The following is a 108,412-nucleotide window of genomic DNA, read 5'->3' as shown; positions in this document are numbered from 1 at the left end:
AGGACATTCATTTCCCAGCAACAGGACTTGAAATGGCAGTGTGGGAAATCAAGACGGTCAATTTTCTACTAGGAGCAAGCAGAATTTAGATCTAAATAAATCAAACCTGAACAGGTCCTTTTTACTTAATTTCAATGTGCAAAGGAACTGTCAGTCCTAACTTGGTCTGCCCTCTGAATAAGTGTAATGAAATGGAACAACCTTGTGTTCGTACTTCCAACAGTGTAAAAAGAAACAAGATTTGTTGTCATCACAATGCAAACATTTGTGCATCCACTGAAATTATAGAATGGCTTGGGCATTTTCACAGCTCATTAAGGACAGAACTGTGAGGCTCCAACCAAAGCAGCAGGGCTGGAGTTGGTTTTTGACCTGTGCTAGGAACATTTGAAGCCATAGATGGCTGGTGAGGAGATGGGGTGTGATGCTCATGTGCAGCCAAAGCATCAAGAGCTGGACCCAACAAGGGACCCTGCCTCTCTGCCCCCCTCAGCACAGCCCATCTGTGGGGCTGCCTGCAGCTCTGGGGCTCCCACAGGAGAAGGACAGGAAACTGTTGGAGCTCCAGAGGAGGCCATGAAGTTCCTGAGGGGAACTTCCCGATAGGGAAAGGCTGAGAAAGTTGAGGCTGGAGAAGAGACGGTTGTGTAGAGACCTCCCAGCATCCTTCCAGTGAGTGAAGGGGCTACAGGAAGCAGGAGGGGACTCTTCCTCAGGACCTGCAGTGACAGGACAAGGGGGAAAGGGATGAAACAGAGAGAGAGTAGGTTTAGATTTGATGATGGGAGGAAATTGTTTGCTGTGAGGGTGTTGGGCCCTGGCACAGGCTGTGCAGAGAGGCTGTGGATGCCCCGTCCCTGGGAACATTCAAGGCCAGGTTCCATAGGCCCTGAGCAACCTGAGCTGGTGGGAGGTTGCTCAGGTTGGAATGAGATGATCTTTAGGGTCCTTCTAAGTGTAATCAATCAAGATTTGATCATTTTACAATCACTATCCACCAGTGTGGAGCAGCCCTGGAATTCTGGTGATACCACAGCTCCCAGAGTGTTCCAGCTGGCACTGCCAGCCAGGAGCTGGAAATGAGCACAGCACCCTTCACCTGCTACCAGTGGTCACTTGTCACCTGCTCCCTGATATGCCCATCAGTTCTGAGCTGTTCCTGCTGTCTGGATTTTCCCTGCTGTCTGGACTGAAGCACCAATCCCAGCAGGATGTGCACTCCTGTCCCAGTGAAGGTGCAGTGGCATTCCAGGGAGGGGGGCACCCCCTGACTGCCCGGGCAGGCTGGAGCGAAGTGGTGCTGGTGTGGAACAGAGACCCCACTGTGAGGTTTGGCTTCCTGCTGCAGCCTGACAGATGAAGAAGAGGAGATGGAAATAGATATGGTGGTAGATAATGAAGAAATTATAGAGGTGGATGTTGAAGAGTTTGTTTAGGAGCTGGAGGTTGATATGGAGGAAGAAATGGAGGCCATGGAGGTCGATGAGGAAGATGAGGAGGAGCCCATGGTCCTGGGATGAAGATGGAGCCCAAGCAGCAGGACAGGCAGGTGCTGGCCATGCCCTGCCAACAGGCAGGGTGGCTCACCTGCTGCCAGGCTGGGGCTGGGCTGGGTGGCCCTGCTCAGGGACACGGTGCCCAGGGGACTCTGGCTTGTGGTGGCACAAACACCACCCGGCCTGCCTTGTGCTTGCTTTGGGCCACACCAGCCCCGTCCCAGTGCCTGGGGCCCGGCTCCCAGCCCACCTGGGCTCAGTGCTGGCAGCAGAGTCCCACTGTGGCAGTGTGTGCCAGCCTGGGGACACAGGGAACAGTCCTCAGGGCTGGGCTGGAATGTCCTCGTGCTGCTTCCCTCTCTTCCAGAACCGACAGAGATGCTGGCTGTGAAAATCTGTTTTGTACATATGTTTTATAGGCTGTCCTTTGATAGTTTCCTGTAAATATGTTATGAATATTATTATTTCATAGAGCTTTCTGTAAATATGTTTCGAAGGTTGTTTTTTCATTGGGCCTTATGTCAATACATTTTGTATTTCTTAGACCCATCTGTAAATACATTATATAGAATGTTGTTATAATGATTCTTATAATGTAAATAAGTTTATTGGTTTTACTGCTCTTCTGTAAATACATTGTCCTTGTTTGTCAGACCTCAGCTTTCTTTGCATTTGCTTTGGGCACAAGCAGCGTTTGCAGAGTTGTGGTTTCCACTTTCTCTGGGTTCCTGGGGCTGGAGATCCCTGGGGGTGCTGGCACGGGCACCCGGGGTCTGGGGGTCCCTGTGCACAGGGGGTCCCACTGATGCCACTCCTGGAACTGGGCACTGCTCGAGTTCCTGGACTGCTGCAGAGCGGTGTCCCCAAGAGCAAAGCTGTCACCAGCAGAGAGGAGGCTCTGACAGCAGCAGCCCCTGCAGCGATGCCACCAAAGAAGGCAGGAAACATTTGGCCACCCTTCCTGCTGGAGCCACAGGGACTCCTGGGCTGAGCTAGCATCAGGCCACAGAGATAGAAAATCCACGTTCACGCTCTCAAGGCCATGACAACCTTGAGAATTGCTGGAGCCAGGATCTGAGAGCAGCCTTTGCAGCTGCAGGGGCCAGTGTTAAAGGCTTGGAGACCCCAAAGGCTCTGGCCTTTGCTTTCCCACTAGCTTTGTGCCCGGATTGTTCAAGAGAAAAAAGCCAAGAGGGGAGATCCTTGCCCTGCCCGCAGCGGCCCCTGGCCCCTGTGCCCCACTCGGATAAGGCCTGGAGGGGCAAGCACTATCTGTGCTGGGCCGGGGCCGGGGCTCTGGGCCCCGCGGGTGCCGGTGTCCGCGGTGGCCGCAGGGTCGCTGTGGGAGCTCTGGGTGCTGGCACCGAGCCCCGGCGGGTGCGCTGGGGCAGGGCAGGGCTGCGGGCTCCCACAGCAGCCGAGGCCGCTCCGCAACGAGCCCGGGGCCCAGCACTGCCCGAACTCGGCCCCTTCCCAGGCAGCTTCACCCAGGCGCTCCCCGAGCACCCCCGGGGCAGGCAGGAGCTCCCCAGCAGCCCCTGCCCGGAGCAGGGGGCCGGCAGCACCGGGGGCAGCCCCGGGGGTTCGGCCCGGCCCCGCTGGAGGCGCCGGGAGATGCCGGGGGGCTCAGCTCGGCCCGCGCTGCAGGCTCCGGGGGCAGCCCCGGGGGCTCGGCCAGCACCGCTGCAGGCTCCGGGGGATCCCCAGGGGCTCAGTTCGGCCCGCGCTGGAGGCTCCGGGGGCAGCCCCGGGGGCTCGGCCAGCACCGCTGAAGGCTCCGGGGGTCCCCGGGGGCTCGGCAGCGCTGGGGGCTCCGGGGGCAGCCCCAGGGGCTCGGCCGGTCCCACTGGAGGTTCCGGGGGATCCCCGAGGGCTCGGCCGGTCCCGCTGGAGGCTCCGCGGCTGCCGCAGCCCTGCCGGCCCTGCCCGCCCGCTGCGCTGCCGCGGTCCCTGCCCTCCCTGCAGCCCCGCTCATCCCTCGCCGCAGGGAGCAGAGCCCGGGCCGGGCACCCAGAGCCCTCCTGCCTTGGCTGCTCCGCTCCACGGCCCCTGCCCCGGCCCGTCCTGCCCGCTCCGCCTGCGGACCCGCAGCCGGGCCGGCCCCGCACCCCCGGCTGCTCCAGCACCAAGCCCTGCTGCTGCCGCTGCTCCGCTCCCGCCCCGCCGGGGCACTCGGCCCGCAGCTTCCACAGGGTTTGCAGTTTCCTTAGTAAGACTTTACAAATACCCTGTGCCCCACCGTGAGAGGGAGAGTAAGCAGGACCCTCACTGACTCTTCTCAGTTCCTGACAGCCTTTGGAATTGTGTTATAAATGTTTGAAACCATTGATGGCTGGTGAGGAGATGCGTGTGTGATGCTTGAGTGTAGCCAACAGAACCAGCCTGACATCTGCATCTTTGGACTTCAGCTTTTACCAGTGCAGCTTTGGGAGAGGGATGAGTAAATTCACATATGATGCTCAGATCCTGCAGTTACAAAACTGAGAGATTTCAGATTATTTAATTGACTCTAGAGTGTTGCCATTGGATACTATTTTTTTTTTTTTATTGTCTTCTCTACCAGCAGGGATTAGCTCAGACATTTCCTGCTGTTAGAGAGGTGTCTGGTCTCTAATCCAACCTCCTGCTCCAGTGGGAGCATCCGTAGAACAAGAACTGGGCAGCCATGGCTTTATTAACTACACCTTGAGAATCTCCCAGGATGGAGACATCCCCTGGGTGACCCTGTCCCAGAGCTATAGGATGTGTAATTTGCCTGCCTATGAGTCCTTTCCTCACTTGACCACTGACTTGCTGGTGGCCTTGGGCCAGTGACTTTAACCTTTGCATCAGTGTACCAGCTGGCCTAAGACAGCTGTTAGGCAGCAGCAAAAGCAGCACCAAGTCTGTCACTGCACTAGTGCCAAGCCCCACAGCACCAGTACTAAGCCCCACCAAAAGCCCTTTGCCCCAAACTTCTCTATATAGGAAGGTTCCTGACCCACCTAACCTGCACAGAGGCTGTGGGTGGGTTAAGGACAACACCCTGGGGCAGCAAGGGAAAATCTCAGGAGGGCACTTTGAAGTGGGATGCACTAGGAGGAGGATGAGAAGGCAGCCCTGACCCTGGGATGTGCCTCCAGCAAGCTGGACAGTGCCTGTTGTTACATTTGCCTTTGGTCACCCTCCACAGAGAGTTCATCACTGTTGGACAGGCTGGGACATGACTGGCTCTTTATCTTGCTGCCTGTGCCAGGAGCTGTCTGGGTCATTTTGAGCCTTTTAGCTCAGTTCTTTGGAATCTTTCAGCAAAATGAAGCTCTGTAGTTACAGCTCTCCTGGGAGGTTGGAGCAGAGCCATGAAGATGCTCCAAGGGCAGGAGCCCCTTTGCTCTGGAGCCAGGCTGGGAGAGCTGGGGGTATGAGAGGAGAGGAGAAGGCTCTGGGGAGACCTCAGAGCCCCTTCCTGTGCCTAAAGGGGCTCCAAGAGTGCTGGAGAAGAGTGACAAAACCAGAGGAATGGGCTTCCCACTGCTAGAGGGCAGAGTTGGATGGGATATTGGGAAGAAATTCTACTCTCTGAGGGTGGGCAGGCCCTGGCACAGGGTGCCCCATCCCTGGAAGTGTCCCAGGCCAGATGGGACAGGGCTTGGAGCAACCTGGTCTAGTGAAAGTGACATGGGCATGGATATGGAAGTGACAGGGATATGGAATGAGGTGAACTTAAAGGTCCCTCCCAATCCAAACTGTTGTGTGATTCTATAAACACCCACCCTGTTTGTTTTCTGGGCACAGAATCCTACTCTTTCTTTTTCCTCTCTGCTGCCCCATCCATCAGTAACTGTGGATTCACACCTTAATTAATACAGATCCAGGCTATGAATCTGGCAGCTGGTGATCCAGTCTTATCTCACTGAAAAACTGCCCTGGGCCAGGATCCAGCTCAGACCCCACCAGACATGAGGAACAAATTTTAATAAGGGTGCAGAAATACAAAGTTTTCTCAAACAGAAACATTTTCCTTCTCAATCCTCACTTCAGGGTCCTGTGTCTCCCCTACCTGAGGTTTGCTCTGAGAAAGGGCATAAAAAGCTTCAGTTTCTGAGCAAAACATTGCAAAAATAGTCCCAATTCATTGCAAAAACCTGGGGAAAAAAGCTCTGCCCTTTTCTTGGGAGTTCCTGGAATTAATGTACCCTGCTCAGAATAGGAGAAGTATTTTATAGAGAGCTGTGACTTGCATTTTCTGTCTTGTTTTCCCAATTGACTCTGGAGAATGAGATTTTTTTCAGAGTAATCCAGTAGCCCGGGAGGATTTGTACACGCAGATTGCTCATAATCTCTGCTACAGGGTCAGAGAGCTGCAATGCAGCTCAGAGGAGGTTGAATCATAAAAAAATATGGCAGACATGGTAAGTATTTGGCATGTTCCATGCAACAAAAGATGAACAACAGCAACTGGGCCATTATCTTTATTTGCTAAAAATAGAGTCCCGCAAAGTTTAAAGAAAAGCATTTTGTATTTGTAAACCTCTCCTCTCCCTGTTAAAGAGCCTTCAAAGATGGGCTTTATGGCTTTGGGCTGTCGCATCCCCTTTCAAAGGCTGCCCTGCGCTCAGACAATTGAAACTCGAGACAACCTCGGCCACAGCGGGGTGGGGGCAATGAATAGCTGTGCCATGACCCTGCTGTCCTCCCTCAGCCGAGCCTGACACGACAGTGGCAGCTCTGCAGCAGGTACATCCCGCCCCGCGATGCCCACGGCACATCCCAGCTCCCCCGGCCGTGCCCGAGGGCACCGGCAGAGCCACCAGAGAGGCAGCAGCTCGCTTGCCCACAGCAGTGCCGAGCTTTGCAGGGGCATTTGATAGCCTGCAGCTGCCGGTGGGTGCAGAGCTGGGCGCTGGCTGCCCCTCCACGCCTCCAAGGAGCTGCTCATCCCTCGCACACTCGCTTCCCTGGTACCCTGTAATGAGGAGAAAAACTCCAAAGCCCCTTTGGGTTCTCCTTTGCATTACCAGCTGCAGAGAAACCAGTTTAGCCCAGTCTGAGGTTTTGGGCAGCTCTGTTTTACATCAGGTATTTGGGCATCAGTGCAGAAACCAGTGCTTGCAATAGAGCAACCCCAAAGGCACAGCGGGAGGAAATGATGTGATGCCCAGCACCAGACCCTAAAGACAGAACAATAGGACTATTTTCATGGAAGAGAGTTCAAAGATCTCCTCGGAGAGCCAAACCTCTTGTTGGCCCATCATCCACTAGAAAAACTAAACACTCTGGAACCCTGGCTTCCCTGCGGTGTAAGCATCAGCTTCAGCCAGGGTGTGACAGAAATCTGGTGTCTCTAAGGCTGTATTTCAATGTAAAACGCTGTGGTAAAGCCAGCAATCCTCCTCTCCCCAACGTGGGGCTATTGTTTGAAGTGCAGAACAATTGAAGGGTGCTCTCATGGGCTAAAGATAGAACGGCAGCTGGTGCTGTCCCTTTCCCTGTAACTGAGAATAAAACAATGCCCGAGTATTGTCTGCATTGCTGGAGCGGTGACATTGGACTCTCTGCCAAGAGAGCATCTAAAAGATCAATGAAACCCGGGTTTATTTATAAGTGGGTAGTGTCATTTCTTCCCCAAAGTAATTTCACTTCCTTGGCTTTTCCACCAGACCCTTCTGTGCCGTGAAGTGGCTGTGGGTGAGGTATAAATAGCCCGAGCCTGGCTGCCAGAGGGGCAGCAGGACCAGGGGTAGCAAACAGACCTGCTGTGTCAGGCTGCACCTTTGCTCCCCTGAGCTGTGCCCAAGCCTCCACAGCACCAGGGTGAGGACCAGCCACGGGTGGGGATCCCCTTCTGCCAGCAGGGAGCAGCCCCAGGGCAGGGACCCAGCAGCTGGTGCTGGGCCCAGATCCCCGCCAACACCAGCCCTTACTGCCTTGGGGAACTTTTATAATATTCTGAGTTGGAAGGGACACATGGGTTCATCAAAGCCCAGCCCCAGCCCTGCCCAGACACCCCAACACCCCCACCCTGGGCATCCCTGGCAGCCTCGGGGCCGTGCCCATTCCCTGGGCAGCCTGGGCAGTGCCAGCACCCTCTGGGGAAGAACCTTTCCCTGATCTCCAGCCTGACCCTCCCCTGGCACAGCTCCAGCTGTTCTCTGGGTCCTGTTCCTGGTCAGAGAGCAGAGATCAGAGCTTGTCCCCTCACTGCCCCTCAGGAAGGACTTAGAGGCTTCTAAGGAGGGTTATTTCACTTACCAGCCACCAAGAGGGTGGGAGCACAGACTCTGTGTGTTTGTGTCCAGCTCAGCTGCTGTGCTGGGGTGCTCAGGAAAACCCAGAGCCCAAAAGTCATAGGACAGAGCCTTGTTTAGGGACAGGGGATGGTTCATAGGGGAAAGCTGCTGTCTGCAGTCCAGACTAGAGGCTGGATACCTGGAACCAGACATTTGCTGCAGTTTTGACACAGAGAAGCCCATCTTGGCTGATGGGCCATAGTGGGGTGAATTCTCCTGTTATGATGTGAGGACATGCAGGAATATTCCTCCCTCCTGGGTCTTGAGAAAGGTCTAAGCTGAGCAGATCCCATAAGGAGTTCCCACACCTGTTGCCACTCCACTTTGAACAATTGTCCCCTGCCATGAGATGGACTGAGCTCAATCTTGTGTGAGGGTTGATGACCCAGAGTAGTGGGGAGGCTTCCCATGGAGAGAGGGAAAAGGTGCAAGAGGCATGGAGATAGCAGGGGGCTGGAATGGGATTGCCCCAGGAACTGGTTTTTTGGGCTTGGTCTGTATGTGCAGGACAACACCTACCCAACCTCCTCCAAAAATCTCCCAAATCTGCTCCAGATCTCACAGCAGGTGAAAACCAGAGCAGCTGGGGCACTGCAGGGCAGACCATGCCCACAGTGTCAGAACTGCAGCCCAGCTCTGGTTCTGATCAGCCTCTGCCCCTCCTTTGCAGCCTCCAAGGCAGCTGCTGGTCATGATTTCCAAAGGCTGCCGTGTTCCAGGGTCTGTCCTGGCAGGCCAGCTGCAATTAAGGTGCTGTTAAGTATTCAGATGAACAGGGCAATATTCTCTTTACTCTCATTGTTTTGAAGTGCATTGCCAAAACCTCACTGGAGGCTCACATATTACTGTAGTTTTGCAGTGTTCAGGACAACCTTCATTCCTACAAAATGCCTTATCATGGCAATCCCCAGAAGAAAACCCCCAGAACCTCAAAGCTGGAAAATTCAAGGCCAACAAACAAAACCCTTCCAATTTTCCCAGTCTCCAGACCTCACTCTCTCTGTGCCTGTGTGTTACCTTGCTTGCTAACTCTATGTAATAATTTCTCATGCCATGTCTCTTCCAGGTACTTTCTCATTCCTGATATTCATTTTGGAGGCTCCCTGTGTGGAGGGTCAGCCACCAACACGCCTGTGCTGCCCAGGGCAAGGTGGGAGCCACTGCAGGAGGGTGCTCATGGCAGCAGCAGCTTTGTGTGTGTTCATGGAGGGCTAGAGAGGCAGCACTGCCAGCCAAAGGATGGGTCCAGCACTGTCCCCAGGGAGGGACATCCAGGCAGCACCATGGTGGGAAGAGCTGTGAGATGAGGGGATCCAGTGCTAACCCCATCCTAAACCCCACAGGAACGCCTTACCTTTGGGATGCATTGCTGCTGCCCCCATCTCCTGCTCACTTCGAGGGGGCTGTGCTGGGCTGGTGGCTGCTGTCTCTGTCACCCTGGTGGGACAGGGCTGGGAGGGCTCAGGGCTTTGCCTTGGAGGGGGCCTTGCATGGGCAGGCTGAGCTGGAGGGATGTGACCAGTCTGGCAGCACTGGCCTGTCACCTCCTGCCTCTGTGTAAGCAGACATTCCCACTCCATGGAAATATGCCTGAAATAGCCCCTCTGCAGATTGTCTTTATCTAATCAGCTGCCTTTGCACCCCCCTCCAGTGCATTTCAGGGAGCTGATAGTGGGGATATGTTAAGTGTGGAAACCTCTAGTGAGCTGCCTGACACGGAGAGTAATTCTCCTTCCTGCCACTTATCAGAGCCTGCTAATGGGAAACATTCCTCCTGAGGGTCAGGGAGCAGCCAGGGGATTTCTCTGGAGAGGGTGCCTGAGCCCCTGGCACCCTCCTGGCTCTCCAGGGCTGGGTAGGAGCTGGTCTGACCACAAAACGTTCACTGAAGGGGCAGCTCTGCTGCCTGGTGCTGGTGGTGCCCTGTCCCATGGCGAGAGGCTTGTCCAGCCCTCGGGGGCTTGGCTGAGGAGCCCCCTCCTTTTCCATTTTGTCATGGGGCACCAACACCAAGCACAGAGCACAGGGGGAAGAGCAGAGGTGTCTCAGTGGTCAGGGGAGATGATCTCACTGCTGAGGGTGGCATGCAGGGCTGGGGAGTCATTTGGGCACACTGTTCACTCTCGGCTAGAGCCACCTAGAGAAAACTCCCCTCTGCTCAGGCTGAAGCCATGAGCTCCTCGTTGTGCCCATGGGATTCTGTGGGAGGTCCATAAGATCCTACTGCCCTGTCCCACCTGCCTGAGCAGGGCACAGCTCTGGCCTTGCCAGCCATACAGGGATGAGCTTCCCAGCATCCAGAAAAACCACATCACAAACACCAGCGCCAAAACCACGCCAACCTGGCAGAAGAACCCTTCAGCAGCTGCTGGAGTGACCAATTCACATTTCCCCTTCTACAGATCTGCTTGGCCTTTGATGGACCCTGCTGGAACCTCTTCAAAGAGGGAGAGGAACCAGGGCGAACAGAAGGAACTGCAGGAGGAATCTCCGAAAATAAAATCGCTTTAAAGATAAGGCAGGGGAGGGGGTGAGCAGAGTGTGGGGCGAGTACATGCCCTGAGAAGAATGTGTGAGGCTGGGCCAGCTGGTGGGGCTGGGCCAAGGGCTCATCCCACTGCCAGGGCGCTTGTGGCAAAGGTACTTGGCACAGGACCCACCAAAGCCTCGGGTCCCTCCAGGGAGTGGGTGGAAACCTGACTCGGAGCCCAGGACAGAGAGGCAGAAGACCACCAGGGTAACCTCAGAGGGCTCTGAGGTCCTCCAGAGCCTGTGGCTCTTCAGGTTGCTGGAACTCTTCCATCTTGGCAAGACTGAGCATGCCATGGTCAAGAGGGACCTCAGGACTGGTGTCCCCATGGTCTCACCCTGGGGGGTTGCAGCAGATGTGTTGGTGGACCCAGCTCTGCACCAGCTGCTCACAAATCCAGATGAGGACCTGCACTCCTGAACACTAACCTGCTGAGGAGTGCCCACTTGGGACATGGGGATGGGGCCCTGCACCCCATTTTATCCTGATGTACCCCAAGTCCTTGCTCATGCTACACATTCCCCTCCATGGGAGGATTATTCCCCTCCATGGCAGCATTTCAGTTCTGGGGGAGTCTGCAAAGCACTGACATTACTGCCAGTGAAGGCAACATCAACCCATCCCTGAGCCCAGCCATCCTCCCTCTGGGGCTCAGCCCACAGGGCATGGCTCTGCAGTCCTCCTCTGTGTTTGGAGGTTTTCTAAAACTGTTGTTTCATGTCCTTACTTGCTATACTATTGTAACTTTTTCTACCTGCAGACTATGCAGCTGTAGCTGATTCTCTCTGTAGCTGTTCTTTCTGTTTCTAAAGCCTGCTTTTCCAGCTTTCTGAAAATCTTACCTTTACTATTTCCCACATTCCTCCACCCCATGAATCTCTCAGACATCTCTCCAAAGCAGGGTGGGAGGGCAGGAATCTTTCTGTTGGGGGTGCAGAGAGGATGGCACGGGGAACCCAGACTGGGGGGGTGTAGCAGCAAACGTGTGTGATGGATGGAAAGACTGACTATGGCTGGGGCTTGCATTCAGGGCAGGTGCTGGGGCTGCAAAAATCTCTCTGCAGCCTCGGCTGTGTGCCCAGGCTGAAGCCACATGCCCAAAGCAGCCTCTGGTGCTGCTATTCTGGCTGTGACAGAGCCTGTGCCACATCCAGCCTGGGCACAGCACTGCACAGCTGATCCTTAACCACTCCCTGCCTCAGTTTCCCCCGCTGTCAGGAGGCTGCAGCAGCCCCAAGTTACTCTGGGGTGTGGGAGGTGCTGAATGGGGAATATCAAACCCTGCAGCCACAGGCCCTGGTTCTCCAGGGTAGAAACCTCAGAGCACTTTGGATGCCAGCAGCTAAATGGCTTTTCCTTGAGCTGGCACAGCCCCGGGGTGCCCTGTTCCCATCTTGGGCAGCCCATGGTGGTGCTGCCAGGATGGAGGTGTGCTCCAGGCTGTGATCACAGCACCTTTGGGCTCTGTCTGGGTAAAAGGGTGTGCAGGAAACCCAGCAACCTCTCTGTTGAGAGATTATGAACTTGGCCTAGCCACAAAACCAGCTCCCATGGCAAGGTGAGGAGTTCAGGGAGCAGAACCTGGAGGATCAAGCCCCAGGGTCCTTCCCCTTCTGGACAGTCTGTCTGGGAGAAGCTAAACTAGAGCTGAGTGAGAAGTTGGGATGTTCCAGCTGGAAGAGGCAGCAGGCACACACATCCCACCAAGCAGCAGCTCTCCTGGCATGGTGGGAGGCAGAAGCAATGGGATTGAGTGCTCAGGTGCAGGAGGAACTGGCAGAGCTCTCATTCCCCAGCTCCCCACTGGAACAGGCAGAGCAGGCTGGGAGAGCTGTGCTGCCTTCCCAAGCTGCAGTCTCTCACTCTGCCTTTGTACTCGCCTGACAATACAGGAATAAAAATAACCAGGCTGCATTTGCAGAGAGATAAAAGTGAAGTTTGCCTTTTGTGTCTGTCCGGGCAGTGGGACAGCAGCACCAATGGAGCTGTGTGGACATGACACATGGGAATTTCTGACATATCTTTTCCCACTCTGACCTTGACAGACACAATAAAAAGGGGCTTTGCAGCATGCACAGAGCCACTCAGTCCTAGCACCAAGGTCAGTAATACAGAGCATGTCTGTGTGCACGTGTGTCCCCCATACTAACCCGCTTCACCCCTGCAGGGTGGCTGATCCCTGAGGACAGGGGCTGGCTCTGCTGGCACAGAGGAGGGTGGGACAGACCTGGATCATGAGCATTTTTGCTGAGGACTGTGTGTTTTGCCAAGTTGTGGCTCCATCCGTGATGGCTGCGGCGTTGCAGAGCTCTGCAGGGCAGCCCTGCATTAGATGGATATTAAGAAGCAGAGTCATAAAAGTGCTTTTCCAAGCAGCTGCCACAGCAGCCTTCTAGAAGGGTCTTCCCAGGGATAATACACCCAGCCTTGCTTTTATCCTGCTGCAGTATCGCTCAGCAGAACAGCCAGGGGACTCTGTGCAGGGCACCAGGGCTCCAGCGGGTCTGTAGAGCTGGGATGGCTTTTAGCTGAGCTTATCAAGGAAAGGGCTGCTATTGACAATCTCACCTAAAGTGGGAATGTGGATTTTGACACCAAAGTGATTCCAGCTCACACAACTGGGATTTCCAGTGGGGGAATGACAGCATCAGAAGGGAAAGTATCAGTAATTTTCTCATTAATATAATTTTTATCAGCTAGCATTGTTGTTGCTGTCTTCTCTCACTCCCTAAAATCCAAAGCTTGTTTGGTGACCGTGTCACTCGAGGTTCTCAACCCAGCAGTGGGCACTGTCCCCATGCACTGACCCCTTGTCCTTCCCTCCTTTCAGCGCTCAGGTGTCTTTCACTCTTCCTTTGCTGCTGCCAAGTCTCCCTCAGATGGACAAGATGTCTCTGCTGGACATGAGCGAGTTTGGGGAGGCTGCTCCGTACCTCCGGAAAAGCTACACGGAGCAGCTGAAGCTTCAGACCATCCCGTTCGACGGTAAGAGAGAGCCCCGGGCTGCCGAGCCCAGCCCGGGTGTGTCCCCGAGCTGAGCCCAGCCCAGGTGTGTCCCCGAGCCCAGCCCGGGTGTGTCCCCGAGCCCAGCCCAGCCCGGGTGTGTCCCCGAGCTGAGCACAGCCCTGGTGTGTCCCCGAGCCCAGCACTGCCCGGGTGTGTCCCCGAGCTGAGCACAGCCCTGGTGTGTCCCCGAGCCCAGCCCAGGTGTGTCCCCGAGCCCAGCACAGCCCGGGTGTGTCCCCGAGCCCAGCCCGGGTGTGTCCCCGAGCTGAGCACAGCCCAGGTGTGTCCCCGAGCCCAGCACTGCCCGGGTGTGTCCCCGAGCCCAGCACAGCCCTGGTGTGTCCCCGAGCCCAGCACAGCCCGGGTGTGTCCCCGAGCTGAGCACAGCCCAGGTGTGTCCCTGAGCCCAGCCCAGCCCGGGTGTGTTTCCGAGCCCAGCACAGGTGTGTCCCCGAGCTGAGCACAGCCCAGGTGTGTCCCCGAGCTGAGCACAGCCCAGGTGTGTCCCCGAGCCCAGCACAGGTGTGTCCCCGAGCCCAGCACAGCCCGGGTGTGTCCCCCAGCCTGCCCCTCTGCCGTGGCTCTCTCAGGAGTCCTCCCTGCCCCCCTCCCTGTGCAGCTCCTCAAGGCATCACAGGCACTGCAGAATTCCTTCCCCCAGCACCCTGGAGGGAAGGAAGATCTCACAAATGAGATAAGCAGGTTTTTGACTTTCCCCTGGTCTGCTGAGGTGTGGGTGGGGTGATCCTTCATCTCCTCCGGCCCTGAGGGACAGGAGGGCTGGTGTCAAAGCCTTCTGCAGCTCTTTCATTTTGGAGGTGTCCTCTCTGTCCCACCCTGCTCTTCCATGGCTTGCCACGCTCAGGATCCAGGGCCCAACTTGCTCCTTGCAGTTTGGCAGAAGAGTTTTGCTGTCCTCTTCTCATGACAGTCTGAGTGCAGGCACACATGAAACAGCAGATTTCTGTCAGGCTTGAAGCTGACCCCGTCAAAGTAAAAAGCTGCTGAACCTGAAGAAGGCAAAGAAATCCCAGCTGCTATGACCAAGAACTTATGTAGGAATAATGCCTGTCCTTCCACATTATCAAACTGCATTTATGTGGCTTTCAGTTGACAATTTCACGTGGTGTCCTAAATTTCAACCTGTATGATGTCCTTTCCTTTCCTTTCCCTTCCCCATGTCTCCTCCAGGAAAGAAGCGAGCTTGGATCCCAGATGAGAAAGAAGCCTATATCGAAGTGGAAATAAAAGAAAGCTCTGGTGGCAAAGTCACTGTGGAAACCAAAGATAAGGAAGTAAGCAAATACCTTTCCTTTTCCAAGGGACAGCAAGTGTGTGTGGAGGGGGATACGTGTGACAGGATCACGTCTGAAGCCATGAGCTCTTGCTGATAACCCTGATCAGCCGTGCCCCGGGGGGACACACACGGCAGTGTCAGCACACGTAGGCCAGTTCCTTGCCAGGAGTGGCACCAGTTCAGCATCTCCCACCGAGGGCTTGCTGTCACAGCCCTGTGGGTGTCCTGCGGGACACACGGAGGGCACGGTGGGGCTGGCCCAGCACGGCTCCTGGATGGGGAGCACCTCCAGCACAGCCCTTTGAGATGCTGAACCAGTGCCCAGCTCATCCTGGAGCCTGAAACAACAGGTAAGGGGCCAGCTGGCCAATTCCTGCTCCTTTTAGCCCAGATTTGCAGTGGGGTGAGCTGTTGGGAGGACAGGCTATGGCAGGCAGAGAGGTTCCAGCTTTCTGCGGCAAAGCAAACAAGGACCAGCTGGTATTTGTCAAGATAATATCCAGTGCAATTAGCGGCAAATGAGCTTAATTAATATTCCTTTCTTCACTGTGGAAGTCTTATGACCCTGCAACTTCACTGCAGAGCACACTGGTATGAAACTGGGAAAAGAACAAGGACCTCACCAGGCAGTAGATGATAGACTTTATTATTTCTATTTCTTCTCTAGTCAGAATAGTACTAAGAACAGTTTGTGCCTGCTAAATGTGAAAAAAGAAATATGTAATTGTCTTTGGAAAGTGTCAAGGTTTTGAAAATATTTTTATCTGAATTTTGGAAAGCAAGTGAAGAGATTTGCTCTCTCCAAAGTAAAATTTGTCATAGAGGAGTTATAAATTTTAGAAGTTTCTTCTGATATTTAGAACACCTTCCAATTCTGAGAACAGAGACGTTTCCAGACCTTTTTTGCTGTTTCCTCTTGAAACTGTCTTTTTAATGATTTGTCATGGATTTACAAAATCAGAAACTGTATCAGCTTTCCCTGGATAAGCATTTCCAGGAGAAAGTTTTGAGACATAAAGCCCTCCCTTATCCTTCTGTGTACCCTCCTGCTTTTAACACCTGGTGCCTTTTAACACCACCTGCTTCATCTTCACCCATAAAAAAGATAAACCTCCGAAAGACTTAATTTAGTCTTTATTAACAAGACCATTTGCTAAATCCAGCTTCTCCATCCAGGCCAGATACGTAATGTGATATTTTCCCCGTGCTTGGTCTCGTGGGATTAAATAAATCCAGTTTTAAGTGATGGGGTACAGGCTTCAGCTGTTTGCCCAAATAACCAGGGATGCCTTTGGAGCAAAAGACGGTGCTGGCATGGGCTTTTAGGCTGGGAAGGAGAACACAGGATGGGGGTGTCAAGCACATTTTGGGGAAATAACTTGGACCCCTCTGTCAGGCTCAGCTAGAGCCCCACTCTCTGAGGAGGGAGCAAGCTGGGTGTGCTTGTCCCAGCTGGGCTTTGTGGGTGGGTGCTGCTGGAGCTGCCCTGAGCCTGTTACCCCAGAATGTTGGGCAGCCCTGCAAGGATGACAGCAGGCACAGGGACCAAGGCTGTCCCCAGCACAGGACTGTCAGGGTGTCCTCCCACCTGGCAGGTTTTGGGGCAGAGGGTGCTCAGTAAGGGCTGGGGTTCCTCTGACGTGTCCCCCTCCTCTGACAGACACGGGTGGTGAAGGAGGACGAGGTGCAGCCCATGAACCCCCCCAAGTTTGACATGATTGAGGACATGGCCATGCTGACACACCTCAACGAGGCCTCTGTGCTCTACAACCTGAAGCGCCGCTACTCCCACTGGATGATCTATGTAAGCCCACGGCACCCATGGGATGGGGTGGGGTGGGGAGGTCAGGGGGCATTGGGACACCCCCTCATCTACCCGTTTTCCCTCTGCAGACCTACTCGGGGCTCTTCTGTGTCACCATCAACCCCTACAAGTGGCTGCCGGTGTACACGGCCCCCGTGGTGGCAGCCTACAAGGGCAAGCGGCGCTCGGAGGCACCGCCGCACATCTACTCCATCGCCGACAACGCCTACAACGACATGCTCCGCAGTAAGCCCTGCCCTGGGGGACCCCATCCCGGGCAGCCCGGGCTCCTGAGACCCGGCAGCGCTGCCCTAACGCCGGCTCCTTCTCTTGCAGACCGTGAAAACCAGTCCATGCTCATCACGTAAGTGCCCCTGCATCTCCTCGCCCTGCCCAGCCCCGCTGTGAGCGCAGACCCCCCGTGCTGTGCTCCCTGCACGGGCACCCTGTGCCCAGAGCAGCCCCCCCGACAGTGTCCCCTCCCCTGCCGGCAGCTGTCACCCTTCCCGCCGCCACCGTGCCAGGTGACAAAGCCCCGCGCGGGCCGGGCTCCCCCGCAGCCCGACAGCTGCGGGAGCTGCCGCGGGGCGCCCCGAGCACCGGCACCCTCCGGGCAGCCGGGGGAAAGCAGAGATGGAGGCCAAGGCCGGAGCGAGGTGGTGGCCGGAGGGGCGGCGGCGGGGGAGAAGGGTGATGTGGGAGGGTGGAGGCCAGGTTGATTTCAAGTGACATCTAGATAAGGGCTATATAAAGGACTCTAAAGGACCCTTCGCCGCTGCCAGGAGCCACGGACATTTTTAGCCTCGGCCATGGCCTAATTAGGAAAGGCAGGGGCTGCGGAGAGATGCTTGGCGAGTGTCCGGTGGCGGCCCCGCTGCCCGCTCCCCCCGGCTCTTTGTGCTCTGGGATTACAATGGCACAGCGGCACTAACTATAGGGATGAGCTCAGCCCCCCGCAGCCCGCAGCGGGCACCCTCCAGGCCGGCACCGTGCCGCTGCCATCCCCACCGTGCCCCAGCAAAGCCGGCCGTGCTGCGAGCTCCCGGGTGGAGCGGGCTGATCCCGGACAGCTGCAGCCCCCGGGCAGGGCTGGGCCCGCTGCTGAGCCCTGCTGGGGCACACGGACAGCCCGGAGCTGGTGTCGCTCCGAGGGCGAGCCCCGAACACAAGCACGTACCCCCGCGGGCTGGGGGGTGAGGGAGAGCTGCAACCTCGCCATCCTCCGAGGCTTTGCTTGGCTGGGATGGTTGTGCCTGTTCTTTGCCTCATGCCCTTATCTGTGTATTTCTGTTGCTCTAAGCGGAGAATCTGGTGCTGGTAAGACTGTAAACACCAAGCGGGTCATTCAGTACTTTGCCATTGTCGCAGCCTTGGGCGACACACCGGGCAAGAAATTAGTAAGACCTTCTTTTCAAACAAGTTCTTGTTGTTTTCTTCCTTTCTTTCTTTTTTTTTTTTTTTTTTTTGTTTTTTAATTTTTTTTCCCTGCCTTCCCCTTTCTTCTTACTTTTTCTTCCCCAACTTTTTGCGTTTTGGTCTGATCCACCCAGGGCTTGGCTTTTCCCTGACTTTTGAACAAGCAAGGCTTGAAATTATTCTGCTCAAGGGGAAATGGATTTTTTTTTTTTTATGTGGCTGCTCAATCCGTGCAGCCTGGAAGAAGTACTTTAGTTGTTCTCTTTCTTTTCTCTTCCTCTTTCAACAACCCAGTAATCCTCTTAAGGAACATTAAAGGGATGAAGTAAACCTTCCATTTCCCACCTTGCCTCTTTTAAGCCTTGCTTTTCAGCATTTTCTCCTTTTTTTCCCCTCCTTTTGTTGATTTTGACCCTTTTCTACCTTGTGCTTTTCTTGCTCTTGTTTTGGATCTTGCTTTTCTTTGGTGCTGGTTATTTTTGAGCTGCCCTTGCAATTGCTTATTTCTTCTGGATACTTTGAGGCTCCAGCCTGCTTTCCCCCAAGGAAGCAAACTGGCTGCTTTAGGTATCAGACAAGCAATACTTCAGCATTATTTTCTTTCCTCTTCTTCAAGTTTGAATTTAACTGTTCTTGCTTTTTGATGCATTTCTTTATTTTCTTGAGCTAATCTATTTAACAACTTTTTGGCCTCTCCTAAAAAGTTTAATCCTCCAAGTTATTTTTTTCTCTTGGACTTTTTTTTTGGCACTAAATGGTCATGCCCTGCTTTTCTGACCATGCTTCTTGTGGTTCTTGCCTGCCTTTCCTGGGTTTCTAAAGATAATTTTCTCTCCTTTCTCTAGGCAGCTCTTGCCACTAAAACTGGGGTAAGTGTTGTGGGCTCTTTAATGCTGAGGATAGGGTTCTGCTGCACCACAGATCTATGATGGGGTGATGTGTGGGGCCTCCTCCTTAAGTCTGGGAGCAGCACCTGGACACTGTTTAGTTCTCCTCTTAGCTTTGTAGCTGCCTCCTTCCCACAGCTGGAAGCTTTGCTGTTTCATCTCTTTTTGCCTTTCTGACTCCAACCTCTCCTTCAAGGGATAATTGGATATAAACATTCATTTCTATCCAGAGTTTGCCTAGGAGTGGTGTGGGCTCCTCCAAAGGTGAAGCCTTCACACCCTGAAGATCCTCCTCAGCCTCAAAGCCCACCTGGGGGTGGTGGTGCTGAGGGGCAGGAGCTGCCCCTGCGCTCTGGCTGCACACCAGTGCCCTGCTGGTGCCCAGCCTTGCCACCCTCTGCCAAGCCCTGGCACTGCCCAGCACTGCAGGCAGCTGATGTCCTTGCCTGGGGGACATTTCTGAGGTGATTGCTCCAAGGAAACCCAGCAAAGGTTCAGCCCCTGGGGCTCCCAACACCCCAAGGGCTCAGTCACACATCCTTGGTTTCTCTGAGCCTTTAGCTGGTGCACACCCTTGCCTGGGGATGTTTATCATCACAGAGTGACCACCAGGACAAACAGGGTGAGACAGCTCAGGGGCTGAACCTCTGGGTCTTGGGGCTGCCCAGGCCAGGCTGAATTTAGAGATAAGAGCTCAAGGGGCACTCAGGTGTGTTGGTAACTGTGTGATGCACAGCTGCTCCCTGTCTCCTTTGCCCTTCACACACCTGGAGCTGCAGAAGTAGGGAGCAGTTGTGGTTCCAGCAGTGGAAAGAGAGAGTGGCTCTGGGTAGGCAGAGCCCAGAGCTGGTGTTCCCCACCTGAGGAAAGCCCTGTGGATTGGAATGTGTCAGAGTATGGGCAAAGCTCTCATGAAAAGTCCTGCAGGTGTTTGTGCCTCCAAACTCTGTAGCAGGTGTCAAACCCCACCATGCTCCGTGTGGTGCAGCAGTCTCCTGCAGACTGGAGCAGTTTCTTACTCCTCTCCTCAAATCCTTCTCCTGCTTTACCTGCGTTAGGCAGGGGCTGTCTCTTTATCTTTGAACAGAAAAACACACATGGAAAAACAAGGTTAGGAGAGGATTCATCTTAGGACTTGCTCAGGAGAGCCCCAGTATTCCCAGCAGATCATACCAGCTGGTGCTTGTGGTATATTCCCATCACACTGGGACCCTGCAATGTTGTTGGTGTAGGGACCTTGTTTCACAATGTGCTGTTGATGTGAGCTGCCCTCGACTTTGGTTTGTGGAAGAGGAAATTCCTGACATCAGAGAGCCTGAAATGATTCAGCCTGTTGCAACAACACGAGCTTACTCTTGGTTTGCATAGTGTAGCTCCTGAGAAAGGGGGCAAGGACTGCTGTGTGCAGAGGGAACAGCAGCCTGGGACTCCAGTTTGGGTGAGGAGAAGGCCACAGAGGGCTCTGCTGCCAACCTCAGCTGTGCTGATGAACAGAGATGTATGGCCTAGGCACGTCTCCTCGGGAGCAGCAGGTCCCACAGACAGCTGAGTGCAGCAAGCAGCCCCTGGCACTGCTCCCTGCTCTTGGTGACAGATCCCCTCTGGCTGTGTGACACACCCTTTGGTTTTGTTCTCCAGGGCACCCTCGAGGATCAAATCATCGAGGCTAACCCAGCCATGGAGGCTTTTGGCAATGCCAAAACCATCCGAAATGACAACTCCTCGCGTTTTGTGAGTGCCTCAGCGGGGCAGGGAGCTGTGGCTGCTGGGGTGGGCTGCATGCACAGTGGGTGGCACTGTGGCCTTGTGCCCTGGGAGCCACAGGCAGTGGCAGGCAGCTGGATCTGCTTCTCAGTGGCACTGGACTGCCAGAGCCACGTTTTTCTGGTTTTTCAGTACAGCAAATGGTGGCCAGCATGAATGGCCCTGGTGTCACAGCCTGTGGCTGGAGAGACATCCCTGGCAGGGCCAAAGCTGAGAGGGACAGTGAGCACAGCCTGGAGTGCTGTGGGACAGACAAGTGTGTCCCTTCCAGGAAGCAGCACCGATTTTGCTGAGCCCAGCCTGGCTCTGCTGTGGCTGCAGAGCTGCTGTGCCTGGAGGGGAGGGAGGCACTGCTGGGGGAGACCCTGAGCCCAGCACGGAGCAGGGGCTGCAGGCAGGCTCCGTGTCACTGAATGGTCAGTGGTAAGAATAGACCTGAGGACAGGGGTTTATCTGCTGTCAGGGAAATTTCTGCCTGCCTGGTATTTAAACCCTTGGGCAATGCTCTTTGAGCTTCTTCACGTTACAAAGCAGAGAACTTCACCCCTTTATAGAGGCCAGGAAGTTGGCTGGCATCAGCAGAAGCTCAAGAAGTGGGAAATTGATTCAGGTTCTAGGGGCTGTTCAGAGCTGTACAAGCCCAGCACTTACCTCCTGTGGGTGTTTTCAGGGCAAGTTCATCCGGATCCACTTTGGTCCCTCAGGGAAATTGGCCTCTGCAGACATTGACATCTGTGAGTAGCTGCCCTGGGGAGGGAATTCATCCCACCATTTGTGCTCAGCTCTGGGAAGGGACAAGCCCTGCTCTGACCCCTCTGCCCTACTTCATTCTAGATCTTCTGGAAAAATCCAGAGTGATTTTCCAGCAACCCAAAGAACGGAGCTACCACATCTTCTACCAGATCCTGTCTGGGAAGAAACCAGAGCTGCAAGGTAAGGCAGCCAAAGCTGCAGCACAGCCCTTAGAGCAGGATGGCCTGAAAACAGCCCCAGAGAGCTCTGTTGTCAGCTTTGGGGTCCACAGGAATGAGCAGACCCAGCTCACCATGCAGGTTTTGCCCTTGAATGCTTTGCTAGCTGTGCAGGATCATGGGATTGGTGGAATCCAGGGTGGAAGGGATTTCAAGAGGTCATCTAGCCCAGCTCCATTATCCTGACAGGCTGAGAAGCCAGACTAAAGCCCTTTCTGCCACTGTGTAGGAGCAGAGGTCACCCAGGGTCTATCTGCAAGGTGGGAATGTGCTTTGCAAAGCTGCCTTGCACAGAGTCCTCGTGGGGTGGTGGGTACAGCACTGACCTCAGCGTGTGCAGGCTGCACATTTACTCATTTTGGGATAGAGGGAAGTGTTTTGCTGCCTCCTCAACAAGTGAGATGACCTGTTCCAGGTGAGCTTGGACACAGCTGCCCAGCTGTCTCTGGGCACTGCTGTAGATGTGATCCCCAGGACAGCTCCACCTGATCTGAGTTTGTGCTGGGGCAGCTCTGAGCAGCCTCCTGGTGCCACATCCCACTCAGGAAGCCTTTCCCCACGCAGGAGGATGGCTGGCACAGCCCCTGGGGTGGTCAGCTCTTGGCTGAGGGCTCCTGAGCTTGGTGCTGAACAGCACCTTATTAGGCAGGTCTGAGGGAGCAGTAATCTTATCTGGAGTCACAAGGGCATGGTGGCCACTTCTAAATCAGTCTGCAGCCAGGCCATATCCCAAGATAGCAAGCAGGAGGCAAGCACAGAAGAGGTGGACCCATGTGTGGACCTGCCTGTGCTGGAAGAGGCTGTTCCTCCCCCAGCTGGTGAGGCTGGGGATGCCTTCCTGCTCCATCTGTGTGCAGGGCTGTCCCTCTGCCCAGGGATGTCCCTGCCAGGCTGGCCTCACCCTCTGCCTGTCACCCCCCTGCAGATATGCTGCTGCTGTCTCTCAACCCCTACGACTACCACTTCTGCTCCCAGGGGGTGACAACGGTGGACAACCTGGATGATGGCGAGGAGCTCATGGCCACAGATGTATGTGCACAGCCCTGGGCCTGGGGAGGGCACAGCCTTCCTCTGGGCAGCTCTGGGGGTGTGTCCTGGCTTCCTGTGTGTCCCTCTTTGAATCAGTTGGGAATTCCCTATGGATCCTTGGTGATTGTTGTGAGCCTGCAGGAAGGGGCAGACTCTGATCTGCACCAACAGCCTCATCCAGGCAGGGAAGGGAGAGTCATTCCCTGCATCAGGAAGGGCCTGTGGCACATGAGCACTTCCCATAGTGTCCATGAGAAGGAAGATGCCAGAATCATTAAATTTGGAAAAGACTCCCAAGACCATAAAGTCCAACCTGTGATTTATCCCCACCCTGACACCCAGCCCAGTGCACTGAGTGCCATGTCCAGCCCTTCCTTGGACACCTCCAGGGATGGGGACTCCAGCAGTGCCCTGGGCAGCCCCTGCCAATGCCTGGCAACTCTTTCTGTGAGGAAATTCCTCCTGATGTCCAACCTGAACCTCCCCTGGCACAGCTTGAAGTTGTTCCCTCCCATCCTGTCCCTGTTCCCTGGGAGCAGAGCCCAACCCTCACCTGGCTGCCCCCTCTTGTCAGGGAGCTGTAGAGATCAGTCAGGTCTCCTCCTCAGCCCTCAGCTTGGAGAACCTCCTCCTTGTGGGTGCCAGGCCAGTCCTTTGGCTTTCAAATAGTCTTGTGGGAGCTGGATCCACATTCAAACCCCGTGGGCAGGATTCCTTGGTTAGGTGCCCACCAGAGAGGGCACCCTGCCCAGCCCCAGGACAGGGAGAGTACCTTAGGAGACGGTGGGAGAAGAACCAACACTCACCTCAGCGTGGTGAATTTTTTCCATCTCGACTGCTTTGTGTCTCCTCAGCACGCCATGGACATCCTGGGCTTCAGCAGCGATGAGAAATACGGCTCCTATAAAATAGTGGGGGCCATCATGCACTTTGGGAACATGAAATTCAAGCAAAAGCAGCGGGAAGAGCAGGCAGAGGCTGATGGCACTGAAAGTGAGTGGGGCTCTGTGCTGGGCTGTAGGAGCACCAGGGGTAGGACAGTGGGGACAGACGGACACGAGAGATCTCTGAAGGCAGGTCAGGAACTCGGGGTTTATTGCAAAGGGCCTGGGGGCAGGGACCTGCTGGGAGCTGCCAGCCACAGCTCAGAGCAGTAAAGAGAAGTAAAGAGAGTGGGAAAGAGAGAGAAGCAAGAGCGTGGTAAAGAGGATGAGAAAGAGTAAAAGAGAGAGGACGAAAGAGTAAAGAGAGAGAGAGCGAGGTTCCCATTACAATGCCATAAATCTTCTACAATACCATAAATCAATCTAGTACAAGGTACAAATCTTACAGCATTTACATACAGCCTATAAGAATCATTACATTACCACACTGTGTTACATTTTAAACCCTAAAAACTCCTCTTTGGGCCCTTCTGCCAAGCCAGCAGGGTCTGCTCTGACCCTTTGACCTGCCTGCAATCCCCTTGATCAAAAGGGGATTGCCTTCAGCTGGCCACACCGTTGTTTTCTAGTTGCTCAGTAACTGAGGGATCTCAGAGCTGCTTTCATTTCAATGTCACTTATATTTTCCATATTCTCAAGCTCTTTTGCCAGACAATCATATTTATAAGGCTTTCCTGTTTCATCTTCCCCAACACTCCAGACCTGCCCAGGCTGGGATAACTCCCCATGCCTGGCCTGTGGAGGTCAGTGACCCTGATCCCCTGATCCCTCGCTGACTTAGGCCCTGCTGGGTGCACCAAGGGCTTGGCCTTGAGCAGGAATATTTGGGACAGTCTCTCAGCAAGGTGGTGTCATCTGCATCAGACTTGTCTCAGCAGCATCAGAGGGTGTCACAGCCCTGCTGGGCTTCATCTTGTGCAGTCTTCTCCTGCTCTTCACCTCTTGCACTTCACTGGACAGCATTCCAGCCAGGCTGGGAGCAGGACCTGCTCAGCTCACAGCCTCCTGAAGAGCTGTTAGAGTAGGACACAATCACTGTCTAACACTTTTCCTGGTTTGTTGCTCAGCAAAATCCAATGTAATTCACAGAGCTAAGAACAGCCAGGCTGCTGAGCAAACCTGAAGGGAGAGGGTGACTTTCCAGCACGTGGGAGGGTGAGAAGGGGGAGCTCTGGCACATACTTGGAAGGTTTCAGCAGGGATCCAGCAGAAATGACTGCCTGGATCAGTCTTTGTCAAGTTAATATTCATGAAGGAAAAGTTTTCTGTGCCTCAGGAGTGGTAACACAGGCTTAGCTGCTACCTGGTAATTAATGAAGGTTTTGATAAGACACTGATTTCCCTGCTGAGGTGATTTGCTAGCTACAATCTGCTATCAGGAGTTTATGAAAGACAATCACCTCTCTTCTATTCAATTCAAGTTTGCTGCGTTGAAATGCATAGAGAATCCCAGATCAATAAGGCTGAAACCTGATAAGGTGCAGCAGGCCTTCAAACAGTAACTTCTCAGTCAGGAGGTTCAAAGTTTAAAGCATCATAGACTATCCAAGGTGGACAATCACAACAGGCACTGGAGGAGGTGGAAAAACCAGTGTGATTAGCACTGATCATCATAGGAGCAGGTTATTTTTTACTTTGGTCCCTTTTTCCCTTCCCAGACCCTCCTGGAGGGCTCCTCATGCCTTTGTGCTGCCTTCCAGGTGCTGACAAAGCTGCCTATCTCATGGGAATCAGCTCAGCTGACCTCATCAAGGGGCTGCTCCATCCTCGTGTGAAAGTGGGCAATGAGTACGTGACCAAAGGTCAGAACGTGGAGCAGGTGAGTGACAGGACAGCAGGACACATGTCCCCTCCTCACACTGGGCTGCCACTGGGGCTTCACTTCACTCTCTTGGGTGTAGGAGGAGACTCCAGAGCAGCAGGAGAAGGTGAATCCACAGTTCTTAGCTTTTAAGAGCAGGGGAAATGGGTGGCAGAGCTGGCTGATAGCTTTGCACATTAACCAAGGCTGGAGTTTCAGTGTGGTGTCTGAAATGTGGGTTGGATCCCAGCCAGAGCAGGTCCAGGTTCTGTGGATCTGCTTCAGAGACAGTCACACTCCTGTGAAGAGTTCAGCCCTGAAAACTAGAAAACTCTGCATATCTAAACACTCATCTGAGTTGATCTTGTAGAAGACTCAAATGGACCAAACATGTGTCTTGTCAGATTCCAGCCACACCCCAGCTGGGAACCCAGACCTGGCCTGGATAGTGCAAGCCAGTCCTTGAGCACAGTTCAGGAACACCTCAGCAGCTGGTGTCCTATCCAAAGTGGGCTGTAGGCTCTGGCCAGGCACAAGGCTTCTGAAAATGTCACTTTAAACTGAATTTATATCCTAAGACCCTGGAGGCAAGATAGGCCAGGTAGGCAGGAACACACTTGTGAGGAATGCAAAACGAGTTTTGGAGCTTGTGCTGAGACCACAAACTCCTTGGATGTGTCTGTCCATCCTTGGTGTGCCAGGAGGAGCTCTCTGTCAGCCCGTGGCTCCTGCAGGAGCAGGGAGAAGCTCACTGTGTGCTCTGGGCTTTGCCTTGGCAGGTTCTGTATGCTGTGGGAGCCCTGGCTAAAGCCACCTACGACCGCATGTTCAAGTGGCTGGTGACCCGCATCAACAAGACCCTGGACACCAAGCTGGCCAGGCAGTTCTTCATCGGGGTGCTGGACATTGCAGGCTTTGAGATCTTTGATGTGAGTTCTGCAGGCCCTTGCAGTGGGTTCAGGGAGTGTTGTAAGGGCAGCTCAGTCCCCTGGGGTTTGAGCTCTAGCTCCTCTAAGAAGATGCTGGCCTTGATGAGAAAAGGGGCTCTTGTCTGGATAGATGCATGTGGAGCAGGCAGGCAGCTCTCAAGGAATGATTTAATACTGCTGTGGGCAGTGATTGCTGGCTGCCTGCTGTGGCAGCCACACAGCTGGGCCTGGCAGGGATCACCCTTCACACCCAGGCAAAGCACAAGAGTGAATCCATTCCAGTCACTACAGGACATGAAATTACACAATGTGCACACACAGCTCTCCCAAGGTAAAAAGAGCACTTTTAATTTCTGACTCCAGCATTTATAGATTTCCAAAAGTGACAGTGGATTGGAGGGTGACAGTGCCACCTCTCCAATGACACTGGACAAACCAACAGTCCATCAAATGTCTCCTCCTCCATAAAAGAAAGCAAACCAATAAGTTATTTACATAAAGTGTGTGAGAAGGTTCTTTTCAAGAATGTAAACATCAGAAGGCTTAGAAAATCTTAAAAAATCAGGGTGACACCTTCCCTTCTGGAGCTCCTCCTTCTGACTCAGATCTCTTTTGTTCTTGCAGTTCAACAGCTTCGAGCAGCTGTGCATCAACTTCACCAATGAGAAACTGCAACAGTTCTTCAACCACCACATGTTTGTCCTGGAGCAGGAGGAATACAAGAAGGAAGGCATTGAATGGGTCTTCATTGACTTTGGCCTGGACCTGCAGGCCTGCATTGACCTGATTGAGAAGGTAGAGTGTGAGGCAGGGCACAGAAATGGTACTGCTGGGGGATGCTTTGTTTGCAAAGGCTGCAACAAAGAGGTGCTCTCCTACCAAAATTAAATTTTTCCCTCCCTGGTCAGTGGCAAATGCCCAACTTTTTTTCCCCCACACTTACAGCTCAGAGCCTCCAGCCCCTTGAGACCTTTTCCACACAAATCTAGACTTTATGAAAACATGGAAATTCTGTTTCTACCCACTGAGGAGCCACAAAACCTGGTGCAGCCTTTGCTTCCAGAGGACAATCATCTCTTCCCCTTTTTTCCTACTCACTTGCAGCCTATCAGTTCCTCTTGAGCATTCACTGATTCGGAGCAGCTTGTAGAAAATATTTCCACCATTGCATGAAGGAAACACTTTTAATATTTTTTTTTTTTGAGAGGAGCAATCCTGGAGAGGATCCCTCCTCCTCAACAATCTGTTGGACCAGGGCAAACTCCCGTGTCTTGCAGGCCTGGCCAGTCCCACATGGAGGTCAGGTGCAGCCTGGAATGTGCCAGTGACAGCTTGGCCCTCTGGCCAGTGTCTTGCACCTGGACTAGGACGGGATCTCCCAGGTCAAGCACAGAGCATCCCTGTCTTGGGATGAGATGTGGCAACACCGAGCTCAGTCCTCTTTATCCCCTCTCTCCCTGCAGCCCATGGGAATCCTGTCCATCCTGGAGGAGGAGTGCATGTTCCCCAAAGCCTCTGACATGACCTTCAAGTCCAAGCTCTACGACAACCACATCGGGAAGTCGCCCAACTTCCAGAAGCCGCGGCCGGACAAGAAGCGCAAGTACGAGGCACACTTTGAGGTGGTGCACTACGCTGGTGTGGTACGTCCCTGGCAGCTCCTCCCAGCCCCCACACCTTCCCCTGGGCAGGGACAGGGCTGGCCTGACCTTCCTTGTCCTGGGACAGGTGCCATACAACATCGTGGGCTGGCTGGACAAGAACAAGGACCCCCTGAACGAGACGGTGGTGTCCGTCTTCCAGAAATCCCAGAACAAGCTCCTGGCCTCCCTCTATGAGAACTATGTGGGCTCTGCTTCAGGTGAGGAACCCCCTCACCCTGTTTTTTACCTCTCCCTCTCCCTCTCCCTCTCCCTCTCCCTCTCCCTCTCCCTCTCCCTCTCCCTCTCCCTCTCCCTCTCCCTCTCCCTCTCCCTCTCCCTCTCCCTCTCCCTCTCCCTCTCCCTCTCCCTCTCCCTCTCCCTCTCCCTCTCCCTCTCCTCCATGCCCAGCTGTTGGTGCAGCATCCCTGTCCCTGGCAGCCCAGGCAAAGGGAAAGCCCCCGCTGATCCCTAAAATCCTTCCTGGCCTGAGTAGGTGGGTGCTGGTTGTAGGGTTGTTGTGGTGGCCCTGTGACTTTGGGAGTGTGAAGGGGTGTCTTGCTGCCAAGGAGCTGAGGAACAACATCCTTCGCTGGGTGTTGTGGGAAATGGCTGCTGGGTGTTTGTGGTGGTCAGTGCCTTTGTTTTGCAGCAGGGCACAACCACCTCTGCTTTAGAGACAGCAGGGGCTATGGGAATTTTAGGGGTGTTTGGGGATGCCCCCGAGTCCTTCAAGGCAGGCAGATGTTTTGCTGATGTAAGTAATCAATATTTCGACCCAACAGAGGAACCTCACAAGCCAGGGACCAAGGAGAAACGTAAGAAGGCAGCTTCCTTCCAAACAGTGTCACAGCTGCACAAGGTGAGAGCCAGCCCCTCATCCAGGGCCATGAGGGAAACGTGCTGAGGGTCCCACTGGCAGTCCCACTTCCCTGCCAAGACTTGATTTCTTGCATTTCCTGGGGTCTGAAGGACCACCAGAGCTCCTGAGGGACCACCACTAGACCAAAGCCCCCAAATTCCTCTGATCCCTGGCCAAGGGGGCTGTGCCTGGCAGAGTCCCAGCCCTGTCCCCATGCTCCCAGGGCAGGACAGGAGGCTCCAGGCTGGCAGAGCTCCCTTCCCCTGGAGCTGGGCTCATGCTGCTCCTGCCCTCGTGACGCTTGCAGCAGCTCCTCCACTTCTGAGAGAGCGGCAGTTAAGACTTGTAGTGATGTTTAGATAATTAATTCCATGAACATCACTTTAAGTCTGTGCTACTTCTCTCCTCGTTGCTGTCAGCTGGAAGGACAGAAGACAATGGAGGAGGATCTTGCAGGTCTCTGAGCAGACAGCTCCCTGTGCTGGGGGTGACCTGGCCCATTTGACAGCTCAGGCTGTCACACAGCTCCATCCCATGCTCACCACTGGAGTTACTTGTCCGGCCCAGAGCTCAATCACAGCAGCACAGAGGGGTGTGTCCTGCCACACAGCCTTGTGACAGGGCAAAGGTCACAGCCCTGAGGCTGCCTGAGCTCCAGGAGCTTGGACAGCACTCCTAGGCATTGGGTTGGGGTGTCTGTGCAGGGCCAGGAGCTGGACTGGGTGATCCCTGTGTGTTCCTTCCAACTGAGGATATTCTGTGATTCTTTGCCAAGGTGCTTGCAGAAGACAGCTCTGTGGCAGAGCCCCTGTTGAGGGAAAAGTGTGACTTTCTTCCTTCTGGATGAGTCACAGGCCTTGGGGAAAGGTGTCTGTGGTGAGGAGTTGCCCCATGGTAATGTGGGAAGGTGTTTTCTACCCTGAGCTGGTCCTACACAGGCTGAGCCTGTACAAGCAGGGGAAGGCAGCTGGAAAGATCCAGGGTAGAGTTGCCTTGGAGAGAAAAGGAGGTGCAGTCTGGCTCAGCAGGCCCTCTGTCATGGCCAAAAAAAGGGGTGAAGCACTGTGAAGGTGCAGGGAAATCCTGAATATCCTACCATTCTCTGTCTACAGCCAGGGGGTGCACAGCACTGGACCTGCAGGGTGCTGAGCACGGAGCTCTGTACCAGCAATATGCTCAGTCCTGTGTCCCTGCCTCTCCTCTGCAGCAAAACTTTACCTACAAACACTTGGGAAGCATCTGGCACAGCAGACTTCTGTAGCACAGCAAAACCTGCCAGTGCCATTTGGCCTGTGTGCCAGCCCAGCCCCCTCTGCCCTGGGGACAGTCTCCCACCCTGGCAGGAGGCACTGACCCTGCCCCAGGTGGGGATGCCCCCTGCCAGCATAGCAGGAGGAAATTCCCTTTCTCCTGCCATAAGGAGCTCTCAGGGTCTGCTCCCTCCCTGCCTGTGAGGGAAAGGAGCTGGAGAGAGCAAGAAGCATTGCAGGGAAGCAGAGCAGTCCCCTCAGCCTGTGTCTGCCCTGCAGGAGAATCTCAACAAGCTGATGACCAACCTGCGCTCCACCCAGCCCCACTTCGTGCGCTGCATCATCCCCAACGAGACAAAGACCCCAGGTATGGGACAGCTCAGGCAGTGCCCTGGGGACAGCCACATCTGGGAACTGGCAGGCATTCTTGCACCCAGCCTCTCCCCAATCCTTTTCATGCTGCCACTGAGCCCTGACCCCATCTCAGTGCTGAAACTCTTGTAACCCAGATCAATCTCCTCTGCTGGGGAGAATGAGCTTTGCCTGGCTCCCATTTTGGGTGTGCAGCCTGGCACTTGGCATGGATGTACACCCAGAATGGGATGCATAGCAGGCATGGATGAGTCTTCCAGGCTGAGTTCCACCACCCAAGGCCCAGTCTGCAGCACTGGTGCCCAGCACACACCTGCAGGACAGGATAACACCCATGTTCAAATCATGGGATGTTCCCAGGGTTCAGACCCGGGCTGCAGCTCTATTTTCTCTCTCTTCTTGGGCTGAGCACGTGCTCTGTGTGTGTCCTGCCCCACAGGAGCCATGGATTCCTTCCTGGTGCTGCACCAGCTGCGCTGTAATGGAGTCCTGGAAGGGATCCGCATCTGCCGCAAGGGCTTCCCCAACAGGATCCTCTACGCAGACTTCAAGCAGCGGTAACGCCCTCTTCTTCCTCACCCAGCACGTGCTTCAAGGGCAGACAGACTTGTCCTGGCTCTGACCTGCTCCCCAGCTTGTGCAGAGCTGCTCTGAACCCCCACATGCCCCCAGTGCCTGCCCAGTTTGGGACAGCTCTGCTGCTGTCTCGGGGTGCCAGGCATGGAGGGTTTGGGATGGGGTCTGGGTGTTTGAGGTGCTGGTGCAGGGGAAAGGTGGCAAGGCTCATGTCACTCTTGTGCTGAGAACAACACAGGAGCAGGCAGGGGCAAAGAAGGCTTTATTCAAGAGAACCACACAGTTTTTATGATGACACAGGAGCAGGCAGGAGGCAGTATTGTAGAAAGAGCAAAGAAGGTTTCATTCAAGGTTTTTATAGAGTGATACAATAGATTCTATTTGATTGGCTAACTAATAAAAACATCTTCACACACTGTTTTTGAGAAGGCAAACAAAGTAGAAAAACACCACCTGCAGATTGTTTTTACTTAACAAATTATCACATCTTTACAACTTCCTAAAAATTCTCACAAGCCACTGTGAGAAACATTTGCTATTTCTTTCTCTCTGTCCCATGGCATCCACAGGCTCAGGCTTCTCTGATCCTGGCTTAGATTTCTCTCTGCCCTTGGGATGGATCCTCAGGGTTCTCACCTTAGGGTCCCATCCATGCTGCCTAGTGAGGGCAGAGGCCTCCTGGCACAGTCTCCCTGATGTTCAGGGACTAAATTCTGCCAGGGTTCCCTGGTGCCTGTAATCCTGTGCCCTGGAGCAGCTGGTTCACACCCAGCTCCAGCCTGTGGTGCAGCCCCATGGCTCCAGTGGGCACTGGCATGCCTGGGCCTCTGGGGTGATGCTGGTGCTGCAGTCCTCTTGCATGGTCTCCCTCTGCTTTGCCCCCCAGCTACCGTATCCTCAATCCAGCAGCCATTCCAGAAGACAAGTTTGTGGACAGCAGGAAGGCCACAGAGAAGCTGCTGAGCTCCCTGGAACTGGACCGTGCACAGTACAAGTTTGGTCACACCAAGGTGAGAGATCCTTGGCAGGGAGAAATTTCCCCTGCTGTTGCTCTCCATGCCTGTCTGTGCCTGGCCACAGCCCTGCTGTAGCCCTGCACTCTGCAGGGTCTGTGTGGCCCTTGAAGGGACTCAGGAGAGCAGAGGAAGGTGCAGGCTGGGAAGAGAAAGAGCAGCTCTGAGCAGGTCACTGCTGCCTGACCTCGTCCCCCCCAAACATCATCTTGTCCCTGCTGGGGAGCATGATGTGCTCAGGGCAGGTCTGGTTCCCTGTGCCATGTGTGGGGGCACCTCCATGCTTCCCTGGCAGGCTGTGTTACCCCTGAGCCCTCTGTCCTTCTGTTGGTGACTCCACTCTCTTGCCCACAGGTGTTTTTCAAGGCTGGTTTGCTGGGCTTGCTGGAGGAGATGCGAGATGAACGTCTGGCCAAGGTCCTGACAATGCTCCAGGCCAGGATCCGTGGGTACCTCATGCGTGTGGAGTATCAGAAGATCATCAGCAGGAGGTAGGTGGGGGGCAAAAGGCAGAACTTTGTGTCTCCTTGTCTCTTCTGCATGGGTCTGTGGGTTTGATCCATGGGGTTTGCCTGTGTCTGGCAGTGATTGGTCCTGAGGGATGGAGACAAACCTGGAAGAGGTCTGGCATGGCCCTGGTAGGAAGGATCTAGGTGTGGGGAGCCTCTGGTTTGCACTGGAAGATTCAGAGGGAGGCAGAGTGAGGAGAGCTGATATCCAGGCCACCCCACCCATCCCTGCAGGGCCAGTACAGTGTGCAGACAATGCCCCATTCATTCACCATCCTGCCATTTGTCCAGCTGGTGGAGAATGGAGAAGTATCCAGGCCTGCAGAAGCCAGGATGGGACATGGGGAATGTCCACCCCTGAGGATGCTGTGCTTGTACTCCCCAGGGAAGCCCTCTACACCATCCAGTGGAACATCCGTGCCTTCAACGCTGTCAAGAACTGGTCCTGGATGAAGCTGTTCTTCAAGATCAAGCCTTTACTCAAGTCTGCTCAGACTGAGAAGGAGATGTCCAACCTGAAGGAAGAATTCCAGAAGCTGAAGGAGGCTCTGGAGAAGTCTGAGGCTAAGAGGAAGGAGCTGGAAGAGAAGCAAGTCTCCATGATCCAGGAGAAGAACGACCTGGCTCTCCAGCTGCAGGCAGTGAGTGCCTAACCCTCTTTCTGGGGGTGTTAAGACAGTGCAGGATCCATGGGTAGAAGAAGGAGCAGAATATTCTAGAACCCCCCTTCAGCCTCCTGCAGTTCTGAAGCTCCCTCACTGCCACACTCTGTCTGAAACACAACATAAGGCTGTGATGGTACCTGATGTACCATCACATCCTGGGGCTGTCACAGGAATTTTTGATCCCCTGGCTGTAGGACGGGTGCTCTCCTCACAGGGGAGTGGGAGGGGATGGCAATGTTTGCTTGCCAAATTTTGTGCTGTTTTTCATCCCACCATGTCCTTCCTCTGGAAAGATTGAGCTGCTCTTTGGCCCTGGTTAGTGTGAGTGGTTGAACCTTGATGACAGGCAGTGACTGGAGCTGTATTTTTTGTACACCTGAGCACCTCGGGCTTGCTCTGCCCCTTCCACAAGGAGAAAGCCAGGACAGCAGGGCTGAGAGCAGTGTCCTGGGGCAGAGGGTGACCACTGCTCTCCTGTGCCTCTCTCCTCCTGCTCTCCTCTCCCAGGAGCAAGACAACCTGGCAGACGCAGAGGAGCGCTGTGACCTGCTCATCAAGTCCAAGATCCAGCTGGAGGCCAAGGTGAAGGAGCTGCTGGAGCGTGTGGAGGATGAGGAGGAGATGAGCTCAGAGCTCACTGCCAAGAAACGCAAGCTGGAGGATGAGTGTGCAGAGCTGAAGAAGGACATTGACGACCTGGAGATCACACTGGCCAAGGTGGAGAAGGAGAAACACGCCACGGAGAACAAGGTAACCAAGCTCCCTGCAGGGTCCAGCCTCAGTGCCTGTGGGGACACCAGAGAAACATCTGGGATAAGGCTGCTGGTGTGGGGAAACTGGGGTAGGGCAGAGGGAAAAGGGGAGTATGAGAGGGGAAAACCCTCTGTGTCCTGCCTCATTGCCCAGAGGGCTGTGGGCAAATGGTTCTGTGCTGTGGCAAGTGATCTGAGGCATGGAAAACCCACCTGGTGGGGCCAGCCTGGCCAAGGGACAGGGGCTGGCTGCTGGTGGGGAGCAGAGCTGCTGTTGCCCGTGGATGGACTCCTGCTTTGCAAGGGTCAGGCTCCTGGAGTAGCTTTGCACCTCCCTCTGAGATGCTCTCTACTTTTGTCCTCACTGATGCAGGTTAAAAACCTGATTGAGGAGATGGCTGGTCTGGATGAGATCATTGCCAAGCTGACGAAGGAGAAGAAAGCCCTGCAGGAGGCCCATCAGCAGGCCCTGGATGACCTGCAGGCTGAGGAAGACAAGGTCAACACACTGACCAAAGCCAAGGTCAAACTGGAGCAGCAAGTGGATGATGTGAGTCACAGGCCAGTGAGAATAAAGCAAGAGAGGTTTGAGTCACATCTCCAGGAGAGCCCAAAGGCTGTCCCTGAGTGGGATCTGGAGTGTGGGGTGTTACCAGATCCCCCTTTAATATGGCCAATTGATGGATAATCCCATTGACAAACTATCCCCAAAACAAGAGGTGGTGTAGAGCATCTCATGGGGAGCAGTCCTGGGCTGAGGGAATGGGACTGGAGACCAGCTGGGAAACACCTTTGACCCCTGGGGGATTGGTGAAGTTCCCACAGCAGTGGACATGGGTGTGGGTGGGGCTGCAGAAGGTCCTTGCCCTCCCTACCCCACCTCCCTTGGTTCTCCAGCTGGAAAGCTCTCTTGAGCAAGAAAAGAAGGTCCGCATGGATCTGGAGAGAGCAAAGAGGAAGCTTGAAGGGGACCTGAAGCTGTCACAAGAGTCTGTAATGGATCTGGAGAATGACAAACAGCAGCTGGATGAGAAGCTCAAGAAGTGAGTGTGTGACAAGTGCCTGGGCTCTGGGCTTGCTCTGCTCCCCTACATCCAGCAGATGTGTGGTCTCTGCAGGGGGGGCTGGGCTGTGGCTCTGGGCACTGCTGTGTGACCAGTCCAGCCACAGTGAGGGCTTGGTTTCCTGGGCACTTTGCAGAGAGGCTGAGGAGCTTGTGACAGGCTCATAGACCAGGGCTCACAGACCTTCCTTTTTCCATGGGGCTGGAGAGGAGGGACCTGCCTGGCAGGATCCAACACACTGCTGGGCCTCAGCTGCAAGTACAGACTTCAGTCACGTCCCATTCTCACTGGGGAGCTGGAGAACACCTTGGGACCTCAGATGGAAACCCTCAGAGCCAGCTGTCTGCCAATTTGGCTACTTGAACCCTTCCATGAGCTGCTGCTTATCCCTGCAGTCCCTTTCCATTGTGGGTTTGTTCATCCTCTGCCCTGGGTGTAAGAGTGCAGGGATACTTAGGAGCAGAAGGACCTGTCAGGACAGTGTTTGTCTGATCAGAAGCTCTGTCTTCTGTCTGTACAGGAAAGACTTTGAGATGAGTCAGCTGAACTCAAGGATTGAAGATGGGCAAGTGATGGAGGCCCAGCTGCAGAAGAAGATCAAGGAGGTCCAGGTATGGTGAGAAGAACTGTTCTTACATCCTGGGAGTCCAAAATTTCCATCAGATGTGATGTGTAGGGGAATCTGCATGAGCCAGTCCCTCTCTGAGCACAGGGGCATCTCCTGGAAAGAGCTGGCATGGGTAGCAGGAGCCAAGCCCTCTGCCAAAACATGGTGGGTTGAAAGTTAAAGAACAAGCTGTTGGGGTGAACACTATCACCAGCCTGAGGAACAGCTTCCAGGATGTAGTTCTCTGTCCAAAATAAAACCTTTAATCCAATAATGAAACTCTGAAAATCCGAATCTAGGAAGGTCACTGGGCTTCTTCCTATCAGAGACAGGTCCCCACAATCATGAAAGTTCCCATGAAAAGAGGCTAATGCCAGCTGGGTCCTGATGGCAGGGACAGAGCAGAGCAGGAGCTCCAAACATGCTACCAAGGAGCACCTGCCCCCAAAACAGCCCAAGACTGGTGGCTTTTTGCCTCCCATCATGCTGCTCCACTGTGGAGAGCAGAGATGCTGTAGAGGAATGTGGAGTGACAAAACTATCCTTTTTCTCCTAAAAAAAGAAAAAAGCCCAGAAGTTTCTCCCCTCAATTAGGTAAAAAGCCACCTCATAGGACCTGGGGGACTTCACCTCAAATTTAAGGATAGCCAATTGGAGAGAAGCCAAAAAGTCTTGCCGAAGCAATTTACTAGAAAAAGAAGAGAACAAAGAAACTAATTGCTTTTGTGAGGTGTTCTACCAGGAGCAAGAACTTCTTGCACCTGGCTCGGTTTTTCTCTGTAAAGAGCTTTGTTATTTTGCCTTTTATTAAAACTTTTCTGTTTCCAACACTGCCACAGAACACATCCTGCTGATTTTATGCCTTCTAAGGTAGCTGATCTGAGCTATCCTGGGTGTGATATAAATCTCCAAGAGCTTACAAGACCTGGCTCGAGGAGACCATATGTCAATGCTGGAGCTTCGCCCAGTGTGGTATTCACATGCCCTCTGAACAGAGAGAAGCTGTGAGACAAGCAGAGAAGAAGGAAAACACAATCCTTATCTCGCTTGCTGTGGCTGTGTTGTGCTAAAGTAGAAGGCAATATGGAGATTGTTTAGCCAGAGTGAGGATGTTTTGTTCCCTTGGCCTATCAGGCCAATGAGTGTGTGTGTGTTGGGACAGTCAGGAGAGAATCCGAGATGAGTGCAGTGCTGTGCGGCTGTGAGCAAGAGGGAGTGCATGGCAGATTCAGTTCAGATGAAATGTACATAGTATGGTATAATAAAGTAATTCATTAGTAATTCATTAGCCTTCTGATGATGGAGTCAGATGCATCATTCTCTCTGCCCTTCGTCAGAGCCGCCATTGATTTACAATACCCCAGAGTTTGGAGCAGCTGCCCTTTTCTGTGTGTGCAGGCACGCGTGGAGGAGCTGGAGGAGGAGCTGGAGGCCGAGCGAGCCGCCAGGGCCAAGGTGGAGAAGCAGCGGGCGGAGGCGTCGCGGGAGCTGGAGGAGCTGAGCGAGCGGCTGGAGGAGGCAGGAGGAAGCACGGCCACGCAGCTGGAGCTCAGCAAGAAGAGGGAGGCCGAGTTCCTGAAGCTGCGGCGGGACCTGGAGGAGGCCACGCTGCAGCACGAGGCCACGGCGGCCGCGCTGCGCAAGAAGCACGCGGACAGCGCGGCCGAGCTGGGCGAGCGCATCGACGGCCTGCAGCGCGTCAAGCAGAAACTGGAGAAGGAGAAGAGCGAGATGAAGATGGAGATCGATGACCTCTCCTCCAACGTTGAGTACATCACCAAGAGCAAGGTGGGTGTCCCTGTGAAAAACGCCAGTCACGTGGTTTTAAAATTTTAAAAGTTTAATAGTAATAAAATGGTTATAAAAATAGCAGTGTAATTAGAGTAGTAAAAACTTTGGACGGTTTGGATTAGGACAATACAAGACAATAGAAACAAAGAGTTATGGACAGTCCTGGTACCTCTTTCTGGGCAAAATAAGCCCGTAAAAGGACCCACGTTAACAGAGGATTAACCCTTAAAAGGAACAGCCTGTTGCATATTCATACACCTCATCCATGATGCATCAATTCCATTCAAGCACAGGATTCTGTCTGGGCAGTGTCAGCTTCTTCCTCTTAATACTGACAGCATCTTCAGGGCTGAGGAGGCAGGAAGAAGTTAATTTCTTCTGATAATGGGGCAATAAATTCTCTTTCTCTGAAAGATTCAGGTATCCTGTGGCTGCTGTCTTGCTGCAAGTCCTTTCTTTAGAAAAAAAGTATCTTACATAGTATGGTTATGTTAAAACCTAAAACTATATTTAACGTACTACTTAAGAAAATTAACACAGCATAACTTTCTAACATAACACATATAATGTTCATTTTCATATTTGCAAAAAAACAGTCATAAAATACCCATTTTTCACAGTCCTGGTTCTCCACGGGGCTGATTGATCTCTCCTGTGGACATCAGTGCAACTGGGTGCAGTGTGAGCAGCACAGCCATGTCCATGGGGTGGTGTCTCTTTGCCATGGCCAAGTCCCTCTTTGACCTGCAGCTTGTCCCTATGTCACTGCAGGGTGCTTTACTTGTCCTAGTCAAGTCTGGAGGCTCTGGGAAGATATTTCCTGGGCAGCTTGACTGCAGAGAGCCACTGTTAGCCTGGCAGTGAGCTCTGGCAGGCTCCTGCTCTCTGCCTCGTGTGCCCGTAGGATCCTCCTGGCAGGGCAGGGTATCCCAGGGTGGGAGACAGTGCTGTGTGCAGAGCTGAGCTCAGCCAGGCTGTGCTTGGTGCCTGCAGGCCAACGCTGAGAAGCTGTGCCGCACCTACGAGGACCAGCTGAACGAGGCCAAGGCCAGAGTGGACGAGCTGCAGCGGCAGCTGACGGACGTGAGCGCCCAGCGGGGCCGGCTGCAGACCGAGAACGGTGCGTGGGCACAGACCAGGGCACCCGGCTGCCTCAGAGTGCTCTGGCCCTGGGTGTGAGTGGGGCTCAGCCAGGCAGGGGAGTGGGGCTCAGCCAGGCAGGCTGTCCTCCTCCTCCTCCCATGAGGGAAAAACTCGGTGTGCCTCAGGAGGGATTCCTCGCTGGCATCCTTTGCCTTTAACTGGTTGCACCTCTGCCCAGCTTGCCCCACTGTGGGGACAGCTGGAGGCCACAGGCTCTGGGGGAGTGTGGGCTAGTGCAGATTGCAGCCCTACAGCCCTAAAATAGCTGTTTTGGCTGTGTTTGAACCCAGGGGAGCTTAGCCGGCTGCTGGAGGAGAAGGAGTCCTTCATCAACCAGCTGAGCCGTGGCAAGGTCTCCTTCTCACAGAGCATTGAGGAACTCAAGAGGCAGCTGGAGGAAGAGACCAAGGTGAGGTTTCAGGGCATGGCTGCTCTCTGAATGACACTGTGGCAGTGCCCCTTGGACTGGGGAGGTGGGACACACCCTGCACACAGGGCAGCTCTTCACCTGGGAAGAACAGAAGTTCCCTGCTGCTGCTCCTGGTGCCATGGCCAGTGTCCTGGAGCCTGGAGCCAGCTGCTGCTCTCTCTTCCTCAGGGCAAGAGTGCCCTGGCCCATGCCCTGCAAGCCTCCCGGCACGACTGTGACCTGCTGCGGGAGCAGTACGAGGAGGAGGTGGAGGCCAAGAGCGAGCTCCAGAGGAACTTGTCCAAAGCCAATGCTGAGGTGGCCCAGTGGAGAACCAAGTATGAGACTGATGCCATCCAGAGGACTGAGGAGCTGGAGGAAGCCAAGTAAGTCCCATGGCACAAGTCACGTCCTTGTAGGTGGCAGTTTTCTGTTCAGCAGTGGGGCTCTCCCAGACCTGGGGTGACACAGCACGCTCCTGCCTCTTGTAAAATTAGGGCACCCCCAGTGAAGGAAGAGAAAATTATGCATTGGACCCTATGTTTTTAGAAGGTTAATTTATTACTTTATTATACTATATTATTCTGTATTACATTATATCACATCTAAACTGAATCTGCTAAGTACTCAAATCTGTTCTACTGCACAGCATCTCGTGACTGTCAGCTGTCAGTCCCAATACACACACACACGTGTGGTGTTAGTGAGGTCACCAGGACGAGGTGAGAGATGAGAATCTGGCTCCATGTTCTCAGAAGGCTGATTGATATTACATTACATTACATTACATTACATTACATTACATTTTATATATGATATGGTATGATATGATATTATGCTATACTAAAACTATACTAAAGAAAGAGAAAGGGTACATCAGAAGGCTTAACAGGAATGAATAATAAAAACTCATCACTCTTCAGAGCCTTGACACAGCTAGACCATGATTGGTCATTAAATTAAAACAATTTGCATGTTTGGATAAACAATCTCCAGACCACATTCCAGAGGAGCAAAACATGGAGAAGCTGAGGCTTCTCATCTTTCCAGGAGAAGAAATCCTGGTGAAGGGATTTTTCAGAAAATATGACAGGGACACACATGGATTTAATTGGTCAGTGAATTAAAATACTTACACTAGAATCTAATTACTTATTCTCTTCAGGTAAACAGTCTTTCACAATTCATTCTTGTGAACAACACAGGCGGAGCAAACGAGATAAGAATTGTTTTTCTTTTCCCTGAAGTTCAGAGGATATGAATCTCAGAATTTCTTTGGGAAGTTGTGCCTTGCATTTCTCTGTGAGGAGAAATGTGACGACCCCTGCCTGGGTCAGGGGCTGTGGGGCGGGGTGGCAGCGGGGCAGGGAGCGCTCCATGACCCCGGTGCCATGGGCAGGAAGAAGCTGGCCACCCGGCTGCAGGAGGCAGAGGAGGCCGTGGAGGCCGCCCACGCCAAGTGCTCCTCGCTGGAGAAGACCAAGCACCGTCTGCAGACGGAGATCGAGGACCTCTCGGTGGAGCTGGAGCGCGCCAACTCGGCCTGCGCTGCCCTGGACAAGAAGCAGCGCAACTTCGACAGGGTCCTGGCCGAGTGGAGGCAGAAGCACGAGGAGAGCCAGGTGGAGCTGGAGGCCTCGCAGAAGGAGTCGCGCAGCCTGAGCACGGAGCTCTTCAAGCTCAAGAACGCCTATGAGGAGTCCCTGGACAACCTGGAGACCCTTAAGAGGGAGAACAAGAACCTGCAGGGTAGGACTGGGCTCAAGCACTCCCCTGGGGCTCTGCCCAGGCTCCTGCTCCTGCCCTGTTCTCAGACATGTGGGATTGGGTCCCCTCTTGGCCAGGAGAGGCCTTGCTGCTCAGCCCATCTGCTGCAGGGATGCAGCAGCCCTGCTGGGATGTCAGCGTGTGTCCTGCCCCCGTGCTGGGCACACTGTGGGAGGACTGGCAGGGACACTTGGCTCCTGTCCCCAGATGGCTCCTGTTCCCAAATGGTGCTGCCAAGTGCCATGATGCTGCCTTGGAGGTGTTGCTGTTGGACAAACAGGTCTCCCCAGGTCCTTAATGTCTCTTCAATGCTCTCTCCCAGACTGCAGAAATGTTCCCAAGCACAGCCTTGGCTGCTCTTTGAGGGTCTGAGAGACACCAGCTGAGCCTGGGCAGCGGGATGGGGACATCATTTGCACAGGGCTGATCTCACAAGCTCCTTCCTGACCAAACTCCTTCTGTCCCTGGCAGAGGAAATTGCTGATTTGACTGACCAGATCAGTCTGGGAGGCAAAACCATCCATGAGCTGGAGAAGGTGAAGAAAGTGCTGGAGGGTGAGAAGAGTGATATCCAGGCAGCTCTGGAGGAGGCTGAGGTGAGTCCTTGTTTCCCATATGTTCCTGCTGCCCCCAGGAGCCACTGGCCCACCCTGCAGCTCTGGTTGTATGGGGTGACAGTCCTGAGCCAGGCTGTGACCCCTGGGAATCCCATTCATCGGGGTCCCACAACCACTGCAGACACTGGGGTGGCTCCACCTGCTCTGCCCCCCATAGCAATGGGCTGGGGGACAAAGCCTGGGGTGGTGGGTGGCCAGGGGGAGCCCCCTTCCCAGGAACCACCTTCCCATGGCTGAGCTGTCTCTAGGGAGCCCTGGAGCACGAGGAGAGCAAGACCCTGCGCATCCAGCTGGAGCTGAACCAGATCAAGGCTGAGATGGACAGGAAGCTGGCGGAGAAGGACGAGGAGTTTGAGAACCTGAGGTGTGAGGGGTGGGGGGACAGGCTGGGACGTGGCTGCAGGGGCAGAGCTGGCACTGTGACCTGGCAGGGCTGGGTGTCCCCAGGGGACGTGGCTGATGCGTGGCCTCTCCTGCAGGCGCAACCACCAGCGCGCCATGGACTCCATGCAGGCCTCGCTGGACGCAGAGGCCCGGGCCAAGAACGAGGCCGTGCGGCTGAGGAAGAAGATGGAGGGGGACCTGAACGAGATGGAGATCCAGCTGAACCACGCCAACCGCCAGGCTGCCGAGTTCCAGAAGCTGGGCCGCCAGCTCCAGGCCCAGATCAAGGTTGGGACAGACTCAGTGCCGTGCCTGCTGCCAGCCTGGCTCCTGGCTGTCCCCACTGAGCCCATGCTGCCCCACAGGACCTGCAGATCGAGCTGGATGACACCCAGCGCCACAACGATGACCTGAAGGAGCAGGTGGGTGCCCTGGAGCGCCGCAGCAACCTGCTGCTGGCAGAGGTGGAGGAGCTGCGGGCAGCGCTGGAGCAGGCTGAGAGGAGCAGGAAGCTGGCAGAGCAGGAGCTGCTGGAGACCACCGAGAGGGTCACCCTGCTCCACTCCCAGGTGAGGCACTGCCAAGTCCCGTGTCCACACTGGTGGGAGAGCCAGGAGTCTGTTCAGCTGTGGTGAGTGACCAGTTCTGGTCACACTGCACCTGCTCTGTTTGCAGAACATGGGTCTGATCAACCAGAAGAAGAAGCTGGAGGCAGATGTCTCCCAGCTGAGCAGCGAGGTGGAGGATGCGGTGCAGGAGTGTCGCAATGCCGAGGAGAAGGCAAAGAAGGCCATCACGGATGTAAGAGAGTGGTGGGGACTGCTGTGTGGGTCTCACATCCCCACTGAGCCCTGGTCTGGCAGGGCTGCCTGGCCGTGAGGTGATGTTCCCCTGCTCCTGGCCTTGCAGGCTGCCATGATGGCAGAGGAGCTGAAGAAGGAGCAGGACACGAGTGCACACCTGGAACGCATGAAGAAGAACATGGAGCAGACCATCAAGGACCTGCAGATGCGCCTGGACGAGGCAGAGCAGATTGCTCTCAAGGGGGGCAAGAAGCAGATCCAGAAGCTGGAAGCCAGGGTGAGACAGTAGGGGCAGATCCCTGGCTGCGTTCTTCAGGAGCCAACTCCTGGGCCTGCCCCAGTCCCTGTGGCACCAGACTCTGCCCCATCCCTCTGAGGACTGGTGGTGCCTCTGGGGGACCAGGGGACAGTTCCCAAGGCCCTGCCAGGCTGGGCCCTGCTCAGGATGCCTCTGAGGATTTTCTGATCTGGGAAAGTGGCTTGGCTTTCGCTGGGCTGGTGCTGGTGCATGGGAGCCAAGTGCTGAGCCAGTCTGTGCCCCCTGCAGGTGCGGGAGCTGGAGGGAGAGCTGGATGGGGAGCAGAAGAAGATGGCAGAGGCCCAGAAGGGCATTCGCAAGTATGAGCGCAGGATCAAGGAGCTGAGCTACCAGGTACAGCAGCTCTGGACACAGGTCCAGCCCTGGTCCAGCAGCACCTGGCACACCTCCCTTTGCCTGGCCTCATGTTACCCCAGAACCCATCCACAAAGCCCAGCCCAGCCTGGGCTGCTTCTGGGCTCTGTGTGGGCAATGACAACAGCTGCACAAGCTTCTCCCTGTCACAACATCCTCTCCCTTCTCTGGGTCCCTCTGCCCATTTCCCAGCACCTCCTGAGCTGGATGATGAGACACAAGGGGCGACCAAGGGACAGGTGCTGTGACACCGGGCTGGGTTGGTGGGGCAGGTTGGTGCTGTGTTTGTGACCTGGCACCAATGGGACTCTGATAAAGGTGGAGGTGAGGGGCTGCTGGGGTCTGGCTAAGGGAGCTGGGCCACTTGCAGGCTGAGGAAGACCGGAAGAACCTGGCTCGGATGCAGGACCTGATTGACAAGCTGCAGAGCAAGGTCAAGAGCTACAAGCGCCAGTTTGAGGAGGCAGTAAGTGCCCATCACTGCTCTGGGACAGGGGACAGGGCTGTTCCTCCCAGGGACTGCCTCCACGGCTGCCAGGGGCCACGACAGCCATGTGGGGAGCTCAGAGCTGTCCCCTGTGTCCCATGCACCCTGTCCTCCTCTCTCCCTCCCCAGGAGCAGCAGGCCAACTCCAACCTGGTGAAGTACCGCAAGGTGCAGCACGAGCTGGATGACGCCGAGGAGCGCGCTGACATCGCCGAGAGCCAGGTCAACAAACTGCGTGCCCGCAGCAGGGACGTGGTCATCTCCAAGGTGGGCACCCCTGGGTGGGAGCATGGGGAGCTGGGCACGGCTCCTGCCAGCCCTGGAGCCAGGGGAGTGACCACAGGCACAGTCACACCCTGCTGTGGCTCTGCTGCCTCGCCTCCCGCTGATGCTGGGGCTGAAGGGTGGCAGAGTGCTCCATGCCTCCGGATCCCCCTCTCACCAAAGCCCTTTGGGGATTTTTTCCAGCATTAGGAGCCTGGCTGCCCTGCCCTGCCCTGTCCCGGCTGCTGCTATAGGTTGGAGGCAAGTGGCTGCAACAGTCACTGTCAGCTTTGCACTGCATGAATAAATGTAGATCAGCCAGAACCGGCTCTGTTGTGTGGCACAGGGGAAGCAGGGCCTTGGCCTCTGCCCCTGGGGTCTTGGGGAGCATCTTCACAGGGAGACACAGGCAGGAGAGAAGCTCAGTCCTCTCTCCCAACTCTATGGCCCTGGCTTGGGATGGGTTTTGGGAAAAGAGCCCTTTCCTCATACCTCCCCACCAGAACACAGCTCTAACTGCAGGGGACCAGAGCTGAGGCATGAGGCACGACAGACCTCAGCCATTACTCCTGAGAAAATAAAGTCCCCTAATATACAGCCCTGGAGAGAGTTAGGGCTTTAGCAAAGGCACTGGAAAGAAAGACACCTCCACTCATTTCTTTAAAATAGATTTCTTTAATAGTTTCCATTTAATATGTTTATTTGCAGTTAGCAAATCGGCATTAATCAGGGCAGCACGAACCTCAGCACTCCACGGGGACAGTGCACACTTCCAGAGGTATTTGTTAGTGCCACGGGTCCCACCTCCCTCCCAGCCCAGCCCAGAGCCCGTTGGCACCTCCATGGGTCTGGTCCCTCTCACCATGAGATTGCTGTGGCATCTGGCATGGACAGACATCCCAAAGGACCGTGGCCCCAGCTGGGATTTGACTGTGACCCTCTGTGCTCTGGGGCAGAGCCTTTTCCCTGGAGGCCAGCACACTCCATCCCTGGAGGAGCTGCCAGGGCTTTCTTCCCTGTGCCCTTCTCTGCCCAGCCAGCCCAAAAGCAAAGCCCAGCCTGTGCTCCCAGGCCTGGGAGGACCATCAGAGGTGGTGAGGACTCAGCTCAGCTTTCCCCAGGCCAAGGGCAAGGCCAGAGGTAGCTGGGCCCCAAACTGTCTTTAAAACACAGAGGGGAGCGAGACTGCAGGGTTACAACAGCAATTAGTGGCTGCACCAATTAACTACACTGTGGAAAAGGCATCCCTTAACTTAAAAGCCTTTTAATTTGAAGCATTTATTTTAAGTGTACATCTATTACAGTTAAGAAGAAGCAAAGATACACCAAAATCACTAATACCCAAGAACAAAAAAAGTACAGATGAGAAAGAAATGAGCTGAGGGGAAGGAGGGGTAGGGTGGGAGTGACCTGGTGAGGAACAGAGGTGAAGCTGCCATGGCAAGAAGCTCCCCAGGGTACCCTCACCAGAGCAGGGTGCAGCTCCCAGGGAGGGACACCAGAAACCCCAGGAGCTCCTGCAAGGCTCCAGCTTTATGCACAAGCTCAGCAGCTCTGACCACCCTGTGAGCCCACAGCAGGACACTGAGTTGTGGGAGAAGAGAAAGGAGAAGGGAGATGCTCAGAGACAAGTCCTACCCCTGGGGCTGGAGCCTCCTTCACTCCTCCAGCCCCAGCACAGGGAGCCTCAGGGTGGGTTTCATGCTGCCAGCAACGAGACAAAAGGCTGCAGCTCTGGGACATCCTCACCCCTCTGGAGCCTGGACAGAGCCAAAGTCATCTCGTCAAATAAATTAGAAAATGCTAAAAAAATTCAGATGGTGTGTTTCAAAACTGATCTCTTTTAGCTGTAGCTACAAGACATGTTTCTGACTTAAATGTAGTGGCTTAAGTGTAGTGTGTCTCATTCCTGGGTATTGGAATGTGTTAGAGCAACATGGTGTTGGTGAGCAGGCAGGGCACATGCAGGTTTGGCAGTCAAGACTGCCAAAACCCCATTCCCCCTTCCCAACATATCCTACAAAGTTACTTTCAACCAGGAGTGTTTATTCCCAGCATTTAACACATTCTGATTAAAACAGATCCAGGAAAAAACGGACATCTCCAGTAAATATTGCACTTCCAAGATTAATGTGTGTGTTGATATTAAGGGCTGAAAGCAGAGACTGACATAAGACTTCCAGGCATAGCAGGTTAACATCAAGAGCAATGGTCCTGAAAAGGATTTTAAAACCAGATTAGTTACCCAAGAAGGGACAAGCCGCAAGTTTAAAAAATTAGTACATTTTAATGCTAGTGCTCCATGAAAAAGCCAACCCCTGCTGCAATTCCACCACTGCTGAAATGTCTCTGTTCTCCAGCACTGTGAAACGCCTCTGGATGGGAAGGATCTGCAGGAAGGACAGCAGGAGCAGAGGTTCTCTCCTAATGCACAGACAGATTTAGTACCAAATGATCCCAAAGGCGATGGTAAAGAGGTGACTGGAGCTGGGGCTCTCAGGAATTCAAAGCACACACGCACACACACACTCATGCTCTAACCAACCCCAAAGCCCTGATTCCAAAGCCCGGCGGAAGAGTTAACACCTGCAGGGAGTCCTCGTGGTGGTTTTGCACGTGGCTGGTGGTGGGGTCCTGCTCAGATGGGCTCCTTGGACCTCACACTTGGAGGGCAATTGCTGTGCTTTTCGACCTGCTCGTCCTGGCAGCCCTGAGAGAGCCACACCTCAACTGGCACATACAGAGAAGAGAACCCTCACGTCAGCAAAACCCCTTCTGCCAGCCTCACCGGACTGGCAGAGAGGAAAAAAAAATAATACAGGCTGGTTTGTGCAGGTGATTATTTTTATCCCAGAACAACTGGAAGATACATCCCTGAATGTGTTGCCCAGAGAGCTGTCCGAGTCTCAGAGGTCAGAGCTGGGGGCCAGCAGGGGTGGGGGTGGGACGACGCTCCGCAGCTCCGAGCTGCACACACACACTACACAGCGTATCCCTGAAAATCCCCGGGCTGTGAGGGACCCTCCGAGCTGCCCATCAGAAGCTGGAGGTGGGAATTACTCCTCGGAGAAGTCTCTGTCAATGTCCATGTACGCCTCGTCGATGTAGCTGACTATGGCACAGGGGGACGTCCGGTCCGGACTGAGCAGTATCGAAACAGTCTCTTTCCAGTAGGTAAAACTAATACAGGAGCTCTGTGGGCACAGAAAACAGGGGGGTCAGTGGAGGCCACAGCAGGGAACACCTCCCCAAGCTGAAAAATCACTTCCTGTTCAGCCTGAGCTGCCCAGCCCCACAGTGTGACCAACACTTTGGATTCCCCACTCTGCCCTCCCTCCTTGAGGCCCAGCAGAAGGGCTGGGTGTGGAACAACTACACCCTCTACACTCTCCAGATGCAGACAAGGACTCCCAGTGCCTCTGGCAGCTGCTAAGAGCAGCACAGGGTGACCCCAGCCTGCCTGGGCCAGTAGACCCATAATCCAAACTTCTCCTCTGCTGTCCAGTCCCAACACAAACTGGGACCTTGTGGTGCCACAGATAAGCCAATGCTGGAATTAGCTCCTGTTCCTGAGAGCACAAAAACCAACACACTCCCTGCTCACCCCCCTCCTGCACTATTCCCACCAAAAGGGAAAAAAAGAGCCAAAAGGCTTTTGGGCCAGCAGCCCAACACCAGACCACATGTCTCCCACATAACTGGATAGCTGGTTATTTCTACCCACCAGTGACCCAGGACAAACCAGCTCTGGCACAGAAACCTGCAGGCTGCTCCCTTGGCTTCCAGCAGCTATATCAGATATTCTTGTGCACTGTCTGCAACACCAGGAAGAGGGAACAGTCTGGCTAAGCTGCTAACTACTATGGGAACTGCATTCTGTCTTGCCTCCCCCTCCCTGGCCATCCTGCCAGCCCTACCTCTCCACCCCACTCAGCACTAGCAAGTCTCACTTCTGTGTGCCAGAGCCAAGACCTCAGGCTCTGTTTCCAGGGAAGCCCAGCACCTGCCTTGTGGCAGAACTTTCTCCCTTCTTTCCCTTCCCAAGGTCCCATTTTTGCCAGGGGATTGGCAGACAGGCATTGCCATGCTAAGAGGGTCACATACATTTTCTAAGCAGGTGCTGTCTTTATCCTTGTTGAGGTAATGCTGCTGCCAGAATCGCAGCAGACTGTGGAAGTTGTTCAGGATGAAGCCAGGGTATTTTTCTGTGTATTCCATCTGTTGCAAGGTGCGCAGATAAAAAGGGAGCTTTTCTTTCCTTCGGGCCAGCATTAGGATAACTAAACTTGTGTTCAAACAACTGACATTTTCCTGGAAGTAAAAATGACACAGCAAAAAAACCTAAATGCCAAGATAGGCTATACAACATGTTGTATACATGTTCCTATAAAACAATCCTGTGGAAAGCACACAGTGGAAGTGTTCCTGCACACAGCAAGGAAAAAGGGACATGGGTGCCCTCCAGGGAAAGGAGGCTCCCCAGCCCTGCTCCCCACTCCAGACCCAGTAAGGCAAGTGCAAGGGCCCTGGCAGCTCTTTACCTGTGTAAGTGTCTGTACATGGATAATATTGATGAGACGGAAGAGGAAGGACATTCTCATGGACATCTGGGACATGTAGGACAAGAGGCGGCACTCGGACAGGACCTCTGCAACTGCAGCAAGAGGAGAAACACAATCACCAGGTGTTAGAGAAGCTTCTTTGAGCCAGGTCTGATAAGCTCTGGGAGGTCTATAACACACCCAAGGTAGCTCAGCTAGCTTTGGAGGCATAAAAATCAGCAGGATGGCTTCTGTTGCACTGTTGGAAACAAAGAGGTTTGATAAAAGGCAAAATAACAGAGAAAAATTGTGCTAGGTGCAGGAGGTCTTTGCTCCTGGTAAAACACATTACAAAAGCCATTAGTCTCTTTGTTCACTTCTTTTTCCAGTCAATTGCCCAGGTGGGACTTTTTGGCTCCTGTCCAATTAGCTATCCTTAAGTTTGAGGTGAAGACCCCCAGGCCTATGAGGTGGTTTTTTCACCTTATTGAGAAGAGTAACTTCTAGGCTTATTTCTTTTCTGAGGGGACAAAGGAGAGTTTTGTCACTCTGTCAACAGGAGGCACACTCCTATATCCAGGTGCTGGAGGCTCAGACACACTGACCCAAGCACCAGGACAGTAAGAACTGGTGCTCAAAAGTTTCCATGTGGCATTTCCTTGTCTAAGCCCCAAAGTGTCAAAGCCCAGATTTAAATTAACCATTACCAGCACTGAACACCCCCCAGTCCCACCCCACTGCTTCCTGCCCACCTTTAGCATCAGACTGATTCTCAAAGCGGTCCAGGGACAGCGTGATGCAGCGAACCAGCATGTTTGAGTCCACCAGAGAGCTGTTGATCTGATTTAGAAATATCTGGAACTGAACAGAAACACTTTTTAGTGTTGAATTTCAAAGACTCCAATATATTTATACTCAGGGTCATTACCTTTTTTTTATCTCTAGCAAGGTAAGAGGAGACATTGCTCCCAGCCCTGCCTCGCCCCACCCAAGGCAACACTGGCACTGAGGCCTGACAAAGGGATCACTTAAAACCACTATGGAATGAAAAATACCATCCTGGTATCCCTAAAATCTCTTTTTAAGCCACATCACTCCAATGAAAGTGAGATTTCATACACTAATTGCTTTGAAAGGGGGAATTCCTGCAGCTCCATGTTTTCCTACACTGATTTTGTACAAGCAGACAGCACTAGGGAGGAATACAGTGAGGGAGTCACACAGAATGAGAGCTAAACCCAGTCAGAGATCAATAAACAGGAAGCACAGAGGAAATATAAAGACACTCTCTAGAATGTTTGAGTTCATCTACTAGAGAAAAACCCCCAAAATAAATACAGCTTTCTTTTAAATACATTTATACATCCCTTTCCCAAGGTCTACCAGACCTAACAGCAGAGAGAAAAATTACAGCAACAAAAGCAAGAGTTTTAGGCCATTCAGAACCTGATATTAAATGTCCAAAGTGCACAAGAGCATGCAATCACTTTGTATAGAGCTGTCCATTGATGTGCACCTCAATTTTATAGTTAATTACACAAGCCATGGCTTTTAAAAATGTCTCTAAGTTCAAACAATACCAAATATCTACTGTCTACTGTCTGTAGTATCAAGTATTTTAAGCATTATTCATGAAGGAATTCCCACTGCAAGCTCCAGTAAAAGATTTTTTGGAGCTGTCTCAATGCCCACAACTATTACTTAACCCCAGATCTGGCAACTGCACAGGAAATGTTCTGTTACCCTTGAGCCTGACCTTAGGCCTGCCTGATCATGGAACAGGGCAATGTTTGCTGACCAGCTCAGCACTCACTGTCTCAGGACAGCTGGAGCACTGCTGAAAACAGAGGGACTTTGGCAACTCACCCCTTCACGTTTATTGTGCCCCAAGCTCTGAAACCCCACCAAACCCAAATGAATCAGAGTTTTAGTGCTATGTTTGGTTATAAAAGGGTGTAATTTGAACCAAAGGGGGCAGATCTTACAAATATTTACCTTCTCATCTGTGTTGATGTATTTGTTGAACCTCTTGAATGCATCAATATTGAATTTCATCAGCTCTCCCAGAAGGTCAAAGTAACTCTGAAGCACATCCCGTGACTTGCACTCACTATCAACAATGCAGTAGAGAATATGCTGGCAGGGGAGGAAAACATGTTATTGTCACAGCTTAGTCCAAGCCAGCAGCACAACACAGACTGTGATTCAATCAGAATTTAAAGCATTTATCTGCAAGTTCTTGGGTGACTGAATGCCACAACACCAACTAAAGACAACAATTCAGATGAGTCTCCTGTTAAAAGGAGCTCCCAGGGATGCAGGTTATACAAATGGTCACATCTGGCTGCCACAAGCAGAATTCACAGGTAATTTTTGAAGTGTTCCCAGTATTTGTCACAGTTACACAGGAATAAGGGACAGTTTTTTATTTATTATTATTGTTGCATCTATTGTGATTTCTCCAGTAAACTGTGATCCTGACTTATCTCCCTGAGTGTTTATTTCCCCACTACTGCAAGGGGGCAGCTTGAGTGGCCTTCATTTCCCCACTGAGTTTTAAACCCAGCATAATATTTAACTCTGCTACATTTTTATCCACTTTTGGTTCACTGCAGATAAATCCTTCTTGATTGCTATGGAGGATGCCTGAGCTAAACTTACCTCCAGGAGCCCTCTCTTGAGGAGGAACATCTGGTCTGCATAGGAGGTGGTGCCTCGCAGAAAACTTTCAACTGCCCTTGCTTGCCAAAACCTGAGAAAGAGAACAAAGGAGGTGTTAGTTTTGGGGCAAGGGAAGCACTTGATCACAACTGTAATTTAAATCCAGCTTCCTGATCTGTTTCATTCCACTCTAAAGCTAGACTCACATCTGTTGATCCTGCAGAAAATCACTGGCTGTGATTTCTTCACACCTGCACTGCTACCACAGCACAACAAAGCCAGACCTTTCCACAGCCTATTCTCCAACATTCTCAGCTGCTGTAAGCTGGACAAAACCAAGGCTACATCCCAGGGGTCTCAAACAACTCATAAGAGGCAAAGTGAACCCACCTGAAGGAGGATTCTGCTGGCTCCTTCTTCATGACCTGAAGCAGTCTGGTCAACAAACCTCTCTTCCCATCACAGACAAGGCTCCTGCAGCAGGTGAGAAATGACAGCTGAGTGGAAAGGCTGGGCAAGCACTGAATCCAGTCACTGCTCCAAAGCTTCTGATGGTCAAAACCTCAGTATTGAAGTACACAGTACAAATACTGTGCTAGTTCTACCAGCAGAGGAGTTCTCATTGCCCCTGGTAAATATCTGCAATACCTGCAACATGACTTCCAAATAAGTCCAAAAAGAAAAACTTTCTCTCCAAATTTTAATAATTTCAGAAATACCAATTCACAACTTATGTGAATCAAGAAAAAAAAAATACTACATTTGAGCTTAGAAGTGAAAGAAATTCCTTTTTTTTCCCCTCAAAAAATGTAAAGGAAAATCTAAATTCCATTCAGGAGGCAGAGCAGGGTATGGAAAGCTGTGTGCTACATTAGGCTGTACAGAGGCTGTGCAATTGCAATTTTGCTTGTATTAAACAGCACCTTCAGTGGAGCATCCAGCTGCATGAAATTAATTCAGAAGTAATGCCTTGATCTCATGTATCAAGAAAAGCAACATGAAAACTAAATGCTAAGGGTGAAAAAAAAGTTCTTCCCAATTAGACACAGTATTATGATAATAACTGTAATCCAGAAATCCTCTTAGAGATTCCCTTTTGCAGTGAGGTAAATCTGCTCTGTGCAGACCAAGTCCCTGCTGATACTCAGGGAGTACTCTGACAAAATAAATTCTGCAAACAACCTTCTATCTGCTGAGCTTTATACACCAGAATCATGTATTAAAGAGATTATTAGATCAAAACAGTCCATCTAACAGATACTCAAATGCAACAGAAGAGATTCAGTAAGTAGTTTAACATGTTAATCTAATTTAGCTTATTCTGGTTATTAGTTGCTCCTAAAATACTCTGAGTAGACACTTGGATGTGTTCATGCAGCCTGGAAATGGACATTTATGTGTGCACACACTGCTCCTGAATGCCAGCACTAAGATTTTACAGCAAGAGCAATTAAATGATTTGAATTTACTTTCCAGGTATGTCTGCAATGCCCAACCTGAGGAAAGTCAGACAGGCAGACCCAGCATATCACAGTGAAGTCTGAGCCATGAACTCAACCCCCTTTTTTTTAGGGGTTTTAAAGTTGCTTTTGTTTTTAAAGCACCTTACTCTGAGCACAAGCACACCTGAGATTTGCTAATGACCATCAACATCCCATAAGCCTGGACACCTCCCACTGAAAGGAGTCAGTGAAATGAAAGTGTGGTGGACAGACAGAGGTCAAACAGAAGAGCTGATGTCATACTGGAAGTCCTTCCCAAACTCTTAAATTGTGACCAACACCCTCAGTCCCCTCTCACCTGTCAGTGTTGACCACTGCATCCACTTCAGGGATGTTGGCTTTATGGGAGATTGCACTCAGCTCATTCAGCTCCTGGCTGTTCAAAAGGAGATACTTGTTCCTAAAGCAAGACAGTGGGGGAGAAGCAGGATGAATCCAAGAGGCAAAAATGCCATTTCATGAAAAGCAGAGGCACAGGACTACAAGGGCTGCAGGACTGGGCAAGCTGCTTTCTCCTGGCTGCTCTTCACAGCATTCCCACTCTGCTCCCTGTACCAGGCCAGCCAGCTGCAGCTTGGGAAAACCTCCTCCAAAATTTACCAAATGCCACTTTCAACACTGAGCAGCTTTGAGATGATGGTTCTTTGCTGACTTGTTTGGGATCTTATGGTTTGTAAATAATTTCTTCTGGATAAGGATCATTTTTTTAAAAAAATCTAAGCAACATTTTGCTGAATTTCAGACCAAAATTAGTATGAAATAGCAAACTTTTTCACAGCTTTGTGAAGTTTTCTCCACCCTAGAGTGACTGCTCTTTTTAAGTAATAAACCTCTCTGTAAGTAAGAAAGCAGAATTTGCAAAAAAGGACTCAGTCATCCTGGTATTTTATTATCTGAACAAACTTTACCCTGGAAATATTTTAAAACAGCATGAAAAGTAAAGATCCAAATAAAAATGGATATAGATCCCAGAAATGTACATAAATTCTTTATCAAATACTGAACTTTTCATAATGAAAATAAATTATTTTGTCTGTAAAGTGAACAAACTGCAGAATAAATATGACAGAGCAGAAATGTAGAGCAGGGGCTTCCTTTGCCCAAAAGCAGTGTGCTCCCTGAGAGTCTTTCTGCTTCCAAGTGTTCAAAATCAGACAGCAAAGATTCCTTTTCAGGAAAGCTCAGGGGGCAGAGGATGCAGTAATGAGTGTGAGTTTCCTTCTTGTTTCCAACACTCTCTTAGGTTAGTGCTCATTGAGGCTCTTGTGTAAAGCTTCTTTTGATGTGGACTGAACAGGTTTCTGCAGTGAGAACAGAGCCCTTCTCTCCCTGCAATACACAGCTCTGCAAGTCTGGTTTGGACACAATTTCACTGAATGAACATCAGCATACAAGTACTTGGCTCTCATCTTGTCCTCAGTTAACTCAGCTTATCTGTGATTTCACAGAAAGTTCATGTAATTGTTTAAACCCCCCCAAGAGATTCCACACATTCCACTTGCTCCAATGCTACAGCTGGGAGCTGTTTGCTGCTCAAACAAGCCTGAGATCTTTGTAGCAGCCACTTAAGCAGTAACATCACCTGTAAGAGATTTTATTGGAAAACCTGGAGTGATTCCCAGGCAAACAATGCAATGTCTTGCACGAAGGATTTACAATAGGTCAGCATTCCCTCCCTGTCTATGTCCAGCAGCTCTGCATTCTCTAATATTCCACACTCAAAAAGGCTGATATTTGAAATCTATCCAACAGGACTAAAATCCTGCCCAAAAATACCAGCCTGGCTCTAGGAATGAGCAGCACCTCAAGGGCAACATGCCTCTAACACAGGAGTTTGTAAGGAAGTGGACACTATCTCCCAGGACTGAATGAGAGCAACACTGATGGAATGCAGGATGCAATTCCACAAGTCTCAAACACCTTTGTACCAGCAGCACAGCATTAAATATTAAATATTAAATAGCCCCAAGCAAACTGCACCACCCCTCCAATTATTCCAGCACACCCAAGTTTTCCTAAGGATTTATTTTGAAGGCAGACAGGAGATTTCTTTGTATTTCCATGGCTCACTGTCAGCTCTCAGTAGAGGGCAAAAAAGAAGAAAGCTGCCTCCTTATTGCTTCAGCCAGAAAGTGTTAACTCATCCTGTACATGTTTCAGCCCATCTCAACACAAGACAAAATGGGCTGGGTTTAACCACACCAGACATATTCAGACATGCCCACCACAGAGCAAATTCTTAGGCTGTTACAGCAAGAGCTGAAAGGAACATGAAGTTTAGGGACACTACAACATTGCCTTCACATGGAGCCTGCCCTGTGCCCAGGACACCTGGAACCACAGCCAGGCAAACAGCACCAAGCCACAACCCACCACAGCTTCTCATACTCACTCATGGTGGTCACTGAAGCTCTGAAGAAGCCTCAAGAATTGTATCTTTAAAGTAATGTCCTAAAAGGAGACAAGAAAGGTAAAAAAAAAAAATCACTGCTTTAGTATTTTTGGCTATCATCAGTTACCAAGCAGGCATGAAACAGCTGAATGGAAAACCTTTCCAAATCAAACCCCTTTGGACAGCAGAGCAAGTGACTTGCACAAATGGAGAAGCTGCACTTCCCAAAATAGAAGTGGAGATTGCCTCCAAGCCTATGCACCTAACAGGTAATAATTCCTTCTCACTGCAAAGGCAAAAAAGCTTAGAACTGTACTGACCAATTCAGAATGTCTAGGTTTGGAAAAAAAAAAATAAACAGTCCAACACAAAACCCAACCCCCTAAACCTGACTGTGGCAATTTGTACTCTGTGCCTCTCACAGGTATCATTTCTTTGAATTTCAGTCATCTTCTACCTCTGGCCTCCAGGGTCCAGAATTTACTCCTTTCTCAGTTCCCAAAAGGTACATGTTCCTTCAAATGAACAAACCAACCAGGAGAGAGGGGAGAGGCTAAACTGGCCCTGCTGCATTGCTAACATGAGCCAAGGATAGACTTAGTGAAATCAATGCTCCCCCAAAATCTGAGTGCTACAGCATCTCAAGTCACTGATTATACAAACACCCAAATACTCAGCACAGCTCCTCAGAATTGTGTGCCAGGATGAAAATCCACTCCAGAACTGCAGAGGTTGCTCACCGGGCTGCAATCACAGTTCTGGTTGTGTCCATGCAGAACCAGGGCTGAGGCTGAGTGCTTCCTCCAGATGAGTTTGTCAAACAGGTTATTGAGGCCAGGAATGAGTCTGAACTCTGCTATCATTTTATGAACCTGGGGAACAAGAGAGGTACAAACATGTCTGCTCCAGCCTAAACACAGATTTAATGTAGTCTGCAAACAGATGGGCACAGTGATGTCATCCTCTGACAAAAGGATGTGAATTCTTGTCTCAAACAGCAAGTGTTTGTGTTAACCACAGTGCAGCAGTTTCCATTTGTGGATGTGGATAGAAAACATCCACACTGGATAGAAAGCAAAGTTTAAACCAAACACTTATTTTGGGATAAAGCTCCTCATCAGCACTTCAATTAACCACCGTGTCTCTGGAAGCAGCTTTGGGCATCAGGACATCACTTCCAGCACACTGGAAATGCATCTTACACCAAACAGCTGAGCTGGGGATATTCTGCAGCCACTCAATCCCCTGAGTGTTCTTTCCCTTTGCAGACACACAGCTGCAGCTCAGGCAGGCCTCTGATGGCAAAAAAACCCATCAATATTGGTTTTGTTCACCAAAACACCTGAGCAGAGTCCAGCAGTAACACAACCACACCACACTGCTCCTTAAAGGTTAAAGAGAAGGTTAAAGAGAAGCTGAACTTTTAGAGAAAAAAAAAGTCAAATTGCTCATTTATCAGTCTGCCTAGTACATATTTTTCTTATTCACATAAAAAAGCTAGTAATTTTGGTGTGAACAGCTGTTTAATACCTTCAGTCCAAGCTGGGATACTTTTGATGTAAGGAATTTAGAAGATGAGGACTAAGGGGAACAAAAAGTGGGATTCTTATTAGATGTAGGCCTAGTACAACCATTATTCCTTGAGAGGTGGCTACAAATGAAAACCACATGACTGGAATGTACAACATTCTGTGAAAAATAAGTGCCCAAGTAATGGACATGTTCCTTAAAATTAACAAACAAAATCACTTAAAAATACCCCAGGTTGTCCTAATATCCAGAACTGTAACCAGCAGCACTTCAAGCAGATCAATCTACTTTGTTCTATTTACTCAAACACCTGAATGAATCAAAATATCTGAAGCTGATGCTGTTTTACACAGTTTGGTTTAGTTTGCAGCACAGCTGATGGCTTTTTGCACTCCTCTTGGCTGTAGCCACCAGCTGTCCCACTTTTATGGAAATCACATTCCTGTTGCTGGACTCCTCAAATACACACCTGAGGAGCATCCAGCCCCTTCCCACCCACCCACACTGCCCTGACAGACTGCTGAGCCTGGAGTCCTCTGGTGCTTCATTATTTTGAAACACTCTTAAGACACTTTGGATTAGTTCCAGAAGCAGCTCTGAGGAATCTCTCTGAACAAAGTGTTCCCTGTAGTGCCCCTGTCCCTCCATGGCACAGGCACAACAGGAGGGAGCCAAGAGCCTGAGCTGCCTGCAAGAGCCTCAACCCTCACTAAAGGAACAGCTCTCTACACTCACTTTTAACTCCTCAATCTGCCCCTTTCCAAATGATTCAGATTTCAAATCTGGGCAGTTTAGTTTGCTCAGCTCTGAATGCTCACCTGATCAAACTCTTCAGTCCTGTCACTGCCTCTGCATCACTCTCCCAGAGCTCAAACTCTTTACAATTGCTCTGCCTGAGGATGCCAAGACAATCTCTGCTCTATATTCAACTTTCAAGCTACTTTGGCTTTTTCCTGCTGCCATTCAGTTTCACAGGAATTGCTCTGCTCTTTCTCAACACTAAAACTGTCTCTGCTAAGCTGAGTTTCTGTGTGTGCAGAGTGGCTCCCTACAGCAGGAGCAAGGAAATCAGCTGATGCTCTTCACCACAACACAGACATGCAGGACAGCCTAGAAAAATATATAAGGAGAGTAATTTAGGGTGTGACCATAATGAGAAGGCAGCAAAGGCCCAGATCTGCAGAGAAACACCACTTATTCCCAAGGGTGAGATCATCCCCAACATGGCAACAGGAGGAGCCAAGTCACTGCTACCACAGTTATCAATTTATGCAAATGAGCCAACAATCAAGTTTAAACCAAACATTCAGAGATTCACTTGGGGACAGGTTGAGCTGGGAGGCTGCACCTTGCTTCAAGCAAATGTCAGACCATTATGTCAATTATTACAGCAAACTGAAGCAGGTTTGTGATGCCCTTAATATAATTCTATGCAAAATGAATCCAATCTAAAACCAGTAGGTCCTTTGGCTGCTCAGACTGGTACCACAAATCCTGTGCTTTTATTCCTTCCCAGAAAAGAAGACCAAAAAGCAGCTGAAATGCTTGTCTGAGGGTGCTGTTGGACACTGCTGGGCCTGCATTCCAGAGCTTCCCATGGAGAACAGCTCAGCTCCAGTCCTTCCTGTGCTGGCTCTCAGGAAGGGCAGGGGATTCACATCTGCCACACAAGTCTTATGCACATTAAGGAATGAAGGATGTAGCACATGTTTTAAAGGCAGAGGATTTCACAAATCAAATCAAAGCAAAACAAAATAAAGGACAACCCCCCCCCCCCTCAAACCAACTCTCCCAAAAACAAGCAAACAAACAAACCAAAACAAAACTCTAAAGAAACAAATAAACACCAACAACAAAAAAAAACCCTGGCTCTGGACAAGAAGTGTTTGGGAATGCAGTAACTTAAATCCTTCAAGAATTCAACTCCAGTCCTGGGAAGAAGTGAACTGCAAGCCACTTTTATCCTTAGCTTCCCCATCTGCATGGGAGCAGAAATATCAGATGAAGGATAAGAGTTGTGTTCCCAGGAAATTAAAACATAAATTCATCTTCAGCAGCAGATTTTTTGCCTTGTCACATTTGACAGGAACACATCAGAAGTGACCCAGGGAGGGAAGGAATCCAGCACCTCCAGCTGCCTCCCTCCAGCAGGATGAGTGCAGGCTGCAAGCAGTTTCTGCAGAATCTATAAACCTGCATTCTTGTGGGGAGCTCAGGCAGGAATGAATTATCTGCCTTGATATAAGAGAAAAGAAAAAATCCTTCTAACAGATCCATGTTCTGCTAGTTTCAGTTATGTTTTGGGCTTTGTTTACATTTTATTTCATGCCTAACACAAACAGCACTCCTAAAAGGAATGACAACATGATTAGGAATTGTTTATTGTAATGACTGTGGTTTCTGCAAGAATTACTGGTTCTCTCTGCTCCCTCTTATGCAGAATCTGCTTCTTTTAATGCCAAGTGTCTGCTTAGAATCACAAAATCCCCAGGATGGCTTGGGATGGAAGGGATGTTAAAGCCCTGCCACGGGCAGGGACACCTTCCACCAGACCAGGCTGCTCCAAGCCCCAGCCTTGAACACTTCCAGGGATGGGAGGTCCCCAAGCTCTGATGTAGGTTAGGAGGGAAGAACAGGTGAGTTTTGTTTGGGACTGAGCTACAACTGCAGCTGTATGCAGATTAAGAGATTTAGGAAAACGCCCTGGGGGGTGGTTGTGACTGACAGCCTGGGAGATTACTACCAGAGAACAAAACACTCCAGATAAATGTGCCCCAGCCCACAACACAGCCTCTCCTGCCTAACACAACAGCCTTTCAATAACCCACACCAGCTTGGCCCTCCCAGTGTCCAGGACATTTGAATGCCTCCACTATGCCAAAGCTCTGCTGAGCTGAGCAGAGTGCCAAAGCTGGAAACCTGTCAAAACCTCACCAAGGATTGCTTTGCTTTTCCCTTCACAACCTGCTTTTGACCCATTTAAATCAAACCACAGCCAAGCTGCAGTGACTGGTTCTTCATAAGCCTGTGTGAGGCAGGGAACAATTTTTTTTTTTCATTTTAGAAAAGGAAGAAAGGCAAAGGAACAGATGAGTGGGATTTGCAGGCAGTGACCAGTGCAGACAGCACTGAAGTGCTGGGAGTTTAGCACTTTGCCAAGTCATGGAAATAGGCTACAAAAATCATCCAGAGCATTTCCAAAAGTGAAAGCAGCCAAAGAAGGGTAAGGCCTGAAAAGGCTCCATCCAAACTGGGCACCAGGAGGGGGGAGAACACCTGACTGCAGCTCCTGCATCATCCAGGTACCCACACACTTGCTGCATCCTCCTGCATCCCTCCTGCACCAGAGCAGTGTGTGAGCAGCCCCACCCCAGCTGTTCCCAGTGAAATGCTGCCTGGCTTCTGGGCAGGGCTGCCAGGATGGACTGCCCAGCTTTGTACCTTGAGCTTGGCCCTGGCATTTCTGTGCCCATGACCTCACTCATGAGCACTCAGGTTTAAAGAGACACCAACTGTGAGTGTGGGCATCCACTGGGGCTCACCTGATTCCTCTGCCTGCCCATGAGCAGCACACAGAGAACATACAGCACCTCCAGCTTGTACATGATCTCATGCATGATCTTCATGGACTGGGGCAGCTGTGTCCTTGTGGAGGTGTTGGCCAGTCCACTCTCATCTGAAGACTCTGAAAAAGATGGCAAAGATGTGAGACTGGGGCACCTTCAGCAGGAAAGGGTTTGTTACAGTTGTTACTTTTACACTGAACACCGCAGATGCAGGAGCAGCACACATCTGCTGGAATTTTCTTAACTAAAAATAGTAATGTACAGCAAAAAAATTATTTGAATTACATGCTAGAGAAAAGATAAAGCCGAAAATTTAGAGGAGATAAAATCAGATTTTTAAATTATTTTTCCATAACAAACTAAATGGCAGCGTCTCCTTAAAGTAAGTAGGCTCACCTATATGAATTAATAGACTACTGCACCAGGGCATGGCAGAAGGGCAGTAAAAGTAGAGGGAGATTATTAGAAGCACTTACTATTAAATCTATTTTCATTTCATACCTCAGTAACAGTATTCTTAGACCACAGTTAAATAAAGTTCAGAACCTTAGAGAGAATTACCCTGCTAAGAAACAGGAATATGAAATACTTTGAGTTCTACCAGACAAACACTGCATTTTGTCATACCAAAGGGTGAAGAAACAAACCACACACATGCTCCAAAGCATTTTCCTAAGGTTGTATTAAGACTTCCACTGAAACAATTATTTTTTTTCCAATTAGCTTATTTAATTTAGCTGGAACTACCTTTCCTTTTTAAAGAAGGGGACACTTTGGTATGAAGCATTTGAACCCAAGTCATGAGCCAAAGTTTTAGAGTAAAATGCTGGTGAAGCCACTTACCTCAGGAGGGTTATTTTAATCACTCCAGAGGAGCTTAGGGCTGAGGATGCACAGCCCTTCACTGTTAGCTAGGCATGCAAAGGGCACACATTGCTGGAGGGTCTCTCCTTTGGCTAACTTTAATTCAGTAAAAAAATCAGTGCTACATGAGAACAAAACAGCAGCCAGACCTAAATGTTGATATATGAGTCCTCCATGGAAGGAAAGTGGAATCAGGAGCAGATGACAGGAAAAGCAACACGTGGCAAACCCTGAGCAAGGTTAATACACGCCTCAGCTGCTGCTGGGTGGAGGGATGCAAGCCAGGTACCTGTACTGCTCTGCTCTGCCTCTTCATTTGCCACTCTCATCAGTGCATCCAGCACCAGGGCATTGTCCAGCCAGGTGTACCACTCCTCCAGCTCCTGCAGGAAGCTGGAAGTCCCTGTTGTTTCAGACACCTTCCTTGTGGCCAGTTTGCACAACCGCTCGATGAAGCCTGGAATATTCAGAAGTGTAGCTGAAAAAAATAAAAGAAAGAATTTTATTACAGTACAAGATCACCACAAGTACCAGCACATCTACTTTAGGAATACAGAAGTGTATGGTTAAGAAGATCTGGTTAAAAAGATCTGAAGATGGAAGAACTCAGCACACTCTTCTGTTAAGGACTGGAAAAGAGCATCCATACCCCAGCAACAATTCAGGGCTGCTCTCCAGTCTTATCAAGGAACTGATCTGGCTGAAAACCAAGCTGGAGAAATAAAGCAGCAGCCTTTAGAAAGGGGTAGCTCCACCTCCCCTTTAATCCTTCATTTTCCCTCCCGTGGTGCTGGTCTGTAGTGACTGAACTGGCTCCCTGCAGCAGTGGGGAGAAAATCTGACAGCTTTTCAAGTAAAAGGTTCCTGAATTAGCTCCTCATGGAGCAAAACAGGTGGAGAACACACCACAGCAGTCCCAGGTGTGAGCGTTTTAACTGTGGAGCTGCACCCTCAGGAAGAGCAGTGCCAGGACAGAAGTCACTGCTCTGCAAAGTGTTTGGGAGGTGCATTTTGCATTCAAGAACAACTTAATTACAGGACCTGTTTATTAAAGATATATGGCTAAAGCTTCACTTCCCACTAGTGGGGGCAAGGAGAAAAGGACAAAGAATTTGGTCATGAACATTACATGAAAGAGTTGCATCTCTGAAAGAATAAGCTCCCTGATGAAGTTTTTAAAACAGAATATACTGTACAGCCTTAGAATCAGTCTCTGATTGTGCCCATAAAAAATGATTAGCTAAATATTTGCTTGGCATGGACCTATGCAAATATCTGCTTCAGATGCCCAAAAGGTTTTTCAGCAAAGCAAGAGCAGAAAACAGCAGATTCTACATCTGATAGTACTTCAACTTTTTCAATTCTTACTCATCCTTCTAGGCAAGACTTCTGCACCTGAGAAGTACTCAGCACAATAAGGAAAGCTGCATTGTGCCCAAAGTTAAGGCTGAGATCAGCCCCACAGATTTCCAAGGCTGGTTTGGTAACACTGGGCAACACAATTAATATTAAACACTCTTCTCTTTTTGATAAAGACAAGACATCCTGTTCAGGACAACATCAGATAAAATCAGAGAAGGAACAGCTCCAACAGCAACCACACTGCAGGCAGCTTTAGTTCAGGAATTCATATTTTATGGAGGAGACAGAATTATTGAGAGCTTCTAATGGGAAGTTCATGGATGTGGCTAAGGCACGGAAAACAAATCCAATTATTTTAAACCCCTCAGAGAGTGCTGAAATGACAGAAATTAACCCACCTAATTAGCAACACCACATGAAACCAAAAGCTACAAAGTTTCAGTAACAGGAAACATGATTTTCAGGAAACAATCTGAGGGGAGTGAATCAAGAAAAATGCTTTGTAAGACACAACACTTTCATTATCTTTCAGAAACAACACTGTGTGACATTGAGAAGAGGAAAACATTATACATTGCTGAGATTATTCTGATTTGTTCACAACACAACAATTACCTTGATTAATTTCAGCTCGGGAAGGGCCCAAGTTTTTTTTCTGCTGGGCATTTTTGGCCAGAAGTGTGTGCTTGTCATCACTGCCTGTATCAAGCTCTGAGATGGTGACAGCCAGGATCCTGCAGAAGTTGGCCAGCTGCTGCTGGTCAAAGCTGGACACCAGGCTGGCCAGGTTGGGAATATCATCCAGCTGGATCATTTCCTGGAGGAGGCAACAGCAGCTCAGTCACATGGGATGGTCAGTAAGTGAACACAGGCAGATCCTCCCTGGGGAGCTCTCTGGGTTATTCCAGTGTTAGCAGTCTGAAAGCAGCTGGGATTTACAACAGCTGTCAGGCTTAGCAATTCCAAAAGTACAAATATCCATATTTTAAATACTATTTTTATATTTACAAAAAAATGTGGGAGCCTTTTTTAATTTTTAAAAAACCCACAAAACCACAACCTGATTTAATACATTAATTATGTTTAGGTATTAGGAGTTTCAATTTTGTTTTCCAATCCTGTCTTTTCTTTGAAACTCAGATAAGAACTTCTAAATTATTTCTCAGTCTTTACATCAGAAGTTCTTTTTAATAAAAAAATGTTGAAAATAGCTTTCAAACAAAAAAAAATTCGTTCAGATAAACTAAGCTTGTTTCCTATTTCAGGAAGTACATCAACCTCAATCTTACTCTAAATAATAAAGTATTAGACTCCTGGCCAGACTCCTGGCCTTCTCCACCAAATGTACACAGATTCTTTCCAATCAAGGTTTTCCCAAGGTTACACCTTGAGTATTTTATCTGCATCACAACAGGGCACTGAGCTGTAACTGATGCTGGTAAATAAGTTCAATAACCAGGTCTGTGCAGAAGATTTAAGTGCCCCAAGTCCCCAGCCTACAACTTCTCAGCCAGACAAACACCCAGGAACACACAGGAAACCTCCCAGATGTGAGGAAGACAAGTGAAGTATGTCAAATACAATCAGCAGGCAAGGATGAAAACTGAATTTATATGAGGTTCATTTTCATTGTTTGTAATATGGGTTATTCTTTAATGACTCAGACCATGGGGACACAGCTGCCACCATTCTCTGAACTGGGTAAAAGCACTACAAGTATGACACCACAGGAATAGTTTGGCTTCTTTATGAGAAGTGATTGAAGTTAATTACCACTGTGAACAGGCAGGTTTCAAATAAGCTACAAGAAGTGAGAATGGCAGCTTTGAGGACTGTCCTCAGCAACTCTTCAAAGAAACAGCTCTCCCTCCTCCACTGGGCTGAAAAGCCATACAAATGACATTAAGAAAGCAGTAACTAACCTTTTTAACTCCCAGGATATCTTCAATGAGCGTTGCAGTTTGTAGGAATGTCTTTTTGTTTGTCATCAGTGTAAACAGGAACAACACAAAGTCATTTCTCTCTGCCAGCCGCCTTGTGACTCCTTCCGTCTGGAAATGAGCACACAGAGGGCCAGTGAGAGCCCACCCCGAGCAGCCACATGGCACAGCACAGGCAGCACAGCCCTAGAGATGATGTGGTGCTGAGCCAGCTGCTTCTGAACCCAGGGAATGTCGTGTTTGTGGCAACCAAAACCATCTCCAGTCCTGGTTTGGAGTCAACGTGGCACTGGCAACAACGCCGGGATGAGAGGCTTCACCTCAAAGCAGCTGTTTCCTCGTCTCAATCTGAAGCCAACCCTGCCTGCCTGGGCACACACCACAGGGGCTGGGCTCTGCTTTGCATACAAACTGTGACCAGCTCCCTGCCATGGTCTGCACACACAGCAGCTCCTAAACCCTCAGCACTGCTGTCTGAGCAACCTGGATCAAGCACTGGCCTAAAAGAACGGGGTGATGAATCCCAAAGTCAGACTGAGGCTGCCTTTCATGCTCTGAGCTCTGCTGAGAGCACACCCAGGCTTTCCTGGAACTCACAGCTACATCCTCACTGCTTGCAAAGCTGTGTCTTATCCATGAGACACATTCCCAGTGCTCACAGAACCAGACTGGCAAAGATAATTCCCCAATATTTACAGATAAGCACAAAACCAGCTAATATTGCCCACAGAGCATTTCTGTAATCCTGGACACTTCTCCTCAATCCCTGCAGTAATACCAAAGTGAATTAAAACAGAGCAGCTAGTCTAGAAATTCCAAACTTATTTTTTAGCTTATCATGCTATTCCCAGTTTACAAAAGTTGCATTACCTGCAGTTAAAAAAATAAAAAATAAATCATCCAAGCCAAGGAAAAAAGTGTTCCCTCTCTCCCCTGTCCCATGTGTACACAGATCCTTGTCAGTGAGACATGATCTAGTAAGATTCAGACTCTGGAGATCAGACTGATGTTTTTGGAAGAGCTCCAAGCCACTAACTGGCTTTTTTCACTTTTTGTTAATGTTCCCTAGGCTCTGGCATAATGAGGTGTATGATGAAGTAAACAATCCTGAGGATGTTCCCTACATGCATAATCTGAGGCCTTTGCTTTTAGCTTCAGGATTTAATGACAAGATATTTCCAGAGGCCTTTAACCCAGCACCTTCCTTTGCACTGATCTGCCACGACTGGAATGGACTGAACTACAATCCTCCACACAGAGCTGCAGGATCAAATTCAAAACCCTTTGCCAGCCCCAATTCTGAACAAGACCAGCTGTAGCTGGGCTTAACAGGCATCCATTCCCAGCTTCAGAATTTAAGCTGCAACATTAACAAAGGCTGGCACAGCTTTCCTATGGAAACACAGGGACAGAAAGAGCCAAACAAGGGAACTAAGCTTGACAATACAGGTCAGAAAACAAATTATTTGAGCAACACATCAAAATACAGTGATGCTGTATTTAACTGAAGGAATTTTAACGTAAAGCTTCAGAGGAAGTTTAAATTACACTTAAAAGAGTCTGTTTATTGTCTTAGGAAGTAGCACATGTAAAAAGTGCCCAGAAGAGTTGTACTTACACATATGCAGGTGTTGTACAGTATGCTTAAACAGTCCTTGATGAGGTCATCACTTACTGCAAAGGAGAGAGCAGACAGTCAGCAGCCATTCCCTGCCAAGGAACACCCCTGGCATGGGAGGGACATGGAGAGCTCTGGGATGGGTGACAACTTCAGGCTGCCAGCTCAGAGCACATGCAAATGCCTTACAGCATAGAAGCCACAAGAAACACTCTACACCCAACCTGTTCACATGTTAAATTATTTTTGTATGGGGAAAAAATGTCAGTTCATGAAGTTTTCTCCACTGGAAACTCATACTTGTTTTCTCAGCACCTGGACCTCATAGAAAAACTTCCAATCTGCTTTGCCACAGCATTTTAATATTTAAAATATGTTTTCAGTACAGACCTTGAATTGCCTAAAGCTCCAGTTGAAGTCACTCCACCTTTGAAGTTCCCTGGCTAGCAGGCACAGGGTGCACCATGACATTCCCTTCCCTGAGCAGGGCTCAGGGAACCAGAAGAATCCCAAACAGGGGAAATAAAACACTCCAGCCAAGCTGCTCCAGCAGGAAAGTTGAGCTGAAGTCACTGCACCCCCTGTCCTTACAGCAATGTGGAAATGAGCAGTCATGTAACAAAAAGCATGCTGTTTTCCTGAGCTACTCATCTTACAATCTCTGCAGCTCCCATTACATAAACAATGTTTTGTGGCTTATTATTAATAATTTTTCACTGTAGCTGTAGCCACAGGAACAAGAAGAGTTTCCAGTGATTGCAGATTTAGTGCTTTGAGTCAAGTGTGTTGTGCTGAGTGCATGAAGCTCTGGAGCTGTGCCAGAAACAGGTGACTCTCCCAAATCCTAGCACAAATCAGTACCAGGGAGAACAAAGAAACAGTGATTCACTCCTAAATGAATCAACAGGAAATTGCTGGGATGGAAAGAGAATAACAGAAAAACAGAACAATTTCTCTCTGAAGCAGGAACACCAGGCAAAATTGGGGAAAAGAAAGAGATAAACCACCTATTTACTTACTTTTCTGCTTCTTTTTCTGTGTAATAAGAGTTGGTCTCATGAGAATTTCTACTAAAAGCTGTAAAAATAAGACAAGGAATTAAGGGAATGATCACTGAGATACAAATAACCAATTAATTCACCAGTGACAAACCCAAACCTGTTTCTGCTGAAGTCACAGAGATGAATAATGAAGGCTCTACAATCAAACCCCCACTGGTGTCAAAATCATATTGACAAATTATAGTTGCATTTACCCTGAAGAAACAGTAAGAGCTGTATAAAATAATCTCCCACTGGCAAGTTTTAAAGAATTTGAGCTTGCAAGGAATTAATTTCACATGCCTCCAGATAACATCAAGGATGGAGATCACACATCTCTTAAAATAAGGAATCTTTAGCAATAATCTGCAAAGAGATGCAAATTTTGCAAAGGCTTTCCCTAGATCTTGCTGGGCTTCAAAAACATTTCAGGTCCAGACAGAATTTAGCAGCTCCAGATTTTATCTCAGCACCAAAAAGCCACTGCTTTTGTACAGGACCCTGTATGTATATTTACATTTATATTACTATTAAGGAAATATAAATGTAAATATGATGTAATAATCAGCTTTCCAAAGGCTGTGGTTCTGACTGATGTAGAACTGATCTTCAGCTACTCTAATTTGTACCACTGGTTTGGCTTAAAACATTTGAAAAAACAGCACTTTATTAAATACCAGTGCCAACTCACAAGATATTTAAGAGTTTACAACTTGATCTATGTGTCCCATCTTCTTTTAATGAACTATTGATCCAGACACAGAGGAAACCACCTTGACATCACTGGAGGCTACATTAAAAGCAGCAACAAATAAATAAATAGGCAGCTTTTAAGAGGAATATACATTTTTAGCAACATTTGTAGTAGTAGCTGTAGCATTAATAGGGTAGAGAAAAATGACTGCAGTAATACAGATCTCATATTAATGGCTTGTGTTTTAGGAGAATGTACATCTCAAAGTTTGAGGTTTATGCTTTAAATCTTGGGTTTTCTGTCTCCCACCAGAGGCAGAAGGAGCACAAAGGGAATGATGAGATTGTGTTTCTTGGGATGGGGTTACATTCAGGTATAAAATCCATGAGGTTTGTGTATTTCCACCCAGGTCTTTATTTTACATGGATTCATATAAAGGGAGGAGCCACTGATATGGTTTTGTTCTTCCCCAATGTAAAGGCTGTCGGAATCCTAAAATATTTTAACTCACACATTGTAGCCCTGAGTGTCCTTCAAAGTTACTCATGTTCCACAGCTCAAAATATTGCAACATAAATCAGCATGTGGCACACACAGCACCAGCAGATCAAACTTCTTCCCTTTTAAATCCTAGAGCAGGATTTTTGAAAACACACAGCACTGGCTTCCATCATTGCCTTTAATCACATTTAAACCCACCTCTATCAGCCAAATCTCTGCCCACAGCACCAGGTAATTACAGTGGATCTGATATTTACTATCTCCAGCCCAAGGGAGATGTCAACCAAGCCCCAACCAACCAAACCAAAACCTTGTCCCCAACACAGAGTGAGTCTGTGCATTATGTTAAAATCATTTATACAGAAGTACCACTATTTCCCCTTAAAAACAATGGAAATTTAAAACATTTTCATACTGCTCTAATTTGCTTGGGTAGCTAAAGGCTTTTGCTCTCAACAGATAGCAGCAACTAAACCAGTGCTTATTTCAAAACATAAACAGCAGCTTTAAGTAAAAGCAAGCTTTCACTTGTGCAAAAAATAAAATAACAAAAATGTTATTTCTGTTACAAAGACAAAATAACAAAAAATAAATGTGACAAAAAATAAATAGTAAAATCTGTTTAGTTAAACTAAATAAAAAGAGAGTATCAATTAGTTCACTGGAAAATACAAATAATACATTTCTAATGAAAGCCAAGCCAGAGTCGGGCATCGTAAAACAGAGCAAATGGGTATTAGTGCAATGTAGAATTAAAGCAAATAAACAAAATGATAAATTGCCAGAATGTCCACAGAAACCTTCCAGTTCTGCTTGAAAACTTTGCCAGAGATGAAGTAATGAACACAGACAACCTGGTTAAGACAGAGCCCTGGTGTGCTTAAACTGCCACAGATCCCCCAGTGTTTAGTGAAATTCTCACTGCTCCAATGCCAATTGTGTTATTTTATCTCACAACCAGGAATCATTTGAAACTGTCTTCAATCAGAACTAAAGGACCTAATCTTTTTTAAGGTAAAAAAAGACTGACTAAAGAAACAGCCAGGTATTCTGTATCAATAAGAACAAAACACCTCACTTTGCATGTAATACCTTGAACAATACACCCTTTTCCTATTTTGATTAACAGAAAGTGGCACAATTCTAATGCTTGACATTAAATTGGTAAAGTCATTCTGTAGCTTGCATCTAGAAGCTTCCAAGACCTCACTGAAGAGATTTTTCAGTGGGATGATTATCATGCAGATCTTTTGATACTGAAAAAAACACACTTACATCGACTCCTCCAAACAAATCAAACGTGTATGTGTTTGGGAAACTGGACTCTTGAGCAGCTTTTCTGTCTTCTGTGACATAAACCATGGCTTCCATCGAGAGAAGTGGAGAAATTTCCTGCAGGTAGGAGAAAAATAAAGAGATGGTACAAAAAGAAAACTGTTCATCACTATAAACACAATTATCTTCCACTATCTGTGTGATCTCACTGACTAATCATCACCTGCACCCCCAGCTCTTACTTACAGCCAATTTCTGACAGATACCATCATGCAGACAGTTTAAGAAATTAATACAGTATGATCACAGTAGACTTTAAAGAAAACCACAACAAAATTATCTCAGGATTTAGGAAGAAGGGTGCAGGCAGTACCTTTAGGATGCTTTGGCACTGGGAGAAGTCGCTGTTTGGGTGGCTGTGCTCATACAGCTTCTGCAACAGCAAGGGGATCCCATTCCATTTTGCCTGTTTATCTCTCTCCTTCAACAAGGCCTCTGTGATCTGCAATGAAGGAAGAATGTGATTCCCACGTGTCCAAAGCTTCATAACCAGGAAAATAACTTATCACCTTCCTGGGAAAAGAGTTCACAAAATCCAGTATTTCCTTCCACGCAGCAATTTATCCAGGACAGGTAGCTGCAGAATTTTACAGATGCAAAGTATCTTAAGCAGCACAGAGCTTAAAGCAGATGTCATTTAGAGTACAGAATCTCGTTCTGTATTTTTATATTGATTGTGTGTTTTAAAATGGCAACACATTAGTCTCTAAACAATGCCATTAGCAGAGCTCCAACTGACAGGTCAGTGAAGGAGGAAATGGGTGCCCTGACACTATCTCAAATCACACTGGTCTGAGGTGTAGAATGCTGAGGATGGGAAGGCTTCATTACTTGATGCATTCAGCTAGAAAGGAGTATTTCCTCAGCCAAGTCCCTGAAGTCATTGGTCACAGCAATGACCCAAACCACAAAGGTTTACAAGCAGGAACATATCAAAGAGAGAAAATTCCCCCTGTAGTCTTGGGCTGACTGTAAATGGAGATCACCAACTAAATCAGCAGAACAACAATGCTGGCATTATCCTAAGAAACAGGCTGCAACCACAAAAAAGAACACTTGGCATTCGCTACTACAGCTGTCCAAACTTTCTTCAATGTTCCTCCTTTTTCCCTAAAGTAAAAAAAAAAATACTCTTAATATTCATCACTGTGTTTAACACCTAAAAAAAAAAAAAAGTAGCAGCACAAGACTAAAATACTCTGCTTAAAATCCAGAAAAGATGCTTTGAAGTCTGAATACTTCCAGGTTAATGCCAGGAGATCTGTCAAGGAGGAACTTAGGAAATACAACTAAAATCCACCATCCAGTCAATGCTGACCAAACTTTAACTCCTTTCCTCTCTGATACTTCAGAGGGCCCTACACCAACCCCAGCACAGGGACTTATCCTTGTACACAGGAGAAGGTAAAGCAGAAAACAATTCCAGCAGGATTTTTCACTGGGTTTACAATGTTTAATGTGCCCTCCAAATAAAAACAACTAAATAAAGAAAACCCCAATCCTCTGGTCAGCACCTCAAGGCAAACCTTAGAATGTCCTGGGCTGGGAGGGACCCCCAGGATCACCCAGGGCAGCCCCAGCCCTGCACAGATCCCCCAACAGCCCCACCCTGGGCATCCCTGGCAGCGCTGTCCCAACCTGGAGCGCAGGCAGCCTCGGGGCCGTGCCCATTCCCTGGGCAGCCTGGGCAGTGCCAGCACCCTCTGAGGAAGAACCTTTCCTGATCTCCAGCCTGAGCCTCCCCTGATACATTTGGGGATTGGCTCTTACTCCCAGGCCTAAAGCCCTAAGTGGCTCTCATTCTGTACCTTTCTGTGGTTAAGTGACATTTCCCTCCCAGCTGCTTAAATCTCCCTTCTTATTCTTTCAGCCAAGACATGGTTCTCAGACACAGCTCAGTGCACAATTCCAAAGGGCCATTCATTCCTGATTAGACAATTATATGCAAATATACTCCAACTCCTGGCAGAATTTAACCCTTTGCTCTCTGGTTATACAGGAAGACCAGAAAACTGATTCAAGCTGAGAACTCAGCTGGGCAATGCAGCTAATGTGGGTCCTCAGCCTCTTTGCAAGATTCCAAAGTACAGAGGATTCTTTTCCTGATGAAATGCCTCAATTTTTAGGTAAATAAGAACTTCAAATAAATAAGAACTTCAATGGTCTTTAAGAAACAGGTTTTCTTGCTACAAGCAGTGATTGAAGCAGTGTGAGCACACCTTGGACATAAAATTCTCTCCAGTTTTTAACTTTTCCCTGCTTTTTGAATCAGAGGAATCAACCAGCACTGCTGGAGAATGACACAATTTCCTTCTGAGCAGGAGAAATAGCAGAGGACCAAACCAGAAAGCCAAAACCATCATCTTCTCATCATCTGGGCTCTTCTGGGTCAGCTCCCTGGAAGTCACAGATTCCATTTCCCCTTGAGAAACCAAGCACAGAGTGAGCCAAAGGAGCTCTACCACTGCTCCATCCCAGGTGTGGGAGGAGGACAAACCCACAGGCAGTGGGAGGAACAGGATTAATTGCTGGGCAAAGTGCACAGAACACACAGCAAAATGCCAGGGAAAGAGTCCAACTCTCCAGCTAGAGCTGATGTGGAAGATACCAGAGGCAGGGATGACGTGCACAGGCTGCCATCACAGGTTCCAGCAGCACAGAGCAGAAATGCTCTCAGGAAAGGCCAAAAGCCTTTAATTAACATTAAAACCTTGTGCTGGGTTTAACACCACACTGTTAATCATATGTATGCTTCTTGGTTTGGGGCAGGATCCATCTGAGCCATCTCCACTCCCATTTCTGTACTAGCAGGGCTCCTCTCCCTGCCCCAGGCTCTGAGAGGCAGCCACAGGAAACTCTCAGAACTGAAATTTTGAAAGAGTGAAGCAAATGTTTCCTTGCTCTCATCATCTTTTATCTGCTTTCAAAAGAAAAAAAAAATAAAAAAAGGTTTTCTTTCTCTTGATTTAACACATCTTTGGTTTCACTGCAAGCTCTGGCTTGTGGTCCCTGCTCTGTATTTGAGGCTACCCTGGCTCTGGATATTTCCATTGTGGCCGGGTGGTATTTGCCAATGCAAAGATTTTTGGATTCTGGGAAAGGAACAAAATTCAATCAGACTTTGTGGAGCTGTATTTCTTCACAGCCATTTTGGTTAAAAACTGCATCTCTTGTTTTCCATAACAGCAGCTAGTCAATGCTTTTCATTTAAAAGCAAAAATGGCTTTCTTTTTTGGGAAAGTCTACTGAATAAGTCATCAAAATCAGCACTGGGTCTTTTGGGGCTCCTTTCCTCTGTGGAATTTTTTGGTCTCATTCAAGCACATAAAGTGCAATCCAACACTGACTTTCTTCATTCACTGAAAAGCTCTGGATAAAACACCTGAAATCTTGCAACAAAACTTGAGAAATTAGGTATCATCTAACAAGAAGTAGAGGCTGTAGCAGCCCACCTGGAAGAGGTATCCATGAAAAGCCAGGATCTCCCCAAGTCCTGGCAGCTGGGTTTGGAATTGTCATGCTATACTGGTGTTAGGACACAAGAGAATAAGGATCACTTCAGGGAAAACAAGAGCAGCAGCATACAAACTTCTGTAAGAGCCAGGTACAGCAAACCAAACTGGTCCATGCACCAGGACTGCACAGAGTCACTTCCCAGATTGCTGCACACATCCCAGTTCTGGCTCACAGAGAAACCAGAGGACAGCACACCGGGGCTCTCCAGAGAGGTTCTGTTCCAGGCTGATCCCTGAAAACACAGTGGCACACACCAGCTCATCCAGAGCTCCCAAGCTGTGTCCCAGTCCAAAGCTGTCTGACAATCCTGTGGTTTCCAGAACGCTGCTCCCCAGCCAGGTGATCACCACCTCACCAGGACCATCCACATCCCCCTGCTCCAGCTGTGCCACGAAGACATGGCATCTGCTGGAAGGGCAATCAGAGACTTTGGAGAGGATTTAAATTCAGAGATAAAAAATGTGTCACCAGCCCACCTGTGTCTGCAAGGTAGAACAGACTGAGTGGTTTTCTCTTTAAAGACTCCTTAGGAACTGGAGCTCAGGATTTCCCAGGAGATTACTCCAAAGACTGATAACTACCATAGGAACACTTTCCAACTACACAGTTTAAGTAACTTCTGTGCATCATTTTCCTTGACAGTATACAAAGGGCTGAAAAAAGACACTGCACACAACTGTAAGTATTTAGTTTAAATTTCTTTCTAATCCTACTGTCTTAAATCCTTTCAAAAAATTATAAGAATAAGAAGCAAAGAATGTCCCATCTTGGAAGGGATCACACAAGGACTGTCAAGGCCAGCCCCAGCCCTGCATACATCCCCCAACAGCCCCACCCTGGGCATCCCTGGCAGTGCTGTCACAATGCTCCAGGAGCTCTGGCAGCCTCGGGGCCATGCCCATTCCCTGGGGAGCCTGGGCATCCTCTGGGGGAAGAATCTTTTCCTAATATCCAGCCTAAACCTCCCCTGATGGCATCGATTTGCAAGATAATCAATAAATAATTATGAATATCTGCATCTTCATGAAGTTATACATTAATATTTGCCTAAATCCATCCCTTGACCAGTCTAGTCCCCCTTTTACTTGTCCCATCCACTTTGCTCATCCTCCAGGCACAGGAACAGCTCTTCCCCCCTGCTCTGTGTCCACGCCCTGACAAGTGCTCAGCTTTGCCAAAACATTTCTTACTGCCCTGAGATCTCTTGGAGCTAAAGTTGCTCCCAAATCCTTCCCACCTCTGTTCCCACACTGTGACAACTGTCCTTGCCCTACAAAGCAAACCTCTGATTTTCCTAAGCTTGCCTCCACCCCTGTGCTGAGCTGTGGTCAGTGACACCTCTCTCTGTCTTCCCAAAACTGCTGAACCACCAGCAGTGGTGACAGCAGCAGAAATACCAGGAGCTAATCCTCCCTTTGCTCTCCAGGGCAGGGCAAACAGCCTCCTGATAAAACTGTGTCTCTATTTCACATTTTACCCTTCAAACATTACACTGTCTTGCTGAGTGCTCGCTACAGGAGGGTGTTTGCTGTCATCTTCCAGAAAGCAAAACCAGTGACTCAGGTGTCCAGGCATCCTTCACAGCACTGAAGGGATCCTGCTGTGACAGACTTCACAGCTATGACACATCACTTACAAGGTTTTTTTAATTCAATTTCTCATTGCAACCATACATTAACACTGGAAGTGCTTTTAAAAAAAGCAGAATTTCCATTCTTGGGATTTTCCATGACCATTTCTGAAGTATATAGTTAAATGTCTTGAAAGTTTAAAAGGAAAGAGGCACAAGATTTTGGATCTTGACAAAGAGATGCAAGCACATGGTCTCTATGTATTCTTAATAAATTGAAGCCTTTGCAAATCCTTTCCTTCAAGCCTTTAAAGCTGTACCTTTAAAAAAAACCAGGAAACTAAAATTTGTGCAATTAAATGCTTAATTTTCCTCTGAACAGTAATAACTTAGGAAGTCATCTCTGACAGACTGCCAGGAGAATGATTATTCAGGATTTTGGGGAGTGCCCCGCAATTCCAGCTCTGTATTCCATTTTCCTTTCCAGTTGCTAACAGCCATCCATCAGCCTGCCTAAGCTGTCTCCTTCCTCACACAACTTTTCCCACAAAAGCCTGTAACCAAGGCAAATGACCCAGCAAGTTTTGGTTTTAACACAACAGCTTTGCAGGAACACAGCTGCTGGCCCATGGAGCAATTCTGGAAAGCATTCCAAGGGAGAAGCTGAGCACTGCAGCCCTGCAGCTCCAGGGCAGAACACACTGTGGCCAGTCACAGCTGAGCTCTGATCAAACACAGGGCAGAGCCCCACAGATATTAATCCTGAAAGGGAACTCTGCTGGGAGCAGTCCATGGAAGAGCACTTATGTCCAGCCTCTCTCCAGCTCCTTGATTCTTCAAGTGCACATCAAGATTCCCTTAGCTAGATTCCCTGTTTCTCCATCCTCCCCAGCCCTGCATGGGGCCCCGCCATCCCTTCTCCTGCCAACCCAAAAGCCAGGCATGAACCCAGGGACACACTGTCCTAGGATAAAACATGCCAGAGCTTCCAGCCAGGCCTAACCCACAGCTCCCTGACTACAGCTCTGCTCACAAGAACTGGAAGAAGAGCTGGTCTACCAAGACAGGGAACAGGTTTCCTGAATCTCCAATCCCCACAGCACTTCCCAGAGCACAACAATTCCAACACAGACCTTTAACACCAGCAGCTCTCCAAACCCACTACAGGATCTACCAGATCAGAACAGAGCTACTAATATTTGCTTTGCTGACCTTACTCTCAGAGAAAAGTACATCAATTAATATCTATAATTATATTAAAATTATATTAACTTCTCAGTTACTACTTTTCCTTGGAACTTCCTAAGTTTCTTCTTTATTTCATTTTGAAAGAAAACAAAATCTGTAGGGCTATCTAAGTAAAAGCAGAGGGATAAGAAGCATCACATCTACATTTTTCTTCTCACTTATCTTCAGCCACACAAAAAAATCAGACACCAACACAGCCACTTTTTGAGCATTTCTAGTGCACGACAGAGCTCTGGTCCTGTTACATAACAAAAGCACGTCCAGGCTTTCCAACACTCCCTCACTGTCCTCCCCTGAAGAGGCCTAAGCCTGCTAACACCCACACAATTAGAGCTACTCAAGTGGATTATATTCACGTGAATCTTGTTTTGTTGGTGCTCTTGTAAGGAGGAAACAAAAAACTGACTCAAAACTAAAATCTTTTCTCAGGGTTAGGAAGCTACTCATGCTGATAACCTGCAATGGCAGGAGGTGAAATCTGGATGTCTGAGGGAGAAAATGTTTTCCTTCCAGAGAGTTTTTTTTTTTTGAGTGGATAGGGACTATCCTGCTAAGGGAAGTGTCTGCTCCTAAGGACAGCAAAGCATGAAATACAGCTGGAAAAATGGATTCCTTTTTTCCATCCTGATTGTTTCAGCTAAGCCCTGGCAATCCTATGAGGGTGAGAACAGTGCTGACACCAAGCTCTTAGGACTGCAGCAAGAGCACATTAGTCTGCCAACAAATCCCTGGTTAGTCCATTATTACACTGCTCTGTCCACAGGGATTCCCAGAGCTGCACCTAAATATCTTCTTGTTTCATGCCATATCCATGGTGTTCACAGCTGCCTTGCAGCAGATGAAGTGTGCACCTTCTTGCTAAGCAGATTTGAGCTTGATCAGCTGAGCCAGAGTGTTCTTGGCTTTCAAGGAACAGCAGCACAAACTTGTCCCAGAGCCTGTGATCCATGGCACAGCTGTGCCCCAAGAAGGGCAACACACCAGGCCCCTCACAACCAATATTCTTCCTTCTTAGAAACGTGTCACTTCTGGAAAGCTCTTCTGCCACTGGTTCACCAGCACCTGCAAAGCCCCTTGCACTGGCTGTGTGCTCAGGGCAGGGCAAATCCTGATCCAAGGTTATGCAATCTGATACCAACTCTGAAGTTTGTGAGCAGGGCAGCAGCTGATGCCAGCAATATGATAAAATGGACACAAGAACAAATAATGACAGTATCTACTGAAATCTGCTTTAGCTAATCAACTTCTTATCACAGAATCATTTACATTGGAAAAGACCTCCAAGACCAAGAGTCCAACCTGTGACTGATCCCCACCCTAACACCCAGCCCAGAGTGCCATGTCCCACTGTTTCTTGGAATCTCCAGGGATGGGGACTCCACTATCTCCCTGGGCAGGCCCTGACAATGCCTGAGCCATCCTTTTCCAGGAAAAAAATTCCTCCTGTTGTTCAAGCTGAACCTCCCCTGGCCCAGCCTGAGGCCATTCCCTCTCTTCCTGTCCCTGCTCCCTGGAGCAGAGCCCAACCCTCACCCGGCTGCCCCCTCCTGCCAGGAGTTGTCCAGAGCCAGAAGCTCCCTCTGAGCCTCCTTTTCTCCAGGCTGAGCCCCTTTCCCAGCTCCCTCAGCCACGCCTCATATGATTCTCCAGCTCTGTTGCCCTTCTCTGAATAATTTATTACTAATAATAAAGCAAGACACCAACTGGCAAGGAAGCCAAGGGCTCTGGGTAGGTGAGCACAGCAGGAACATGCAGGGATCCAGATTTCAGAGCCTCAGCTGACCTCAAAACTGCCAGATATTCAGGGGGCTGCTGCTGTCAAAAATGCTTCTATGTCCCTGTAAGATCAGAGCAATGAACTTTTAGATGCGGGCCTCAACAGTGATCCTTCCCAGCTCACAGCTAAGCCTCAACTTTCCTCATACAAAAATGGATCTTGAGATCACCTAAGAATAGCACACAAAGCTTTGTTCAGGGCTAAATGCCACTGCTGCCCCTGGCAGGCACCCCAGCACGGAACTGTGCTCCCCAGTTTCCCTGAATTAACATCTTGAGAAGGGCTTCCCCTCCCTACAGGACACCAGCAGTGCACTCCAGGCAGCACATGACCCAAAACTTCCTTCCAAAACACAGCTAGGAAGTGCTTCAAGGACACTCTCATGACTTGCTCTACACTCCAACACAGCAACCTGGCCTGCTCTCAGGCTCTGCAGGAACATATCAGTTGAGAAATGTAAGCAAGGGCTCCCACACTGCCACTGAGGAGTCAACTGCAGGAAAACTGGGAATGTTTTGATAAATAATAGACCTTAAAAAAAAAAAAAGAAAGCAGCCAAAACTACCTTGTGCTTCTCTAAAAGTCACATCAAAGTGTTTTATATTTAGATAATCTACAAACAAAAAACTGATTCAAGGTAAAAGTAAAGAGACATGGAATTCATAAAGTTCAAAATCATTCAGGGAGTTGTTGTTCCCCCTGCCTGAGCTTAAGTGAATCACAGAATGGTTTGGGTTGGGAGGGACCTTAAAGCTCATCCAGTGCCAACCCCCTCTGCCATGGCAGGGACACCTTCCACTGTCCCAGGCTGCTCCAAGCCCTGTCCAACCTGGCGTGGGACACTTCCAGGGATCCAGGGGCAGCCACAGTTTCTCAGGCACCCTGTGCCAGGGCCTCAGCACCCTCACAGGGAAGGATTTCTTCCCAATATCCCATCTAACCCTGCCCTCTGGCAGTGGGAAGCCATTTACCCTTGTCCTGCCACTCCATGCTCTTACACAAAATGATTTCAAACACCCTCCTATAGCACTTATGAAGTGTGGGAGCTCTATTTGTCCAAGCTTTAACTCTCAGGGCGGCACAAGGATGCCAAAATTTTTCAAGCAAAACCAAACCCCAGAAAACAAAAGCCCCACCTGAATTTTGGGCATTATAAGGAGGATGCAACCAGGAGATGTTTCCTTGATTGCTCTAAAACCTGAAAACAGTAGTACTGCATTTTTCAAGCAAACTAAAGCCCAAAGGTGGAAGCACCATCCTACAGACAACAGAGGTGCATAAGGTTGGTCCAGGTTTACCTGACTGAAATTGCAGTGGTGAGGAAGTGCATGAAAGAAAGAATGCAGAGGTGGGCAGGTAAGGCAGTGAGACAAAGTTTGTCCACTTCTAAAACAATCCCAAGGAGAAGCGTCAATACAGGTTTGTACTGACGCAAATTACTAGCTCTTCTTAAGGATTAACCAAACTAGCACCTGAGGAAGCAGCAAAATAAAGAAAAAATAGCTGTAAAAAAATACTTGCTCTTTACCTCTCTGCTACAGAATGAGGCACAGGCATTCATGATGAACATGATGCCTTAGCATTTGAGCTTTTCTATTTTTTATATATTTATAATTCTGCAGTTCTTTAGTGCATAGCTCTAAACCCCACACACAGGGTGAGCTGCTGCTTTCCCAGTTTGGGCACACACAACAATTCCTCTCCAGGCCTGGCAGTCAAGGACACCTCACTGCCTCAGGGCCCAGAGATGGAAACAAAACTGAGCTGGGGGAGCAAACTTGGGGTAAATTACTTCATTAGCTGAAGCTGTAAGTGGAAGATTAACGCCCAATACACTAACGGACCAAACTTATAAAAGTGTGAAACCTGTGACTTGTGATCCATTTTTTGGGTGGACCTGGGGGGGGTCTGTCTGCCTGAAATGCACCTGAAGGCCCTTCAATAAATATATTTGCTTTTTATTCCCTTAATTCTGTCTGGCCTCTGTTTTTAGGTAGTCCCAAAAAGGCATCAAATAAATCTTATCTTAATAATTGCTCAGAATCCTTGTTTATCAAGAAAAATGTTGTCTACACTACTAAATTAGAGAAATGCCATTTTTTATTCCATCTGACCTCTCTCAAGATACTTCAGCTCAATAAATCAGCACCTGAATGCAAGTTCTGTATCTCATGTTTCATTTTCCAAGTCTTTGCACCATTTTGCATTTAACCTGCAAGAAAAATGCCAATTATTCTCTGTAAAAATAAATTGTCTATTATCCTTGAGCAGCTTTTCCAAAAAAGCCAGTATCAGGACACGACAGGCACGGGCCCGGGGTAAGGAACTGATTTCATTCCTTGGTATTTCCCAGCATCATCAACTGGGAAAGATGACAAATAAGAAACAGAACTGGAGCAGTTTCTCATAAAACCACCTGCGTTAGAGAGCTAAAATGTCTCCTAAGCCCTAATACCACGAGGCTGCCTTTGTCCAGGAAATACGTTTAAATTTCGATGCTGCATTGTTACAGTCCCAGGCAGAGCTTCCTTTCTTTGCAGGGAAGGCCACACCGACCGAAGAGGCGGAGAACGGCTGGGCAAACGCCTGTGCTGCTCCTCGGGGCTCCCCGGGCCCGGCTGAGGCCGGCGAGGCGGCGCACGGAGCCCGAAGGCACCGGGGCACCCTCGTGTGTGTGAGGGGCAAAGCCCGAGCACCTCCGGGGAGCTCCGGAGCGCCGAGCCCGGCCTGGGAGCGGCCGTTCTCCCCGAGCAGGCCCCGCCAGGCCAGCCGGGCTCTCCCCGGCCGCGAAGCTCCGCCACAGGCCCGGGCAGGAGGCGCTGCACCCCCGGCCCCAAACCCCACGGGCCCCCAGGCCCCGCGGCCTCCCCGCTTCGCCCGCCCGGCCCAGGTCCCAGGGGCGGCCCGCAGCGCGTTACCTGCGCCCCGCGGGTCAGCCCGCGGCCGCTGAGCTGCCCGTGCCGCAGCTGTGCCAAGATGTTGGTGGTCGCGGCGCGGGCCCCGCCGGTGCCGGAGCCGGAGCCTGTGCCGGCCCCCGCCACGGCCGCCATGGCCTCCGCGCTGGGGACACAAACAGCGAGCCCTCCCCTCGTCCCGCTCCGCCGAGTGCGCAGCCGCGGGACGCGCCAACATGGCGGCCGGAAGGGGCGCCCGCCGTGTGGGAGGGAGCGAGGGGAGTCGCGGCCTCTCCGCGCTGCTGCTCCCCCGGCTCTGCCTCCCGCCCCTTTTCTATCCCGATGCCTTCATGTCCTCTAGGATACTTTTATTTCCCTCAGCAAGGCCCAACCACACCGTCTTCTGTTGAAGGAAAAGCTCACTGAGGACTCTGATCACAGTTCGTTTTTGTTAAAATAAAGGCTTTGAGAGATGGAACAACACTGGAACAAGGAACAGCTGAGGCTGTTCTGTGTTGTTCTGAGTCATCCAGCCCACAACACTAATCCGAGATTAGCTCAGTTGGTCATAATACCAAAGTTTCAGTTCCTGTCTGGGCCACTGACTTGGAGCTGGAGTCGATCATCTGTCTGGGTGCCTTCCTGCTCAGACAAATCTGGGAATCTAATCAAGATCCATCTAATCACCCACAGCAGCCATGTACAGATGAGTTCTCCCGGCTCCAACCATGCTGAGGAGCAACGTCATCTCCCCAACCTACAGCTGCTTGGTTCTGCTGCTGGAAGCTTCTGGATGAGGGTACCAAAATGCCCTGGTCAGGAGGAATCTAATGAGTTGGAGATTTGCCTTGTCCCATTATTTTCCTCCACCTCACAGCTGGGACAATGCTGGGTTTCAGGACCTCACCCAGCACAGAGCAAAGCTGTGGGAGAAGGCCTGGGGTTTGTTTTCTGCAGATTAAACAATGAAGAGCGTGTGAGATGTGAACAGGTGGAAAATAAAAAGATAACCGATGGTGACAACAAGGAGCTACTAACAAGAGCTTCATCTTTGTCCAACAATGCCTGGTTTTGGGTGCTCCTCTCTCAGAAGGGCTGCAAGGGCTGTGTCACTGCAGAATTCCTGCACTGTCCCAGCTGCCATGGGAAAGAAGGACACAACCAAAAGCTCTGTGGCTTACCAGTCCTTTCAATATGCCTGTCCGGCACCGCAAGTGTCTTACCATAACTCATTCACAACTACAACAAGATTTCTACCCCGAAGGATAAAATGCAAATTTTATTTAACTTTACAGCATTAGTACAGGTCAAAACAACAACAAAAATTACTTTCTCAAGGCAACCACACAGCAGCACAGAGTGGGCACTGGTCCAGCTGTATTTAAGTATTTCCCTGCTCACAAGGATTTATTTCTCCTGTACCTCTAGCCCACTCAAATAATTGGAGCTTGCTCCAGACTCCTCACTTTCCAGCAGGCTTGAAGAAACTCCATCACTTTTCTGCTCTGCTTTTGCTTTTTCCTTTAGAAAGAAAATCTCCTGGTCACTGCACACAGCTGTTGCAAAGACACCAATAATGTATGTAAAGGTCTGGATGTGCCAGTCAGCTGAAGCCTGAGAGGTTCATGAACATCTGTTCAGCTGCCTGCTGCACCAAGGCACAGCTGCAGTTTCAGCCTGGGCTCAGCCCCCTTCCACCCAAGCCCTGTGCATGGCTCGTGTTCAGCTCAGCTGGGGCACTCTGGGATGGCTGCACTGACTGAGGTACAGTGAAATATGGGGGGCACAAAGGGAAGTTAGAAAGAGAAAGGAAATGGGGAAATAAGAGATAGGCTAGCTACACTGTGGAATCAACCAAACATTTCCTAGTCCACCCTCCAGCTCAGTCTTTTGTCCAGACATTACCTGGACATTAATAAAGTGGTTTTCAGGCAGGAGGTACTGACCCACACATCTGAAACAGAGGGACTGAGCACTTTCCCATGTTCCAAGTGCTCCTCTCCCCCCATACCATCCTTCTTGCCCAACAGAACTGCCAGAGCAACAAATCTGAGCCTTCAACTCAAAATAAATAGGTTTACTCCACTGGGCAGAAATTTTTCAATATGAACTACATGTCTATAAGGTGGCCAGAAATAAAAGATGGAGCACACAGAGTTGTAGTGAAGCTACAGTAATTCCTGCTTCTTCCCTTATGACAAGAAACTCAGGTTCCTTTTTATAGAACAAACTATGCTAGTACCTTTCTGTAAGCCTGCAAAACTCACAAAATGCAATGAAAAAGGTACATTTAACATGTAGACCTTTCTTTTTCTGGACACCTGTTTGATATTCAGGCAACCAACTGCTTTGAGATCTGCAGCTTGACAGCATTAACAGCTGGTATCTGAGTCATGGCTTAGAAAGGAGCAGTAGCAGAATTTAATGGGAAGTTGTTTCACTTCATGATAGAATTCACATTGTGAGGTACCACACTTTCCATTATGAAACTATAAAAATATATTCCCAGAATGTGAAACGAGTTCAATAATTTAAACTGATGATGCAAAGAGGATCAGGTGTTATCTAGGAAGACCTGTCCCAGTACTGCAAGCTTGGAGTTAAAAGATTGACTGGGGCAGCTCAGGAGGGAGTGTGAGCTTTTCTTAGAGTTTCTCTTCTCTCTAGCTTTCTCTGAAGAGGCATCTTGGGAGTCTTTTGCATTTTCCCCTTCACCATGATCAGCAGGTCTTTTTAAAGTGAATTTCTTTGTTTTCTTCTGTGAGTAGAATTCCCTCATCAAGTCTTCCACTTCCCACTGCTCCTCTTTGCGCTTCCTACAGCAGTGCAGGGCAGCAGGGTCGATGGGATGAGCCTCAGTGTTGAAGATGTACCCTCCAGCATTCAGGACACACTCCCCATAGGGTGTGACCACCACATCAAAATCTGAGCCATCATTGTGGATGAAGTTGTCTGGGTCAAACAGCAGGTACAGGTATTTGATTGTTTCAGCCAAGAAGAAGGATTCCATGCGGTTATCCAGCCTGTGGTCCCTCAGGTCTTTGATCTACAAGAGAACAGAGTGGGTTACAGTTACATTGAATTCAGTAAGTTATGAATTTAGGGAGAAAAATAAAAACAACTTGGAATTAATTTCAGTTAAACAGCATAGTATTACACCAACTCACCCTGTATCTTATCACAGAATGGCTTGGGTTGAAAAGACCTTAAAGTTCATCCCATTCCATCCCCTGCCATGGGCAGGGACACCTTCCACTAGCCCATGTTGCCCCAAGCCCCATCCAACCTGGCCTTGGACACTGCCAGGGATCCAGGGGCAGCCACAGCTGCTCTGGGCACCCTGTGCCAGGGCCTGCCCACCCTCACAGAGAACAATTTCTTCCCAACATTTAAACTCACCCTCAGTTCTGTCTGGGCAAGGAGAAGAGATTCCCATCATTTCCCCAATGAAGAAAAAAACCAAAAACATAAGGCTTTTACCTACTTACTCCCAATATTTTTAAGGATTTTTTTGTAAAATAGAGCTTGATAGCATGTTTGAAATCCTCTATTAAATAACTTACTAGAAATCACTCACTGTACTTCTCATGTGTTTGACCATATTTTCAAGATATAATGGGAAAGCAGAATCACACACCTGACAGGAGGAGCCTGTGCGAGACTCCTCCTGCTCAGCTGCAACACCTACTAGAAATGCAGGAGAAGTTTCTGGTGCTTTCCCATGTTTTGGGCTCTGAGGCAACAGCCCACGATAGAATCTGGCCCACTGTGAGGAAGCTACAACCAGAAACATGACCAGCAATTACCAGAGCAGCTTCACAGAGAAAAACAAGGGGTTTGTGGAAAAAAAAAAAGAGTCATGTTTTGCCCAAAATGACTGCTTGAATCAATGACAAAACATCACTCATGAGAACACCTTCTGAAAGCTGATTTTTAGCAGCCCTTCAGGTGACATGGCAGATGATTTAGCACTCACAGTTGCAAAGCCACAGTCCACCTTGCTGATTTTCTCTATGGACTCCACAGCATCTCTCCCCAGCTCCAGCAGTGTGGGGTCTCTTGTGGCACGGTACAGATACATCGCGCTCTCAATCAGCTCTGCAAAACACCCAAACATTGCCAGCACAACGATTATCAAACCAACCACACAGAGAAGATGAGCTATTCCTTGAACTAATTTAAAATACTTCAGCATGATCAGGTGAACAGCCTGGCTTGCCTGCCTCCAAGCACAGATCTTCCTTTTCCTAAGAATGTGCTACAAAGAAATTCCCTCTAAGCAGCCTGCAGCAGTTCAGGTAAGAGTGACTAATGCTCACTCCCACATTCAGCGAGTGGGAGAAATGCAGGAGACAAAAAAGATTAATACTCAGTTGTCAAAGTTAAAAAAAATGCTTCTGGAAAGGATTACAAACAAGAAATTCAATCCTCAAAACAGAGGTTTTAAACAATAGAGTGGAAATACTCTATACAGACAACGTAAGCACCATCTGTGTTTACTTATTAAAGGAACAGGTCTTTATACTTAAACACCTTTGATGGTTAGGGAGGATGGGTATTTGCTGTAGATTTGTCCAATGTGGATGTCACCTGAACACTCAGACCAAAAGGATTTTAATTATTCTCATTTACATTTATGGACCCACTAATCAGGTTAAATTTTTTTTTTTTTGGTCAGAGTTGTAAAAAATGAGAAAAAAAGAGAGATAATTTCCTTACAGTATCACAGACAACATAGAATCCCTCCTAGATGCAGAACTGGAACAGCTTATTCACACTCACTTTCACTTCCTAAATTTAAAGGACACAAGCAGTCCCTTTAACATTTCACATGACTGAAGTACCCCATGCCAGTCAATCTAACACTTGAACATGTCAAATCCCACACTGGGAAAAAAATTCATTACCAGGCCACCTTTCTACAGTAACACTATGGTTTGCTTCCTGTTTCCTCCCTTTCTTTGTGAGTGGGGGAAAACAAAATGTGCAGCTTTAACTCTGGAAATCCCAGCTCAAATCCTGGCAGGAATTGAGCCAGAACAAAACTGGGGAGGAAACTGTGGTGTTGCTAACATTTGATCTCTCAACCAGAGCTAAAGCAGGAGTTCATGTCCCTTTTAATTTCAGTTTTTTTACCAGGCCTGAGTGGATATCCTTCCCTCTTGTCCACTGTGTAGCCCTGGGGAATGTTGTAGAACTCAGGCAGGCCCCCAAACTGCTTCCAGACCGTGTAATAGTTGAGGAAGGTGCGCATGGCATTATCCACATCCCCAATGAGGCTCTGGAGACAGGAAACAGCAAAGAAACATGGGAGTGAAAAAACAGCACAGGAATTATGCAACAGCACTGTTCTAGGCTAAAATACTCAGTGACAGAAATGAGTATTTCAGCAGGTCTGAGTGGGGGAACTGATACTGGGCATGATGGCTTAAGAACAGGTAAGACTAAAAATGCTGCTTATCTGGTGGATCACATTCCCACAGCTGAAATAATATGAAGACTCTGATTTTTTTAAAGAAGGCTGTATTTCTTCAGTCAATCTCTTAGTTAGGGAAACAAAGTCTCAGTCCAAACAAGAAGACTGATGAGAAAGCAAAGCTCTTGATGGGAAAATATTCACACAAATGAAACATTTGTGGGGTGACAGAAAAAGTTTCTTTTTGCTCACATTCCCATTTACATTATGGGACCACTGTCAGTGGAGTTTGCTACCACAGAAGTGCCCTCCCATCATGCTGAATGAGAGACTGTAGATAAAATCAACATCTTCTTCAGCATCAACTTCTATAGGCTCAGGCCATTGCAGATTTCACCAGAGAACAAACCAAAATTTTAAACCTGCACAGATTTGTAACTTTTTTCTTGAAGACCAGCCCCTGACAGATGAACAGAATCACCAGATGCTGCTGGTATGACAGCTCTTACCTGCAGGCCTGGCCAATAGGCCTCCAGGGACTGGAACACAGGCATGGACACGGTTCCTTTGTACATCTGAACCCACAGGTACCAGTCATCAAACTTGGTGTAATTCTTGATAGCTTTGTTATATTCTGTAAAAAACCAGATGGGTAGGTAAGCCATCTGTAGCAAAAAGGAAAAAAAAAAAAAGAAAAAAAAAAAAGCTTATTTTTAAGAATGAGAGAAGCCCCTTTTTCACTTGAGCCATGTTCAATGACTTCTCAGGGTGCTCACTCTGGTAATTGTTATCATAGACTGTTCAAAAGAATTACAGCAATGCCTTCAGAACAGTCTTGAATGTGCCCCATTAGATCCTTTCTCCTCCTGCCACAGGTGCTGGGCCCCTTCCCACAGAAAACACAGACTCACCTAAAAACATGGACATCAGCTCCTTGTCCTGCAGGAGGATGGCTCCTTTAACCAGGTACTCAAAGTAGGAGTCCACCCCTGCCCCAATCCCAGCATCCTGGGCCACCCACTTGGCAGTGATCACATCAATGTGGTTCCCCACCTGGAAGGGGTGAAGGACAAGGAGAGAGGGGCTTAAAGTGACACAAGAAATCCTGATCCTCTTTTCAGACCATCAGTTTCAGACATACAATGTCCATTCCAACCAGCATTTTCTCCATGACAGGACACATTTATCAGCATCAGACAAATACAAACTGTAGGAAATACAACTGTTATCCTTATGTGCAAACTGTAGAAAATACAATTTTCATGCTGATAATGTATTTTATATATCTAATAAACATTTTATGCTTTCAATATCAATGCTTCACTAGCCAAAACAACACATTATAATGCTACTGTAAAAATGCACAATTTCAACATGAAATGTCTGGTCCTAATTCTGATCTTACAAATGAGTAGAGAAGGATAGAGAGGTGCAAATACAGAGACAGAGGTCAAAAATGTCATAGGCACAAGAGCTGTCATGTTAAAATTTAAATATATACTGACACTCTTTAGCCTGTGAACAAACCTAGCTGATGGAGAATTATATACACAATCATGTCTTTCTTAGCAAACGTGAAAAAAAAGCCAGCAATGATCAAGGATTTGGAGTATAAATAAAAAACAGACAAATCCCAAAGCAAACAAAGGGAAACATTTCTTCATACAGCCTGTGGATAATTTGTGGCAATGAACACAGGGTATAAATAAATCTGTTGCAGTTTACATATGCAACACCAACACTTCACAGAGGTTAAAAAAGCAGCAATAGAAAAGAGCAGGAGACAGTGAACACAGAGATAATACTCCTACTCCCAGCTCTGGGTATTCCTGAACCCCGGAGCTGTACAGGCTGGTAATATCTCAGTGCACTTTACTCTTGTTCTCTTCCCTAGGTCTTTGTCCTACCAGGATTCAGACAGACCTTCCATTTAATCTGCTCCAGCTGCTGTCACAAGAGCTGCAGCACCCAGCAGGAGGCATTTGTCTCCCAGCCACATCTGGTGTGGGCCAAAACAATGGGATAATGTTGGGCTGCTGCAGTAAAGCAGGGATGTGAATGCTGCAGGTGTTCAGCAACAATGGCAAACACAAGCCTTCTGCCCAGTTAGGAGCACTGTGGTTACTCTATCTCCTCTCTGTTGATGCTTTTTCATGCCTAGAATTGCATCCACAAAGCCACAGAAAAAGCAGCCCAGCAGATCCCAAGTCCATTGCTCACTCACCAGCCCAATATCTGAGCGATTTTTCCACAGTGCCTTCAAAGCCTTCCTGGCAACGTCCTCGAACACTGGGTCACCAGTGAGGTGGCTTAAGGTGGCAAACTCCACTATAAAGGTGCCAATTCCAGCAGTACAGGTGACTGGGGTCTCCCCAGGGTTTACTCCATGCAGCAGGTTCACTGTGCCATAGGGCATCCCAGTTGGGGTCTGGAAAGCTGAAACACAGGATTTTGGGGTCACAGAAGTGCTCAGTGCTGTGTTTAATAAACTCTCAAGCAAACATGTGCCTCACATCCCACTGCACATGGGCAGGAAGGGGGGCTGGAGCAACTGCAGAGAACAAAATGAGAACTTGAGTGTGATCCTGGGAGGGCCAGAGAGGGTATGCCAAGGTATGCACTGTCACCCTGATATTTTCTGAAAAATCCCTTCACCGGGATTTCTTCTCCTGGGAAGCTGAGAAGCCTCAGAAAAGAACAAAAACAATAATTATCTGATTGTTTGGGAATGTGGTCTGGAGATCATTTACCAATAGGTGCATCTTTGATTGGCTCCATGTGAATTGTTTTTAATTAATGACCAATCACCATCAGCTGTGTCAGACTGAGGAGTCAGTCATGAGCTTTCATGATCATTCTTGTTAAGCCTTCTGATGTATCCTTTCTCTTTCTTTAGTACAGTTTTAGTATAGAATTCATTTTAATATAATATCATATCATAAAATAATAAATCAGCCTTCTGAGAACATGGAGTCAAATTCTCATCTCTCACCTCATCCTGGGGACCTCACAACACCACAGTACACACAGTCCTGGGAAGGTCCTGGGCATCTCTTCCACCTTGCCAGAGCAACAGATTGCATCCCCACATTGTTTTACAGCACAAGCAAGGTGGTCACTGAACACACTGGCCAGCAAAGTGCAAACAGTGAGGCTGTGATCACCCCATGGGTGCACACCAGGGAACAGTGCCATGCCGTGAGGGCACACAGCCCAGCTGCAGCCCACAAAGAGCACATGAGGCAGCATCTTCTTGTCTTTACAAGCTGCTGTCTCTCAGCCTTTATTTATTATTTATATTAAATATATTTCCCCTCAACAAGCAACAAGCACCCTGATGTGTTAACCACACATAGCACTTTGCATGCACACATACATTACAAATTAAACCTGGAGCACAGAGCTTGGAGCTCAGGGACCACAGGGCTGGTTTTTGAGCTGGCTCATCCAGCAGTGCATCTCCCACCACAGGCAGCAGGCAGCTCCTGATCCCCAGCACAGTGACACACAGCAGACAGGGGCTCACCTGGCAGCAGTTTGCGAGCTGCTTCCTCAGCCATCCTCAGGAGAGGTCCTGAGCACGGCCAGCCTGCTTCCACTTCAACTCCAGCCTTCCTGGAGAGCAGGTGAGCAGAGAGGAGCCCTCCCACCACTGCAAGGACACAGCAGAATCCATTACACCATGCAGGGAGGAATGACTTTAGAGAAGAGAAGAGTGATTTGGTTCTTGCTGCTTGTTTGCAGGGCAGCAGAAATGTGTGGAGTGACAGGGCAAGGGGTGATGGCTTTAAACTGCCAGAGGGCAGGGATGGATGGGATATTGAGAAGGAATTGTTCCCTGTGAGGGTGGGCAGGCCCTGGCACAGGGTGCCCAGAGCAGCTGGGGCTGCCCCTGGATCCCTGACAGTGCCCAAGGCCAGGCTGGACAGGGCTTGGAGCAACCTGGGACAGTGGAAGGTGTCTCTGCCCATGGCAGGGGGTGGAATGGATGATCTTTAAGGTCCTTTCCCACCCAAACCACTCTCAGATTCTATGATATATTTATTTTTTCTAGGAAGAGGCCAAAATTTCCATGTGACAGCAGCTGTGAGTCATTAGCTATATTTAGCTATTACTTATATAGCTAATACAGCTATATTAGCTAATATTAGTTATTTCACAGGCTTGTCTATGGTCCCATAACAACCAATTTTTTGCAGAAATTACACTGCTGCAAAAATTGGCACAGCAATATTTGGCAGGACAACCAACAAAAGCATAACTAACAGTTTTGCATAACTAACAGTTTTAAAAAACACTGGTTTTTAAAAAACACTGTGTTATTTAGCTAGATGGCACTGAAGCAGTCAGGCATTCAAGGTGCAAGTCTCCAAAAGCCTTTGTAATTTTGAAGGAAAAAAAATAATGCCAGAAATTGATAATCTTTACTCCAAAACAGCACAGAAAAGACAGCAGCATAAAATCTGTATGCTTGCAGTGAAAGATATATATTATTCCAAAGCTGAAAACCTCACACCAGAATACTGAAAGTGCCACATCTACTTCTGCTTGTGTTGAGACAGGAAGTAAAAAGGGATGTGCAAAGACTGAAAGGAAGTGACGTTTGTTTGGGGTTTTTCTCTCTGTTTATGGGTTCTCTTCTTCTGCATCCCAAATTCCCTCTGACCACCTCCTCTGAGATTCGTACAGGAAAGAAACCCAACACAGACCAACCCCCCAGAAAACCCCACCTCACCTCGAATGTTTGTTTCAAAGACAGATGCATTGACATCGATATCGAAGTCCACCCCCTCCTGCAGCACGTTGACAACTCGCTGGAACTCGGAAACATTTCCCAAGATCTGTAGGGAAACAGAGACTCGGGCTTAGAGTTCATGGAAAAAAACAAAGAGCACCTCAATATTTGGGACTGATTTTAGTTGGTTTTACTATTTTGTTGAAACAAGTTTCATCTTGTTTCAAAAAGCATTTTTCCCCACACTTTAGATCTTTACTCCAGAGGGTGTCAGGAAAGGGGTGCTCTGACACCCCTCCCAGCGGTGATGCAAAGGGAAATGCAAAGTCCTCAGGTCAATGAATAACTGACTTTTGGCACCACCACATAAAATCCAGGTGTACAGGTGGCACACAGAGGCCTTGAGCAGGCTGTGGGCACTCAGGGCTGGCTCCTACTCACCAGCAGCGTGTCCAGAGCATCGATCAGGGTCAGGGAGAAGCTGCGGAGAGGAGAAGCGAGGTGAGACCCGGCGGAGGGGACAGCCCATCCCCACCCCGCCCAGAGACCAGCCCTTACCTGCCCCAGGTGTCCTGCCCATCGCACGTCAGCGGCCGCAGCTCGTCGTAAGGGAAGGCGCTCTCCAGGTAGTGCTCGTAGGCGTGGTAGAACATGGCCCGCACCCGCTCCCTGCGGCACAAGCAGGCGCGCTCAGCCCCGGCCCGGCTGGGCCCCGCACCGCCCGCTCCGTACTCACCGGTAGGAAGCCACGTCCAGCCCGCGGGCGGCCGCGCCGCTGCCCGCCGGGAGCCGCAGCGCCAGCAGGCACAGCAGCGGGCCGAGGAAACGCCGCATAGCAGCGCCCGGGCCCCGCATGGCCGCGTCCCTCACCGGAGGCCGCGTCCCTCACCGAGCCCCTCACCGGGACTCGTTCCCTTCCGAGCGCCCTCACGGCCGCCTCAGCCCTGGCCCAGCCCCTCCTCCCTCTGCAGCCAATGGGAACGACCTTCACCTCTCCTGGCCCCGCCCCTCTCTTTCCAGCCAATGGAGGAGGTCTCCGCTTCTCCCGGCCCCGCCCCGCCGCCCCCTCCAGCCAATGGGAGCGGTGAGCGCTCGGCGCACGCGGCGGCGGAAGCGCTCCGCGCGGCGGGGCCGCATCCGGGGCGGGGCGTGCGGTGGGAGCGGGGATGCTCTGCGGCGTTTTGGGCTGTCGCTGCCGCCTCGGCCGGGCTGTCGGGCCCTCACTGCGGGAATTATCACCGCGACTGCTCGCAGAGAAGCGGGAGGTTCCTGCGATACCTCTCCGAAGGCTGGAACTCGCTCTTGTGCTGGCAGGAAGGAGCTGAGCGGGCAGGGCAGGGCAGCGCTTTAGGTGCTGCTGTCCAGCCCCAAAATAAAAATAACGAGCGCTGTGATGCTCCCATAGAAATGAGGTGGTGGCATCGGGAAGGGGCTGGTCCCAGTGGTGCCTCGCACCGCTGCTGTGCTGTTCGGTCGGGAGCTGGGCTAGAAATGGCCGGGATGTGTGTGAGGCAGCTGGGGCACTGCTGGCCTGTAAGCATCTCCTGGCAAACCTTCCTCACGCTGTTTCTGCCCGAAATTCAAACTCAGCTCCTGATGAGGATTGTGTGATGCAGCAGGACCTGCCTTGGTTGATGCTTTTTTGTTGATGCTTTGGACCTGAAGTTTGAAGAGACTGTCCTTGAGTCTCCAGCTAGGGTAGGATTGTTTTGTGAAAAGATCCCAGTAGCATTAAGATAAAGCTAAAAGCTGCACACCAAAACAGAACAGAAAAACTTAAAACCTAAGGTATCAGTTTATCCCCATCCCATTCCTGTAGGATTGTTTTGTCTTCACCACCCTGTGAAAAGATCCCGGTAACATTTAATACAAAGCTAAAAGCTGCACACCAAAACAGAACAGAAAAACTTAAAGCCCGAGGTATCAAGAGGGGCTGACTGTTGATATTCTTCAGGAAAATAACCCAGTTTACCCCTCTGCTCCCAGCCTGGGGCCATCCCACTAGGTGTCAGTGCACACCCAGATACCAGCACGGTAGCCCAGACAAAAAGCCACTGAGTAATTTTCAACATATTGTTCATTTGCTGCAGCTGTAATTTGCGTTTCGGGGGCCATTTATCATAAAAGTATCTGCTTGCTGATGCCATGGCTCAAGGCTGTGGGAGACTCTTGCTGTATTCCTGGGAGAATCAAACAATTGGAGCTGATTTCACTAAAAGCTGTCACAATACATTACTGGAATGATTTTTATTAAAGTTCATTTTCCAGACTCAGATGTAATAGTGTTCTAGAGCCCTGCTGTTTGCTGTATACTGGATCAGTCATTTCCCTATCAAAGTCAGTTACTCAAATCGCAAAGTTGACTGCAATCTTTTTGAAATAGAAGTGGGAAAAGCAGGACTGGACAGAGCCAGAGCCGTGCAGTGTGCCCCTCCTGGCATCGGAGGGAGGAGCAGTGTCCCCATCCTGGCATCGGGGACAGCCGGGAAGGTGGGAATGCTCTCCGTAGAGGAGTCGGGCTCGGGAGGACACATCCCAAGTGCTAATTGCACTAATTAAACACCAAAAGAGAGGGTGAACAGAGGGTGGTGTAAGTGGGACTGAATCCAGGGATTGATGGGCAAGAAACCAAGGGCTGGCAGAGCCAGCTGGATCAGAGTAGTTGGGAAAAACTTTAAAAAGCTGGGTTTGGTGCAGTGGTCATCACCCTCCTTACTGTTTCTTTAGGTAGCCAAGCACCCTGTGGGTGGATCTGGGGGTTGATGGGGCTGTCTCCTCCCAGGCATCTCCTGAGAGCCACAGGCTGATTACAAACCCCTCCTGCTTGTGGCCACCACAAACCCCACAACAGACAGGCTGTGGGAAGCCAGGGGGGCTGGAGGGGACAGCACTGTGCTCAGTGTGTCACACAGCCCAGGCTGCTGCACAGCCCCTGGGTGCAGGAGAAACAGCAGCTTCCATGGCATGGAAATCACCTGTGTGCTCATGAATAAATAGAGCTGGTGGGCTGGAGATTATTTGGAGGCAGGGATGGCTTTCACTGTGGCATATTCTGGGAGATATTAGTGTGGTTTGCACATAATATCATACAAGTTACATGGCCTGGGCTGCAATAAATCAAAGATGCAGGGATTGCTGCTCTCAAATGGGCAGAGCACGTTGCTAAAATATTTAGGCTACATCAGAGTTCAGTGCTGCTTCAGGTGCCCCATTCCAGGCTTTCTGTCTTTATGGAAAGGCTCCTGGCACAATCATCTGAACTTTGGTTTGGTTATGGGAGAGGCAGCAATTACAGGGGTGTTTAACACTGGTTTATGGCCTCTTTAGGCTGAGGACATGTTAACTGCTTGCTATAACCATAAGTGGTGCTGTTGCCCTGCTTGCAATTTTGATGCCCATTAAGATGGAAACTGTATGTAAATCAGGATCCCTCGTTATTATTTATATTTCATAGTGGGATGTAGGAGCTTGTCTGCCATGAGAACTGTAAACAGGAGGTTTATGAACACTGAACACTGTTGCTAAGGTGGTTCTCTTGAAATAATTTTCCTTTGCAGCAGAACATCAATTCTTAATTTTAGTAGCACACGTAACAGGATGGAAATGATGATTGATTTTTCTCCAAGTGCTGTGGGCTGCTTAAGTTGAGATTTCACTATAAAAGACTAGACATTTCCAATTGCTTTTTATAAGTTCAGAATTGATTTTATTTGTTTAGCACCTGACTAACATAATAAAGGAGAAAAATACAGTTGGACAGAAAACACAGCAAAGTGATGGGCTGCCTGGTTTCTGGCCATCCTTTAGGTGATGTGATTTTAAGCCATGCTCCTGCTTTGGGTCTCTCCCAAACTGGGTCATACAGAAGTTTTTGCACTGTGTTCACAAACAGCTGTGGCTCTGTGTAACTTTGAATGTTTTGTTCAAATCTGGCTTGCTGATGGGGTCTTGACAAGTGAGAAAACAAAAATAAAACTGAGTTAGCATCAGTGTGTCTTGGTTTTTAATATGGGGACTTGTGGCACCCACATTACCTGACATCAATAAAGTCCAAAACTGCCCCATTTGCATGAATGAAGCTTCATTTTCTTTATCCAAGATAGGATTGTCCCATGGGGAATGTCACTTTGATGGTTTTTAACCCAGCAGATTTGGAGGTGTTCAGGTGAGTGGTGCCTGTAGGCAGAGAGGGGACAGGCAGAATTTCTGTGATATAAATCCATCGTGTCCCCACAGCCAAGGGACAAGTCCTGAGGGGAGAGGTGAGGGTCTGTCTGCCCTCAGCTCCTTGCACTGTGAGGTCAGGAAGGTCTGCACAGGCTCCTGCTGCATAATTTGCTTTTCTTGGTGGGCTTGCAAAGAAAAAAATGGACAAGAAGGGTTACACATAGTGGGAAAGGGGTGGGAAGTCTGGTTAGTGGCTCCAGCTCAGGCAGAATTTGGACTTTGAGGTTCAAAATGGTTGTTGTGTTGGGGAGAATCCCTCACCTTTCACATGAGCACAAGAAGGGCTGAGTTTGGATAGAAAGGCTGAGTTTGGTTAGAAGGTCTGAGTTTGATAAGGGCTGAGTTTGGTTAGAAGGGCTGAGTTTGATAAGGGCTGAGTTTGGTTACAAAGGCTGAGTTTGATAAGAAGGGCTGAGTTTGGTTAGGAGGGCTGAGTTTGGATACAAAGGCTGAGTTTGGATACAAAGGCTGAGTTTGGTTACAAAGGCTGAGCTTGGATAGAAGGGCTGAGTTTGGTTAGGAGGGCTGAGTTTACAGCAGGAGAGAAGCAATGAGAAGAAATTCCCATGGCTCTCTGGAAACACAGATGGCAGAGCCATTTTATTCCCTGCTTTATGGTCATGTAAAACAAATTCACTGCAACTTGTCAGTGAGCAAGGATCTCCTGCTGCTAGGTAAAGGGCAGGGCAGGGGTGGGTTTGCTTCTCTGCTGCAGACAAGGGCTGTGTGCAGGAGTGTCTGACTCCACACTGTATGGTATTTGCAGGGAATGTCCCAGCAAAGGCAGGAATGATGCATCTGACTCCATGTTCTCAGAAGGCTCATTTATTACTTTATGATACTATATTATATTAAAGAATGCTATACTGTACTAAAGAATAGAGAAAGGATACTTACTAAATGCTATAAAGATAATAATGAAAACTGGTGACTCCTTCCAGAATCCTGACACAGCTTGGCCCTGACTGGCCAAAGAGTGAAAACAACTCCCAGCAGAATGCAATGGAACAATCACCTGTGGGTAAACAATCTCCAAACACATTGCACATGTGAGCACAACACAGGAGAAGCAAATGAGATCAGAATTGTTTTCCTTTTCTCTGAGGCTCCTCAGCTTCCCAGGAGAAAAATCCTGAGCAAAAGGATTTTTTCTCTGAAAAAATCTCCCAGGCAAAAGCCCATTCTGCTGCTGGCTGCAAGCCCAGCAATGACCACAGTGCTGCAGCTGACACAGCTGCCAACATGAAAATAATTTTAGAGGAAATCTGTGTGTCTTTACTTGTGAGTGGTCTAGTAATGTCTGTGTCATGAGAGGACAGTTTTCATGGAGTTCTGCAGCTGTCTGAACACTCAAATGTCAGTGGGCTGGAGGGCTCCTTGCTCTCTTATTTGAAGATGATATTTCTCTCTATGATATTTATTTTTTTCTCTGCTAATGTTATTTAGAGCCTTGAAGGCGAGTGCTGGCTCATTTTCATGCCAGATAGAATGTATGTTTTGAAGCATCTGTCACCTCTGCAGCTGTGGTGCGTCACTCTGAGGCAGTGAGGTGATATGGTGGCAGTGGATTCCAAAGGACAGGCTCCCAGATGGGGAAATGATGGGCTGGCAGTGCAAAACTCCCTGCAGTGACCTCCCTAAAACAGGCTCCTGTTGATCAGTGTGGCAGGAGAGCTCCTGAAGGTTGCTGCCCACCCTGGGAGCAGAACAAAGCCAACTCCTGAACCCATCTCTTTTTGTTTTTTTACTGGTGTGCAAAGAAGAAAGCAGCAGTGGGACTTGGCCACCAACAATGGCACCATCATCTGCAGCTCAGACTGGGTAGAGGATGCCATGGATAGTCCCACAGGATCTTCTCTTTGATCTCTCCTACAGTGTTTTGAGGATAAAATGCATTTATAATTTGTATATAACTTATCACTGATCAGCTGTAGCCTCACAAGTCCCCATTCCTGTGTCACATGTGCCTTTCCAAGCCAAACATCTCAGGGCTGTGGCTTGTGCATCTCAACTTTTCAGTTGTGATTTCTCGTAAATTGGATGAGCACCAACAGGCAAATAACAATAACAAGGTACCACCCTACCACAACCATGCTCTGCAGCTTTGGGACCAAGTTTGATAGGATGCTTGCCAAATCTGAGTTGAATTTTGCTCATTTTGAGACCTGGGTGTTTGGGCTCATTTCCTGTCTTTTCTACTTTCTTGGGTTTTTTTGTTTGTGTTTTTTGATAGGGTTTTTTGTTGGGGTTTTTGTTTGTGCTGTAACACAGTGAAGGTTAACAATAGAAATGGGTTAAAACTTTAGAGGACTGTGCTTGGGTGTTTTAAAGGCATCTTGGAGAACATCTTCATGTATCATCCACTCAAAAATATAGTGAATCAAGTGAAATGTAGTTAAAATTCAGATGATGCTTATCTATGTTTTAATCTATTTTGTGGTTAATACCTTGTACCAGCATGCACTTTCTGAATTTTTGCACATGTATACAGCTGAAAGAGCTGCTGAAAGGGGAAAATATGACCTTTCAGAAATTGTGGAACTTCCCTCTGCTCTCTGAAAATAGAAAAAAAAAAATCCAATGAAAAACACTCTGAGAGATTTATTTTGCAGATTATGGAGAAATCTTTTAAGCTGCAGTCAAGGAAAGCTCCAAGTGTCCTCTGGAAAGGTCCTGACTAGTCTGTGCAGCAGAAGATAAATGATCCCTGTGTTAGGTTTGAGGGCCCAGCAGGACACAGTGATCAGGATATGGGCTGCAAAACTACAAGGTTCTAAAACTTTTGAGCTCTGCCTGTTTTCCTCCTTATTTCAGAGACTTAAAGGGTCCAAGATCTTTTAAAAATTTATTTTTCTTAGTGACAGCTGAGATCTTTAACTGGATGGCATCACCTGGGCTGAGACAGAATCACAGAATTATGGAATATTTTAAGCTGAGAGGGACCCCCAGAATCATCCAGTCCAGCTGGACCCCAACAGCCCCACCCTAGACATCCCTGGCAGCGCTGTCCAAACACTCCTGGAGCTCTGGCAGCCTCGGGGCTGTGCCCATTCCCTGGGCAGCCTGGGCAGTGCCAGCACCCTCTGGGGAAGAGCCTTTCTCTGACCTCCACCCTTAACACACAGCTTCATGCCAGTCCCTTGGATCCTCTCACTGGGTTTAGGAGACAAAACAAAACTCCTGGGAGCCACTGGTACTTGGCCAAAGCAGTGGCTTGGCCAAGTTCATGGTACATCAGTGACTCCTCCAGGAGTCAAATTGTCTTGACAGTTTGAACAACGTTGGCATGGCACCAGAGCATCATGGACATGAGTGCCTGTGCTGCCTGCGCTGCCTGGTGTGGGGCCTGTGGGTGGATGTGGAGCACCAGCAGCCCAGTCTGAGGTCTGCCATGTCCCATGGGATTGATCACCTCACAGGTGCTGTGGCTGTGGCTTTTTGGGCTCTGCTGGTGTCACCTGAAGGGCACGGTTTGCCCCAGAAGCAGCCGTGCTGCCAGCAGAGGAGCAGCAGGTGCTGCGGGGTGAGCGGCCAGCTCATCTCACAACTGCTGTCACTGCTGTGGGGATGGGAAACGCCAGCACTGCCACCAAGATCAGAGGTGCCTGTGCTCCTGGGGAGGGTGAGGAGCAGCCACCCCGCTCTGCAGGCTGCCTGTGGGTACAAACACGTTCCCGCTGCGCTGCGGCGGAAACCTGCCTTGATCAAGTTTCTCATGAGAAGCAAGACTCATCCTTCCCAGCCAGGCTGGCTCCTGCCTCCTCACCTGTGCTGGCTCCTGTTCCAGACACACTTGGGAGCTGATGTTTCCCCACATCCCCTGGGAGGCTCACTCCCATCCACCCCTCATGAAGTGAGAGTCACGCACAGTCCCCCAGTCCCTGTGGTGACACTCCCCAGCTGTATAACTAAGGAAGGTAGATGCTCATTTGTGGGCTCCTGCCTGCATTTTTCCCCACCTTGTGGGCAGGGATGGATGTGCACCCAGAGTAGGACGTGGAACACCATGTGTCTCCTGGCTGGGATGCTGGTGCAGGCCCTTCTCCATAGGAACAGCCATGCAGTGCCTCTGCCTGAGTGATGTGGAGGCTGTTGACCTATCCAGTGAGTGTCCAGGTGGGGAACCCCCACAGCTCAGCCAGGAGAAGGGCTTCTCCATAGCTCCATGAAGACTTTTCCCCTTCCAGTCTTTGTCTTGATTCTTAGAATCACAGAATGGTTTGGGTTGGAAGGGACATTAAAGCCCATCTGATTCCACCCCTGGGACACCTTCCACTGTCCCAGGCTGCTCCAAGCCCTGTCCAGCCTGGCCTTGGACATTCCCAGGGGTCCAGGGCAGCCACAGCTGCTCTGGGCACCCTGTGCCAGGGCCTCAGCTCCCTCCCAGGGAAGGATTTCTTCCTGAAATCCAATCTAGCCCTGCCCTCTGGCAGTGGGGAGCCATCACCCCTTGTGCTCTCCAGCACAACAAGACCTTTTCCTGCACTGCTGCAGCCTGACACTGGGAAATGCAGTCATACATCAAAGCCAGCAAATAGGGAATTAAAAATGAGGCTTAAAAAAGGCTCCTGAGGAAACAAGTTTCCAAATCTCGTATAAATCCTCTTGTCCAGGTTGGCAGCAGCATGTGAGCTGTGGATCCTTTGACCACCATTTTTAAGGTGTAAAACAGAAGATGTATTACAAAATCATCATGATGAAGTGGCCTTTTCTTTGGGAAGGCTTAGCAAGAGTTTGGAGCCTGGGAACAGATAGCCACTTTGCTGTGGGGATAATGTGCCCCAAATCTGGCTGTATCACACACCTTTGGAGAAATCTCATCTAGCAAACACCCCAAATGGAACTCAGGGGGTGTTTTGCATCTCCCATCTGCAGCAAGGCTGGGAAATGGATTCCCCTGCATGCACCTTGGCTTGTTCCCAAATACTGGGGGAGCTGGGCTGCAGTGAGGAAGAGGAAATAGGAAGGTATAAGACAAAGATCTCAAACCATTTCCTATCACTGGAAGTGTCCAAGGCCAGGTTGCATAGGGCTGGGAGCAACCTGGGATAGTGAAAGATGTCCTGCCCATGGCAGGGGGTTGGAACAAGATGGTTCCTTCCAACCCAACCATTCTGTGATTCTTGTGAGGAGCTGGGGCTGGGCAGCTGGGAAATCACCTGGTGCAGGGAGCTGCGGCTGGGCTGGGAGCAGCGTTTGGTGAGACCCACAGCTTCCTTGGCAGAGCTCTGTAAAGTTTCCATCCCTGCTAATAAATCACATGAGCATGATGATAATGACAAAGGAAATAATTACTTCTTAAGAAACTCATCTCCTCACACCCCAGGGCCCGTGTGAGGAGCAGAGAGGAGTTTGCAAGTCCGGAGCGTGGGAGGGAGCCCAGGCTGCCAGAGCTCAGGCCCTGTGTGCCAGGTGTGAGTGCAGGGGAGCTGCAGCAGCCAGGCCTGGGAGCTGCAGGTTCAGCAAGGTCATTCAGATGTCACCTGAGATTGGCAAAACCCTGTGAGTCCAACCCTGTGCAAGGTGCTAAGGCAGCTCTTGGTTGTGTGGATAATTCCAAATCACCCTCAGGTCAGCCTGTGACAACCTGCTGAGCACCCAGAATCAGCAGAGTTTGACCATGAACACCATTGCTAAGCCCTTAGTGGAACAGCAGCTTCAGAGAGCTGATCTGTGCCTGGCTGCTGTATAATCAATGACTTTGCTTCCTATGTGTCTATCTCAGCCCACCATTAGCATTTAAAATCATTCCTTACCGATGGGAAACAAAGTACAGCTTTGAAAAAAAAAATCTATTCTGGTGATGGGCTTTGTTTTGCATTTCTTTGTGACAAAAGTGATTAAACTGCTAAATCACAGCTACTTTTCTCATAAAAAAGACAAAGCATCTTTCAATCCCTCCATCATTTCAAGAGCTGCAGAAAGCTCTAGGTAAATGGGAGTGATTTGATCTATCTTGGCTTTATCACTGCATCTCCTACACCCACAGGCTCCCAGGCAGGGTGTATTTGCTGTCTCATGGCCTAAAAGCTTCCCGTGTTACTCATAACTTAAACACCGAGAGAGAGATAAGGGATTGGGTTTGGTTTGTTTCCTTTCAGAAGAAATGAACATTAATAAATATCTCATTACCAGAAAGTGTCATAGTGAAAGTACAGCGCTTTCTCCCGTTCCATAGTTGGCTCTTTAATTTTCACCGTGGCTAAAGAGCAGCATGAAAACCCTGAAAAATGATCCCAGTCACACTCAGCTGAGTTTTCAATAACTGCTGGATCAGATAGGGCCAAGCTGCTATCGTGGGAGATGATCAGATATGGGGCAGCAACTGCTGCAGACTTTGCTCGGCACAAATTATTCCCTCCTAATGTCCACTGAAAGGTGAAAATCTGCTGTAGCAGCACCCATGATCTCCAGTATTTCAGAAAACTCCTCAGGCCCTGGGGCTGGTGGCAAGGAGCCCTGGTCCTGCTGTGAGCCATTTCCCATTACATTTCCTGTCACCACCATTGCTCCAGAGAGAGTTGCTGTAGAGGGTCTCCTCCACCAGCTTGTCTCAAGCAGAGGTGGACGTTGATGCCCCTAAAGCGTGGGCTGGCTGTGGAGGTGGCCAAAGGATTTGCTGCACTGGAGGGCAGTGGTGGAGGCCCAGGCTGATCTCTGGCCAGCAGGTTCGTGGCTGTCTTCAAAGTGGGAGTGAAGATGCCTCTGCTGTGAAGGATGGCTGAAAAGGACACCAAGAAAGGGGGCCCAGGAATCATGGAATCAGACTATCCTGAGCTGGAAGGGACCCCCACAGGTCATCAAGTCCATCTCAATGAATGTCCAGCTCCAAATGAAGCTCTAAGAGGCAGAAAGAGAGGAGAGCATCAAGCTGGGGTGAGATGGAGCAGTGGGAAGGGAGCTGTGGGTCAGGACTGTCCCAAGGCAGAGGATGGATAAGACCCCTAGCAAGAAAACTGTCTGTTATCCTTCAGCCATGCTTGGGATACTCTGCATCCATTCCCTGGAATGGAGAATGGAGAATGGAATCATTGCCAAAATCACCCACAGAGCCTCAAAAATGGCTTGAGCCAAAAAGACAGCACAGCCTGTCCTGGCTAACCCCAGCAAATCCCCAGCTGATTGAAAAAGCAGAGAGCTGCCATGGAGTGTGTGCTTCTGTGCACTGCTCTTCATCAGGGGAGATCCCTGCCTCCCAAATCCCACCAGGAGCTCTGTGCTGGTTCTGGTTCTGGTGGTGGGAGTGATTCAGTGCCTGGGTTTGCAAATGCTTTGGGGCAAACTGTGTCTTCCAGCAGCACAAGGACAGGGAAATTAATAACAACACACAGCCAGGAGTGGGGAGTGGAGAGGGAAGCTTGAAAAATGGGTGAGAGAGCAGAAAAAAGTGAGAAAGCAGAGAAGTCCAACTCCTGAAACTGGTGGAAGGGAAAGATCTCATGGCTTTTGGGTCAGTCTTCAGACAAGAGTCCAGATTTTAGAACACGTAGGGTTGGAAATACTGTGGTTTATTTGCTACAAATGATTTACAAGGCCCTTCAGTGGGAAATAAATTTCACAGGACAAGGCCTCCAGGGAAAATAATATGTGTTTGGATGGGTGATTCATCATTCTGCATTAAGCCCATAAGCTCAGCTGACATCGAGGTATACCTGATAATCTCTTATCTAAATAATTTCCCCTTGAAATCCTCCATCTGTGCAGCTTTGTGCTGCTGATGGGAGGATAAACTGTTGGGCCAAAACTTCTACTGGGAAAACTGGCCTTGTAGTGGCATGGTCAAGATGGGGAGATGCTGAATCCTGCCCAGAAGACCCCACACTATGTTGGGTTATGTGGAAGGCACCAATGGTCCCAGGTAGCTCCAGAGAGGGGGTGGAGGGTAGGGGTGGAGGAGACTGCTCTGCTTTATTTAAATGTGGGTTCCTTTAAACCTTCTGAGAATGTCCCACCTGGTCTTATCTTGGTTCCTGACTAGTACCAGAAGAAGGCTAAGAGCAGAGCTTTCATCTAGCTTGGCCAGCCTGGAATTGCCTTCATGCTGAGACATTTCACCAGAATTCTCCAAATCTCTTCCTTGCTGCTCCCAGTTTGGGTCACCTTCGTTAGCCACCCTGGGACGAGCTCAGGCCCCAGTGCTGAGCTCCCAGAACATCTTCCACTGGTCTGATGCTGAAAACATCAAACAAACCCCAATCCTTCCACAGCCTCCCTCAAACTCCATTTTTTGGCCTTCATCTCAGCATCCCCTTTTTTCCTGCTGTTGCAAGCACTGGGGTTTCTCCATCACGGGGCTCCAGGGGCTGTTTTTTGGTGTGGACACGGATGATGCGGAGACCATCATCACTGCATGCTGTGTCTTGGGGCAGGACAGCTCCGTGGGATGGGGGTAGAGTTTGGGATGTTTGTTGTGGGCCTGCACACGGGTCCTAGAGCACCTTCCCATCCTTGTTTTCACAGCTGTGCAGCAAACCAGGGACACCCGTGGGGAATTGTGACCAATCTGCCACTGAGGCCTGCTGGTGGCACCGGGTGTGCCAGGCTGATGTGAGGCCTGTGCTGCTGAATTCACCAAATTAGTCACTAATTATAGCAGCCACCCACAGCGTCCCCAGCAGCCGAGGATCTGCGAAGGTCACGAACCCTGTGATTCAGCCGGGAATCCCGTGTAAGTCTGTGAAATAACAGGAAATGCAATACAAATAACAGGGCCCAACGAGCGGCAGCCATGGCTGGCCGTGCTGATAGCGCGCTCCCTGCCTCTCCCTTTGCCGTGGGAACGGGCTGGGATGGCACCCAGAAGGGTAAATGCTCTGCAGCTGCCTCTCTCCTGGATCCAGACCCCGGGTTTGGCTCCTCTCCTGGCTGGCAGGGAGAGCTGAGCCCCACAGCAGCTGCCCCACAGCTCCCAGTGCAGCTCCCTGAGAGGTGGAGAGACCTTGTGCAGGAAACATGCAGCCCAAATGACATCCCCAGTCCTGGAGAGGAGGAGGAGGAGGCTGAATGCATGGTGCCCATCCCTCTGCCTCACACACGGGGTGTCCCACAGCCCCATCCACCCTGGAGCAGCTCCAGGATGGAGAGCTGGAGCAGCTTCCTGTGGTGCTGGTGGCTGGATCCTTCCACTGGCACAGTCTGCAGTGAACAGAATCACTGGAGCATTTCAGATGTGGGTGTTTTGTTTTCCTCCTGTTTCTCCACGGGGGAAGCTGCAAGCAGAGCTCTCCTCCAGGAGCGTTGGTGTGTCAGGAGGAAGGGGCTCACAGCCCAGGAGCACATCCAAGTGTCTGCATGGCCTGGTAGGGAGCAGGGATGGGTCTTCTTCTTCCCTGCAGCAGCTCTAGCACAGGTGCTGGGCACAAAAGCTGTGTCTGGCTCTGTTTTGGGCAGGTTTTTCTTAGGGTGGCCCCTAAGCCACCTCATGAACCTCATCACCCACACCCATGGAGCTGCTCAGCCCTGACTCTTTCCATCTCTGTGAGCTGTTCATCCTCTCCCAGCTTCTCCCACCTCCTCCTGGCACCCTCAAGCTGTTGCCTCCTTCATTTTTCCCCCTCTGACTCCTCAAAGCCCATCTCAGTTCCCTCCATGCTCCCTGCCCCTCGCCCAGCCTCTGTGGCTGCAGGATTATCTCTCCATCAATGTACAGTTCAGCAAACCCAGAGCATTTTGGAAGGGCTGAAGGGATCTGTGAATTTGCTTTGAATATAGCAACGTGTTTTGGCTAAAGGGAACAAGAGAACATTTTGAAAATGTCAAAATATTTTGTTTAGGCATTTTTTGAACAAAATGTTTCACTTGGTAGTTGACAAAAAAAGAAAAGAGAAGGAAAAAAAAATCAGTTCAGAATCTCCAAAACAAAATCTTCCCACTTTTATTTTGAGATGGCACCTGCCTGGGAGAATACAAACTACAAAGGCACAAAAACCATTTCCATGGTAAATAATGTCCTGGCACCCAAGGGAGTTTCTTCAGTGGAAGTCAAAATGTTTCAAAGGGAGTCAAAACATTCCCTGATTTAATTTTTTTCCCTATTTCACTTAGGTGTGGGGGAAAAAAAACCCTGTCCTTGCTGGGCCTGGATCGAGAACTTGTGTTCATTTTTATGTTGGCTACTAAGCAGAAATATTTACAGCAACAACTTGAAAGGTCAGGTCTGCTTTTTATGCTAGAGAGGGAATTAATGCTGGGATCAGGTTGTCCTGGTGATCCTTCCTCTCTGCCCCACTACTTTGGCTTCTTATCCTGTGGGATAAAGGATCCAGAGGAAATCTTTTTTCTCCATATTTGTCAAAATTTGCTCCAACCCCTGCCCTGGAGATTCTAGAGCTTGCAATTCCTTTGTGTTTTTCAGAGCCTTTCTTATTTCACAGAATCCCAGGCTGGTTTGGGTTGGAAGGGACATAAAAACTCATCCTGCAGTGGGCAGGAACATCTTTAACTGGACCAGGTTGCTCAGAACTACACCCAACCTGACCTTGAATGTTCCCAGGGATGGATCATCCACAGCTTCTCTGAGCAACCAGGTACTTTTCCTGATGGATCTCTCTGTCTGGCCTTGTCCTCCTGTCCTCTCCTCCTCAGTGGTGGGATAAAAGCCTGGGGTCATGATCCAGCTCCCCCTGCCCAGCGCTGGGGTATTGAGCTCCCACTGAAAACAACACACATCCCATTTTTTGCCTGCTTTTCCATGTGCTCCAGCCATGCCAGCTGCCTGTTCGTCTTCCTGTGAATCCCCCACAGCTTTTACAGCTGATGAATAATTTCAAGTAAACTTGCCCAAAGACTTGAAGGTGGCAAGTTCCTACCAGGACACTCACAACTGGGAGTGGGGAGAACCAAGTGGGAATGGGTGATCTTGTGGTGTTTTGCCTTGTGGTGGCACCCTCAAGTCTTGGGTGACTCTTCTGGTCTTCTAACCATGAGCTGTAATATGAAATGCACCATTGAAACAAAATATTGAATGTCAAGTATTTTTGGTTAAACAAACATATGAGGAGTGGCTGAGGGAGCTGGAAAGGGGCTCAGCCTGGACAAAAGGAGACTGAGGAGGGACCTTCTGGCTCTGCACAACTCCTGTCAGGAGGGGACAGCCAGGTGAGGGTTGGGCTCTGCTCCCTGTTGTGGCATTCAGGTTCTCTGAAAAATCCCTTCACTCAGGGTTTTTCTTCTGGGAAGCTGAGGAGCCTCAGAGAAAAGGAAAACAATTCTGATCTCATTTGCTTCTCCTGTGTGGTGCTCATGTGGAATGTGTTTGGAGATCGTTTACCCACAGGTGATTGTTCCATTGCATTCTGCTGGGAGTTGTTTTCACTCTTTGGCCAATCAGGGCCAAGCTGTGTCAGGGCTCTGGAGAGAGTCACCAGTTTTCATTGTTATCTTTTTAGCATTCTGTAAGTATCCTTTTTCTATTCTTTAGTATAGTTTAGAATAGTATTCTTTAATATAATATAGTATCATAAAGTAATAAATGAGCCTTCTGAGGACATGGAGTCAGATACATCATTCCTCCCTGCCATGGGGGTCCCTGCAAATACAATACCCAGGGAACAAGGGTTTGGGTAAGAGGAAACAGCCTTAAACTAGGAGAGGTTTGTATTGGAGATCAGGACAAATTTCTGCACAGAAAGGGTTGGCAAGCACTGGAACAGGCTGCTCTGGGCAGTGGTGGAGTCCCCATCCCTGCAGGGATTCAAAAGCCTTGTGGATGTGGCCCTTGGGGACATGGGTTGGTGGTGGCCTTGGCAGTGCTGGGGGAGTGGTTGGACTGGATGATCTCAGAGGCTGTTCCAACCTGAATGATTCCATGATTCTCTGTCAATCCAATTCTTCCAGTAAATCCCACAGCCCTCCTTGCACAGTGCCCTGGTGGCATGGTGGGAAGAAGACCTTGGTGTCGAGCTGAGCAACATCTGAGTTTGCCAGTGCATATTTTCACTGTGAGAATTACCAACATTTTTATCAACATTTATTAGTCATCAGATAATAGACTCCCACAGATTTTTATCTGCTGTCTCTTGTGGGCTTTTAGGAGTTTTGCAGATCACTGTCTGGTGTATCACCTGGGACCAATATTTTTCTTATAGCTGAAGCTCCTGAAGCTCCACTTCTGCCAAAAATTCATGCATACAGTTAGAAAAAGTTCTTCCAGTGGAGCTTGGTGAATGTTTTTGTACAAAACTCTCAGGTGGGGAAATTTTCAGTTCATCTGAAGTGCAGCTGGTTTGTGAACCATGCACCACAAAGATTCAGTTTTTATTCTGCATCACTTTTGTGTTGTGGTGTTTGCAGGGAAAATCACAAAGTGATGTGGATTTAGTTTAAAGGAAGACAACCAGAAGAAACCCAAAGGATCCATAAGTGTGAGAAATGTTAATGTATGTATACCTCTAAGCAACATTCAGAATTCTCTTCTCTCTTCTCTTCTCTTCAATCACATGGCAAAATTGCATTTATGGCCAGAGCAGCCTGGAGATGTAAGGACCAGCAGGGTTTTGGGGCTGTCTGTGGCCATTTCCTCACTCACTCAAGGATGGTGGGTGTGATGTTTTTGTCCTGGTGCTCTGCAGAGCTGCCCCAGCAGCTCCACCTGGGCTCTGCCAGCAGGCCCATCCCAGCTGGGCACTTCCCAGTGCAGGAAACTGGGGCAGGTCAGATGGGTGCTGAAGGTGGCAGCGGCCCAGGGAGAGGGCTGAGGGTGGCAAAAAATGTATTTGAACATGTGGCACATTTCTGATGCACCAGGATCTGGAAAGGAAGAGGAATGAAGGATCAGATCCCCTTGGGAAGGAGACAGTCCTTGGAGGCTGAACAGGAGGGCAGGAGCTAATGAGGGAGCTCAGCAGAGCAGAGGGCAGTGCTGGGGGGCTCTTGCCTTCATCCTGGCTCTCCAGGAGGTCCTGTGTCCTGGCCCAGGGATTGAACACCTTAAAGGATCATCTCCATTAACAACATTCATCTCCATTAACATCCATCAGCAGAGAGCTCTCTGCAGGCTGCACTAGAAGACTTTAGTGGTCCCTTTTAAACCAAATTATCCTTCCAGCCCCGAGATGGGGCTGTATCAGCTGCTGGGCAATCAGATTCCCCAAGACTGGATCTCAGGAGTTTCTTCCTCCCCAGTGAGCCTCAGGGGCAGCTTCCCCTGCTCCCCCCACCTGATAGCAGCAGGAGGTTCCTCAGGCAGGGTAGGGTCTGGCTGTGCTCCCTTCAGATCTGCCAGTGAACCAAGCAAATCTACTCATGTACTACTGATTTCAGCAGAAACAAATCCAGGCCTCTGATTTTCCCTTGGGGCCCAGCCCAGGAAGTCCTTGCTCCTCAGGCTCCCACTTTTGGGATCTGCTTGGTCAGACACCCCTGATGGACCAAATGGTCTCACCTGCCCTGTGTGCCCAGACCAAATTTTCTCCCTCCCAAATTTTCACAGAGGAGCTGTTTTTCCTCTCAAAGTCTCAAAATAATTTCTGCCCCCAGTTTTATCACTTTTCTTTTTGGATTCCAGCCCATTTGGACCCAGTAGGAGCCATCAGTCAATGGGTAGTGTCCATAGATTCCCCAAAGCACCACCCAGCCCCAGAGCTCTGCTGGATTTTAATTCCATGGCTCAGCTTTGCTTCACAGGGAGCTGGTTTGGTTCTGCCAGAAAGGGACAATACAGAAACTCATGGAGTTTGAGATGAGAGAAAAATC

The 108,412-nt window shown here is 49.6% G+C and overlaps 3 protein-coding genes across 4 annotated transcripts; 1 reads left to right on the top strand and 2 right to left on the bottom strand.

The window, feature by feature from the left end:
• Nucleotides 1-12,376: 12,376 nt before the first annotated feature.
• Nucleotides 12,377-44,115, top strand: MYH7B (myosin heavy chain 7B). Of its 2 annotated transcripts, XM_059863051.1 has the most exons (43): nucleotides 12,377-12,396; nucleotides 13,126-13,280; nucleotides 14,493-14,596; nucleotides 16,259-16,402; nucleotides 16,492-16,648; nucleotides 16,739-16,766; nucleotides 17,703-17,799; nucleotides 18,664-18,687; nucleotides 20,344-20,436; nucleotides 21,140-21,203; nucleotides 21,304-21,402; nucleotides 22,366-22,469; nucleotides 23,324-23,462; nucleotides 25,114-25,232; nucleotides 25,994-26,143; nucleotides 26,768-26,938; nucleotides 27,607-27,786; nucleotides 27,872-28,004; nucleotides 28,569-28,645; nucleotides 30,175-30,262; nucleotides 30,707-30,824; nucleotides 31,730-31,853; nucleotides 32,211-32,347; nucleotides 32,751-33,006; nucleotides 33,538-33,780; nucleotides 34,156-34,332; nucleotides 34,680-34,825; nucleotides 35,367-35,457; nucleotides 36,852-37,241; nucleotides 38,238-38,364; nucleotides 38,678-38,796; nucleotides 38,986-39,182; nucleotides 40,196-40,545; nucleotides 41,035-41,159; nucleotides 41,429-41,544; nucleotides 41,660-41,852; nucleotides 41,930-42,133; nucleotides 42,240-42,365; nucleotides 42,474-42,644; nucleotides 42,915-43,019; nucleotides 43,411-43,506; nucleotides 43,657-43,794; nucleotides 43,996-44,115. In XM_059863051.1, exons 2-43 carry the CDS (start codon nucleotides 13,175-13,177, stop codon nucleotides 43,999-44,001), a joined length of 5,832 nt encoding a protein of 1,943 aa, XP_059719034.1. In that variant the 5' UTR covers nucleotides 12,377-12,396; nucleotides 13,126-13,174; the 3' UTR covers nucleotides 44,002-44,115. The 2 variants fall into 2 exon arrangements, with proteins under 2 accessions (XP_059719034.1, XP_059719035.1); XM_059863052.1 differs by lacking the exons at nucleotides 12,377-12,396; nucleotides 13,126-13,280; nucleotides 14,493-14,596; ... (1 more) ...; nucleotides 17,703-17,799; nucleotides 18,664-18,687 and having other exon boundaries at nucleotides 16,539-16,648.
• Nucleotides 44,116-46,617: 2,502 nt separating this feature from the next.
• On the bottom strand, nucleotides 46,618-80,968 carry TRPC4AP (transient receptor potential cation channel subfamily C member 4 associated protein). The gene is made up of 20 exons (XM_059863003.1): nucleotides 80,949-80,968; nucleotides 80,367-80,688; nucleotides 69,651-69,779; nucleotides 69,278-69,394; nucleotides 66,787-66,844; nucleotides 65,768-65,823; nucleotides 64,132-64,260; nucleotides 62,825-63,026; nucleotides 61,137-61,325; nucleotides 59,960-60,102; nucleotides 55,628-55,759; nucleotides 54,888-54,946; nucleotides 52,794-52,895; nucleotides 51,384-51,467; nucleotides 50,994-51,084; nucleotides 50,328-50,468; nucleotides 49,085-49,193; nucleotides 48,333-48,445; nucleotides 47,896-48,102; nucleotides 46,618-46,985 (listed from the first exon to the last, which is right to left on the bottom strand). The coding sequence occupies exons 1-20, from the start codon at nucleotides 80,966-80,968 to the stop codon at nucleotides 46,848-46,850; spliced, it is 2,541 nt and encodes an 846-aa protein (XP_059718986.1). The 3' UTR covers nucleotides 46,618-46,847.
• A 624-nt stretch (nucleotides 80,969-81,592) lies between these two features.
• On the bottom strand, nucleotides 81,593-91,447 carry EDEM2 (ER degradation enhancing alpha-mannosidase like protein 2). Its single transcript, XM_059862493.1, has 11 exons — nucleotides 91,230-91,447; nucleotides 91,052-91,162; nucleotides 90,935-90,974; nucleotides 90,494-90,599; nucleotides 89,285-89,410; nucleotides 87,983-88,194; nucleotides 86,670-86,811; nucleotides 86,268-86,392; nucleotides 85,479-85,623; nucleotides 84,319-84,440; nucleotides 81,593-83,388 (listed from the first exon to the last, which is right to left on the bottom strand). The coding sequence occupies exons 1-11, from the start codon at nucleotides 91,346-91,348 to the stop codon at nucleotides 82,897-82,899; spliced, it is 1,740 nt and encodes a 579-aa protein (XP_059718476.1). The 5' UTR covers nucleotides 91,349-91,447; the 3' UTR covers nucleotides 81,593-82,896.
• Between the last annotated feature and the right edge of the window lie 16,965 nt (nucleotides 91,448-108,412).

The sequence above is a fragment of the Haemorhous mexicanus genome, chromosome 18 (genome assembly GCF_027477595.1).
Source record: "Haemorhous mexicanus isolate bHaeMex1 chromosome 18, bHaeMex1.pri, whole genome shotgun sequence".
Lineage (NCBI taxonomy): Eukaryota > Metazoa > Chordata > Aves > Passeriformes > Fringillidae > Haemorhous > Haemorhous mexicanus.
The sequence above is the reverse complement of the archived record's forward strand: the minus strand, read 5'-3'. Positions and strand labels throughout refer to the sequence as shown.

What these genes read in the sequence shown, in the direction of transcription:
- MYH7B (XM_059863051.1), top strand. Translation starts at nt 13,175, where the DNA reads ATGGACAAGATGTCTCTGCTGGACATGAGCGAGTTTGGGGAGGCTGCT. An exon ending in TGGAAACCAAAGATAAGGAA is followed by an intron (nt 14,597 to 16,258) that starts GTAAGCAAATAC and finishes CTCCTCTGACAG; the next exon opens with ACACGGGTGGTGAAGGAGGA. An exon ending in AGAGGCTGATGGCACTGAAA is followed by an intron (nt 23,463 to 25,113) that starts GTGAGTGGGGCT and finishes GCTGCCTTCCAG; the next exon opens with GTGCTGACAAAGCTGCCTAT.
- TRPC4AP (XM_059863003.1), bottom strand. Translation starts at nt 80,968, where the DNA reads ATGATCGACTCCAGCTCCAA. An exon ending in GGCTGACCCGCGGGGCGCAG is followed by an intron (nt 69,780 to 80,366) that starts GTAACGCGCTGC and finishes CCTTCATTGCAG; the next exon opens with ATCACAGAGGCCTTGTTGAA. An exon ending in CCAGCAGAATCCTCCTTCAG is followed by an intron (nt 51,085 to 51,383) that starts GTGGGTTCACTT and finishes TCTCTTTCTCAG; the next exon opens with GTTTTGGCAAGCAAGGGCAG.
- EDEM2 (XM_059862493.1), bottom strand. Translation starts at nt 91,348, where the DNA reads ATGCGGGGCCCGGGCGCTGCTATGCGGCGTTTCCTCGGCCCGCTGCTG. An exon ending in GGGCAGGACACCTGGGGCAG is followed by an intron (nt 90,975 to 91,051) that starts GTAAGGGCTGGT and finishes TCCTCTCCGCAG; the next exon opens with CTTCTCCCTGACCCTGATCG. An exon ending in CCTATTGGCCAGGCCTGCAG is followed by an intron (nt 85,624 to 86,267) that starts GTAAGAGCTGTC and finishes TCCTGTCTCCAG; the next exon opens with AGCCTCATTGGGGATGTGGA.